Source organism: Ylistrum balloti, unplaced genomic scaffold (genome assembly GCF_031769215.1).
Source record: "Ylistrum balloti isolate Yb309-2 unplaced genomic scaffold, AGI_CSIRO_Ybal_v1 Utg370948, whole genome shotgun sequence".
NCBI lineage: Eukaryota > Metazoa > Mollusca > Bivalvia > Pectinida > Pectinidae > Ylistrum > Ylistrum balloti.
The window spans coordinates 279,256-402,471 of record NW_026782534.1 but is presented as its reverse complement, the minus strand read 5'-3'; the positions used below and the strand labels follow the sequence as shown (position 1 = coordinate 402,471).

At 34.9% G+C, this 123,216-nt stretch overlaps 7 protein-coding genes across 7 annotated transcripts; 6 read left to right on the top strand and 1 right to left on the bottom strand.

The window, feature by feature from the left end:
• Window positions 1-940: 940 nt before the first annotated feature.
• LOC132559695 (mpv17-like protein 2) lies at window positions 941-9,389 on the top strand. Its single transcript, XM_060224314.1, has 4 exons — window positions 941-1,244; window positions 1,580-1,656; window positions 3,715-3,868; window positions 9,091-9,389. Exons 1-4 carry the CDS (start codon window positions 974-976, stop codon window positions 9,105-9,107), a joined length of 519 nt encoding a protein of 172 aa, XP_060080297.1. The 5' UTR covers window positions 941-973; the 3' UTR covers window positions 9,108-9,389.
• A 6,479-nt stretch (window positions 9,390-15,868) lies between these two features.
• On the bottom strand, window positions 15,869-28,035 carry LOC132559653 (uncharacterized). Its single transcript, XM_060224269.1, has 5 exons — window positions 28,007-28,035; window positions 20,272-20,420; window positions 18,540-18,662; window positions 17,678-17,828; window positions 15,869-17,337 (listed from the first exon to the last, which is right to left on the bottom strand). Exons 1-4 carry the CDS (start codon window positions 28,029-28,031, stop codon window positions 17,697-17,699), a joined length of 429 nt encoding a protein of 142 aa, XP_060080252.1. The 5' UTR covers window positions 28,032-28,035; the 3' UTR covers window positions 15,869-17,337; window positions 17,678-17,696.
• Window positions 28,036-30,415: 2,380 nt separating this feature from the next.
• On the top strand, window positions 30,416-54,968 carry LOC132559696 (uncharacterized). Its single transcript, XM_060224315.1, has 28 exons — window positions 30,416-30,819; window positions 31,156-31,217; window positions 31,738-31,844; window positions 32,202-32,330; window positions 32,561-32,612; window positions 33,025-33,112; window positions 35,272-35,413; window positions 35,722-35,808; window positions 36,124-36,195; window positions 37,517-37,637; window positions 37,934-38,086; window positions 39,430-39,622; window positions 40,278-40,338; window positions 40,803-40,868; window positions 44,162-44,220; window positions 44,665-44,782; window positions 46,393-46,469; window positions 46,987-47,125; window positions 47,440-47,625; window positions 48,156-48,335; window positions 48,842-48,984; window positions 49,380-49,580; window positions 49,878-50,004; window positions 51,126-51,245; window positions 52,299-52,428; window positions 52,753-52,961; window positions 53,710-53,776; window positions 54,837-54,968. The coding sequence occupies exons 1-28, from the start codon at window positions 30,416-30,418 to the stop codon at window positions 54,917-54,919; spliced, it is 3,576 nt and encodes a 1,191-aa protein (XP_060080298.1). The 3' UTR covers window positions 54,920-54,968.
• Window positions 54,969-65,603: 10,635 nt separating this feature from the next.
• Window positions 65,604-73,196, top strand: LOC132559672 (NEDD4-binding protein 1-like). The gene is made up of 6 exons (XM_060224289.1): window positions 65,604-65,831; window positions 66,804-68,398; window positions 68,882-69,118; window positions 69,888-69,995; window positions 71,023-71,145; window positions 71,524-73,196. The coding sequence occupies exons 1-6, from the start codon at window positions 65,667-65,669 to the stop codon at window positions 71,975-71,977; spliced, it is 2,682 nt and encodes an 893-aa protein (XP_060080272.1). The 5' UTR covers window positions 65,604-65,666; the 3' UTR covers window positions 71,978-73,196.
• An 8,878-nt stretch (window positions 73,197-82,074) lies between these two features.
• On the top strand, window positions 82,075-92,696 carry LOC132559669 (uncharacterized). The gene is made up of 5 exons (XM_060224285.1): window positions 82,075-82,155; window positions 82,825-83,008; window positions 84,225-84,426; window positions 85,646-86,470; window positions 89,890-92,696. The coding sequence occupies exons 2-5, from the start codon at window positions 82,885-82,887 to the stop codon at window positions 92,339-92,341; spliced, it is 3,603 nt and encodes a 1,200-aa protein (XP_060080268.1). The 5' UTR covers window positions 82,075-82,155; window positions 82,825-82,884; the 3' UTR covers window positions 92,342-92,696.
• A 6,627-nt stretch (window positions 92,697-99,323) lies between these two features.
• On the top strand, window positions 99,324-105,642 carry LOC132559670 (uncharacterized). Its single transcript, XM_060224286.1, has 4 exons — window positions 99,324-99,454; window positions 101,097-101,298; window positions 101,760-102,584; window positions 102,994-105,642. The coding sequence occupies exons 1-4, from the start codon at window positions 99,331-99,333 to the stop codon at window positions 105,437-105,439; spliced, it is 3,597 nt and encodes a 1,198-aa protein (XP_060080269.1). The 5' UTR covers window positions 99,324-99,330; the 3' UTR covers window positions 105,440-105,642.
• A 3,393-nt stretch (window positions 105,643-109,035) lies between these two features.
• LOC132559680 (uncharacterized) lies at window positions 109,036-115,235 on the top strand. Its single transcript, XM_060224299.1, has 4 exons — window positions 109,036-109,159; window positions 109,727-109,928; window positions 111,254-112,078; window positions 112,745-115,235. Exons 1-4 carry the CDS (start codon window positions 109,036-109,038, stop codon window positions 115,188-115,190), a joined length of 3,597 nt encoding a protein of 1,198 aa, XP_060080282.1. The 3' UTR covers window positions 115,191-115,235.
• Window positions 115,236-123,216: the final 7,981 nt, after the last annotated feature.

The following is a 123,216-nucleotide window of genomic DNA, read 5'->3' as shown; positions in this document are numbered from 1 at the left end:
CTATTCAAACTCATTGTGTGATAGGGGAAATTTCATAATAGGAATAATTGGTCCATGTAAAAATACTGAACGTGATTTATTCTAGATTGAATAAGTATTATAATATATATCATTTTATGTTTTTTATGTTATTTTATGTAGCAAACAGGATATAGGATTATTTCTTGCGTCTACTTCAATACTTTCATTATTGTAATACTGCACTAACCCGGGCATTTTTTTTGCGGAATGAATGGTTATCATTTTTTAAGTAATTAGATTGGTGTTCCTCTTGCGTGGTAGAAAAAGATGAATTTTGGATTCAGGCATTTCATTCATGAATTTATGTTCATCTTAAATGACTCGCTTTCATTTTGAGAACAAGCTATATTTATCTTAATTTTTTTTTAAAAGGCACTGATCTAGACTTACATGGTGTTTTACCCAGATGTTTTAGTCAGTTACCTTAATATAGTACTCATAAGCATCTAAAAAGGATCTAAAAACTGTTTTTGTTTCCTATGTAATTTAGGAAACTCATCTTCAATTTTTCATGTCAGCAAATTAAGTCTCTAAAATTCTTATACTTTGTTTCTTACATCACATTAATAATGTAATGGATGGGCTTATTATATGGCATGGGCTTATTACAGGATAAAACAGAACTGGATTATGCAAATTCATGTTGATGTGGTTATTCCTGATAACGTGAAACTGAGCGACCGAGTTGAAAATGTCGTTCACGTACTTTTCTCCCCCATGAGAATTTCAAAAAGTTGGCAAGTATGCATTATGAAATGAAAATGTAAGATCTAATATATGTGTGCGCAGCATGTTATTGTCATCTTTATTAATGATTAATGACAGTTTACTTACAATAAGTGTATTATGGTTACAGGCTTAAAGTCGGGGACCTGAGAATGCCATGTACCAGTGTCTGAACAACGGCTTACAGTGAATTTTGTTTACTAGCGATCTCACAGAAACATTCAAAATGCTTATTAATGCAGTAGGGTTTTATGGCTCCCTGTGGCTAACTGCAGATTATGTAGAACAGAAATTTGTGTGTAGGAAGAAGGCATATGACCCTTACAAGGCAGCTCGTTCTGTGACTGTTGGGGCAGGAGTAGTGGCTCCTCTTGTGTATACATGGATGAAGGTTGGCGAGAGAATACTGCCAGGAAGGTCACTCCGCACGGTGGTAACCAAAGTCTGCATTGATGCATTTGTCTGTGGTCCTATAACTCTGACATCATTTTATTTATGTAAGACTTCAAGTATCTCAATAGCAGTCCTCATCATGAAAATACAACTCCCTCATTTAAGCTTTTCATGTAAGAAAACTGACTTCCTCATCAATCCAATTCATATAGTACGTATCTTTGTTCAAGTCCATAATTATGATGTGCATGCATATACACTACAGCATATGATAACACTGATTTCTTACCATGGTAATTTCTTACATGGTCATTGATTGCTGTTGGTGATGTCTTATTCAGAGTTTAAACTACATCATTTATGACCCCAGACCCTACATAATTACTTTGATGTAAAAGATATTCGGCTCTTACAGTTTCTATATTCTTGGTGTTTTCAGCATCCTCTCTGTTGGAAGGAAAGAACATGCAGGATTCTGTTGATGAATGGAAAAGAAAATTTTTGCCAACATTGAAGGTTTGTCTGTGTTACAGCATAGGTCCTACTGGTTAACAGTTTACTGGTCAGCAGAATCTATAGAAGATAATACTTCATGTTAAAAGAAGCAACTAATGTGTGAATGCCTGCAGCATGGATTTACATGTGTACCCTCTGCTATGAAAAATACTTGCAATAAACATGCTGAACTCATTGCAGCATATTGGATATGTTTTCCTATGGCTCCCAAAGCACTAAATTGATTATTTAATAAGCCCAAGGAGTCTGATCAGAGATGATGACTCAAAATAAGGGTGGGGTTATTGTTGGACAGTGAAATACTATTTCTGAACAATTTTTAACTGAAATTCTTTTTAACATGAGTGGGCTTTTATCAGGTTAAGCAGGGTAAATATGGCATGGACCTTTTTGTGCTCTTACCATAGAATTAGAGAGGATACAGCGCTGCCCATGTCCGTCCTGTCAAATCCCGTCACAATTTAATGTAATGTAGAAAATCATGAACTGATTAAATTTCAGCACATAGCGATTTCATTCTTTCATAGATTTTTGGCAAAACTGTATGCAAAGATCAAGTATGTGTATACTATAGATATCATTGTGTTTCAGGGGTCCAAGGTCAAGGCCTTGGCAGTGGTAGCATTTATGCCTTACAAACATTTTCTGGATTTCCCAATACAAAACCTAGCAATACTATAGATACATGTATATTAGTTAAGTGTTAAGTGAATCAATATCATGTAAGAAGGCATTACTCCATTCAAACAATACCATCCATTAGTCAACACTACATTCATCAGCAGTATCATGAAGATATGAAAAAATAATAACATGCTTCAACAGGATTCAGATGAAGGGGATTTCTTACAAGAGGGTATGATGGAAAAACAGTTAGTATTCAGTAAGCCTTGCTGTTGTATGTAGCAACTTGAGAATCTTGAGATGAGTTTTCCTTTCTGCATGAACACCAAATTATGGAGAATTCTATAATTTCATTAAGAACATATGGTTCATCCATGTGTCAGTTGGCATGAAACATATATATCTCAATTTTTTTTGTCACAATAGGAGTTATCATGATTGTGGAGGAGTTATATTCCTTCTCTGAATCTCGTGTACAAGAGTTAAAGGGATTTAAATCTCGCCAAAATACCACAATATTTTAAAGGCAAATAAGCAGTAGAAATCATTTCTAAAAGGAGAGAAATCCAATTTTCAGCTTTTCTGCACTTTTAAAACACTTTCATGATGAAAAAGTATCTGAATGGAGTCAGATGGTAAAGCTTAAACAGCATATTCTAAATTAAAATAAAAGAGACACTTGATCAGATATTTATCTTTTGTTGTTTTCCTTTATCTTTATCAATGATGAATCAGTAAGTTAAATCTCTAGTTACAGAAACGTGTCAGAAGTGTTTAGAAAACATGATAATTGAACAGCACCAATCATAAGATATTTGCCACCATGCTTGATTCCTTATCAGAGTTGTCCTAATGGCATGCCTAAAATTGCCTCCATTTCAAAAAAGTTCCTAATTTTGATAATCACTATCATGTTACAACCATTTATATTTTTAAAAACCAAACCCAACTGTAATAAGATTTTTTTTAGATTAACCTCCTTTCCATTACAATTTAATCCACTGCCAAAAGTCTGATAAAGTATACCAAAGTGATGCAAGGGAGATAATTGCAAACATTTTTAGGTCATCTGACCGAAGGGTCTGATGACCTATTGCGATCGCCTTTTGTCCAGTGTCGTCCGTTACCTGAAATGATCGTGACATGATCTTGACCAAAGTTTGTTAATTTCGGGTTGGTCAGAAATCCAACATGGCCGCCATCTTGAAAAAACCTTGTCGACAACTTCTTAAGTTCAAAATTTGAAATCTTGTGTTTTATGTCAGATGACCATTAAGGCCCATGGGCCTCTTGTTTATTTTTAGCTATTGGATGTATTTATTTCTTTTTCATATTTCCTTTTTATCGTTACTGATACAAAACCATTTCATATTTCTAATGTGAATATTGAAAACCTAATTGAGGAATGATATCAACATTGTTTTTGTTTTTTAGAGAGCCTGGTGTTTGTGGCCGGGTGTACAGATGGTCAACTTCATGTTTGTGCCCCCAACCAAGAGAGTTTACATGATAGGGACTGTGTCGCTGTTCTGGTCTGTGTTCCTGTGTTACATGAAGGATAATTCTGTGAAACATGGAGCAAGTACAGGTAGGTATTGAAAACAAAGGCCAGATAACCTGTACAAGTGAGTATAGAAAACAAAGGGCCAGATAACCAGTACAGATGAGTATAGAAAACAAAGGGTCAGATAACCTGTACAGGTAGGTATAGAAAACAAAGGGTCATATAACCTGTACAGATGAGTATAGAAAACAAAGGGCCAGATAACCTGTACAGGTAGGTATAGAAAACAAAGGGTCATATAACTTGTACAGATGAGTATAGAAAACAAAGGGTCATATAACTTGTACAGATGAGTATAGAAAACAAAGGGCCAGATAACCAGTACAGATGAGTATAGAAAACAAAGGGTCAGATAACCTGTACAGGTAGGTATAGAAAACAAAGGCCAGATAACCTGTACAGATGAGTATAGAAAACAAAGGGCCAGATAACCTGTACAGAGGAGTATAGAAAACAAAGGGCCAGATAACCAGTACAGATGAGTATAGAAAAACAAAGGGCCAGATAACTTGTACAGGTAGGTATAGAAAACAAAGGGCCAGATAACCTGTACAGATGAGTATAGAAAACAAAGGGCCAGATAACCTGTACAGGTAGGTATAGAAAACAAAGGGCCAGATAACCAGTACAGATGAGTATAGAAAAACAAAGGGCCAGATAACCTGTACAGATGAGTATAGAAAACAAAGGGCCAGATAACCTGTACAGATGAGTATAGAAAACAAAGGGCCAGATAACCAGTACAGATGAGTATAGAAAACAAAGGGCCAGATAACCTGTACAGGTAGGTATAGAAAACAAAGGGCCAGATAACCTGTACAGATGAGTATAGAAAACAAAGGGCCAGATAACCAGTACAGATGAGTATAGAAAACAAAGGGCCAGATAACCTGTACAGATGAGTATAGAAAACAAAGGGCCAGATAACCTGTACAGATGAGTATAGAAAACTAAGGGCCAGATAACCTGTACAGGTAGGTATAGAAAACAAAGGGCCAGATAACCTGTACAGATGAGTATAGAAAACAAAGGGCCAGATAACCTGTACAGAGGAGTATAGAAAACAAAGGGCCAGATAACCTGTACAGGTAGGTATAGAAAACAAAGGGCCAGATAACCTGTACGGATGAGTATAGAAAACAAAGGGCCAGATAACCTGTACAGATGAGTATAGAAAACTAAGGGCCAGATAACCTGTACAGGTAGGTATAGAAAACCAAGGCCAGATAACCTGTACAGGTAGGTATAGAAAACAAAGGGCCAGATAACCTGTACAGATGAGTATAGAAAACAAAGGGTCAGATAACCAGTACAGATGAGTATAGAAAACAAAGGGCCAGATAACCTGTACAGATGAGTATAGAAAACAAAGGGTCAGATAACCAGTACAGATGAGTATAGAAAACAAAGGGCCAGATAACCTGTACAGGTAGGTATAGAAAACCAAGGCCAGATAACCTGTACAGATGAGTATAGAAAACAAAGGGCCAGATAACCTGTACAGATGAGTATAGAAAACAAAGGGCCAGATAACCTGTACAGATGAGTATAGAAAACAAAGGGCCAGATAACCTGTACAGGTAGGTATAGAAAACAAAGGGCCAGATAACCTGTACAGATGAGTATAGAAAACAAAGGGTCAGATAACCTGTACAGATGAGTATAGAAAACAAAGGGCCAGATAACCTGTACAGGTAGGTATAGAAAACAAAGGGCCAGATAACCTGTACAGATGAGTATAGAAAACAAAGGGCCAGATAACCTGTACAGATGAGTATAGAAAACAAAGGGTCAGATAACCTGTACAGATGAGTATAGAAAACAAAGGGCCAGATAACCTGTACAGAGGAGTATAGAAAACAAAGGGTGAGAAAAACCTGGCCAGATACAGATGAGTATAGAAAACAAAGGGCCAGATAACCTGTACAGATGAGTATAGAAAACAAAGGGCCAGATAACCTGTACAGATGAGTATAGAAAACAAAGGGCCAGATAACCTGTACAGAGGAGTATAGAAAACAAAGGGCCAGATAACCTGTACAGAGGAGTATAGAAAACAAAGGGCCAGATAACCTGTACAGAGGAGTATAGAAAACAAAGGGCCAGATAACCTGTACAGAGGAGTATAGAAAACAAAGGGCCAGATAACCTGTACAGATGAGTATAGAAAACAAAGGGCCAGATAACCTGTACAGATGAGTATAGAACACAAAGGGCCAGATAACCTGTACAGATGAGTATAGAAAACAAAGGGCCAGATAACCTGTACAGGTAGGTATAGAAAACAAAGGGCCAGATAACCTGTACAGATGAGTATAGAAAACAAAGGGCCAGATAACCTGTACAGGTAGGTATAGAAAACAAAGGGCCAGATAACCTGTACAGATGAGTATAGAAAACAAAGGGCCAGATAACCTGTACAGGTAGGTATAGAAAACAAAGGGCCAGATAACCTGTACAGATGAGTATAGAAAACAAAGGGCCAGATAACCTGTACAGATGAGTATAGAAAACAAAGGGCCAGATAACCTGTACAGATGAGTATAGAAAACAAAGGGCCAGATAACCTGTACAGATGAGTATAGAAAACCAAGGCCAGATAACCTGTACAGATGAGTATAGAAAACAAAGGGTCAGATAACCAGTACAGATGAGTATAGAAAACAAAGGGTCAGATAACCTTTACAGATGAGTATTGTCTTCATATTAGTAGAAACTGGAATTTTTCCTAAACTTTAGTAACAGAATTACATTGTTTACAATATCTTTGTGCCCTTGGAATATTTCTATATGTTCTGGTCTCTATGGCAGGAGAATGACATGATATACAGATTCTAGCCAAACATATGTTTAATTGGTATATATTTACTTATGTAAAACTGTAAAGAAAAAGTTTGATCTACAAGATATTTATACTTACAGCATTTCTGTGAATTTTCTAATGAAGTCATAATTAATTGCCTGATCAAATATTATTTGCTTAATCTCCAAAGAAATTAATTTTGTCGAGTGACACTATTAGGATTTATCCAGATATCACTAAAACATGAATTATCTAATTTTTCCTTAACAGAGGTGCCCCAATTAAAAACTTCTGTTACACCGGTTTAACAGAGAATTATATGATTTGGACACAATTACAATAATCACAAAGTCGAATTTTAAACCAGTATTTTATCTTTCTATGTTTTCTCAAAAATTCCAAAGGAAACTGTCCCAATTCAGAATAAATCATGCTGCTACACACTGACTTCTTTACAGCTTTTAACAAAAATCCTGATGCACATGTTCTACATCAGGCCCTTTTCATGAACCTCATATTTCGCTTGCATAATAAAAAATACAACTAACATGATCATCTAATAAATGTAACATGGTTTTTATATTAAGGTTTAAACCTTGGACAGCCAGGTGTTATTGTATTTTAGTAAAATTCCTGAATATGAAAACTGATCAACACAAGAAACCATGCAACCCATGTAATACCATTTCTCGTTACTATGTGATCTTCCACCTTTATGAAAGACAAGAATTTAAATTTTATCTAGGTTTACAGTGAGATTCCATTCATTACAATAGACATCTTGATTATCAAGCAAGTCTTGAAGACCTTCCACAGATTCAGTAATAATACAAAGTCATTGGCATACAACAGTAGATATAAGCTTAATTCTTTCAAGTCGTAAGTAGATTTACATGTTTGAATAAAAAATTATTCAAAATCATAGATGAAAAGAAAAATGAATATTGGCAATAATATTTCTAAATATAAACTTTATTTATTTTACAACAATTGCGAAACAAGTTATGTCAACTTATACTAATCACTCTTGTTGGCCCGGATGTAAGTGTGCGAGGGGTCTTATTGTGGGAGGAAACCGGAGTACCCAGGGAAAACCCACGTGGTCGGGTAGGTGACCCCTTACCTTTTCACGTCGGTTCCGGGAAACGAACCCCGGTCGGCAATAATATTTCACTCTGCAAGAGGCAGACATTATCGACGAAGAAATCTGGCAACAGGTTAACATTTAATTTTACAAATGATTTTGCATGTAGTTACATAGACTCTATTAACTTCATCAAAAGCTTTGCGAAAATCGACAAAGCAGCAGTATAATCTTTTTTCATCATTCAAAGATTTAGATATTATAGAATAAAGACCAAAAAAAGCATCAACAGTACTTAGACCACGTCTAAACCCAAATTGTGCATCATATATCATATCCTATGTTTGAAACCATTTCAATCATCTGATATTCAATATCGATGTAATCTGTTTCCCTAAACAGCAAACAAAACTTATAACTCTGAAATTTGTTGAATCAGACAAATCTCCTTTTCTATGTACAGGGATAATCACAGCAATTGACCAGTCAGGAAAAAATCCAGATTCTAAAATGTTGTTGAAAGGAGTGCACAAAATAGGCAATAAAATATCTTTACCCACCAATAAACATTCACTTACAATACCATCTAGACCATGAGACTTGCCTCTTTTTAGATTCTTTATAGCATTACTTATTTCAACAACAGTAATTGGAACATCCAATTCATCATTCAACAATGGATTAGTGAAAATGAAATATCGTGGCAGATGGAACAATGTTTAAATAAATCATTAATAAATTTGCTGATGAGTAAACCTACTTTTTTAACTTTCATTTTACTTTCACATATTCACAACCAATGCAAAGGCACAAAAACTAACAATTCTTAATTAAAACATGATAAGCAAACACTGATTTCAATTTTTCTGATTCAAGATAACCTGTCATGGTCAAATTAATAGTGACCAGAAACGGGGTTCCTTATGGGGTTCAAATGGAAACTATGCACTTTGAATTTTACGGAGGTTGTTCAGAATTTGTGAGAGTAAATCGCTGTGAACTGGTTGTATTGCTGAAATTAAGTAGGCACAATAGAAAAATGATTTACAGTAAAATTATGACATTAAATTTTCAATGAAATATTCTTTCAGATCTTGTGTGGTATCTTTGACATAACTTTACATGTACCTGTATTTTAAGAGAATTTGTACAATTTTTAAATGTCAACTCACCATCTTTTCATTTGAAAACATTGATTAAGCATCTGTATATAGGACTATAGGACATCAGACTCAAATGAATGAAATAGGGCAAAGTGTTAATACCTACCGTGCATGGTGATTAACAGTAATTTTGTTAAAAAATCTAAACATCTTTAGTAGAAGGATGTAGTAATGAGGATTTTTTTTCACGTTACAGGTTTAGATGAAGACTAGAAGATGTATATGGGAGACGATGTAACTGTACCTTGGGAAAATCCAACACCGGTGATGACATCTTTGTCATATTGTAGATCTCAGTATTCTTTTATCAGTAAAGTACATGTATAATGAAACCTGTGTTCACCAACAGGGGACATAGATTATCGGTATGATATTCTGTCAAAATATCAAGGAAGTTATGTACCATCTTTACTGACATCAGTAAGGAGCATAACTTTTTGATCAGGTATAAAAGTAGTCAATTTATTCAGGATACTGTCTTTACTGACATGAGAAGGGGACATAACTCTTTAGTATGATATATCTGACCAAAGAGTTATGTTCCCTCTTGATTACAGTAAATATCCACTGTGTAAGTACATTCAGGGTAAGTCACATCAGTCTTGGGACCATATCTATTTTGGATATTGATCTTTAATGACAGGTGTCAGTATATTCAGGTTTTATGGTAAAAATGTATGTACATCATACATGCATTTTTTAAAAATTATTTATGTGTAATGAATCTGGTTAAGGTATGATAAATGATGATGCCATTGTCTATTGATTTAAATTCCTATTTCAGTTTGATTTGTAATATAATATGAAAAAATTTACAAAATTTCATAATTCAAAGATCAAATAAATGGTATTTGGTTGTATAATACAATTTGAACACTTTTTTCAACACCCATACACAGGGAAGATTTTGTCCTACATACAATTATCAGATAGTAAGTTGTAGTTTGGTACCAATGTACTCTAACTAAATGTTTAAATTGTTTTATTCTTGCTTGTCAAGCTAAACTCTATGAAATACACATGGTCTGTTATACTCAGGATTTTGCTAATTTGTATGGCCATGTTTACATCATTTTATGTAATCACTGTCTTTTTTAGGGGTTTTTATGTTATTTTTTTACAGAAAATATATTTTAAAGATATCTCATGATTATTCAATACATACATATATTACATATCAAGTAGACATATATATATGTTCAGAATTACAATTATATTTTTACCTTGTAATTCAAACTAAAAAAATAGCTCCTATTCACCTCATTGTCAGTGGTTTAGCAAATCATTTTTGCAGTGTATGCTTTTGACAGTCTGGTTAGGTTGGGTCCAGGGGCCCTGGTGGGGGTCAGGGCAGTCTGGGGACAAAGCCATAGTGAATCCATTGGGGTTATAAGTGATCAGAAATGATTTTTCATGTAGTCTGAAAACTACATCAACATACATGTATATTTTACAATAATTAAAACCTGGTGCTGTGAATCTGAAGCTGACAAAATACAGTAATTAATAACATCATACAATTTTAATACAACTTTTTTGATACAAAGTATCTTTATTATGTATCAACAGTTAAAACTAATAATTGGTTTTACGTTATACATGTGCATTTTGTTTTAGAAAAATCAGCTAATCAACATTTTCAAAGTAAAATGCAGATCCAATGGAAATAAAAGCCATAGGAGGCTTTGCCAAGTTTGACCAGAAAGTAAAAAAATGATAAGTAGGTCCGTCTTTATCCTGGTCCCAATAGAAAAATGAAAGCAGACAAGGTTTAAAATACTTGCTTGTGATACTGTGGTATTCAAAAGAATACACAACCCAGATATTTTTCATTCATGATATTTGTACTTGACTAAAATGTCCTCAAATGATGGTTAGATATTACTGCTGTTGAAATTTCAATATACAGATCTGTATAAAACCTAGTTATATTGCCAGTAGTTTTCCAACAGGCAAAATCAAAGAGAGAAAATAATTGTTGATGTAGAGAAATATTTAAGAAGATGAATTACATCTGTGGTTAAGCAAGTGAAACAAGGTGCTAGACATCCAGGTTTGACTGTAAATGTGAGGTTTTGACAGAACAGCAATTTATTTATGATGAGGTATGCACAATCAGCTAATACTTATTAGGGTGAATACTTTGAAGATATCAAAAGTTTCAAAAGTTTCATAAATGGATATTTCAAAATTAAGTTTTCAGAAAATGATATTTCAAAAATTAAGTTTTCAGAAGAGAAGTCTCCAAAGTTAAGTTTTCAGAAGAGAAGTCTCCAAAATTAAGTTTTCAGAAGAGAAGTCTCCAAAGTTAAGTTTTCAGAAGAGAAGTCTCCAAAGTTAAGTTTTCAGAAGAAATTTAAGACTGAAATTGTATGGTTTATTATTTACACCCTCGTTTATTGATATTTTATGGATATTGTTACTAGTATACTTGTTACATTTTAAACTGTTGTATTTTGATATTTTGATTGCAATGGTAAACATCAATCTATAATGTAAGTATGTGATGTGTATGATTATTACACAGACCTATTGATTATCAGAGATAATAGATATGTGTCATTATATCATGTGTATTTTTATATATTTGAATTTGTGAAGTTATTATTTTTTAAAATAAGTAATCTTAATCTTTTACAAATAAATTCTGCCTGACATTTTAAAAATCAATCAATGATATTGAAATATCAGTTTCTATTGTCTTATTTAATATCTTGTACAATAACGTTGTACCAAAAAGATTGTATGCTAACCAACTGCAAAGTTTCTCAGTTCAGCTTATTACCAATTTCTTTGAAACTTAATAGATTTTCTTGAACACCATTTTGGTTTAACAATATGGGTTAACACATTGAATGGAAAAATAATTGTGCAAGTTACAAATAAGAGATACATAAGTGACAGATTTCTTTCCAATTTTTATGTGAGATTTTCCAACACTGACATGTCACAATTCCTGTTTTTGTTTTTTCAAGCATATAATGAATATAAATATGAGATAATTAATAAGTGGATATATAACATAATACTGTGTTAAATTCAAAACATATCAGAAGTTCATGTATGTAAATGTCTTATTGAATTAGAAGAAATATCGTGCTGTAAACTTATAAATGCATCTTTATTCTCTGGAATTGGTGTGATATAAAGTCTAAGATTCATTCTCACATTATAACTGATGTTTACAACAGTTTAACGGTGAAATATTAAGTTCGATGGTGCAAGTTCATATTTATTGTGTTCTGACAAGTTTTTGTTATACCCCTGTTATGTGGGGCACTGATTTGGTTTAAATTTTACCTTACATCACATCAAGTTCTGCCATGTGCTATACCTTATCATGTTAAGGTTGTCATCGGTCAAAGGGTCAAATGTCATTCAAATTCATCCAACGGTGATGCTTACTTGCATGGAAGCACGGACATTGATATTTTTAACCTTCTATTTAGAATGCGGGGTATAATATAAGTAAAAATCTCTGTGTAAAATAACTATATTTTTGTTCATTTCAATATCAAAATAAAACTTTCTTTGTATCACAAGTGATTAGTGGGTGGTAGCTATGAGAACATGGTTTTATTACAAACATGTGATAAAGGGTTACCGGTATTAGCCCCTTTTTTTATTGTTCCTACACTACCAGCATTTATGTTCATTGGTACGGTTTTGTCTCCTGGCTGGCTGGACATTGACACTTGTGTATTCAAAGAAGATGCTTCTTTTCGCGAATGTAACATACAGGGCTGGCATATAGCATAAGAGTTGGACACGGCATATATGGTGGAAAATAAGAGCAGATGGCAGTAATCTTTTTGAACATGCAAAAATATTTCTTATTTCCCAATTTCAGCACATTTTCAGAAATATTTCATTCCTATTACATAAGAAATATTAGTACAGTGACTTTTTATCTAATCTTTTGACTTTTCACACTGGTAAGATTATGCAATACTAAAAAAACAGTGAGTTTTTAATGATCATATTTTAACTATAGATAGTTTTTATCAATGTTTTGCAATTTATATCTGTGATTTATTAGTTTAGATATAATCTTTGATAAAGATGATTTGTTGATACCGGTTTATTTCAAGTTTTTGTTCACTATTGACTGACAATGGAATTAATGTGAGTTTTACAGATGTATCACTTAGTGGTGAATTCAGGCATTGTCAACTTTACAATAATTATACTACCAACAAGTGTATAGGATTGTAATATTAAGACATAATTTGTAAATACATTTGTTATATTATTTATACTTTTCCAATCAGTGCTAAATAATTGTTAACTTTTAAAATTTTATGTGTGAATCAACTAGTTATTTCTTACTAACCATAGCTGATACAATTAGATGGAAGTGCTTTTGAGTTTATTTGTTAAGTTTATTTTTAGCATCACATACCCGTTAACAGCTTATTATTTTGAAACTGTAGACATGGACTTGTAACCTGTGCGGTTACATCATGATGATGAATCTAGTATGGTTATTTACATTTTTTACATGTTGGAACTGTGGGCTACTACACTTTGTATTTCCAGTATGAAGCATAAATAATGCAGAAATCATTATTTTTCAACCAGAAATGGATCATTTGCAAAACAAGATGAAACTTACGTTAAAAAAAAAAATCATAAAACCTTATCAAGATTATCAATAAGACATTATTTATAAATTATTAATCAGATACTGTCTTCCAACTTTCTTGTGTTTATCAGTGAATCCAGCAATATCAAGAGGACACTAATGTGTATTTTAACTAATTATCTCTTATTTCCTTCATTCTATTATTATGGTGATTTTTAGAAAGATTTAGATGTTTGCACCTGGATATCATTGTTGAAAAATGATTGGATCATCCTATTTATTAAATTATTTCAAAAATCCATGATGTATTATTATTTATTAGCTCACCTGGCCCAACGGGCCAAATGAGCTTATGCCATAGTGCGTGTCTGTCCTGTGTCCGTCCTGCGTCCGTCCTGCGTCGTCTGTCCGTCCTGCATCCGTCAACTTTCCATTTAAACAACTTCTTCTGAAATACAGAAAGGCGTAGAGTTATCATATTTGGCTGGAAGATTCCTCTGATGAAGCCCAACAAAGTTTGCAAAACGAAATGACCTGTACCCATGTTCAAGGTCACAGAGGTCAAATGTGTTAAAAAATTTAAGCTACTTCTTCCAAAATATGTGGATTATGGTTTATAATTACGTGTACCATAATTTTTCCTGTCTTTATATTCAATTGTTGCTATATATTGCTGACTGTGCAAGTCTCAAATCTGTGTTTGTAAACAATGATCTAAAGGGCAAGTAAGCTTCTGATTCTGTCCTCTGTTGTTGTCAGGCTAGGTACTGGTCTGTCTGTCCTCTGTTGTTGTCAGGCTAGGTACTGGCATCTCTATCCAGGTCTACTGTCCTTTGTTGTTGTCAGGCTAGGTACTGGTACCTCTATCCAGGCCTACAGTCCTCTGTTGTTGTCAGACTAGGTACTGGTACCTCTATCCAGGTCTACAGTCCTCTGTTGTTGTCAGGCTAGGTACTGGTACCTCTATCCAGGTCTACAGTCCTCTGTTGTTGTCAGGCTAGGTACTGGTACCTCTATCCAGGTCCACAATCCTCTGTTGTTGTCAGGCTAGGTACTGGTACATCTATCCAGGTCTACTGTCCTGTTGTTGTCAGGCTAGGTACTGGTACCTCTATCCAGGTCTACAGTCCTCTGCTGTTGTCAGGCTAGGTACTGCTACCTCTATCCAGGTCTACAGTCCTCTGTTGTTGTCAGGCTAGGTACTGGTACCTCTATCCAGGTCTACAGTCCTCTGCTGTTGTCAGGCTAGGTACTGGTACCTCTATCCAGGTCTACTGTCCTCTGTTGTTGTCAGGCTAGGTACTGGTACCTCTATCCAGGTCTACAGTCCTCTGTTGTTGTCAGGCAAGGTACTGGTACCTCTATCCAGGTCTACTGTCCTCTGTTGTTGTCAGGCCAGGTACTGGTACCTCTATCCAGGTCTACTGTCCTTTGTTGTTGTCAGGCTAGGTACTGGTACATATCCTCTGTTGTTGTCTGGCTAGGTACTTTATAACAGTATCATTGTCTGCATATGTATTGACAATTTAGGCCTATTATCATCAACTTATTGGATTTTCAGTATGTCTGTCTTGTGACCACAAAAGAAGCAAGATAAGGGATTCATCTTTGTCATTCACATCCCACATTAAAAAATTAAGTTTCTAAGGAAATGTAAGACCATCTGGGGCAAAATGCAATGAAATCAGAGATTTAGTTTTTGTCTATTTCTTTTTTATTACAAAATTTGAAATTTTGATGGATTTTGGGAACTGCCAGTTACACTCTCAAAAACAGTGATATTGATTTGAATACACTGTTTGAAATAATGCACTTCAATACATAGAACACATTATGCTGATCGAATTAATCAAGACTTACTTTTCAGAATTTTTCTATCATTAGAATTTTAGTAATTTCTGTGAAATTGTCAAGAAGATTGCAACTATCCATTTTGGATTTTGTGATTTCAATTACTTCATGTTACTTAGCATTCTGGTAAACTGGCTGAAAATTTTAAGCAGATAGGACCATTTCAAATATTGCTTAATGATTTTTCTTTAATACTAATGGTAGAATCAGTGAAATTGACTTGTAATCTCCGTTTCTCTATTGTGTCTTTCTCAATCTGTTGGCATAGTCCATAGTATATTTCATGAAACATACCGAATACTTATAAAGCATTTGATTTACTAAACTTTATGAACAAGCAAAAATACTTTTAATTTCATTTTAATAAGCACAATAATTCTGTTAAATATTATGACCTGCTGATTAATGCTAAAGATTTTATGCTAGTAAATACCCTTTAAAGTATAATTTAAGAAACTTGAGAAAAAGTATAACAGTCATCAAAGCAAGATTTTTAGCAACATATGTTCGGACAAGAATATAACACCATACACAAGACTTTCCATACAACAGTTTTATTCAAATGTGCAATGTTTTATTATCTGAGAAATAGTATTACAGCTACTTAAGAAACTTCAATGGCAAATACGCTTTGATACTTTATATTTTTTCCACATTTGTAGAAGATATTATTTCTGAATATTATTAAGACCATTAATACTTCTACAATAAATCAATAACTTTTCATGAAAAAAAACCCAGAGACATATTAGCAAATATTGTTACTATCAGCTTGATACCACAATACAGTTTTAGGTGTTTAGTTAAGAGTACCAGTGTTAATTTAGACATGGGGGAAAATACACACACAAATTGAATACATTGTACCCGTTTTTATATTTTAAATAATGCAAAATTTACTTTGGCATCAATTTGTATTGTGATCCAGAAATTATAGAGTTTTTAGACCAGTATTAATTCTCAGATTTGCATTATGAATCAGTCCAACAGAGCATATATACCTGGTAAGATCATTTCATTGGCTTGAACAAGGACAGTGTTAAACACATACAATGATCCTATAGAACTTCAGTATCATCCTTATCGTATGTATACAATATCACCAAGTGAAGCAACTACAATGAAGAATTCTTAAACAAACAACACCTGTAAGTCCCATTTTCAGTCTAGTCTTAGTTCTCTGTTTTAGTCCTTAAATTTAAGGGGGAGGGTAATTACCTAAACAACCTGCTCTCAAATACATGATGAACTTATCAAATAAAAACTTCAACCTTCATCCTTAGTTTCTTTTTCTATAATTTAAAAGAGTGCTTGAGATTAAAGTACAATGTAGTCCAGGAAAGTATTTCAGTTTTCATTCTCACTTAGTCATAATATATATATAGAAGTCATTTAAATTGTGTTCAGCTCAAGACTGTGCAAAAATCTAAGCTGGCACACAAATAAGTACATAGTACACTTGTATATCATTGCTAGTGGAATGATACCTTAAAAAGCCTGAATAACATGATTATGCAAAAAAAAAAAAAAAAAAAAGAAAAATAGATGAAATTTTCCGGTTGAATTTGCAGGATACTTCTTAATTCTTACATATGCACAGCAAACAATGAACATGTGAGTTTCCTCAGTTAATTTATGGGGGATAAAAACAGGAAGATTTGTTTGTACAAGTGATGATTCAGCCTATATAATACTATACAGGCAACACCTTCTTGTCTCTTTCAAAAACAAGACAAAACCAAAGATAATCAAGTAACATTAACATATATACATGATCAGTCAGAGATAAAAAGTCTGAGCTTTGCAAACGGATTCTTTACTCTTCTACTGGAGGCCTGATCCATGAAAACAAAAATTGTGACTATCCCAAGCATTTTTTAATGATGGGCCTCAGTTTCTTGACCCCACACTGTCCTGGCATGTTGCTGGTGGAGAACAAAATCACGTATTTCCTTTCAATTTCCAAATACTTCTAGTGGACAAACTTAGGGGCCAATGGAGTCAATACTGAAATGAAAAGCAACAACAGCATGTAAGTGTTTCATTCATATGCCTGCATCCTCAATCATATCTTCCATGAAATAAACTAGTAGCAGCCTGCTAAGACACTCTCTTATCTAATAGAATATTATGTAAAAACAAGAGGAGGGTAATTTAAAATTTTGATCTGTTCCCCCATTAGACCCCATCCTCTGTCTTCATAATAAGGATTGTACCTTCAGAATGCACAGTTTCTATGGAGCACTGGTTTTAAACCATAATATTTAATATAATATCAAGTAATTTGTAAAAAAAAAATAACAAATTGGTGTGAGTTGTCGAGGTTAGTGGAAACCACAGTACTTACCGATCTAATCAAAGGGTTTTCAATAGTAACCTTCCCGTGGCTGCTGGCATTTCCAATTTTCTTTTACTTTCATTTGATTCCTCAATGCGATCAGTATGGCTTGAATAGTGAAATAGTCTTTCCAATCTCCTAATAATTTAGATAGTTTCACCTGTGAAATAAATAGCATGTATAAATCTAACAAGAGACCACCACAGGATTTCGACACCCACCATATTATCATTTTATTGGTTCTAGATAAACTGGAATTTTTCCCACTTTTTCAGTTCTTTTCCTCTTTCTTACACTTTTGTCAGCCATTTATTTTTCCCAATCACTCCAAAAAGCAATATAATGCATAAGAAGAGACCAAGAGCAACCTATATACAAAATCAGAGAAAGACCCATCTTATTGTCTTTACAAGAATTACTACAGCAATAACAAACTTTAACTAGGGAAATCCAAGACAACCACCTGTCAGACACTTCGATGTTTTTCTTTCACTATCAATCAATAATTTGTGAATGTTCTATTGTGTACTTCTCAAAAAATATTGATAATCAAAATCCAAAATGGCTGTCTGTCACCACAAAAATAGATATTCAAACACAATAGGAAACCAAAGGTAACCTAAATATGAAATTTAAGAAATTTTCTCATGAGGTGAATATTTCTATTAGGTGCAAACTAGATAAATATTCATCCAAAAACAAGAAATATCCTTAATATACCTTAATATACACAAATAGTTATCATTTGTTTTTGTAACTGTACTCACTTGAAAATGTTAATCAAACAGGCAGCCAGTATTGCAGAAAAACTTATAACCCTTAGGAACCTTTTCAGTAACATTTCTTTTTGTACGACTTTACAAAAACTTACCGCTCCTTTCTCATCTACACAAGGTAAAGCTATTTTACTCTTAAATGTTACAGTGGGCTGATTCACAGGGTAATCTCTGTCACAATGTATGTTTACAGTGTAGATTTTAGCATCAAAGGGAGTCTGTAAAAGGAAAAATTCATAAGCTGAAGGTGGCCACAGCCTTTATTCATATACTCTCAACGATGGCATGGTACTGAGCATATCAATAACTAGATGGTAATTTCTCTTCATAAAAACCAAGTAATTTCTATATCATTAATAAAAATCTTGTTATACATATATAAGTAAAAGACCAACATGGTTTACATTAATATTGCTAGAGGATTCACATTATAATTTTGAAAACATATCAAAATGGATCTGCAGTTTTCCTTTATTGATTATGACAACAAGAACATGTACCTACATGTATATTATAAAACATTACTTATCATCTATATTACTTTTAAGATTCAAGATATATGAAACAAGAGATCTCAGAGGGATCTTGGCACCCACCATTTGAGGATCTGTTTTCAGTTCTTGAAGACTTGTTTATTTTTTTTTGTTTGTTACAGGTGTTGTAAATGTTCATGAACTGGTCTTCATTGAATGTACTCAATGATGGCACAAGATATTTTTATCAAGCACCTATTAGCAAATATCATTTGAAAAAGATCCCAAAGCATTATTAGATAGCAGTCAGTTACAGGTGAATAATGGACAATATGCTTGTGCTGTATTACTGTCGACATCCAAGATGGCTGCCTGTGGGCCACCTTGATTTCAAATCAGTCCAAAAAAGGTACAATGCACAACTAGGGACCAAGGGAAACCAATATCTATGAAATATCAGAAGGATCCATCCAGTACTTCCTCAGATATAGCAGTAACAAGATTTTACTCTCAAAATCCAAGATGGCTGCCTGTCAGCCATCTTGATTTCGGATCAGTCCAAAAAAGTATGATGCACAACTTGGAACCAAAGAGAACCTGCATATGAAATTTGAGAAAGATCTATCCAGTACTTTCCAAGAAATAGCAGTAACAAACTTTTACTTCCAAAATCCAAGATGGCTGCCTTTCGGCCATCTTGAATTCGGATCAGTCCAAAAAAGGTACAATGCACAACTAGGGACAAAGGGGAAACTGCATATGAAATTTGAGAAAGATCCATCCAGTAATTTTCCAGAATTAGCGGTAACAAGAATTGTTTACGGACGGACAGACGGACCATGGACGGCAGGGCGATTTGAATACCCCACCATCTGATGATGGTGGGCTAGTAAAATGTGACAAATGTGTGATATACAGAGGATCTTACATGGGCTTGCATTTATATCAGATTTGTGAAACAAGTATTTCATTTTTTTTTATTCTACTGAGCATCTGGCAGGATGAAATGAAAAAATTGTGATGACTTTCATAAATCTCCTTTGAAATGGAAAAATGTAAAATTCTGTTTATCACATAATTTAAGATACATGCACATTTTTCAAACATTTGTGAAAACAGCATTTAATTAGACCGATGCTTGAACTTGGCAATAGTCTCTGTCTTCATTTCTTCACTATGTATTTAAGTGAGTAGCCTGGGTAAAGCAATTTAGTGAAAGTAAATATATAGTAGAAAAAAATGGTTGGGCTCTACCAGGTCTTATTACAATTGTAGTGAAATTGTACTTAATGGTTGTTAGCAGGATTGTGATTTGTTGAAATGTGTACATGTGTAGTGATATGCTGATAGTTACATTAGTTGGTCCTATGATGGTACAGGTCCAGCTCGATAGTGTATAATCAGAGTCATCTTCAAGTCCCCATGATACTGTTCCATCACCACTTCCTTTTTCGCCACGTTCCAACTCATTTAGAAGTCGAAAGTTTCTTGGAACAACAACACCTAAAATTTAATTAGATTACAATGATTTAGTTTCTTTAAAGATAGCTCTTTTTCAGTCAGCTTAAGAGCCATTTTAACTTCATTTTAAGTATTAAGTTATACCAAAGTCTTATCACCTCTGATTTTACAGCACAAGTATCATTTTCAGACTCTATCAGTGATCACCACTTACCAGTATCTGTAACTATAAAAAGCAATTTTTCAGAATTTTATTATCAAATCCGTTCAGCAACAAACCATAAACCACTGATATATATATATTGCTACCAAAATTATTTCACAGTTTTGTGATAAGTGATGACTTTAAGACATATGGTGTTAAATATCCACCCTCTGGGCTTACAGGGTTAGTACAGCACACATTGAACATTTAGCCAAGTTTTCATCCACTTGGACTCTAAATCCCAAGTAAACAACATATGGTCAGATAATGGTTACCTATAGTAATTTTCACTTCACCCTACAGAGATCACCATTTTAAAAATTAAAGCCAGCAGAGAAAAAATCTCCAATATTCGATAAGCTAAAGTGTATGTTGCAGTTCATCAACCAGGTTTTGTATGGATCCATATAGAAGGATTCAGAGCTCTCCCAGCAGATGAATGAAGTATACAACAATTTGAAACATAGCATCAAAAGTTCATCCTCTTCCTTTCTGGTTCATTTTGAAAACTGTTCCAAGATCCAAGAAAAGTGAAGTCAAATAATTACTTTATTAAAAGTACCATTTTTGCTGACACATTTCTCTGTATCCACTGTGTCACTGATCAAACAGTAAACAATCATAACAGCTGCATAATCTGTTTTAATTGTTCACAATGTATTGATTCTACAGATATGATCCAATCACTGTGCATACCTTTTGGTATCCACTAAATAGTATTTTTTTGCACTCACTTAGTAATTAAGATCATCAATGGAAAGGCCACTTATGGAGTAAAGTATATTTTTGGGGAATTCAGCCATATCATGAAATATTATGAAACTGGTAATGGGCCAGTATTCTGCCCCATGGAGTCCCCTGAAAAAGCCCGGTAAAGAACACCCTAGATCTACCTAAATAGACTATAACGTAAGCTCCATTCCTGGTATCTTACTTATATAAGATATAATCACTCTACATTAGAGACTGCTTCCTGTAATCCTTTACTAATCAAAGTACTGAAAGTACTGGTATGCTAAGACCATTAAAACAATAAATTCTTTGTTATTAGCTTGCTATATACTGAAAAAAACTATATGCAAGCAGTACATCATTGCAGCCCATAAAAAATGACCAGCAGGTATCAGAAATAACAAGCATAGTAGTATTACTTATGTAATAAATGTCCCAAGTAGGCTCCAAGATGATAGGGAAGTTGTCCATTTCTTTGGATACATTGTAGGGAATGTTGATCTTGGACACCATATTATCACTTTAAAGACTGCGTATCTTATTGGTTTAAGATCATTAGCTAGACCATCATGCAAATAACATGCTACGTACAAATATTGGGCAGCTTCATTTTCCAGATTGTTTGTAAATGACTGCATGAGAGTGCCAATTTTATAAAACAAACATGATTTGTCACCATAACTTAAAATAGAAGATGCCTATTCTTCTGGAACACTTGGTCTTATTCTCCTTGTACTTTTTCAGGGAATCTTCAAGTAGATATTGTCTTTCTTTCAATTTCACACTTGTTTTGCTGGTTCTACAATTCTGTTGACATGTTTATATATTCTTTGTTCTCTAAAACTTGTCGCAAGATATTTTATTCCTCTTGTATTATCATTTTTTAACATCCTTACAGTGACCATGAACCTTGAAATTTGCAAGATGTGAATATCTTTTAGGTTGTGAAATTTGAAAGAAGAATGAGGGTAATGCAAAGGAAAACACACCCATGCAACTATCCGTTTTTTGACTGTGACCTTGATCTTGGACATCTGACCCTGAATTTCTTAAGAAACCGAATTCTCATAAGGGATACATGTTCCAAATTTGATTAAGGTATACTAACTGTTTTAGTCTCAATGCGTTTACAAGGTAATCATATTGTACTTATGCAAGTACTGTGACCTCTACATTCAATCCTCAAAATCATTACTATATCCTCTCCACATTGCCCAGGGATAACTGAAACTGTAATCCAAATGATAACTAATACCCCCAACACCCACAGCCTTAGTTATCTCCCCATGGTGACCTTTTGCACAGAAACATCCTCTGAAACACAGCGGCATGTGCACATATTCCCCGACATTCCTGCGAATTTTTGTTGAAATTGGTCCACAGGTTTGGAAGTTGACCAACATGCAAAACCTGTCTATATTGACCAGTTGCCATGGCAATCAATATTTCGAGAGAAAATGGTGCATGCACATCTACACATTGTCCCGAATATTACTGTAAAGTTTCATTTGAGTTGTCCAGACAAGATGTGTCTACAGACAGACGAACAGATGGATGGACGGATAGACAACCTGATTCCAGTTTACCCACCTTTTGGTGGTATAAGAATGCACAAGAGTGCTTACAAATTCCATGTGGACAGACATCATTGAAAAATAATAATGATAATAAAAACATGATAAAGATGCTTATATCTTGTTTTATTCAGTTTTTAGATACAGTATTCTTTCCATGCTTTGATCAGCAATGTAATCTTGTCATGTCAATATCCTAGTACAAGATTGCGTACACAAAATTGTTGTAGGTGGGCTTTTAAGATGAATAAAAAAAAATACATGCCTAAGTTTAAATGAAGGTTTTAAACAGAAGTCGTAATATGTTCAGTATACAGTGATTTTTCTAGACAATTGTAAACTATAAACTTGGTATACAGCGATCTTTTCTACACATTTGTAAACAACAAACTCAGTATGCGGTGATCTTTTCTACAAAAAGTTTTTTTTATATATATTGTATACACTAAACTCAGAAAAAAAATAAATAAGTAAACCTTTCTATGTACACTACAAACTCAGTATACAGTGATCCTTTCTACACAAACTTAGTATAACTAGTGAATCTTTCTACTCAAGTAAATTGAAGATTGTATACAAATTTACTACAAATGCAATATACAAAGATCTTTTCCACATTTTTTAAGTTTCTGCGATTTGTTGATTCTTCTTTTGTGATGGTAAATATATTGCCGCCTTTAGAGAGTACTGTGACCTTAAAAGGCAACATGGTTGTTAGCATCTCCTCAAGTGAATAATCATCTTCAACATCTAATTGGAGGCCGGAAAGAAGGACGTTTTTCTCCACCATAAGGTCCTCAAATCCATTGTTGGTCATAATAGCCAATTCCAAGTTAGAAGAATCAATAGAGATACCTTCTACCATTCCAGATTTCATTTCTTCAGGGACATCCACCTGCTGAAAGAGAGTAAGGGAAATAAATAACTATATTTCATTATTGCTATGATTATGTGCAAGAAATATACACTTCTGTATAAGCTTATAGTCTTGAACTTCCCAATAGGAGTCTATATTAAATATACTGTAATTACTTATTTTGACATTCAGGACTGTCAAATTATTAAGCGATGGACAGCTAGCAAAATAATAATATCTCGACCATGGTCATACAGAGATTGTGTAATTTAATTAATTACATTGGACCGTCATGTAATGGTAATCTAATTATTTTGAAAATACCTGTAATGGAAATGCCATTTTCATAACATAATTTAAATTTATTTAATTACATCATCATGTAATTGCACCCATGCCCATTACAAACATTAGCTGTCCTAACTGATCCTAAAATTAACTTTGGCTACTTCTATCACAAAATTAACTTTGGCTATGTCTATTACAAATGCCACATTTAGCTACAGTAGAGGTATTTCAAAAATGTATGTCATTGTAGCTGAAAGGACATAATTAATGGTTACTTAACCAGAACTACAGTTCTGAACAAACCACTACAAAGCCTGGTTAACTGTACTAAGAAAATGTCCTCTCAATTAATCAATTTCATTGATTATTGACATCTTATTGTTGTACTCACTTGAGTTTCTTAAAGTTTCCATTTGACTTTTAATAAGGCCCAAAGTGATAATACTGCAATATCTTAATTAGCTCTCGAGGGGTATTGGTTTGACTATTTATCCCATTTCATTCCATTCACCATGGAAGCAAAACTCTAAAACGCTAAAAAACAGTCGACAATTAATGACAAATATTGAGTCAAGGGCTGTGTAAAATAGATGAATCAAAAGTGTTGAACTGAAAGTGGATGCAGTTGACATAATACTGAAATGAAATGAACAAATACAGTACATATATTAAAAGTTCAGGCATAATAAGAATTGTACCAATTTCACTTTACACATTCACACTGGGACCTTACACTTTACACATTCACACTGGGATCTAACACTTTGCTAGGTTTATCCTAATCTTTATTAAAACACCTTCCGGGATTCAGATGTTAACTGACATCTTCATTATTCCCAATCTTTATATTGCAATCGTTCACATGCATCACTCTTCAACAGAATCAATGAGACATCATGTCAGAAAGACAAAAACTAAATTTAAGCTAAAACTATATATATTAACTTCACATGTAAACCTTACAATTGGCATACCTGTAGAGTTCCCGTACGATTTCATACCCTGGCCTTGGGGTACTTATAAATTATCTCCGATTAAAAATTTGAAAGAGCTAGATCTACAATAGCACGGACAGTGACCGATATTTTAAAGTAAAATCGATATATTACACAGATAGATTCCTAGATCTATTCACGGTAGCGTAAGTAGTACAGTACAATATTACGGATAAGTTTTTTTCTGCTTAATTTCCGATATGTTGGGCCACTGACAGAAGTGACTGCAATGAGACCATTATGAAACGATCATTCAAAAATAAATCCATTTCAAAATACTGAAATACTTTACGGAAGCAACAAAAATGTGCTAGATGCTTACATAACATTTTTCAAATGCATACTGCTTCAAAGCCAAAGGAAAAGTCTTGAAACTATTTTGAAAAAAAGTGCCATGGCAGCAGTGCCCAGCTTGCGCGTCGAGCCTAAATTCAATACATGCGATGGCTCATTTCAAATGAATTGTTGCAAAAATGCAATTGCTAGTTCAGTATAAGTATTGACATTAAATTCAGCTTATATATATATATATATATATATAGTGATACTTACCTACATAAGTTACCCGCCATCTTCTTTCAGCCGCCGTCTTCTTTCCGGGGCAGCACCGGGCACCCCGCCTGTTTCCGTCAAAATTTTATGCTACTCTAAATCATTCTTATTTTAGTTTCATTCTTATTTTCAACTACATATTTCAGTATTTTCAAAAGTTTTCAACAGTATTAAACGGGATGAAAATTTTCGAAAAAGAAAAAAAAAGAAAGATATGACACCCACAATGCATCGCGCGGAAAAGAAAGTTCAGCCGCCATATTGGCATCGCCTCGCGAAATTTACCACCATAAAACGTGAGTCTTTGTCATTGTATTTACAAATTTCGATGTCTGATTATCATTAATACACAACACAGAACGTTTTCTTGATGTACAAGTAATGAAGAAAATGTCGATAAGGTTGTTTCATTTAATGACTAGGATCAGCAACTTGTAGGGGCGATAATCCAATGATTACGGTAATGTCCGGCAGATGGAGTAGGAGTAAACTTTCGATTTATGAACCAATGAAAACGAAGTACTGATACTCAGGGCCAGGGGCGACAGCAACATGCTGAAGAGCATTGAAAATGCTCTTAGCATAAAAAGTGAAACTTATTTTTCTTTCCATCAAAAGGTATACATTGCAAACCAATTTTACAAATGATTAATAAAATAAGATCTACCTTACTATATTTACTATATGTAAATAACTGAAAAATCTCCTTATATTAAATGATACCTTTTTCAAAGAAAGCACACATAAGCATGAGTGAACTGCACATTTTTTACTTTTTGGTTTTAGGTTATCTCCCATTAACAATCAGTTAGGGACATTTTACAGTAGGGTCTTCTTATTGTAGATGGTGAATTCCTTATTACTGATGATTATCACAAGTGAGGCCTGATAGCTCAGGTACAGCATCAGCCTTTATTGCAACCTTAGAGAAGATCTGACTCAAAGTTGTGTGGTTTGATTCCTATCTAGATTGATTTTCTCAAAAAGTTACGACTGCTCGATCTAGTGTCCTCATTGTATCCTGAGACAAGGTACTCCAAACCTTGCAATTGCTCTGGATAGGGTCAAGTATCTTGCCTTAGCTGTATGTAACACTGATCACTTTCTTGGTTCTTTGTGTTTAGAAATATAACCTCACTTTGCAAAAACTAGTAATACTGCTCTGTGCTATGAAAACACTATAACAAAGACCAGAATTGATTGGAATATTAAAGACACAGGGATTTTGTCTAACATTTACATTGACAATTTCCCATTAATGTGATCTAGTGCCAGACTATCTGCTGACTGCTACCTCTACTGGATCATCAAGATAGATGGGAATATACAAGCATCCTGCAACAGAACCAGCTGGACTGCCACAAAGGCCAGGAAAGAGACTGGCTGATGACTTTTTATCTAAACTAATATGCAGTTAATTGTATTATGAACAATCACACTAAGGGTACTGAGATATCAAGTAATACCTCTCATCACACAAATCAAATATCAACCAGGCCTGTTATAAGATGTTGGTGAAGTCAACCAATGGGATCATTCTAACAAATTCATAAACTCCATTAAGAAAGTTCAGAAGAGGGTGGCATGGTTCATATTGAGGGATTATGGTCAAACCAACAAACACCACCACAATACATAGTCCTATATATCCTCAACTACTTGAATCTTGAAAGCCTCAAAGATCAACCTATTAAAGTCTGAGCTACTATGATGGAGCAGATTATCAATAATCTGACTGGCATCTTGTCATCACTTCTAAACCAGACAGGATCTGCAACCTAAGGGCATGGTTTTCAGTTTCTCCAACTGTACCATGTGAAGAGTTTCTTCCCAGCCAATATCATTTGAAACTCCTTACCAAAAGCATTCACCAGTGAAAGCTCTACCTATCCTGAATTTCTGAGGTAGCTGTTTTTCCTTTCTTAAATTGGATTCTCCTTTATACTGTTCATCCGTGCATGATCATTTCCTTAAACAAGCGGCAAGTAATACAAATACAAGCTTACAGTACACAACAGGCTCAAAATAGTATTCGCTATCCCAATATTTGACTTATATATACTGTGCTGTATACACTTAGTATTACGTTTCTATATCACTAGTTTATACGTTCACCACTTTTAATTGGTCATGTTATGGACATGCCTGCATCATAATCCCAGTATCATATGACCTGGTCACTAATTAATCGATCAATCAACAAACTTCTAACAAATTAATATTCATGCATTGCAATGTCTCTATGACGTGAGGTTGTCATGAGGAAGTGATGGCAGTAAAAAGATGATTTTTTAATACCTAAATGGGGGTGAAATATGCTTAAATAGGAAAAATCGTTTCCATCACCACAAAAATATTTGAATTACACTGATTACGTGTGAAACGACTCGGTAATGAATCCATAAATGCCTATGTTATAACAGTACCTTGTGATGCTCCTTTATTCGCCATTTTATATACGCCAATCTAATGGAGAACCGGAAACGGATTCCGGATTCTACAACCCACCTACTCTCGTGCTATGCGTATTGTGCGTTGCAACTTCATTTTAAAAACCAAATTAGGTTTCGATATAATTTATTTTTCATTATCAGTATTGCTATCTGGTTCAAAACTCATGTCATATTCTAAAATCAACACGCTGTCATTATTTTAACAATGAAACATTTTTCATATTTATTCTCGCGTATTTTATGAATGGGAGTGGTATTATATTCATGGAATACAACTTACATATATATGGCACGGGTTAACAATTCTTAGCAATTGATGTCAGCGTTTAAGACTTAAGTATCATGATGCGATCTTCAACACATGGAACGTAAAACCATGTAGATCTAACAGCAACAGAATGTACCTAGAATTGTTAACCAGATGGTCAAATATGATACGGTCAAGGCGGACGTTAACATTTTCCAGCGTGTACTAGGTTCATGTAAAAAGTACCGAATAAATGAATGATTAAATAAAATGTGTATATTTTACATATTTATCATCGAATGTACTAATAGTATCAGTCCAGACTATGTAAAAAATGAATAAACAAATAAATCTGTCCAAATTATGAAAAAGTCCCTTTCAACCTACCATCATTGAATACAGGGAACAATCATGCTTGTTTAACGTTATGTCAGGAATAAATCCCTCGTGGTGGGCTTATTCAGGACAGGAAGATGTAACTTTTATGTCACAAAAATGTGCGTATACCATAATAAATGTAGTGTTATTTAAAAGCCTATGATATGGACCTTGAGGTTCTTAATTTATTGTTTCATGAAATACTTCAGACACAACATGCACAGTACAGTAATCGTATTAACAAGGTCTCTGGAGTATTTTTTCAAATATTTTATTTAAAGAATTGCTGAGCAATCCATCAGAGTCATCGAAGAAAAAAAAATCTATGTATTTCGTTCTTGGATCCGACCCCTGACTCGATGGATATATAATATATCCGGAAAGGAACCGCTTTTATATTTACACTACCTTCATTTTCGTAATTATTATAAACTTGGGTAATAAAGATAAACTTATGATTTTTAAAAACCATTAATGTTTAGCACACGTTTACTTACCAAAAACTATCAACAATCCATAATTTGTACCAAAATATTTTTAATCCGATTATTGTCTACCGGAAGTGGCGTAATGGTAAACAAATATGGCCGACCAAACATTCTTTCTTGCCGGAGACCCGTCTGCTGTCGAATAAATTGTTCTGGAGTAGATCAGAAACGCATATATATAATGACTGAGGTAATTCTGTTCCAAGATTAAATTTGATAAGATTCGTTTTAGTTTAGAACTTGAAATTCTTACGATAAACCAGAAAGCGTGCAGTGCAGATGAGATGACACAACACAACAGTGACACAGGTCATATTTGAACTGTTAAATGATCACATTGACTCTGCTGACACAACTTTATCCATGGATGTAACTGTCACAGATTATCTCTTTCCCTTCAAAACCTGTTTTGTCAAACACCTCCCCCTCCATAATTCTCTGATTACTGACCATCTCTTTTGCCTGTATATGTTGTCTTTGACATTTGTTTAACAAAAAATAATCCGAAGAAAATATATATTAAAAAAATGATTAAATCCGCCACTGTCTAAGAGTGAGTGCAATGTGACCAACAATATGAGATGCAAATTAAGAAGTGAACTGTTTTGAGATCCTTGATAGGGATCCAGTCTGATGTCAATGAGGCCATGGATAATTTTGTAGAACATCAATTGCTGGATTCCAGATGGATCCTCCTGCTGAGTTTCTGAAGCATCCTTGTGACATGACTATACTGTGATTACTATTATAATCACAGACATACTGGCTGCCTTTCGTTAAATCTTTTTCAGGTTATGAGTGTTATAATTGGTTTGTGGGTTGCATATAACAGATCTACATCCAGGTCCTACTGCAAATTTTATGAGTCTGCAATAGTGTAGATTGTTCTATACTGTAACAGAATTAAATTGCAAGAAGACAGTTCTTTGATATATACAAGGAGGGGTCCAAGCATTGTCTCATGAGGAACTTCTGATAATACTTGAATGTTTTGTGTGCACCCTGCTATATTTGAGATTTATTTCAGCATCGAAATGCCTTGCTGTTGTATTTATAGTGAATTTTAAAGACAAATATTGCTCCATACATAAACATCTCAATGTGTTACGTTTCCTGTCATTACTTTGTTATATAAATCAAGTATCATAAGTACTATGGCGAGGCCAATATACTTCAATGTTTTCTACATATATTTGTTATTTTTTGAATTGTTAACATTAATTTGTCTTGTTAAACTATATTGGTTATTTCTATTTTAGAGCACCTGTCATGGCAGCAAATACCTTGGAGCAGATTAATGCTCTGTTGATCACAACTTCAGCTAAAGGAGAGTTGGAGCTATTGCAAAAGGTTCATTCCAACTTACAGCCTTTGTCATTGAAACATTCCTCTCCAATACAAATTCCTAGAGATGATCTAATTGAGGAGGAGGTCATACTCCCCGTCAATGGTCGCTGTCAGAATTTTACAGATCCCTTGGAATTCTGTGGTACACAAGAAGCACTCAATAAATTTACATGTTATGTCTTTGATCGTCGGTTTGGTTGGTCTGAGGCCAATAGTGATGGTGGGGGACGAGTCAGACGGATGTCCTGTACAGGAACTGTGTTAGCCTCCAGTGATGGTCATCACAAGGCAATCATCATTGATCTATTGGATGTATTTCTAAAATGGTATGTGAGAACTCTGAATTAGTTAACACAGATATGTCTTGACATATTATTTTATCCAGTTTGTAACATTTTGTTTTTCAAATATGTCAATACAATATATATGTTGGTACCATGTTAATACAGTAGTATCTTATTGGGGGTTCTGTTGTGGAGATAGGTGCTACATGCATGTTGCTGATTAAAGGAAAGTGTGTTTTAACTTTTAAATGATTTCTCAATCAAAATATTGATACAATACACACCTTTAAATAAATTTGCATTTTGATAGTTCAACAAGATATATATATATAAACCTAGGTATATTATGCTTAACTGAAGAGATGACTGTTTTGTTAGGTATGCTCAGCAGGACCTGTACAGTTCCCTTACTGAGGCCTACAAGTACACACTAAAACAGGGTATGTTTGTCAAAATACACACTGATAGTCTGAAACAGGGTAGGTATGTCAAAATACACACAGACGTATATATGGTGTGTTAACAAACTATCAGTTTCAAAGTTCACATAACCTGAAGACCACTTAACTAGTAAAAGGATTTGTTGTTTTTCTTGTCTTTTTTTTTTCAAACTTTTTTTCAAAGTTTGATTCTCTTGTACTATACATGTATTTAGGTGTAACTTGTTTATTCGCATATAAGAACAAATGACTTGATTGGCTAATTCTTTCCTGATCTCATCTGTGACAGGTACTTTTCTCTTATCTACCTCAAGTTTGATGTTCAGATAAATTTGCTAATATTAAAGAAGTTCCTGTCTATATAAGTTACATGAAACCAAACAATGTTTTGTTCTATCTAAGATATGTCAGCTCAGAGAAAACAGCAGTATTTACTTTACATATTATATATATATATATATATATTCAAAAGATCTTAAGTAACTTCTAGCAGGGATTATTACTGTTTTTTTTATTCCAGTTGCAAACATGCCAGTAGTGCGAAACCGAACAGTTGTCCATATAATGGAGTGGTTGAAGGAGAACAGACACAGTCTTGCTGACTGTCAGTATGCCAGCAGTACATTGGTAAGTGTGTACTCCATATCATACTTATCATGCCAGAAAGTTTTTTATTAATCTGTTAACAAGTTTTGGTAAATATTTGGTATATTTATTTTAATAACAAAACCCATTGTGACATATTGAAAAACATTTACAGTGTGTATAATGTCACAATGTCATAATATAACTGAACAAAATGCAAATGTACTATTAAATCATTCTTCATTTTCTCTTTTGAAATCTTAATGTTCTCAAACTGAGACTTAAAATTTGGGAAAACCCAAAGTATTGCTGGCTTATGATTCACATGATTGAAGTTGACATAAATTGTATTATATTGGTTTGATGATGTGTGAAATAATTTATCAGTTTTTGTTGCAGGACCTGATTAAATCAGCTCTAACTGATGTCTGGTCTGCAATAAGAAATGCATGTGCTAAACAGTTTGTACACATAGTTGGATATTTCAGACTGACAGAACAGGAGCTTCTTTTCAACAGCTTAGTGCAGGTCTGTTTATAATCTTGTTTATTGTTAATTTTTATGATTCCTTTTACAATCATTTGAGATAAATTGAATGGGAAGACAATCGTGTTACTGCCAGTACTTTGAATTTGTTTTTTCAACTTAAATTTATTAAAAGATCTGTGCTCAGTAGCTTAATATGTATGTAATATGTATTGAATGAATGTCAGCTTAATATTTCAATCTAATAATTTGTATGTTTACATCAATTTCAGATTTGCAAGTGCGATAAAAGTTTATGGCAAGCTAAAGAGGGCGCTATTATGGGTATTGTTTACATTTGTTTTAGTTTTATTGCTAATCAAACACTTACTAAAAAAAGAACATTGTTTTTCTAGTAAATTGTCAAGTCTTGAATATGAAACATTTTAATTATTTGAACCTACTGCTGTTATCAGTATGTTGAGTCCTATATTGGTGTATTTGTATTTTACTGTGAATTTCTTTGTTCTGTATACTCCTCACAACTATTGTCATATCACATTTTTATTTCAAAGCATCAGATAATATCAATCTAAAACATTCAAAGGATTAAATTGTACATTGATGAGTCTCAATACTGTCCATACTGCTGAATGACATACATATATATATAGTAAATATAGTTAATAGATTTATATAAGTGTAAGCTGTGTTAATAAACATACAACATTTAATTGAGAATTACATTTCCTTGCAGGCATCAATTCTATGATTCTGCAGTGCCAGAATAGTTCAAGTTCTCAGTCACACACTCCTCAGTTTTTTCTGGAGGCAGACTCTCAGGTAAACAAACTGTTATTGTTACATTGAATTGAATGGTTTAAGGAGAAAAGAGGGAATCTTGCGCAAACATGTACTGTAACATGTATATCTGATCAATAAAGTAATAATGACTGAAAGGACATGTTAATTGTCAAATTTTCAATGCAATCTGCACTTTTATCAAGACACAAATATTACGTATATTATATAAAAGTATTTATGATAAAAATCAGTTAAATGCACAAAAAAGTTTTAAAATGATATTTTGAATATGGTCGAACAGGCCCCAGATTCTTCCACTCGCCTACAAGAAACTCACCCCAGAAAACTAGATTTTCTACTTCTGGACTATATAAATATAATATATATTCATAATTCCACTTGTGATATATTTATGTATGATTATCAGAGAGAGGTAATGCATTATTTGGGATCCTGAGAGAGTAAATCAGTTATTTTTGGATCCTGAAAGAGGTAATTAGTTATTTATAGATCCTGAAAGAGTTAAGCAGTTATTTAGAGATCCTGAGAGAGTTAATCAGTTATTTAGGGATCCTGAGAGAGTTAATTAGTTATTTAGGGATCCTGAGAGAGTTGATCAGTAATTTATGGATCCTGAGAGGGGTTATTAGTTATTTATGGATCCTGAGAGAGTTAATCAGTTATTTGTGATCCTGAGAGAGTTAGTAAGTTATTTAGGGATCCTGAGAGAGTTGACCAGTAATTTATGGATCCTGAGAGAGGTTATTAGTTATTTATGGATCCTGAGAGAGTTAATTAGTTATTTGTGATCCTGAGAGAGTTAGGAAGTTATTTAGGGATCCTGAGAGAGTTAAATAGTTATTTGTGATCCTGAGAGAGGTTATTAGTTATTTATGGATCCTGAGAGAGTTAATCAGTTATTTGTGATCCTGAGAGAGTTAATAAGTTATTTGTGATCCTGAGAGAGGTTATTAGTTATTTATGGATCCTGAGAGAGTTAATCAGTTATTTGTGATCCTGAGAGAGTTAATAAGTTATTTAGGGATCCTGAGAGAGTTGACCAGTTATTTATGGATCCTGAGAGGGGTTATTAGTTATTTATGGATCCTGAGAGAGTTAATCAGTTATTTGTGATCCTGAGAGAGTTAGTAAGTTATTTAGGGATCCTGAGAGAGTTGACCAGTAATTTATGGATCCTGAGAGAGGTTATTAGTTATTTATGGATCCTGAGAGAGTTAATTAGTTATTTGTGATCCTGAGAGAGTTAGGAAGTTATTTAGGGATCCTGAGAGAGTTAATTAGTTATTTGTGATCCTGAGAGAGGTTATTAGTTATTTATGGATCCTGAGTGAGTTAATCAGTTATTTAGGGATCCTGAGAGAGTTAATCAGTTATTTAGGGATCCTGAGAGAGTTAATCAGTTATCTGTGATCCTGAGAGAGGTTATTAGTTATTTATGGATCCTGAGAGAGTTAATCAGTTATTTAGGGATCCTGAGAGAGTTAATCAGATATTTAGAGATCCTGAGAGAGTTAATCAGTTATTTGGGATCCTGAGAGAGGTCATTACTTATTTATGGATTCTGAGTGAGTTAATCAGTTATTTAGGGATCCTGAGAGAGTTAATCAGTTATTTAGGGATCCTGAGAGAGTTAATCAGTTATTTGGGTTCCTGAGAGAGTTAATCAGCTATTTATAGTTCCTGAATGATTTAATCAGTTAATTAGGGATCCTGAGAGAGGTAATCAGTTATTTGAGATCCTGAGAGAGTTAATCAGTTATTTAGGGATCCTGAGAGAGTTAATCAGTTATTTGAGATCCTGAGAGAGTTAATTAGTTATTTATGGGTCCTGAGAGAGGTAATCAGTTATTTAGGGATCCTGAGTTAGTTAATCAGTAATTTTGGGATCCTTATTGTTTTAATCAATTATTTAGGGATTCTTGGATAGGTAATCGGTAATTTAGGGATCCTGAGTGAGTTAATCAGTTGTTCAGCTGTAAAATTTCTGATACTTAAACAAACTGTCCAGAATAAGGTTATTAGAGGGCTCACTGGACAAGGTGTTTAGAATTTTAATTTCTGGTAAAATATGGTATATAAAGCAGTCAGGATAAAACCTCAAGTAATGTAAAAATCTCATAAAGTACTCTTTAACCAGTAAGAAGTTTTGCTGATCGTCTGTGTTTTTTTTTTGTCCTTCGTGTGAACAGAAATCAGTTCCGGATTTTGTGTCAAATCAGATACATACAGTGGTGTTTAGCTTACTGTCCAACCCCCAACTGACCATCAGGGAGAATGCTGCTAAAGCTCTGTCAGCATTTATATCCTCTTCTGATGGCAAGGTAATGTACAACTTAATGTAAAATTCATTATCTCTGCAAATAGTTTTCTATTAATTAATCTGGGTTTAGATTCTAAAGAATAAAACAAGATCTGATTTATGAGTTTGAATTTGAATAATATGACAAGTTTTATTTCCTTAATTCTGTTTATTAATTATCTGGTTGTATTTTTCATCTGTATTTTTTCATCGTTTCACTTTTTTGAGGTGTTGTGTTACATGTTAGTGTGTCAGTTTTTATCTTTTTGGTAATTTGAAGTATGATTCATTACATAGATACCATCTCTAACATTGTATTGTTTTTAACAGGAAGCACTGTCAACATTAGAAAAAGTTATTTCTGTTCTTTGGAGTGAAATCAACATGAGACAAGTAGATAAAAACTATGGAAATGTGGTAAGAATGTTTGGATTTTTTTGTTTTTTTTTTTTAAATAACATGTGTTCCATACCTCAAGGATTTTGAAATATCATCTCTGCATATCTGTTTATCAGGGATTTTTGAAAAATATTATCTCTGTGCATCTGTTCATAAAGGATTTTATTTTGAATTATTATCTCTGTGTATCTGTTTATCAGGGATTTTGAAATATCATCTAACTGTTAATCAGGGATTTTCTCTGGAAATGTTATTGATATGTATTTCTTTAGTACTACCAATAATTTCTTAATCAGTTTGATGATGTTTATCGATAATGATAAAATTTTTCAGCAATTACCGGTGAAATTTCTTGATGCCTATGCAGCTGAAGGGATTTTAGATGTCTGTCTATTCCTTGTAAAGGTATTTCTATTGTTAAGTGAAAATATCAGATTTACATTGTGAGACACCAGGTAAGACTACATAAACAATAAACGACTATGTATATATCACCAGATCTGTTGACATTGATCCACAATCACAAAAATTACAAAAAAAAAAAAAAAAATCAGATTAGCTTTGTTGATCCAGTTTATCAAACATTGTTAACATTACCAGATTAGCTATGTTGATCCAGTTTATCAAACATTGTTAACATTACCAGATTAGCTATGTTGATCCAGTTTATCAAACATTGTTAACATTACCAGATTAGCTTTGTTGATCCAGTTTATCAAACATTGTTAACATTACCAGATTAGCTATGTTGATCCAGTTTATCAAACATTGTTAACATTACCAGATTAGCTATGTTGATCCAGTTTATCAAACATTGTTAACATTACCAGATTAGCTATGTTGATCCAGTTTATCAAACATTGTTAACATTACCAGATTAGCTATGTTGATCCAGTTTATCAAACATTGTTAACATTACCAGATTAGCTATGTTGATCCAGTTTATCAAACATTGTAGACAATACCAGATTAGCTATGTTGATCCAGTTTATCAAACATTGTTAACATTACCAGATTAGCTATGTTGATCCAGTTTATCAAACATTGTTAACATTACCAGATTAGCTATGTTGATCCAGTTTATCAAACATTGTAGACAATACCAGATTAGTTATGTTGATCCAGTTTATCAAACATTGTTAACATTACCAGATTAGCTATGTTGATCCAGTTTATCAAACATTGTTAACATTACCAGATTAGCTATGTTGATCCAGTTTATCAAACATTGTATACATTACCAGATTAGTTATGTTGATCCAGTTTATCAAACATTGTAAACAATACCAGATTAGTTATGTTGATCCAGTTTATCAAACATTGTTAACATTACCAGATTAGCTATGTTGATCCAGTTTATCAAACATTGTAGACAATACCAGATTAGTTATGTTGATCCAGTTTATCAAACATTGTTAACATTACCAGATTAGCTATGTTGATCCAGTTTATCAAACATTGTAGACAATACCAGATTAGTTATGTTGATCCAGTTTATCAAACATTGTAGACAATACCAGATTAGTTATGTTGATCCAGTTTATCAAACATTGTTAACATTACCAGATTAGCTATGTTGATCCAGTTTATCAAACATTGTATACATTACCAGATTAGCTATGTTGATCCAGTTTATCAAACATTGTAAACAATACCAGATTAGTTATGTTGATCCAGTTTATCGTACATTGTATATCAATCAATTTTTTGTGTTTTTTTTTGTTAGGTGCTGCCTCTTCAGCGTCTCCTTCCACGCTGTCCACAGTACCTGTCTACATTTCTCCTCTACTTGTCACATCCAGCATCCACAGTGCGACAGGCTGCCAGTAACATATTTAAATATCTAGGTGAGATTTCAGACAGCTGAAGTTCTTTGTTTATAGTGAGACTGACTTTAAATTGTTAATTGATACTGAGCTATGATAAGTCATTATGGAGACCAGAAAAAGTTTCAGATAAACTTCAATGGTTAAACTATTTCTTGAAGTAATAAATTTTCAACACTCCTGTATGGTGTTAAGTGAGGTAGCCACCAGCTATTAAAATAAGATCCCGTCTCAAAATAACTTTGTCTTTTATTGGGGCATTAAACCCAACATAGAAACCAGTCAATGCCTGTCTAACAACAGTATTTGTATTTTAGTTGCCAAAAGTAGTCACAGTGCAGTGCTTGTGAAACTTGTGCTACAAGCTCTAACAGAAGGTTGGGAACCTAATCTTGATGCTCTCAGTAGAGAAGAAAAAAGTGGAGATGCCTCAAGTCACAGTACCCGGCCTTCAGTGTCAGATGCCACAGGTAAATTGCTTCTCATTACTTTCCAGAAATATACAGCCATTGAAACCAACCCTCGGTTTAAAGGCCATAGATACTATATTTGTTAATTATAAGCTTCACCTTTTATCCTTGTGAGTCGAGCATGCACGTTGTATACCAATGCAGCTTACGTGGACAAAAAAAATTGTCAGGATGAAAAGAACCACAGGATGCGTACCAGTACACCAGTACGAGACGGTACCAAGTTTTTCAAAGAATACCTGCCTTTCACGTATTTGTAGCAGAAAGAGATCGTCTTGAACAGTCATTTTCAATCATACACAGGATGATTTGAAAATTGAAATAAAAACAACATTCTCTTGGATTTAGTTAATCATACCTTTTGATATGAATCACAATAATATCTTCTGGACTTTCGCGGTTACTTTAAAGACATAGGGGAAGTTTCCAATAGCCTTTTGCATCTGGAATCAATAGGTCATCATGTTATAGGGCAAATTTTAGAATAAAGGATTATCTGTGTGAAATTAATTTGCAAACTTCATTAAATTTTTCACTGACCTTGATATGTAGCCCTCCATTGCCTGTTATGTCAACAAACTAATGGTTACCACTGCATAGGTACTGCCTTCTCTCATTTATTACTAGTATTCCAATTGTCAACAAAAGTGGTCACCATATCGTAAGAAAGGGGGTGGCTTATACCCAGAAAATACACTAAGTTATCTCTGTTACATCAAATTTCATTTCACAAATAAACAGCCACTGTAACCAGTCCTAAGTCTCATCAACTACAGGAGATATTTTTTTTCTGTATAAAAAAATCCCATTTTCATACACTCAACTGTAATAAGCATTTCTTTATAAAGAATGTAGTAAACATCAAACCTCTTTAAACTGGTTAGTTATCTCCCCTGTTAGGACATAAGGCCCAATGCCTGCCAAAGACATGGAGACCATGGTTATCTCCCTTGAGGTGATATGAGACAGAACCAGAGTTCTATAGGCAATGGTTATCTCTCCTGTTTTGACAAATTAAACTAGAATAAAGACCTTTAACATACATTGCCTAACCCTTAAACCACATGTTAGCACTCCTGTTAGTAAAGCAGTTATAGAGATTTTGGAGCCACTTTTCCTTTTTTCAGTTACTGACTTGCATCTTGTAATTAGTGACCCTTATGTGTATTAAGTCACTCTGACAGACTATCCTCTCAGTAGGCCACTGTTTAGTTATCTCCCCTCAGTAGGAAGAGCAAGTCAAGTTAGCTAGATCTTTATTAGTGGTAGATAAATTTCGTGCAATACTGCATTTATCCTTTTTACCTGTTACTGATAATTCTTACCATTTGTATTTTCCACAGAAGGTAGTATTCTTGAGACATGGGAAAGCAGGGAAGGAAGACTGTTTGCCTATGAGCTGATAATGAAGTTCTTGATCAAGAACCACTGGCTTTACACCTTTGGTCCTGCAGGATCTGGTGCAGGAATGGATTGGAGGGACAGATCTGGGAGCATGGAGACAGACAGAGAAATACTCACTGGTTTTGAACAAGGGTAAGTGCAGTGTATTATCATTTAAGTAAATGAAATATCACTCAAACTGTATTTTGATATAAATTTGTATATCATTATATTACAATCTGTGTTACCACTTGACCTTGTAATCACTTATGATATCATGTGTTTTTACCTGCTCTCTGCTATAAATGTCTCTATTTCGACTTTGATAATCTTCAAAAAAACATAGATGGCAAAAAATGTACATGAATGTTCTGCAAAAAATATACAAGACTCAATGTTTGAATGTTCACTTGTACCATAAATATTGCCTGATTTCCAGATCAGTGTGATATGTTTACGGTCTGGCTTAATAAGTGTATCCCAACAGGCACGAAGTTCTGTCCAATTTAGAGGCCATTATATATACAGCTCTAAATTATCTTAGAATATGATAGGTATGATGGGTCTCATTCACTTTTTGGTTTACTTTGTACTGTTGATTTATGTATACAATGGGAGTAATGATCAAATTGTAGAGTTATTTGGTACTGTGTTTTGTCCCTGGTGTTTCCTCAGTACTGTTGAATTATTTATAAACTAAGACTAATGATAACATTGTGGGGTTATTTTGTGCTGTGTTTTGTCTCATGTTTACTTAGTACTGTTGATAAACAGAAAGATAATATTTCTTCACTAAATGTTGTTCCAGACAAGAACGACAAAAAGGTAATGCAAATGGCAGCGACCTCCTTCAACATGGAGATATGCAGGTAAATTTTACTTTTGTTCGGGGTTTTATTTTCAGTTGTAGAATAGTTGTGTGGTTGGGGTTTTCCTACCAGTAATACGTTATTGTTTTGCCTTCTTAGTAGAATTAGTTGCTAGGTTTTGATATAATTTGTTGTCTATAAGATTTTATATCTTTGGTTAAATATAGGTCAGACATAGTCATAAAAGTGATTATGCACTGACAGCAATTATGGTAACATCGCTAAAGCTAAAGCCTGCTTAAACATGTTTTGTTTAAACTTTAGGATTTGTGTACAGTGATAATTCCTATCATTTTATTTCCTGTTTGTGATGTTATGATGTTGTTATTGAGAAAGACACAGAAATGAGAATGTTTTATTATTCTGGTTGACTATTTATCTCTGAGAAACATCATATTTTGTCATATTTCTCCAAGTTAAGATTAATTTTTGATGATATGGTACATTTTGTGTTATAGTTTGAGACGTTAACAACCCCAGTGGAACCAGTGGACGATCTGCATACCTCCGAGTCAGAAATGTCCTTCGCAGTAAGTACAGTCATATATCGCTTTCCTTTTATTTTGCTTTAGGTATTAACACTTTTGAAATTTCTTGCAGCTATATTTACATATTATCAAAAGCTAGCATTTTAAAATTGCACTCTGTAACACCTGTTATGTAGGAGAGACTATTATATGTATATAAATATTTATCATAATAAATGTTAAACTCACATAAATAACGGATGTATTAATGAAACAAATTGGATATTTCACAGGGAAGCAATATACTAGTAAATGTATTAATCTGTTTAAGTTTATACAATCACCAAAGATGATGTTCCTCTATGATGATGTGACATTACTATATGACTCTATGTTTATGTAAAAACCTATATATATTGAATCACATCTGGTCTTACACTGCAATCACTTGTCCAGCTCATTTTAACTGCAATACTTTATATTATGATTAGGAGCTGATATTTCCCTGAGAACTTTTGTCCTTGTACATAGTGTATCATCTTCAGACATGTAGGCAATGCTGTTATTTTCAGAATCATTTTGGTTTTATGATGCATTATCATTTTTCTAGGACTAGAGATTTGTACTGTGTACATTGTAGCTTGGTGTGTCGGTGTAGGCTAACATTGTACCTGTATATCATTTATAGCGAATCAGGAGAAAGTACTGGAGAAAGGTAGAATAGAGACTGCTTTTACCCTAGTTACTATGGAGATGTGTTAGCTTAGTTTTCATCTTAGCTTGTTTAGGTACCACCTTAGCTTGCTTAGTTGACATCTTTGAGTGTATAGTTACCATCTAAGCTTGTTAAGTTTCCACCAGAGCTTGCTTAGTTACCACCCTAGCCTGTAATTTTGTCTTACTCCAACTTTCACAGTAATGATGTGGAAGATAAGCAGTGTTTGTTGTACAATTCAATATTACACAAGTGTCATTATGTGCTGTGAAAGAAATACATAAAACCATAATATCACAATGATATGCTGACATGGATATGAATAACTAGCTTTATGGGTCAATGATGACATCTCTTGCCCAATGACACTTGTGTAGTGGCTGATAGCTGCTGATCATTGCTAGAATTTTCGAGATTACTCTACTGTAATTGATTTCAACATGGATTTCACTGTATAATTGATAGCACAATGAAGCTAAATTGAAGTTGTACCACAAACACAGCTTTCCTGTTAGCTGCTTGTCAAGTTTTATAGAAACTTCAGTATGTCAGAAATTTCTTTAGGTTTCACTGTTGCATGGATTTTTAGGTCACCAAAGTCTCATGGTGACCTATTGCAATTGTCATTTGTATGGTGTCATGTGTTGTGTGTCAGTAAACAGTCAACATTTTCGACAACTTCTCAAATACCCTTGATCCAATTTCAAGGAAAAACTGCAGAAACCTCCCCTGGCCAAGATGAAGCAAAATAGTGAATTACGGATATACGGTCCCCACTGTCCAGGGGCCTGAGAGGCGGGATAAAATGCAGTCATGTTGACTCAAATTTCAAAAAAAAATTTCTCAATATCCAGGTATGGGAGAATCAAATGATTTTCATGGACGGAAGAGTCTTCAGGTGCTATGACAAAATTGTGAATTTCATGACTTCATGATTTCCCACTTGGAAGGGATGAAGTTTACTATAGTTTAGATAGGAAAATTGCATTTTTTTAGGATAACATTGATTTTTCCCTTTGGAGATAACTCAGTAAGAATTATTAGTATAGGGTGACAGTTTTGGTGACCCCAAAGGGCTGGAAACATATCACTTAATTCTTGCGGTCATCAATGTATTTTTTGTGACACTGAAACTACTTACCCTATAACCTTTATATTTCAATATTGCTTACTAACAGGGCCACTAGTTCACTATTGCAATATTATCAATATGGGGTAAAGCACGATTGTGAAAGTCAAACTAATGTGGTATTCTTCTGCGACACTATTGGGGACTTAATTCTACTGTTCAGATGTGTATGTATAAAGTTATCTTGTAAATGCATATATGCATGAGAAATCATGTAAATTCTAAACCCACTGGAATTAGATGAATTTGATTTACTAATGTAGAACAATTAAAGGAGACATGCTTCCCAAAATGATCAGCCTCACATGAACTTAAAATTACATTATGCTTTAACTCCGTATAATTTATCGCTTTGTCGTCTACAAAATGAGGTATTGGTGGTCGAATGGTTAAGGTGTCTGACTGTCTTTATCACTAGCCCTCCTAGCATTATAATATCCCACAAAAATAAGATGTTATGAGAAAGACTTAATTCAGTTAAATGGTAAGGTGTTACCCAGGAAAGATTTTACCCTGGAAATGATGTCTTTAGTTTAAAACAAGAAAGTACACATGAGCATGTCATGTTATAAATGGCATTGATGGTATTACTAGAAATATGATTATCAATTTGTTGCTATGATAGTATATGACAGCTTCTGTTATAACATATGATTGTGAGAGAGTGTCTTTCTTTGTAGTGAAGATACATGAACTAAACAGTACAGTAATAATACATATTCAGATACAGGTCTAATTTGTAATCAGTTTGAATAAAAAGTAAAATAAACCTGACATCCATTGGATACATTCTCTGTTAAATTAACATGATCTTTTTAGGTCATTTCTGATGAAATGTTTTAATTATACTGGTGAATACTTGGGTAATCAACTTTGCATATTTAGATATTAACTTTAGAACTACTAAACCAGATGCTGCAAAGTGCCATTCTCGGTAAATTTAAGTACATTGTATTAGGATGAAACTTTCTTTCTAAGGATGGATTCAGTTGTATTTGCAACCATGGCTGAGTGGATCACCATTCAGCACTAGACGTGAACTGGCACATCCTCCACTCACTACAGCAGCATGTGTTTTACCACTTACTATAGTGTTGGTGATAGAAAATCCCTCTTGTTTGTGTTGGGCTTGCAAAGGATGCTGTAAAACATTCATTCTACTTTTCAGTATCCTGGATATATTTGTTTAAAAGTTGCAAGCCTTTCCATAATTTTCATAAGCTTGTCACTTCTAAACACAATTTTTCAAAGTTTCATTACCTGAAAATCAAATCCCTGTGCATCATAGTCATCCCAAGACTAAATTATATCAAAATCTGCTGATCTGAATTCGAATAAATTCTATCAAAATCTTCCGATCTGAATTCAAGTTATACATAATTGTTCACGTTGTAACAAAAAGGAGTGAAACAAAAACTAGTCACTTGATGGTTAGAATGATGAAGATTTGATGTATATTTCTATGTGTTAGTAATGTGTAATGGATCTCACTGATAAGATATGTCTTTGTAGGTTCGCTTCTTCACACAAGACATGTCAGGTGACCATAATGAAGCAAAACCCAATGACAGGTGAGGAGATTTCTAACAATATCATAGTTCATTGTCATCTGGTCAAAGTGGCTTATCTACAACAATGAAGGAAGTTAAGGGAGGGTAATATATAGGAATCTTACTTGGATTTCTACTGCCACAATTACACACATATATATACATATTTTATAAGTATGGTCTATGTACACTAATGCATTGTGATGCAGCAGTAATTCCTTTTTATCATTGATGTTGTAAAGAAGATGTATGATCGGTCTCTTGTCTAGACATTTACATTAATATCAGTGCCACCTTTCTCTGGCTTAATTATACCAAATTTATAATATACAGGTAATTTGGTGTGTAGAATAATCATAATAACTGGAAATATAATTGTGATACTCACTGGTAATTAGTATTGTAGTAATACTTTGGTATACTAGTATTTGATTTTATAATATTGAAGTTTGACTTGTTTTAAAGGATAACAGGAGCAGTAAATGGTTCCTGTCCATCACATAAGATCAAGGACACAAGTCCAAGTCAGCTGGACAATACATACTCCATACTGATGCAAGTCAAGTTCCTTGAGGCAGTCAAAGTAAGTGCACTCTGTACCAAGTAGGCTTTAAACAGTAAGTTCACTCAGTACCAAGTAGGTCTTCAACAGTAAGTTCACTCTGTACCAAGTAGGCCTCAACCAGTAAGTGCACTCTGTACCAATTAGGCCTTAACCAGTAAGTTAACTCTGTAACAAGTAAGCCTTAAACAGTTAGTTCACTCTGTACCAATAAGGCCTTAAACAGTTAGTTCACTCTGTACCAAGTAGGCTTTAAACGGTTAGTTCACTCAGTACCAAGTAGGCCTTAAACAATAAGTTCATTCTGTACCAAGTAGGCCTCAAACAGTAGGTGCACTCTGTACCAAGTAGGCCTCAACCAGTAAGTTCACTCAGTAACAAGTAGGCCTTAACAGTTAGATCACGCTGTACCATATAGGCCTTAACCAGTAAGATCACTCTGTACCAAGTAGGCCTTAACCAGTTAGTTCACTCAGTACCAGGTAGGCCTTAACCAGTAAGATCACTCAGTACCAGGTAGGCCTTAACCAGTAAGATCACTCTGTACCAAGTAGGCCTTAACAGTAAGATCACGCTGTACCATATAGGCCTTAACCAGTTAGTTCACTCAGTACCAAGTAGACCTTAACCAGTTAGTTCACTCAGTACCAAGTAGGCCTTAACAGTAAGATCACGCTGTACCATATAGGCCTTAACCAGTTAGTTCACTCAGTACCAAGTAGACCTTAACCAGTTAGTTCACTCAGTACCATATAGGCCTTAACCAGTAAGATCACTCTGTACCATATAGGCCTTAACCAGTAAGTTCACTCTGTACCAAGTAGGCCTTAACCAGTAAGATCACGCTGTACCAGATAGGCCTTTAACAGTTAGTTCACTCTGTACCAAGTAGGCCTTAACCAGTAAGTTCACTCTGTACCAAGTAGGCCTTAACCAGTAAGTTCACTCTGTATCAAGTAGGCCTTAACCAGTAAGATCACGCTGTACCAAATAGGCCTTTAACGGTTAGTTCACTCAGTACCAAGTAGGCCATAGGAAAATTTGATTCTTAATTTTGTGTAGAAACAAGAAATATTATCAATGTATTCATGCAACCTATTATTGTAACCAAACATGATTATATTCTGCTGATTAGATTTTTTTAACACATAAGATTTTGTGAACAAAAATCTAACTCTCATCTGCTGTACTGTCTCTACAGTCAGACTCTCACCTAGTGACACGTCATGTCACACAACCAAAAAATAAAACTGTCAGATTCTCACCAAATGACTTCCCTGTCACCCTATAAAAAGCAGATAGTCTGTCACTTATTGGCACTGTCCTGTCACACAATAAAATACAGACAGTCTGACTCTCGCCTAGACACGCTGTCATGCCATACAGCAAAATATAGACCATTGAACTCTTATCTAGTGTCCTGTCCTGTCACTCGATAAAAAACTTTGAAAGTCTTTTGACAACACAGTTGCAACCCTAGAGATTCTTAGCTCTGTTCCGTGAAGTGTCAAAATTTTATCTGTAGAAATAACGCCACCACATTTACTTAAGTTAGTTTCTATTGTAAAAGTACATGTTATAACTTAGTTTGAAATTTAGAAAATGATGATAAAAGTTTCATGTTATTACAGGATACAGGTAAAAATCACATCCCTGCAAGTCACCAGCTTCAGACACTAGAGCGACTGTTCCACCAAAAGGATGAGAGGTCAGTTTTCCTTTGGCAGGTCTTTACATTTCTTTATATGGAACATAGTCAAAATTATTACTGTGAATTCAGATGGTATTTTTATAGTCAAAATTATCACCATGGATTCAGATGATATTTTCATTCCCATTGAAGTGAGATAGGCATAGTGAAGCATAGTGCAGTAACAAAAAAACCCCACAAAAATTCAGATCAAAATGTTTTACACAGCATGTAAACTGTGTAGATTATTGGGTTTGTTTAGATCAGGATACCGTAGTCCTGGAGTTAAGTTCTCCCTGGACCTATAATCCTGCCTTTGTCATTTATTGGCATCTTTCTGTATGTCCTTTTCACATTTCTTTACATCAATTAACTTAAGTGCAAAAGTTTCATGTCATGCTTAAAAAAAACAAAACTTCTAAAAGCTGGGACTGCATTATCTATTGTATACAGTATTCATTATTGTCTTTGAAAGTTGAAATATTTTTTCCTATGATGAGATACTCTTATGCATGTTATGATATGCATGTGATAGTGTTGAGCGACAGATGGTGGAAAGTTGGCTACAGGCACAGGAAGTGTCTAATCTAAGATCCAGTCTCGTCCGTGTCCTTCATCAAACTCTTGAATGTTTATCGGACTCACGTTGGGAACTCGGACGCATGGCACAACAAGTAAGTAATAGATTACAAACATAAAAATTCTTGGACCTGTTGTACCTGTTTTATCTTTTAAAATATCATTTACTCCTTGGTTCTAATCTTCACTACCAGAATGAGTTGACTAGGTTGGATGTTATAATAATATGTTCGTTTTAGGAATTTCATGTAATCCTTGTTTCTTATGAGTAGCTGTTGAAGTATGGTTTCAAAAGGTGTCAGCCCAACTCGCTATAACTGGTATTCATCAGAAGAGGATTTTGTAAATAGTGCAGAGCTTTTTAAGTTGCTGTGATTATATTGATGTCATATTGACCTCTTTGTTGAAGGTGTTGCCCTGTTTAGCAGAGGTCATTCGATGGTTTGACATGAGTATTTTAGAGGACTTGTGGAAAACACACCTACCACAGAATACCAGTCTGTTTACCTATGCTGCAGCATTGCTTCTCAAGGAGTCTGTTATACACTGTGTTAGACTGGAGCCTCTACTTCACAAGCCACCAGGGTCATGGCAGGTCAGTAAGGGTCAAAAGGTTGCCCCAGTATTGCAAGGTTTAAAGGTCATGGTAGGTCACTAAGGGTCAAAATGTTATGATTGTACTGAAATGATTGAAGGTGTCAAGGTCATGGTGATCAGTAAGGGTCAATAGGTTATAAATATTTAATGCACTTGTAGCCGAGTATGATAATGAAAATAGCACTCTGTTCTGGGTTTGATTAATTAAGACTTACAATTAACAATAACTTGACATGAACATACAATAGTGTGGGACAAAAAAAAGTGACATTTACAAATGTAGACATTACAAAATATAAAATTATGTTTGAAATATCTTACCAGGGATGATGAATCAACTGCTCACAGATATGTAGATGATGATAATTACTGAATCTGATGTCATGCCCAGAATGATAGTGGGGAAGGATTGTGCAGGGTATGGATAGGTGTTTAGTATGTGCACACATTCTTACTCACTCAACCTACCAGTATCTCTTATGCAGACTTGTTTGTCACACTGCTGTATCCTTTACACTTCCCCTTCAGGACCATGATGTCTGTAAGAAGATAATCTCAAATATTGTAAAAAGTCTGACCACTCAGCTGCACAGTTGTCTCCCTTGTCTGGACAATATCGTACAACGACCAGTATTTGACCGCCTGTCTGTGATAGCAGCCAGCACGATTATTACAGTGCACAACCACTTCTCTATACAGGATGACCAGGTACACTAGAATGTCTGATTTAAATTTAATTGTTTATTACAAAGATCAGATACAGCTTGGATAATATTGATCCTTTTGATGTACCATATTTTCTGGCCTATAAGCCGCATTTTTTCACTCTGAGTTGGATGTGCGGCTTATATGCCAGCACATCTTATATGTGGACGAAACCAATGAAATTGGTAGAATTGGGAAAAAATGTAGTACAAGTACAAGACATCATAAACTGGTTTTTTTATGAGTTCCATGTGTTTGTGACTGAAACAAATCACATAGAACGTTCTCATGGATTTAATTAATCATTCTTGTTGATATGAAACAGTAATAGATTCTTGACTTACATGGTTTCTTCACAACAGTATATGCAAGAAAGTGTAGTGGATGTTTCCAGTAGACTAATTGTTCAAGTTAGGAACTGGAACGTTTTACCCTGTGCTTCATACATGTTAACACAGACATTGTTTTGTCATTTACATTTAAAGTACAAATTATGGATAATTTTTCAGAGAGTGAAACAGACTGCCACAGTGCTATCTTTCTGGAAACTCCTGTTCTGTTTTACTCACCCAAACTTGCGAATCTCCAAAGATTTAATACATGGCAACACTGATATTAAGCTTTTCTCATCACCATTTGAGGGCTATTTGAGGTAAGCTACTGTAAATTGTGCTACTGATTGTATTAAAGCTTTTCACGTCAGTTAGAGGGCTATCTGAGGTAAGATGCTTTGAAATGTAATGCTGTTGTATGAAAGCTCCTCTCATCATAAGAGTTGTGTTGGGTAATGTTCATGTACAATACTGTAATTTACCTGAATCCTTATTTTAGCTGTTTGGCAAAAATGAAATGTTTTTAATTAATGATAGCTATAGTAACAGTGTTGAATATTTGTACAGAGGAATTGTATCAATTTAGACATTATAAAGTAGACTGAGGTTAATTGGGGACGATGTGATATAACATGATTCTCAGCATTAACAGAGAGAAGTTTTACAATCTTATAGAAAAGTTTATATGACAAAGGAATGTTTGCATTTATTGCAGTTGTTGCTTGGTCAGACCTGACAATAAACTACAATGTGCCAAACAAGTGGAGAAACTATTCATCACGGAGATCCATCACACCTGTAGACATTTCCTACAAAACCTGCCAGTAGAAAGTTCCTCCCTCCTACTTCCTATGGTGGCTCACTACACTGGTATATTTGTGGAGGACTCGCATATCTGTAAAGCATTAACAGAATGGTAGGTTGGTGTATGGTCAGTAATTTAGCCAAATCAAGGTCTGTTGTGTGGATAAGAATGGGATGGGTTTGAGTTACCAGTCGTTACCTGTGTTATTAGGGTTGGAATGAGGAGTAAACTTTGTTTGGAATGAAGTTTTTAGGAGTAACAAATTGTTTTTTTACATAGGTCTGAAATTCTTGTGAAGAGAAAGAAATGACAGACCCTCAATTTCAGTAGAATGATATAATTTGATAAGGTTAAAATGGTATGTTTTAGTAAATAAAGTACATGTATGATTATTGTTTTTGGTTTCAGTCTCAGTGTGGTTGGTGCCAAGGTAGTGGAGTTAACCATGAGAATGGAAGACAATGAACAAAGACAAAGCTGTCTCAAATGTGTTAATTTGTCCTTAAAAGAGCTGTCAGCAATTGTAACAATGAAGGTATGCAATTTATCTAACTGATCAGCTATTGTAACAATGAAGGTATGCAATTTATCTAACTGATCAGCTATTGTAACAATGAAGGTGGGCAATTTATCTAACTGATCAGCTATTGTAACAATGAAGGTGGGCAATTTATCTAACTGATCAGCTATTGTAACAATGAAGGTGGGCAATTTATCTAACTGATCAGCTATTGTAACAATGAAGGTGGGCAATTTATCTAACTGATCAGCTATTGTAACAATGAAGGTGGGCAATTTATCTAACTGATCAGCTATTGTAACAATGAAGGTGGGCAATTTATCTAACTGATCAGCTATTGTAACAATGAAAGTGGGCAATTTATCTAACTGATCAGCTATATTAACAATGAAGGTGGGCAATTTATCTAACTGATCAGCTATTGTAACAATGAAGGTATGCAATTTATCTAACTGATCAGCTATATTAACAATGAAGGTGGGCAATTTATCTAACTGATCAGCTATTGTAACAATGAAGGTGGGCAATTTATCTAACTGATCAGCTATTGTAACAATGAAGGTTGGCAATTTATCTGATTGATCAGCTATTGTAACAATGAAGGTGGGCAATTTATCTAACTGATCAGCTATTGTAACAATGAAGGTGGGCAATTTATCTAACTGATCAGCTATTGTAACAATGAAGGTAGGTAATTTGTCTGACTGGTCAGCTATTGTAACAATGAAGGTAGGTAATTTGTTTGACTGGTCAGCTATTGTAACAATGAAGGTAGGTAATTTATCTAACTGATCAGCTATTGTAACAGTGAAGGTGGGCAATTTATCTAACTGATCAGCTATTGTAACAATGAAGGTGGGCAATTTATCTAACTGATCAGCTATTGTAACAATGAAGGTGGGCAATTTATCTAACTGATTACCTATTGTAACAATGAAGGTGGGCAATTTATCAGATTGGTCAGCTATTGTAACAATGAAGGTGGGCAATTTATCCGACTCTTCAGCAACTTGTCTGGCTGGTCAGCTGTCATATTAATGAAGCTCTGCTATTTATCTGACTGGTCAAATAACAGTCAATAATGCTTTTTCATATCTATTTCAATATCTATTAACATCTAAGCATGATTGTTGCAGAGTTCAGAGGTACACTTGGTACAGAAAGTGTTGAATATCTACATTACGTTGTGTCAGGCCCTAAACCCAGTCAAGCATCTACATCTTATCCTGATGGCTATCTGTTCCAGGGTTAACAAGGTGAGTTGCAGTCTTACTATGTGTTCTGATTTGAATCAGTTATATCAGGAGGATATATTTAATTTCTATGCAATTAATATGTTTATAGAGATGTTGTACTCTTTAAAATCTTGTGTTTTATTGTAATTCTATGGAAAGAAGTCAAGTTGATAAATGAATGTGGATTACTTATGTATATATAAACATCAATGTTTCAGCATTTCAAAGTAGAACTTATCAAATTCTTACTCTAAATCTGGTTAATCAATTGGAATTACATTCTAAAACAAAATTAGTCCAAATAATCTATTATGACTATCAATATAAAGGTTTATTTGTACAACCACGCCTCCCTTATTGAATAATTCTGTAAGGCTGTCAGTATTAAGATTTATCATGTACAACAATGCCTCCCTTGTTAAACCTTTCTGTATGGGTCTCAGTATTAAGGTTTATCTGTACAACCATGCCTCCCTTGTTAAACCCTTCTGTCTGTCAACTTTCAGGTTTGATTGTATAACCAAGCCTCCCTTGTTAAACCTTTCTGTATGGCTGTCAGTATTAAGATTTATCATGTACAACCATGCCTCCCTTGTTAAACCTCTCTGTCTGTCAATGTTCAGGTTTAACTGTACAACCACACCTCCCTTGTTAAACCTCTCTGTCTGTCAATGTTCAGGTTTAACTGTACAACCACACCTTCCTTGTTAAACCTCTCTGTCAATGTTCAGGTTTAAGTGTACAACCATGCCTCCATTGTTAAACCTCTCTGTATGGGTCTCAGTATTAAGGTTTATGTGTACAACCACACCTCCCTTGTTAAACCTCTCTGTCTGTCAATGTTCAGGTTTAACTGTACAACCACACCTTCCTTGTTAAACCTCTCTGTCTGTCAATGTTCAGGTTTAACTGTACAACCATGCCTCCCTTGTTAAACCTTTCTGTATGGCTGTCAGTGTTACAGTTTATCTATAAACCACGCTTCCCTTGTTAAACCATTTTGTTTGGCTGTCAATGTTCAGGTTTATCTGTACAATTATGCTTCCCATGTTAAAATGTGACTGTGTTTTCTAGGATATCTACTTCAGTGCTGAACACTCACCTCGTCCTGGGGATGACCTTTCCTTATTATCTAACAACATTCCATTGTCCAGCAGTCCCGACACAGCCCAACATTGGGACCAAGAGTATGTGGTCATCACTGGTCAGTACTTCTCCTTCTACCACTATCACAGTTTTTATAGAAGTTAATCTTAATTTTTTTTTCATTATGAAAGGACTGATCATAATTATATTATTGATTGAATTTCACACATAAATTACAAATCAGTTTTATGTAATTCAGATAAATATACATCACTATTGTGTAGTTCTTATGACTACATGTGGTCAAAATAACAATAAATAACCATTTTAATCTACACTAATGCACTGTTCCTGTTTTGTCTTCTGTAAATGTTTCATATTTAGACCATGGAGTTGTTTGCTTATTTTATACCCAACTGTTTGCCATTTTGAATCTACACAGGAAGTCCTGGAGTGTTTCCGGAGTGCTTGACTCTGGACCTTAGCAACAACAGTGGTAGCCTTCCATCTGGTCGCCTCAGTTCATTAAGTCAGTATAGTGATAAAGGACGAGCACGCTCCCCCACACAAAGTTTGGAAAATGATGATGGGGAGCATGGTCAGGAGGGCAATGATTCTGACTGGGATAGCTGGGATGAGGAGGAAAATGAGGTAAGTACGGAGAATGAAAACAGGAGGGTACAGATACTGACTGGGATAGCTGGGACAAGGAGGAAGACAAGATGAGTTTCAGGAGCAGATACAGAAGGAATCTATTTCTGACTGGAATATCTAGTACGAGGTGGAAAATGAATCAAGTTTACATATAAAACCCTGCTACTGAGTGTTGGGTAGAGTCAAAGTTAGATGAAACAACACTCCACACTATTGATATGTTTAGCTACACATTGACATCTATGTGAATGTGATAGTATTCTTTGTATTATTACAATACAAACAATAAATTTAGAGCTATTCAATTACAACATCTCCATGACTTTTGTTTAGGGGTACAAGGAATTTAATTGGTTATTAGCTTAAAAGTGAATGGCAAGGAAGTAAACCATAGATTTATTGTTATTGTCACTCAAAAATAAAAGTCTGTTCTGTGTCTGTTACATATTTATGTCTTAAATGTTCCCTGTTATAGGACAGGTTAAATAGTTGTTGACTGTTACACAACAGGTTAACTGGTGGTTTACTGTTACACAACAGGTTAACTGGTTGTTTACTGTTACACAACAGGTTAACTGGTGGTTTACTGTTACAGAACAGGTTAACTGGTGGTTTACTGCTACAGAACAGGTTAACTGGTTGTTTACTGTTACACAACAGGTTAACTGGTGGTTTACTGTTACAGAACAGGTTAACTGGTTGTTTACTGCTACACAACAATTTAACTTATGATTTATCTTTACAGGGATCTGAAGCACTGAAGGAAGCATTCTTGGAGTTCCTCATAAAGCTCCGAAAAATTTGTAATTCAGGTGAGCTAGTTTAACTTTCAGATTACTAACGATGATCATATACACACAAAATATTTTCCCTATCTACAAACTGACAGAAAGAATAAAAGTCACTTTTAATATAACTTACTAATTATTTGGTCAATCTTTAATCATTACCATATAAGACTTATGTGCTATCTGTTTCACAAACCAGACAATATGCCATTTCTTCTGGCTGTGTTTTATCTTGATAGATACTGCAAAGGCAATATATTGTATATCTGGCTATAGACCATCCAGATGAAAACAACCACAGCAGCTTCCATGTCTGAGTTATTTAATTTATTACACTCAACTGTAATGAATAGAAAAACTCAAACTTAGAAGCTGTTGTGGTTCCTTTCCCCTGGATTGATCGCTACAACACAGCCACCTTGCATTCCTTTGGGTATCCATAAGTAAAACCAAGGAATTGGCTCCATCCCTGATACCCTTCTGGCTAAAAATGATACATTGTTTATATGGCTGTGATAGATTAGATTCTGTCCAGACATTAAATCATACATCTAGCGGTATTGTGTCTGATAGATCTTATTGAGACATTATATTGTATATCTGGCCATGTTGTGTCACTTACATTCTGTATAGACAATATATGGTATATCTGACTGTGTTGTGTCTGACCGATGCTGTATAGACAATATATATCGTATATTCTGTATAGAAAATACATCTTATATTTGGCGGTGTTGTGTCTGATGGATTATGATGTATAGACAATATATTGTATATTCTGTATAGAAAATTCATTGTATATCTGGCTGTGTTGTGATTCTGTATACATGGAGTTATTAAGTGGTTTTGTTTTGAGTAAAAATTACATTTTATGTTAAGCATTCACTATTGCTTGTGTTTAATATTTTTCAATACTGTTATTACAGTCTGGGTTATCAAGTTGATATTGCAAGTTTTCAGAAATACAGGTTAGACCCTAGCTGGTTGACCAACTGGCTACATTGATTGTAGACAGTGCAAAATATTCTGTAATCATTAATTATGTATCATATTAACAGTCTTCATATTTTTTTCTCTTTCAAAGGGTCAACAGATATTTTCACCACAGAGCTTAATAAGTTGGAGTATCGCGAGAAAACACTGATCCTGGACATCATGGAGGGATGACAGGAGTCACAAATATGTATACATTATCCGTCCAAAGATTCACTTTTGTCTTACTGGGTCAAAAATAGCAATTCAGTTGTATGACTTTTTATTTCACCAGTTTTTTCTATCATTTTACTGACATGTGCTTTTGTTTTGCACATTATTACAGATTTTGATTTGAGTATTGTCTTGATGAATTCTCAGGTCTGCTGTACCAGCTACATTCCTGCGTTATTATCAGTTGATGTAAAATTTACAACATTGTTGATGCTGTAGGTGTCTTCTAGTCCTCATTTCCTTTATACCTGTTTGTATGATCACAAACTTTGTATTAAATACTCTTTTGTGTCAGCGATATATATTTTTATATAATTGTTTTGTATAATTGACACCAGTCATGTTCTGTAACACACTGTCATAACATTAGTCTACAACTACTTTTAACATGTCTTCTTAAGCAAAGGTCCATTGATATTTTGTCAACCTTCATTCACTTCTACTTCTCAAAACATTTTGTTAAATTTCTTGTAAACTGCCAGGCAGGAATCTATGGCTCTTGTACAATTTGACAATCTAGTACTATTGATTACCTGTAGTATTAGCAAATGACATCAGAAATATGAGTGAAATCTTAGTTGTCCTCCACTCACATCAGACATGCATGTCGCTGACATTTTAGTTGTCCTCTAATTACATCAGACATGTGGCTGATATCCAGGTTGTCCTCTGGTGACATCTGACTGTAGCTGACATTTCAGCTGTCCTCAAGTGACATCAGATATCTGACTGACATCTTAGTTGTCCTCAAGTGACATCAGACATGTGGCTGACATCTAGGTTGTCCTCTAGTTACACTAGACATGTGACTGACATCTAAGTTGTCCTCTAGTTACACTAGACATGTGACTGACATCTAGGTTGTCCTCTAGTTACACTAGACGTGACTGACATCTAGGTTGTCCTCTAGTTACACTAGACATGTGACTGACATCTAGGTTGTCCTATTGTGACATCTGACTGTAGCTGACATCTTAGTTGTCCTCAAGTGAAATTAGACATGTGGCTGACATCTAGGTTGTCCTCTGGTGACATCTGACTGTAGCTGACATCTTAGTTGTCCTCAAGTGACATCAGACATGTGGCTGACATCTAGGTTGTCCTCTAGTGACATCTGACTGTAGCTGACATCTTAGTTGTCCTCAAGTGACATCAGATATGTGGCTGACATCTAGGTTGTCCTCTAGTGACATCTGACTGTAGCTGACATCTTAGTTGTCCTCAAGTGACATCAGATATCTGACTGACATCTTAGTTGTCCTCAAGTGACATCAGACATGTGGCTGACATATAGGTTGTCCTCTGGTGACATCTGACTGTAGCTGACATCTAAGTTGTCCTCTAGTTACACTAGACATGTGACTGACATCTAGGTTGTCCTCTAGTTACACTAGACATGTGACTGACATCTAGGTTGTCTGCTAGTTACACTAGACATATGACTGACATCTAGGTTGTCCTCTAGTGATATCTGACTGTAGCTGACATCTTAGTTGTCCTCAAGTGACATCAGACATGTGGCTGACATCTAGGATGTCCTCTGGTGACATCTGACTGTAGCTGACATCTTAGTTGTCCTCAAGTGACATCAGACATGTGGCTGACATCTAGGTTGTCCTCCGGTGACATCTGACTGTAGCTGACATCCTAATTGTCCTCAAGTGACATCAGATATGTGAATGACATCTTGGTCATCTTCTTATGACATCAAACATGTGAATGACATCTTAGTTGTCCTTCGTTGACATCAGACAATGACCGACATTTTGGCTGCCCTCTGGTAACATCAGACATGACTGATATTTTAGTTGTCTCATGACATCAGACATGACTGACATTATAGTTGTTTTGTAACATCAGACATGTGACTGACATCTAGATTGTCCTTCTGGTCACATCAGACATGACTGACATTTTAGTTGTTTTGTGACATCAGACATGTGACTGACATATTATTTTGTCCTTTTTTACGAATGTTCATATTTGAAAATGTTTATTTTATTTGTTGCCACATTTTGATGACCTGATGTTGATACACATGTATTATGCCAGTATCTTCATTTTCTAGTGTTATAACCACAGATTGTTGGTGTAGTGGTATGAACTGTTAAATATTGTTGTTCTCTAATTACTGTGAAGCCAAGCTTGTCAAGTTATTTTAAATTGTTCACTTAACTTGTCCACATAGTTCTATGAATAGTTTTATAATTTTAGTTATATCGTTTTGCTATATTAGTAGTCATTAAAAATAGCACAAATCCAGCGAGTATTTTGACGTTGAATTAAATCTCAGAAAGATGTATGCTATATATCTGTTTACATGCATGCCAGTTTGTACACTCACTCAAAATATAATCCCAATAAGCAGAAAGCAGGATATCTGCAAGATATTATTGAATGTACCGGTAATGAGATTTTTCATCGAGAAATGTTGGCATCATTGTGTAGAAAGTTTCCTTTGAAAAGTTTTAGCAGCATATTTATTGATAATTGTCAGATTAAATTACATCATTTCATATTGTATTTGCTTTTAGAGTTCCTTAGTAAATGATTTAGAAAGCAGGGATAGATTTGTAAGTTCAATTTTATTTGTTGGAAGGTGGAAGATAGAGTTAGATCTGGAGAAAGTTCTGTACAGTGTCGGTATAAAGCTGTATTTTTAGATCATGTGTAATATCATTTGATGTAGTCTGAGCTAAATAATGAAGAAAAAAAAACTGTGAAATCATCATTTCAAGAGATCTGGCAAAATGCTAATCAGGATTAGAACTGCCAAAGACATTGTTTCCCATATCAAAAGTTTGGCATTGTCATCTGTACTGTTTCAAATATCACATGTTCATTTAATGATACAGGATAATAATGCTTCACACATTTAACAGTACAGAATAATAGTTAACATTTTGACAATACATAATAATGTTTCACACATACTGTACATTGTTGATACTGACCAGTCACAGATTGCCTTCATGTAATAGACTTATCTATATTATCTAAAACTGTAGTTTAGTCTGTTTGACCATTGAGTATGTTGTGATCAATCATGGACTAATATTGAATCTCGTAGTTTTATACTCATTAGTTTTGCTTGTCGGGTTGTATTAGGACATTTAATAGTGTGAAGTTAGGATTTGGTAAGGCAGTAAAAAGATGTTTATGTACAAAACGAATTGATGAATCAGTTATTTTCACAAAATACATGTGTCTGTTCAGTATTTATCTATTATTTGTAAGGAAATACATGAACTGAAATATGAAAGTTAATTTCAATAACAACGAATTAACCTGTTCTCAGTTAAAATTATTATTTCTAATCCTTTGGTCATGGAAAGGTTTACTAATGTACACACATAGCTTTATCATGGTTGTTATCCTACCACTTAAATAGGTCTTCTGTAATACTTATAGTAGCAATATGTGTCCTAGGTTCACATAAACATTTTAAAGTTTTGTTGTATTATGAAGGATCAAACTCAATATTCTTGCGTTTGGTCACTGTAGTACACCTAGCATAGTACTGCATACTGTGTCCAAGTACAAGTGCATTGCTGTGGCATCTTTCAAAAATTGTGTTGTTATAACAAATATCTCATATTCAGTGTTAAGTAATAGTATCATTTTTTTGTGATGTTAATTATTTTTTTGAGATATACAAGTAATGTATTAAGGTATGGTATTGACTGTCCATCAATCATGAACTTTTACAATGTCTGGAGATCTCTTCTCACTCACTCCATCCGATCACTTTTTAGACATAATTACCAGGACTTGATGCTTTCCAGTATTTCAGTTAGATTTTACTGTATTTTGAAGAGTTATTGATCCCCTATTCAGTTTTCAAACAGTCTCCATCAGACTTGGTAGGTTGTAAATATGACATTGTCAGCATTTAATGTTGTCTCTTTCAGTTTATCAGGTATACAACCATGATGTAAAACGGTATAAACTTTATCAGCATTTGATTGCCTAATCTTTTTTTAATTTATTTCCCCAGGTACTTCTCTCAGTGTCTCTCTATCAAACTTGTTATATCTTGAAAACATGTAGCACTGGATTCACCCTGGCAATTTGGCTCAACTATTTTGGAAGCATTATTATCTTTCATTCTTTTAAACTTTTTGAACTTGTCTGTAAATCTTCTCATTCATTTTTCGGTCAATTAAGTTCAAACTCAGGATAATTGGTTATAATAAGTCGTGTTTTCTTGATGGCATTTTGCATTGACACTCATTTTCATATTGATATCTGTATTACGTTTCAAATTATTTTTCCTTCGCATATGTTTCCTTTGCATAGTACTGGCGTATATTGTTGCATCCCAGAATAGTCTTGTATGTTTACAAGATTGCTATTCTTTATTCTGTAAAAACATCAAACTTTCTTTCTCTGAGGCTTAGATAAGGTTTAAGGTCTTGTATTATTAGGCCACTATAGAGAATCTTACCATTTTTTCTATGGAAGTCAGCATGCCTGGCTAAAACCCACACAGTTGGTCACTGTAGCCAAGGCCTTTTAATGTTCAATCGGGAAATTGAATCCTGGCCACCTTGATTACAGAACAGTGCCTTTGTATCAACCTCCCTTACTAGCCTCTAGAAGTGATGCTTGAAACAAGTTCCCAAACACACTGGAATCCTGTACCTTTATCTACCAACTAGGTGCATTAACAAATCATGTTTGTCGAAGGTTTAACCTTTATATATGTAATATTTGAATGTCCATTTGTATGTGGGGAGGTTAGTCACTGTTAACATTAGACAGAGTTCATAGCTACTTTGCTGACAGCAATACCCAAAAGGAAGAGTTTTTTTTAAGGGGGGAGGAGGGTAGTTTTCCTTTCAAACAATGTTCTTGACGAAAGGTAACACCAAAACAGGTTTTTTTTCAATATTAAGTTCAATGAAATTTACTTTATCTGATACCTGTAATGTTGAATCTGAGTCTATAAGGTTTCTTACTTTGACTTCAGTAGACAGATGAGTGGCGACAGAATGACACGTCAGAAACATCTGATAATGAACATATAATGGTAACTGTATATTGTTGTTGTCACCCTTTGACATCTGCTTGCTTTTGTGTAAAAAGGGGAAAGCTCACTCAGCTAATGCACAGACTTAAATAAATTGAAATACTTATAAATATCAAAGTCAGGTTTTATAGAAAGTGATTTATATATTCTGTGATCAAGCAATACTACTTGTTTAACCGATGACCTGACACCTCTTTTTGATGGGCCCCGGTTTATTTCAGTACTTAAACTTTTTGTAACCTTTGTGAGTACCTCATGCCATTGTTATAGTAATTGTTATGTGTCCAAAGTCAACTTTGGATAATGTATTATCTCTTACTCTTCAAAGTCTCTCAGTCCTTGAAATAGAGTATAATTCTCTTATACACCCTAAAGAAAAAAGACTAAAGAATTATTGGAAATGAGGAAATGTCAGGACTAAAGAATTATTGGAAATGAGGAAATGTCAGGACTAAAGAATTATTGGAAATGAGGAAATGTCAGGACTGAAGAATTATTGGAAATGAGGAAATGTCAGGAAAAGAATTATTAGAAATGAGGAAATGTCAGGACTAAAGAATTATTGGAAATGAGGAAATGTCAGGAAAATGAGGAAATGTCAGGACTAAAGAATTATTGGAAATGAGGAAATGTCAGGACTGAAGAATTATTGGAAATGAGGAAATGTCAGGACTAAAGAATTATTAGAAATGAGGAAATGTCAGGACTAAAGAATTATTGGAAATGAGGAAATGTCAGGACTAAAGAATTATTGGAAATGAGGAAATGTCAGGACTGAAGAATTATTAGAAATGAGGAAATGTCAGGACTAAAGAATTATTGGAAATGAGGAAATGTCAGGACTGAAGAATTATTGGAAATGAGGAAATGTCAGGACTGAAGAATTATTGGAAATGAGGAAATGTCAGGACTAAAGAATTATGGGAAATGAGGAAATGTCAGGACTGAAGAATTATGGGAAAAGGAGAAAATGTCAGGACTAAAGAATTATGGGAAAAGGACAAAATGTCCGGACTAAAGAATTATGGGGAAAAGGGAAATACACAACTAAAGGATTATTGGAAAGGGTGAAATATCAGAACTAAAAGATCAGGAGGAGGAAAGTCTCCGATTATGAGGAAGTGGCAAGTCAGAACTAAAGGATTATAGTCAAATAAGGAATGTAACTATAAAAAAAGTATTAGGAATGAGAAATGTCAGCACTAAAGATTATGGGGAAAGAGGAATGCAAGAACTGTAGGATTATGAAGATGTGTTGTCAGAACTAATGGGTCAAGCTAGAGGGGAAATGTCAGAACCATATATGTTGAAAAGGAAAATTGTCAGGACCAAAGGAATTTGGGAAAGGGTAAGAATATGCTTATATAGCTGCATGTAATACATGGCAAAACCATGCCAATATATTCTTTAAAGTTATGAAATTGTTTTTATGCTAAGACATGTCTGAGTAGGTGTGTGAAACACCATTGATAGATGGCTCTTCTTCACTAGAATTAATCATGTTTACTGAATTAAGTTTGTGTCTGTAAACTTGTCAGCTATACCTATGTACATTCCGTCCAGAGAAAATTACAGGATTTTTGTTGATTATCTTAATTTGTTGTAAATTGTTTAACTTATTATTGATTACATTATTGTATTAAACTCAATTGCTTATAATCTATATTTATTATCAACAGCTTTGTAATTAAAATAATTAAGTTAATACTTAAATTAAACTCTGACCTTGTGTTATCTGTTTGGTCCACCATCATTCGTTGGTGGGTAATTAATTTGATATTCTTTTTTCTAGGTACTGTCCTGTCTTTAAACAATTGTTCTCAAAACTGACAAGTTGTATCTGTTAAGATTTTGTATCATACTTTACCTGATCTAATGTTCATACTTCTTACAATAAAATAACAGTAAGGCAGCCATCCTGGATTGGGACATTTAGAAGTTGTTGTAGCTATTTGCCCAAAAACTACCAGAGGGATTATTCTCAAATTCACTGAGGAAACAGTGGTTACCATAAAGAAAAGAAAAATCCAAAATTGGGAAATTGAAATTTCACACTTCTTCTATAGTTAAATGCATACCAACTCTCCTGATTCTCTCAATTTTAACTTCCCTATCATGTCTTTCCATCTTAGGGTGCCTGTATCACTCACCTAGCTTTGGCTGAAATTGCTTCATTGAAACTAAAGGGAAAATGTATTCTAAATATCCAAGTACACAACAAGCACCATATCTATTTATCAATTGGGTCCTAACCCTCTGGCCTCCAGGGGGTCAGTCAAATCATTCTTACTTCAGACCAAACAAATCATTCTTACTTCAGACCAAATTGGGATAAAATCCTGCAATTCCTACAGGAAAACAAGGATTTTAAATAACTTGCTCTATTTTCTATATTGAGGCCACATCTCTCCCATCCAGAAACCAACACCCACTGTGTATACAAAATTGATTTATCTTCATGCATGTATATTTCAGACTAAAATGAGACAGAATCCATGCATTTCCACAGAAGAATTATTTGTCTTTTAAGAATTTGCTCTATTTTTCCTAATTGCTTTCAACTTTTCCACCTCAGCTGGCATTCCTAGAGAAGTAGACTTAAAAGAATTTGCTTTATTTCACCTACTGGGTCCCACACCTATTACCCAGAGGACAAGACTGCAAATACAAAATTGATTCCACTACAGCCTAGCATTCAAATCATTCCTACAGAAAAGGGATTTCACAATAACCAAACAACATCCAAAAAATCTGTCACATCTCCAAAGCAGTCATAACCCAATGTACAATTGAAACGCATTTCCCTGAATAGGTCAAAACTATCAAAACAACATCAGAGTATGCAATCCCAGACTTCAATACACACATCCAACCTAACCAATACAAAGTCCCCACAGAAACAAAACAAAATAGCCCACAGAACAGCTGAGGAAGAGTCTCAAGTGGTTTACCAATTGTAAACCAGCTTTTGAATGTCAACCTTGGGAAAGGATCTGAAGACCCCATCAAGGATTTCAACAGATATAACATTCTATTGAATCATGAGGATGGTTCAGATATGGAGACCACACTGCCGCAACCTTGTAGTCCTGTAATCCCAAATATTGAGCGGAGCAATACTAATGCCAAATAACACAAATATTCAAATAGTTAATTAAACCAATGTAACGTTTGTGGATTCAAAGCCAATATTGAGGAATTTCAACTTTTCTATAAGTCGTTGAACCTATCAGTCTTCTGTTTGTAAGACATCATGATGAAAGATCCCACCCAGTTAAGAAATTATGATATGTACTATAACGTCCCACCAACAGCTGATCGTCCGGTTGGTGGCTCAGCAGTGCTTGTAAGGAAACCAAACCATCATATAAGCATCAAATGAGATATAACTCTGAAAGCTGTAACTTTTACACTACTTAGAACACTCAATTTGTTCGCTATACTTTCCTCCTCATGACAACAATATATACAAGGCTTTTGAGTCACCGAGGATGGCCCATTGAAGACTTTATAAATAAATACAATTTCTCTTTTTAACAATAACAGGCCTAAATGTCTTCTACTTAATTTCAAAGTCAAAATCCAAGATAGTTGTCAGCCATTTTTTCTGACCAGTCCCAGAATGACACAGGCACAACCAAGCACCAAGGGAAATCTACAAATGAAATTTAATAAAGATCGACCCAGTATTTTTTCAGAAACACAAAGTCCAAGATGACTGCCTGTCAGTCATATTGGTTTTCAGATCAGTCCCAAAATCAAACAAGCACAACTAGGGACCAAGTGGAAGCTATGTTTAAATTTGAGAGATACATTGTACAATAAAAATGTTCCTTGTCAAAATCCAATATAGCCACCTATCGTTCATTTTGTTTTTTTGGTCTACAGATCAAATTTGAGAAAGATCCATCATGTACTTTTCAAGAATAAGCAATAACAACAATTGTTTACAAACACACAGGGCATAAAAAGATTAATACATTCAAAACAGGAATGCTGTATAGCATTATTCAAGATGTGATATTTTGTTTGTATAACAGTCCTATTAAAGATATTGGCTTATCCATATTTTACGATGATTGATATAAGAACTATAATAGCTTATAATTATATATTTGAAGTGTTAAACAGGTGGTAGATATTCCAACTTTGATTCCTAGTCATCACTTTGTGGAGAGAAAAAAAAGCATTTCCACATTGTTAATTTTTGGTAACCTTTTTAGTGTTAGAATCATATATCAAATTCAATATATATATATATCCTTTGTGCTTTAGTTTCTTACCCCTAAACAACCATTTTTCACTAGCTATGCTATGTCAAATTAATTGCCACCAAACAAATACTAGAAAAAATTTTTAGAAACTGATCAGAAAAAACAAGTATTTTTACCTGAAATATCTGTGTTGATTTGTGTATCTTTTCTGATGGGTTAGATTCAGTTTTAATTTTTTTTCCTTATGTTGCCTTATGTTTTTCAAATGAATCCAACATATTTCTCGCCAAACTTCTTATTTAAAACACAAACTATTTAAATAATGTCCATTTTTCTTTGGTTGGTCTACAATTCGTTATCTAATTAAAATAAGAAATGAGTAATCATAAGTAATAATTTACACGAAGGCGTGGCCTATCATTCTTGGTAGATTTTTATTCACATGAGAGACAACAAAATATTGACATCCAAGGATGGATTGATCGGTTATTTCATCATTTGTGGTAGGATGTTTTTCACGTGAAATTTTGAATAAAGAAAAAAATAAACAAATTTGCTAATGAAATATTTACTAATATTTTCTGGTGAATAGTTTAAATCACATTTTTTTTTTCTTTCTGGATGTTCCGAAATACATAACGGTCTGGAACCGATATCCAGGCGATATATACATTTTGCTGCAATTAGTTCTAAGTAAAAACATAAATTTACCATTAATATTCACTATTTATAATTTGTGATTTTAATGGAAACTATTTTTAGCTGTGATAAGAAGTTTATCGGTTTATGTACTCCAATTATTATTGAAACTGATGCAATTCTGCGAAATGGAGTAGGTAATTTGTGTACTCTAAATATAGCCGAACCATTAGGCCGAAATGTTATTTAAAAGGCCTAAACTCACCCCACTGTATCTAGGTCGTCTGAAAACATGGAAATAGAAAGGGACATACTAAAAACAGAAAATATGATGAAATCAGAATAGAAAACATTTAATCTTCCTATTAGGGATTCTAGTTTTAAAATCCTACGATTATTTCCCCCCTACTTTGAAATTAATTAGATTTTATGAAGTACAATAATAATTTGAACGTGTTGATTCAGTCATAGTTCCGTGCTCATCGATACGCAGTCATCATAGTGTTTTTAAACAAATTGTAAAATATTGAGATACAGGCATATACTTATTTGTTCTCTAAATGAAAACATCGATTTAGGTCAGACTTGTGATTGTATGCTTGGTAATTTGTTTATTTAAGTGGTTTTATGTCAACCAGCATACGACAATTTTCGCGTGGAGAAACAGATCTTTAGTAAACGCCTGCATTTAGAAGAACAGGATATACGTCACAATTCAACCAGAAGTGAGCGAAATGTCGTGATGGACTGGAAGGGTATTCCCATTTGTGAATTTGATTGAACTATTGGCGTACTTCAAAAAATAGATAAAACGTTTTAAGCAATGGATGAATTCATTGTGGATCGAGGTCGGGTACCCCGGCTTTGCGAATTTCAGAAGAAAATAGAGAGGATGTATGAAGTGAAAATTGGATTCGAAGATGTCGCCAAAGCTAGTCAACAATGGATCATCGTTCAAGGCGAAAATATGGACAGACAGAATGCAAAGGTTATTACGTTAATGTGTGATAATTAAATGACAGTATCAGTATCTTTAACGGCAATTATAAACAACAACTGATAATTGATTATTTACTAACCGATGAACTTCATTAAGCTTCATTTACACATAAAAATCATGACTGATCGTACAAAAAATGTTCCTCTTTAAAGCATATATATACACTCGCAAATATTAGTGGGAACAAGTATGCAGGTATAATGTGTGTTATGAAACATAATCAATGACTCTTAATTTGTCAGCATTGAATTATCAAACAGTTGAATGGTGAATACATATCTGATTGATGACTGACAACGTCCACGGGTTGATATAAATGTAGTCAGAAGGTTCTGACCATCTGTCCTCGATTCTATTGTTTTGTTCCTGGTTGATAGGTAGAATTCTTCCCTATATAAAAACGCCAAACTCTAAGGACACTGGCAAGGGTCAGCATCCAGATAATGTTTCATATAATTTCAACAGTGCACTCGTTATAAATCATACATAATGTACATTAATGGAAAGAAATCAGTTTTCTTTTAACCACAAACAAGACAAAAATAATATCACAGGTACATAGTCAGAACCCATTGGACTAATTTAAATGTAGACAACAATATACACTGTGTATTGAGGGCGAGTCTAGCATACAATGAGTAAAGGGGGAAAATATGAGACAAATATTATTAGTGCTCAGTTTTAATAATGACCATCAAATGATAATATGGAAGAAAATTTTAGAGAGTGTTAGTAAAAATGAGAGACAATATAAAATAGAGAGAGTTTACAATACATGTATCGAGGTTTTACTTTTTTCATTTTTATTTCATTTTTCATTGAAGAGTATCTGTTTGTACTGGGACACACTATTACATAGTGATTTGCAATTGTCAGTTTTATTTCAGTCATATTTAATGTGACATTTTGACCAGATTTTGACTCATACCTTTGTATAACACATCATATTTTCTGTTATAGGAATACATCCTTGCTCTGTGCGATCCAAAGGAAATGCAGACTCTTACGTTTAAAAATTGCCGAGCATTATTAAGTAATGAAACAATAGAACAAATAGAGAAGCAAACCAATGCTGTGATAGTCATGGAGGGGACATCATCAGTAACCATCACCGGCACTGACCTTGGTGTGACCTTGGCCATGTCATCTTTAGAGGAATTGCTTGGACAGTATGACACAGAGATGGATGGAACTGAAGGGAAAACAAATGAAAAAGATACTACAGCTGATGATTCTGTATCACCATGGTCACTGAGACTGGACACCTCCCTACAGAGGGCATTATCTCAACAAAGTGATGGCAACAGTAGTATGACTATTGAAGACTATGATAACGCTTCAGCATCTGTTAAAAGGGTGATTTTACACTGCTTGAATGACACAGCCACTGATGATATTGACGATGTTTTATTGTTTGAAAGTAATTCTCCAAAAGATAGTTCTAAATCATTAAATCAGTTCAAACTTCCTCTTTTGATCGGGGATGAGCAGACAGACAGTGCTAATACACAACACCAAAAACAAAATATTGAAACAGATAATAATCAAATTGATGGGAGAGTTGGCAACCTCACCCAGCAATTAACCGATGCAAATATTTCACAAGCTGAAGGTAACAATGCACCAAAACCGTCAAGTGCTTTTCCAAATTCAAAGTTGTCAAAGGAACTTGAATATTTAAGAAATTTTGGTTTATCTGTTGGTTATAGTGTAAGCATTATTGAAGAAGGTTTGAAATTTGCTGATGAAAATACACAAGTTTCTGACTTCATAGAAATATTAACAAAAATTTCTGATAATAATTCAGAAGGTAATTGTAACAAAGGGAATAGGAGTCCATCTCCCGAGGTAGAAATATTGAGTTATTCTAAGAATTTTGGAAATTTTCCTCCTCCTCCACCAATACCTAGTCCAAGTAAGCTTGCTGACATGACAGGTCGACGAAGTCTGCCGCCAGAATATAAAAGTAAATTAATCAAAGATTTCTCAGAAGAGAAAAACGACTTACCTATTGAAGAACTCAAGAGACGAAATGAGGAAAGACAATCAGTACTGAAAGCATCATTTGATGATGAAAATGTTTCAAAGAAAAACCAAAATCAGCCCACACCAGGACATAGAGGAGAGAAGAATGGACATAATAATGTGATAAAACAGAAAGGTCAAGGTCGCTCTCAAAGTAAAAAGAATAAACAAAAAGCAAAGCAACCAAGTGTAGAAACACCTTCACAGTATATTGAGGTGGATGAAAAAGAAGAAGAAACTTGTGTTATGGAACCATGGCAAGATGATGTAGATGATGATTGTAGAATTGTAGATGTTTCTCGACCTAATCCTGTGCCAGTTGTGGTGCAGCCAAATAGACAGCAACAACAGAAAAATTATACCCAACAATCTTATGGGAAAGGCTTTCATCAACAGTTCAGTGCTATGTCATCACCTCAGAGGCAGCAACCAGTCACAGGATTTCAGCAGCAGCTACAGAGAGGACCAGTCGGAGGAAAGCCAGATGACCTCAGATATATTGTCATTGATGGCAGCAATGTTGCCATGACGTAAGCATTAACTTTTCAAAATTCTGCTTGAAATTTGACATTAGATCTTCAACATCCTATCATTGATGATTTAAACTGATGGAAGACATTCTTCAGATAATCTGATAATTCCGATTAAAAGATTTTGCTGGAACTGTAGAAATTATAAGTGCATGTCTCGGACTTAAAACTTCTATTATTTTTTATATGATCCTGAGCTGTTTATCTTAATGAAAATTCACTCAGTAAAATGCATTTGAGACTTTATCAAAATAGGTGCTCTTGTACAAGTTATTGGGCTTTTTTGTATCATCATAATTTGTATTTTGTTGTTATTTTTCAAATGAACAATGATTATCTCAAAATATACATATGTATTGTTTTATAGTCTATATGTTCACTGTGTTACAGGAATAATTGTTTCTGCTCACTTTGGTGTCTAAATAGGAACATATAAGACTATAGAGTCCTTACTAATTTTGTCAATTTTGAATACTTTTGCAGGCATGGTAACGGAAAAATATTTTCTTGTCGTGGAATTAAAATTTGTGTTGATCACTTCCTGAAGAGAGGACATAAACAAGTGACAGCGTTTGTTCCAGAGTGGAGGAAATACCGTCCACGCATGGAGAACCCTATCCGTGAGCAGAACCTTCTGACAGAGCTGAAGGAGGCAGGATACCTTGTCTTCACTCCATCTCGAAGGGTTAATGGCAAACTGATCAGTTCCTATGATGACAGGTAATTATACAGTGACACACAGGTAATCATAAAGTGCCACACAGGTAATCATAAAGTGTCACATAGGTAATCATAAAGTGACACACAGGTAATTATACAGTGTCACACAGGTAATCATAAAGTGTCACATAGGTAATCATAAAGTGACACACAGGTAATCATACAAAACCAGTGTCACACAGGTAATCATAAAGTGACATACAGGTAATCATACAGTGACACACAGGTAATCATGAAGTGTCACACAGGTAATCATAAAGTGTCACACAGGTAATTATACACTGTCACACAGGTAATCATAAAGTGACACACAGGTAATCATACAGTGTCAGATGTATTATATATTCAGGTCTAATATTTACCATTTCATACAGGATTAATAGTTCTTAAGTTGAGACATGTATAAATCCATTACCAAAAAAACTAAGTAGTTTCTGTGATATGTTCTGACCTTTATTGCTGGCATGTTTGAAACTTTCAAACTCACCTGGTGGGCCAAGGTGAGCTAATGTGCTTTGGTTGTCAGCAATGTCACCATATTTTATTCTTAACATTTTTAGATGATGGATTATGTATTGAAAATTGTACGCATAGAACACTTCATGATTTATTGAAAACTACTATATGTGATGATTGGATAATCATATAGTTCAGCTAGAATAATGAAGGGACTAGTGTGAATAAAATGTAGATTAATTACTTGTATCCCAAAAACATATAAAACCTGAAAGATATAACTTTGAACAGTGAATGAAATTACATGTTGTAGATTTGTGCTGGAATTAGCAGAGAGAGAGGATGGTGTGGTTGTTTCTAATGATCAGTACAGAGATCTGATGCAGGAGAAAGCAAGCTGGAGAACATTAGTAGAGGACAGGTGAGAACCAGGACATCATAATTTGGATGCGGCTGACTTTATATGATTCCTCAAGAATTATTTTCCATCTCGGGTATTACACAAGGTTTTGTGGATAGAAACCAAGCTTGTTGAATTTATTCTTTATTTGAAATAATTCAAAACAGATTAAGTTTTGGAGAGATTTCAATGTAACAATACTATTTGTTGTCCTTAACTCACTTGGACCAGAAGTCTGACTTAGTTAATGTCCATCAGCCAACCTGCAAACTCTTATATCATCTAGTGCAAAACATGGTGTTTGGGTGGGTTGTAGTGGGGGTTGGGGGTCCATGTTACAACAGCAAAGATTCTGGCCCTCCCTAGGGACAGAGGGGTAGGACCCAAACAGTGTAACTTTAAAATTCTTTTGGATATGGAGATTTCTCCCAAATTTAGTCTTGAACATCTTCCACAAGTTAAAAAAAAAATTAACATTGCCTGAACTGATCATGTGACCTCTCTGTGGACAGAAGGGGTCTGATGATTTAAACTTAAATCCCTGTCCTTTCATAGGATTAGCGATTTTTACCAAATTTTGTCATAAGTGTTAACAAATGAAGGGGACTCATTTCATATTTGTATAAATGACAGGTCTAATCCCCCTTAGACCAAAAAGGTGCCCAATAGAATTTAAATCTGAAAAAAAGAAAAACCTGTACTGCCTCGACCTAAAAGGATATTAAGATGAAATAGAGGTAAATCTTCATCTCCTTTCCCTTAGTCAAAGAGATACATTGGTGAAGAGAACTTAACGTATTAAGAAAGGTTATTATTTCCCTTGAGCCCAAAATCAGAAAACTATTTGAAATATACAAACGTATTATGAATGAGATTGTTTCGTCATGATTGACTGATGAGTTGTGAATGAGATTGTTTTGTTGTGATTGTTGAAATGTCCAGAAGAGATCTGCAGACTCTCTGTGACTTCTGGAAATGTCCAGAAGAGATCCGCAGACTCTTTTGGTCTCCTGTTGATATGCACTAACTAGTAATATTATGACTGTAGGTTGCTGATGTTCACATTTGCCGGTGACAACTTTATGATCCCAGAGGATCCTCTTGGCCAGGACGGCCCTACTCTTGGCCAGCTTTTACATAAGATACCCCCATATGCTGGAGCACACAAAAGGTGGGTGTGGCTACTTTGACCTGCAGTCATAAATCTATTCTCATACTTCAGTGATTTTTCTTAAACTTTGCCTAACATGGCATTGATTTTTTTGCTTCTAATAGTATCCAAGAATGTACAAAATATATCATCTTTATATAGAAGAACTACTAAATTAGAAATGAAATTATAGAATACTGTCCAATGAACCTGTGTCTGGTGATTTTAAAAGCCTCTGTAACATGTCACAATGTCACAAACAGGAACATTAAAAGCTCAGAACATTTGACAGATTACTAAAAGTGAGATGACACACAGGATCATATGCTGGTTGTCATTAGGTTTAAAATGATGCTTTTTAGGTAATCGGATGATTTTTTTTCCCTATTTTTCTTGTAGGCCTTTATCACCTGACAAGTCAGAGAGAGGAAACTTTCGACAACAACAAAACAATTGGACTAACATGCCCCCTTTACCCTTTTGTGTAGGTAATGCTAGATTTCCCCATCAAAATTTACAGCAAAGGGGTTTAAACCCAAATCAAGTCTATCAAAGACCTCCCTCTCAGCAGTTTCATGGGAATCCATTCCGTCAAAATCAGCCAAATGGTGGTGCAGTGTTCCAAGGGGCCCACAGGGGGCGAGGACAGCGTTACCCCCACCCCCAACCAAATAAATTCACCGCATTGTCCTCCAGGTCTGAACAGTCAACTGAAGAACTCTTTACGCAGCTCAAGTGTATTTTCTCAGAGAGTAAGCAGGAACAAAAGTTAAGAGAAGTCCTTCGGAATCATCAGGAGGAAACAGACTTAAATCGTCTCACCAACTACTGCATGAATGCAATATTTTCCTAGAGAGTGGACTGTAAATTTTTTTTTTTTTTTGTTTGGTCACATTGAAAGGATTTGGTCCTGTGACAAGCCAACACTGCAGCACAAACAGGCTCCTGCCTAATCTCTACATATGATTGTGGCTTCTCTGAATTTAAAGGATGTTTATTAAAGTATGGAAGAAAAGTCTGTGATAAAATCATAAAGTTTTGTTTCAAAATTTGTTTTTTGTACAAAATTTTATGATTGGTGAAATACAGAATGGTATAGTTGTGATGAAAGGTTTAAACTCTATATATTGGCTTATTGGCAGTAAAGTGAGGAAGCCATTGACAGAGTTTGATAAGCAGTATACATTCTGTATACAGATCTTAAGGATTTAAACACTTTCAACAATGGTGACATTGATGATAATAAATTAATCAGAAATAGACTAAGAAGGAAAAATACTATTCTAGTTATCAGGGACAAATTTGATTGATTATCAGGTCGTCTCTGAATATCATTATATGGCGTAGCTAATATCAGTTTTATATGAAAAAAATTATAGAAGAAGATATTTATATATATATGTACATGCTTTGTTTAGGAGATCTGTGAGATCTGTTATATTTTGCTGGCTGCATTACTTTGTACACATGTTAAACATTTTATTCTGATAAACAGTAAGTTGGGATATTCTGGTTTTGGGAAAATTTGAGAAGTGGAATGGTTTTATTTTTGTCTAAATGTTGCATTTTCCTCAACCTTATGCTAATTTTAGTACTCTATTTTGTCATTAGTTTACTGAATCCTTAACTCAATTATGTGCAAGTTTAATTCTGTTTGGAAGTCCTGACAAGTGTTAGGCAAAATATATATTGGTGTAAAGAGCTAATTTGACATGTGTTTAATTTCTATACTTTAAAGCCAGACACCAAATAAATAAGAAAGCAACTAGATCCAAAATATCCCAATTTTATGGTTGTTATGCATTCAGCATTCCAGAACACTTTATTCTCCAAGTGAAAATGTATATTGTCTTGTTTGAAGTAAAGTCATTAACTGGAACAGAGTTGAATTTTCTCTCTTTTTCACAATAGTATCAACACATCACTATAATTAAGTTTTCTTATGACCAGCATACTAGGTTTTTCATGTATTGATGAGAGAAGCCATACTTAGGTCAGAACTGTTGGTTAGAGAACAACAGTGACTTCAATTTCAATCTACTATTAATGTATAATCTAATTCATTTTCTCACAGTTAGCATTATAGAATTATAGAAGAACAATTGTTTTCATTTGTCAAGTTTTTGAAATCAGAGTTAATAATTCTCATATCTTTCCATGAGAGAAATACAATAAAATTTGTTTTATTTTCAACGATTGTGAAAATAGGATTAGGACTGATTAGCATCAATTGAAAAAATAATTTGCTTCGTAATTGATGAAAAGTAAATGAAATTTTAATGTTTAAAGATGGAAGGTTAAGTGATAATTCCATGCTGACCTTGGTTGAAGCATTAGGGTTCTCATTGCGGGAGGAAACTGCAATACCTTGGATAAAACCGACATGGTCGGGCATAAGACATTTTACCTTTTCACATCAGACCAAAGAATCAAATGCCAATCACCTTGGCAAAAGGCGAGATAATTAACACTGCACCGCCACCTGACCACTCATGACATGAAACATTACTTCTTAATATTCAATGTCAAAGGTCAGGTAATATTTTTCAGGCTACTGGAGACAAAGTCTGAAGTCATGTGTCCATTAACAAGTGACATTTTTAACTTCTCCTAAACCCCAGAGCCAATTTCAATGCAATTTGGCAAAAGCCTTCAGTGGCCAAAGGTGAAAAAATGTTAATTATATGGTCCTCATCCCAAGAGGCATGGTAAAAGGGGAGATATTGACTAAAAGTTCAAATGTATGCTTCTGAAGACCCAAATATCATAGAATTAAAGTTTCTTCATAATGGAAGGTATCAAAACTAAATTTCATGACCCAAATGTCTCGCATTACTCCATTGGGATGGGATAAAATTTAATTGTGCATGGTTTAAATTCAGTTGGAAGTAATGCAAACTTGGTTAGGATTATGATGACCGTTTGTAAGTCTGCACATGTTGACCCTGGGTAACCCCACAAGAGCTGATAGATGGGGCCAAAAGAGGCCAAAATGACTCAAATTTTAAAAATCTCCAGAAGTTCAAGATAGGATACTTCAAATAATATCCAAGGATGGAAGGGTCTAAAGTTGTTTACCAAAATTGTGAATTTCATTATCCCAAAGTATGGCATTTCCCTTGGATAGGGAGTTCAAACAGGAAATTTTTCAAGCTTATTACTCAAGATAAGTTATGATAATGGGATGGAAGTTTAAAGTTACCTTCATTACATGTAGCTAAAGTTATCGTAACAAAGATGCTTTCTATGGTATATGTTACAACAACAGAAATGACAGCACAGGCTTCCAGCTGGGCCAACTAGAGTTGTCAATATAAGCTGATAGCTTGTTTTGCAATTGTTGCAAAATAAATAAAGTTTATATAAATGACAGCTTTGTAGAACTCCAATGATAATTAAAGCCCCTTGTTCTTGAAGTTGGAAATGAAAACTTGAAATAATCGCACCTTATAGGCATTGTAATGAAATAATTCTTGTCGTCACAACAGTGTTTTTAAGAATTTTTCAAACTGCTACAGAAAAGGTACCACAGGTGATAAAAGTACTCTTGTTTTCCAGAATAAAATGATAGAGACCCTACCGCCAGAGCTTAAGCAACTTCTCTTGTAATGAAAACCTTTTTAGCATCCTCAATGGGCATATTTTTTTTAAACATATTTAGTACACTTGTTGCATGGTGAAAATAAGCTACCTGTTGGAAAATTGATCTTGAATTCAGTAGTAATTTATTCCTTGTCCAATCGTTTGACCAAAACCATTCACTGTCAGGAATGATCTTGAATTCAGTAGCTATTTATACCCTATTCAGTTGTTTGTATTAGGATTAGATAACACTGCTGTGCCTACAATGTTTTCCAAATTACCAGAGACATGTAAGGTTTTTTATCAAACATCTTATAATTGTCAACAATAACCTTGAGTACTGACCAAGAACGCCTATAAGGTTCCTATGGTGATGCCTGCCAATTGTAATATCTGTATACTTATGTCTCAGCTTTACTTGGAAATAAAACAACCTGCTTATACAGGTCAATGGTATTCTGAATTTCTATCAACTTGATAAACTGATTCTCTCATTCTGATCACCCAGAAGTAGAGATATCCTTGTCTACATTACTCTTGTTGTCTTCGTTTTTTGTTTAGATAAACAATGAGACTTCTAAACGTGATGACTAATCATCACAAGGAAAGGATGTTTTTCTGTACTGTAACATTTGTAAAACCATAAAATTGTATCCAGCACTATATTCATGGTTACCAAAAGTGTGATGATTTTTTGTTTTTGTTATTTTCCTTCAGAATAACTTTTTTTGTCAAAGTTTACATACACTATACTAAAGAAAATGTTGTTTGTAATCATATTGTCCAACAGGTACAGATGATGTGATACTATATTATATGTACTTGGAAATTCAAATAGCAAAAATAGTTCATATTTGGGCAGGTTTTTTTGACGACATCTGAAGGTTAATGAGGAAAATATTGTCACTTTTTAAGCACAGTTAAACATCAACCATTTTGGTATAGAAGGATGTTGTAAGCATCTGTTCATGAGACAGGCTACAAAGTACAAGCTGATGACATGTAAAATGGTGTGTAATTACTACAAAATTGTAAATCTTTGATTTTTTCTCTCAGTTTCATGTTAAGGCCTCTTTAATAAATGATGTACATTGTCTTTAATTCTTTGTGTTTTGTGAAGCATGGATAATGTTACAATAAATTCTGTTGTTAAAACTATTGCGTAAAATAGTACATAATTATATGAATCAGTATAAGTATATTCTACAACAGTTACGACTACACCCGTATAAACATTCTCCTTGACAATACCTTTTACACTACAAATTTTCTCCACATCAGTTACTTGTACAAATGTATTCTACAATAGTTACTTGTACACGTGTATAAATGTATTCTACAACAGTTACTACTACACCCGTATAAACATTCTCCTTGACAATACCTTTTACACTACAAATTTTCTCCACATCAGTTACTTGTACAAATGTATTCTACAATAGTTACTTGTACACATGTATAAATGTATTCTACAACAGTTACTACTACACCCGTATAAACATTCACCTTGACAATACCTTTTACACTACAAATTTTTTCCACATCAGTTACTTGTACAAATGTATTCTACAATAGTTACTTGTACAAATGTATAAATGTATTCTACAATAGTTACTTATACATGTGTTTAAATGTACTCCACAATACTTGAACATGTATATAAATATATTCTACAATAGTCACCTGTATATGTATTTGAATATACTCCACAATAGTGTCTTCTTTGTGTTTGTAAGGTACTAAACAGCAGCAACTTGTACACGTATATAACTGTAGTCTACAACATTTACTTTTGCATTTGTATAAATGAACTCCACAAGAGTAGTTTTTACAAATGCTGATTACATTAGTTTATTGTACACAAGATTAGTTGTTCTCTATACCTGTTGTTACTTGTACACGTATGTAAATGTACTTGTATCTTGTCAGTGTACTCCACAGTGGTTACTTCACCAACATATACACATGCATCTATGTATTTTACATCAGTAACCTGAACATCAGTACCTGTATAATGGTGATAGCTCAATTATATGAAGATCAATTTTCGTGGGATGGGGGCTAAATCCAATTCACCGTTGTTAGCTCACCTGGTCTGAAGGGCCAAGTGAGCTTATGCTGTGGTGCAGCGTCTGGTGACCAGCGTCAACTTTTTCATTCAAACAACTTCTCAATAACCAATTAAGCAGATGTTTTGATGTTTGGATGTTATGTTCCTAATATGAAGTCTGACAAAGTTTGCAAAAGAAAATGACCTTGGCATATATTCAAGGTCACAGAGGTCAGATTTGTTAAAACCTTTAAACAACTCTCTCATGAACTCATAGGCCTAGAGGCAAGATATTTGGCTGGTATGTTCCTAGGATGAAGCCCAACAAAGTTTGAAAGTTTGCGAAAGGAAATTATTTTGACTTAGAATCAAAGTCACAGGGGTCAAATTTGTTAAAACCTTTAAACAACTTCTTCTCATGAACTCATAGGCCTAGAGGCATGATATTTGGCTAGTATGTTCCTAGGATGAAGTCTGCCAAAAGAAATGAACCCGACTTATATTCAAGTTTACAGGGGTCAAATTTGTTAAAACCTTTATACAGCTTCTACTCATGAACTAAAAGGCCTAGAGGCATGATATTTGGCTGGTTTATGTATACCAGGTGAGCACTGCAGGCCTATTGTGCCTTTTGTTTTGTAACATGATGGTGCAATTTTTTTTCTTGCACAGAACCAACCATTTATGAGTTTCTGATACTTACAAGGAATGTTCAAAATTTGAATTCATCAGATTTGTCTGACCACCATCAGTGTATTCAGTGGTTTATCCATTCATTCCTTCAATGTCAGATGACTGTTAAGGGCCATGGCCCACTTGTTTCGGATTAAGTGCTATATGAGACCCTAAACGTTTGCTAAAGACATAACAACCAAATTGAATTCAACAGTCTTAGTGATACACAAATGAAATATTCAATCTATCTGTAGGTTCAGATGAAGATACACTGTTGGGGCTAGCAAACAATCTGGATTCAGGGTGAAGAAAGCTAGGAAAGTATGCATGTATATGTCGTGAGATCTGTAATCAAACTTTACCTTAATTTTATTTAGCCCTTACAATTGTATTATGATCATGGTTATATAGCCAATACAAAAATGCGGTGGTGCATTCTCTGGCATCAACTTTTTACTTGCAACAACTTTTCAATAACCAATGGATCAAATGTTTTGACATTTGGCCTAGGATGAAGCCCAACAAAGTGGTGAAAAGAAAGGACTTTGACCTATATTCAAGGTCACAAGGATCAAATTTGTTACAGCATTTAAACAGCTTCTTCTGTTGGACGAAGAAGTCTAGAGGCATAATATTTGGCTGGTATGTTCCTAGGAGGAAGTCCAAAAACGTTTGGTATGTTCCTAAGATGCAGCCCGACAAAGCTTGTGAAAAGAAATGACCTTGACTTATATTCAATGACTTCTTCTCATGAACTAAAAGACCTAGAGACATGGTATTTGGCTGGTATATATATACAAGTTGAGCCTTGCAGGCCCATTCGGCCCCTTGTTTATTAATACCACTCTACAACCTGCGTTACTCGCTTGTTTGTTAAGACTGGGCTGTAATCTGTTGTATGTCAGATAAGCCACATCGTATGACATAATTCAATCGCCTATCGCCCCATTTGAATATTTATTCAAACACACGGACGTTATTGTCTATTAACTAGATCACAAACATGTGTAGCATCATGAGTAAGATAGGGGAAATACTTGAAATATTAAAACCAAAATGATATAATTTCCATTTCATTTTTCAAAAACCGCTCTCCGGGAATACTGACTGAGAAGTTCTATGGCAAGCCGTTTTAACATTTAATCCTATTTCCTCTTAAGGGGATAGTTTTTTCACTTAAGTGAAATTCTTTTTCACTTAAGTGAAAAACAATTGCACTTAAGGGGAAATGAAACATAATGCAAATTATTAATACAACTTAAGGGGGAGAAAATCACTTAAGGGATTCTTTTTTTCACTTAAGTGAAATATATCATAATGCATAATAATGTTTATTTCCCTTAAGTTTAAAAGAATTTCACTTAAGTGAAAAAGTGATATGTGCTGACATAATGCTAAATTACATTCACTTAAGGGATATTTTTTCCACTTAAGGTAAATAAAACAGTCAGTATGCTATCCACCCCCATTTCAAAATGGGAAGAGCCACTTCCTTGTACCTCGTTTTCATACCGGAAATGAAAGCTATTTTAAATGATGGCGGGAGACATAAGCAGAGTTTTACAGCTGACAAATCAAACAAAAATACTGTAAAGAACATTAAAAACAAAATAAAATACCTAGGTAACTGTATCACATGTAATGTCATAACATGATAAATAATTGACTTTTCTATCCATTTCCCTTAAGTGAAAATAAAAATATTATGTGTTATTTCACTTAAGTGAAAATAAAAATATTATGTGTTATTTCACTTAAGTGAAAATAAAAATATTATGTGTTATTTCACTTAAGTGAAGAAGATTTTTATCTCCATTATGTGTTATTTCACTTAAGTGAAAAAGATTTTTATTTCCATTATGTGTTATTTCACTTAAGTGAAAAAGATTTTTATTTCCATTATGTGTTTCCTTAACTTATATAAAAGAAATCTATTTCCATAGTTTCTTCCCCTTACCAATCTTTTTTATTTCCACAATGTGGTTTTTCCGGTTAGTGAAAAAAACTAAATTCATACATGTTTTTCCACTAATCTGAAATTAATGTTGGTGATCATCATAGTGAAATACTTGTGCAAAATCTTGCTTTGATATCAAAATATTGAGGAATATTTGAAGGTATATCTGACTTAATATGAACAACCAATTTGTTATTAGCCAATCTCCATGAATCAACTATCAAAAGACATTGGGCAATCGAATTTATGCCATAGCTTATATAAATATTGATTAAAAACTTGCAAAACTAAATGAGTAATTTTTATCAATACATGTCAACAGGTTTTATGGTGGCCGCCATATTGTTAGTACTAACGACGCAATCGACCAGAGAAAGCGAATCTGATTGGTCAGATAGAAAATACCAAATGATTGGTTAATAAAATGGATTAGTCCAAAACTGTTGAAGAAGGTAGGTGTTCATACATCCCACTGCTTGTTTAAATTCACTTAAGTGAAAACGATTTTAACTTAAGTGAAATAATAAACCTCTTAAGACTTATAAAAATTATTTCACTTAAGTGAAATAGTTTTACACTTAAGTGAAATAAATCATAATGCGAAAAGATGTTTAATTACCTTAAGACAAAAATAATTTCACTTAAGTGAAATAAATTTATTCCACACTTCATCTTAAGAGGAAATAGGATTAAATGTTAAAACGGCTTGCCATAAAGTTCAAGATAATTTCATTTTAATGATCTCTGAAGTAAGTTTATAACAATGTTCTAATGTCTGATTGTATATCATTAGCCAGTTTTCAACTGTTTGTTTCTCCCTCAATCTGTACATTTTTGTATGTATGTGTAATCGTACTTCCCCTCTGATGTGCTTTTTGATCAAGGAAATAAAAGAACTGAAGTGAACTGTTGGCCTGACACGGGTTGTATTCAGTGGGTTTTACGTCCACTATATACGTGCAGGAATGAAATATTTCAGCCCCCTCGTCTCGCTGTCTAATTGATGCTCATAGAAATGTTACAAATAGACCATGTAATTGCATAAGTTACATCCTCTATAGGCCAAAGTACGTGATGGCCGGGATGTAACGACTTTGTACAGAGGTGTAAAGGTATTGCGAAATGCCACGTTATTCCTGTGATCATGCACGGAGAAAGCATAACAAAATGTATGTAACGTGACTGTCAAAAAAATTGGCATTAGGTTGTTGCTGTCCTCTTTGGGATACATAGTGTGTCAGACGCTACATCCATGGAGCTATTCTGGTAGTGTGGTCGTATATGTTATCAAGAGACAACAAAAATATGTTTCAAGTTGCCAGTTTTCATGAACTTTTCCAATAGTATCTAAATCATATCTTTATAAGTGATAAATAGAATCTTAAAATCGTTTCTATTTCATATTAGATCGAAACAGAGACGTCTCTGGATAGAAACTCATCACAATTTTTCATTTCAACAATCGGCTTGTTATAAGTTCTTGGACTCATGCCTAGTATTCAGCAGCTTGGAAATTCAAATTCATTCCTACACAAATAAACCCTTATTTCCCTGTTGTAAAACAGAGTGTGTACAGTAGGCCTTCTGTTGTCGTTCATTACATTTATAAGTACTCCACTCATATTACAATGCACATACACAGTAAGATATCGGAAAATCACTCCAACATAAAGTCATCGTTGGCATTTTGAACATATGATCGAGCTTATTAAAGAGTTTTTACTTTTTTTTCTGTTGGGGTTGTTCGCCTGAACTGCTAAATTATATGGATAATATATGTTATACTTACGGAATATAAAAAGGGCTCGCCACACAGTTTTTTTTATATATATGTATATATATCATTTTTGCAAGATTTTTACCTAATCATACATATTACACAAGATACAGTAATTAATATACACGCTTAGATACATCAATATATCATCATTTTATAAATTAATTATACATGCCATCATCGATTCAATATCAATCCTCATCATCATTATCAAAATTAAAATACACATACGCGCTCTTCTACACCCACTGTATACATACGTTAATCATATTTTGAATATTAATAAGCTAGGTTATTGAATATTCAAAAAATGGACTTGGCGACCATGACCTTGAGCGTCCTGGGAATTCCCCAAACGGCGCCGAGGAACCAAATTACTCTCGTGCCTCTTGACAAACACATTGCGGTGAACTTGACAGAATCTAACACTGTAAGTTTGTTGTTGAAACATAGGTACTAGCCTCGTCTGTCAATACACTTTAAGACGAGGCTGGTATTTGTGGTTTCAAACAGTTACTGTTTGGAATGTCAGAAGAATGGGGGAAAATACTAGTATATCACAAAAAGTAGGTTAGACTTGTAGGTATAATTGTTCAGATAAAATTATACATTATCAGTCTTAGTGGCCGAGTCTTGATTTCGATATAGACGTATGGGTGTGTAACGTGTTATTGCGGATGCTGGCATGATGACCTTTGACTTCTAGTAACGGAAGGTATTAGATTGTTCCATAGGAGCTATTGTTACGTGTTTGTGAACGAATGGGGTTGTTGGGGGGTTATTGGGGGTTGGGGGTTGGGAATAGACAGTTTATATTAGGTTGAGTTGTTGTAAGTACCTGATCTGTCTAATCGCTATACCTGCTTACGGTTAAGTGACCACACGTCCGTCACTCGTGTTCACCAATTGTTTACAGCTTCTTACACGAGTGGTCAGCGGTCGGGGCTGAAAGATGGAACCGTGGATACCGATATAACAGAATTATGAACGGTTTGTTTTTAACATAAGGATAGCATTTGGTCTTAATGCTGTTTCAAGATACTTATTTCTGGATTTGTTAACAGCATATACTTAGCCTTGTCAGTATTTTGTATGTTTTTACTGTACACAGCGCTTTTAACAATATAATTAGTCCTTCTGTTTGTAAACTAATAACCTCAGGATAGTTTCCTGTTCGTTGCAGCTTCGTAAAACAGGGTTTTCATTTCATTAACATTTTGATATTGTTGTGTTACAGCAGTTCAGTATTCCCTTGTTTTATGAGTACTATAGATGTACATTAACTGATCCAACGGAGATTTTAATAACTCATTCAATCTGAGCTTTCTGTAGATTGTAAGATTTAGCCATTCGAGACAGTTTTTGTGACACAGTGTTAATATTTTTATTAGTCTTCACTTGATAGGCTTGAAGAATGTAGATAGAAATACAAAAGAAACTAGAAGTATAAAAATACAGAATTATACTTCACTTTATTTTGAAAGGAATATGTTAAAAATGTGTAATTTAGATATCATGGGTTACCTCATGTTGATGAAGTTAGAGATAGGTCTCTGATGAAGGTTGTAATTATTCTGGATTCTATGTATTCTTCATGGTGAACAAAGTCAATCATTAATTTTTAATGAATGTGAATTTAATTTGTCTTGTTGTATTTAGTTTATTACAGGCTAGCAGCATCAATAATATAACAAGTTACCGCACAAGTTAACATTCACCATGGCAACTGTTAGGAAGACCTGTATAGGACTGCTTCGTCCCGGTTGTCTCAGCAGAATCTTCACTGCATCGAATGCTTCAAAGAATATATCGGCATACCACCCCAAACTGCAAACTATGCTAGGTGTGTTGGTCTGTACAGTTCTCATATAATATTTATTTGTTTACGATTTTATACCTATTATATCCAATTGTTTATAATGTTATATAAATGATATTGCTTGTGTGGTTATATAATTGATATATTTAATGGTTTATAAATATTTTATTTATTGCTTTATGCTGTTACCTATAAATGTTTGCTCCTTGAAAGATTTAAATGTCAACTTTTGACAGAAACATGAGACGACAGTCATTAGCTCATTACTTCATAGGAGATCCTATGAAATCTGATAAGGGCCAGTTTCTGAGAAGATTTAACAGAGGGGTATCTTCGAATAATATCAACCAAAATCACCTATAGAAAATATTGAATTATTTTATATTTATGAACAATGTTTTTAGGCAATCTACACTTCTGTAAGTTGAATTTGTATTATACTGAGAGAAAACTGATCTAGTATTGGGAAGAGCAGTGTCTTAATACCGTGGAATCAATCCCAGTTTTATAGCCACATAATTACTGATACATTGACAGTCTAGTACTGTTGTATTGGGATGGTGGCGGGCAAATATAGATAAATGATTATTTAACAATATAGGTGGATGATAATGAAATCGATAACTATGTGACAGTTTTCTATTAAAGAGTATTGATATTTCAAGAGTATGACAAAATATGCCAGTATTTCACTGTTTTTTTTTTTTAAATTGGAAGGCTTCTTTTTCAAATAATGCTACAAAATATAGTTCACTTCAATTATGATAACCTCTCTAACACAAAATGTTAGATGCAGTATGGTCCCTTATTCTTAAGTTGCCTGATTATCAAAATATTTTTGTCTTTTTTAAGTTTTCAGGTAGTTGTCATCACGGTTCATTACACCTACATTTTAGAAACCACAATATTCCTATTAAACATACCTGGAATATTTTGTGGCAAATTTATTTTAAATCTCATGAATATCTAAAAAAACTCATTTTAAAACTGTGTTTTATACCTCTCACTGTTAATCCAATAAATTGGAATTCTGATTCTAAATTGAAATTCTAGTAGCACTGCAAATAGGCAGACATTATGTGTTACTGGCTGATACCAAAGCCATTCATTTGGTGGGACGTATTATCATATTTATTGTAACAGAATTGTTTTTTGTAGTGTGGACAGTTGTTGTCAACATGTTGTGTGTCTCCCTACGAGCCACACTTTCCCCGTCTGTCATGCTGTGTCTATCTTACAGGCGTTCGTGGCAGTTACGCCACCTACAGCTCCGTAACAGATCATAACACCATCCTGTCAGAAGTCAGAACTATCAACAGTGTCAAACCTACCAAGTCCACTGATGCCGGGAAGAAGGCATCCCTAGTTATTTTCGACAAAGACGGCACCTTGATATGCTTCCAATCAATGTGGTCCCCTTGGGCCAGGAAAATAGCCTCTAAGTAAATACACATAGAAATGTACTAATCAACTTCAGTGTTGGCTGTTGTGTATGGATAGATACATCTAATTTTTGTTGTTTTTTCTAACTATAAGATTTATTTTTTATTCATGGTTTTTATCAGACTAGCATGTTTGATAGTGTGTAATATATTCTGTTTTCTTACTTATTTTTAAGCTCAGCAGTATATTAAGATAGACTAGCATAATGGTGTTCTTACATACAATTTATTGGGAAAAATTAAAATTTACTGTATTTATTTTCATTTTTCATTTTTCTAATTTGTTGCTTCATATAGTATTGATTGTTTTCATGCATGAATAAACATTTTGGCAAGCAAGTATTAAACTCATAAAAAGTCATAGCAATCCAACACGTATTGATGAGGAAAGAAGAATGAAAATTTAGGAGTAGGTCAAGGTGCTACTTCCTTATGTATATCCCAGAGGTCAGCGATCCACATTATGATTACCGGTTCATATTTCAGTTTCCTGTTCACAACATATACTCATTAGTGTAACACAATGTATACTCATTAGTGTAACACAACGTATACTCATTAATGTAACACAACGTATACTCATTAGTGTAACACAATGTATACTCATTAGTGTAACAATGTATACTCATTAGTGTAACAATGTATACTCATGAGTGTAACACAACATATACTCATTAGTGTAACACAACATGTACTCATTAGTGTAGCACAACATATACTAATTAGTGTAACACAATGTATACTCATTAGTGTAACACAAGGTATACTCATTAGTGTAACACAATGTATACTCATTAGTGTAACACAACGTATACTCATTAGTGTAACACAATGTATACTCATTAGTGTAACACAATGTATACTCATTTGTGTAAATTCCTGTGAATGGCGCTTTGTACTCCTTATATACATATATAGCTATATAAAGGCTTGATGCTTATGCATGTTTTATTATACAGAATAAAGTGTTCACCATGTATATTTAGAAAATACCAACCTGTATAACTATAAGCTAGAGGTATCTTGGGTAGATAATTTATCATCCATATCATGCATGTCCATAAGCTGATAATTACTTATGCCCAATCATTGGTATATCTATTTGTATAGTGTAGGTGTCTAACCATTGATGTTAAATTCTTATTTACTTACTTGATAATTGTAAATGATCCATAATTTGGATTTAAATAATTTAACTTTAAAAATTTTATTATTTCAGATTGGAAGAAGCCACCGGACTAGACATTCAGGAGAAAGTATTTGAAACAATTGGATTTTGTACCACATCTGACAGAGTAATCCCAGGTTTGCTTGCAGAAGCTACCACAGAAATGGTCCAGGATGCTATAGTGGAGCTTCTCAGTCAGGAGGGTGTGGATGAGGTCAAAGGTCGTGCCATTGTGAACAACATCTGGGAAGATGGACACGGCATTTATGAAACTAAAACTTTAGCCGACCTTAACACTTTGTTTAAGATATTAAAAAGCAATAATGTAAAGATCGCTGTTTGCACTGCTGACTGCAGGAAAGGAACTGAGAACTTTTTAGAAGATTTAGGAATCCATGGTTTAGTTGATCACATTGTGTGTGGTGATGACCCCAACAATGTCCCAAAACCTGCTGCAGATAACGCTCAAATGATCTGTGAAAAGCTTGGTGTGAACCCTGAAGATACTGTCATGGTGGGAGACACCAAAGCTGATGTGGGAATGGGAAAGGCAGCACAGCTTGGCTGGAATATAGGGGTATTAAGTGGTGTAGGTCAGACAAATGATTTGTACCCAGCGGCCAGTCATGTGATAGAAAGTGTCCAAGACTTGTTGCCCCTCATCCTACCGGAGGACCAATGGAGGGAATGCTACGCTTACTCCAACGACAAAAGAATCTTGATCGAACCATATTCCTTGGAATCTTCCAATTCTGATGAGTATGCTAGTGTTGAGAATCATGTACCGACTGTTGCCTTGATCATCTTAGATCTCCATGGTACCATCCTCTGTGCCCACAGCAAGTACAGCAAATGGACAGACCAAATCTGCTCGAGGTGTGTACCCTGTTTTCCTATTCTTTCAATACAAGGAAAGTAAATTGGTGACAATTGAAAATTTCAAAAAGTGTGAAAATTGATATCCACACATCAGGACATGAAAACAATAAGAAAGACATTGAAATTCATACATTTTATACAAGCCTGGTTTTTGCCACAGTTATAGACCTCAACTGATTCATACAATACATCTTCAGTTACTCACAAAAGTGTGTCCAGTTTTGGTCTACCTCTGATTATTACATAAAGAATGTGGGTTGATGTATACAGGATTTCTCTAATCTCATTGTATAACATAAAGAGCGTGGGATATTGTAAACAGGATTTCTCTAATCTCATTGTATAACATACAGAGTGTGGGATATTGTAAACAGGATTTCTCTAATCTCATTGTATAACATAAAGAGTGTGGGATATTGTAAACAGGATTTCTCTAATCTCATTGTATTATATAAAGAATGGGAGATATTGTAAACAGGATTTCTCTAATCTCACTGTATAACATACAGAGTGTGGGATATTGTAAACAGGATTTCTCTAATCTCATTGTATAACATACAGAGTGTGGGATAAAGGATTTCTCTAATCTCATTGTATTATATAAAGAATTTCTCTAATCTCACTGTAGAGTGTGGGATATTGTAAACAGGATTTCTCTAATCTCATTGTATAACATACAGAGTGTGGGATATTGTAAACAGGATTTCTCTAATCTCACTGTATAACATAAAGAGTGTGGGATATTGTAAACAGGATTTCTCTAATCTCATTGTATAACATAAAGAGTGTGGGATATTGTAAACAGGATTTCTCTAATCTCATTGTATAACATAAAGAGTGTGGGATATTGTAAACAGGATTTCTCTAATCTCATTGTATTATATAAAGAATGGGAGATATTGTAAACAGGATTTCTCTAATCTCATTGTATAACATAAAGAGTGTGGGATATTGTAAACAGGATTTCTCTAATCTCATTGTATTATATAAAGAATGGGAGATATTGTAAACAGGATTTCTCTAATCTCATTGTATAACATAAAGAGTGTGGGATATTGTAAACAGGATTTCTCTAATCTCACTGTATAACATACAGAGTGTGGGATATTGTAAACAGGATTTCTCTAATCTCATTGTATTATATAAAGAATGGGAGATATTGTAAACAGGATTTCTCTAATCTCATTGTATAACATAAAGAGTGTGGAGATATTGTAAACAGGATTTCTCTCTAATCTCATTGTATATATAAAGAGTGTGGGATATTGTGTATTATATAAAGAATGGGAGACAGGATTTCTCTAATCTCATTGTATAATATAAAGAATGTGGGAGATATTGTAAACAGGATTTCTCTAATCTCATTGTATTATATAAAGAATGGTAGGATATTGTGTGGGATCTTGTAAACAGGATAAACAGGATTTCTCTAATCTCAGTGTGTATATAAAGAATAAAGAATAGATATTGTGTTATATAAAGAATGGGAAAAACAGGATTTCTCTAATCTCAGTGTGTTATATATAAAGAATATAAAGAATGGAGATATTGTAAACAGGATTTCTCTAATCTCAGTGTGTTATATAAAGAATGGGAGATATTGTAAACAGGATTTCTACTCAATCTCAGTGTGTTATATAAAGAATGGGAGATATTGTAAACAGGATTTCTCTAATCTCAGTGTGTTATATAAAGAATGGGAGATATTGTAAACAGGATTTCTCTAATCTCAGTGTGTTATATGTGTTATATAAAGAATGTGTTATATAAAGAATGGGAGATATTGTAAACAGGATTTCTCTAATCTCAGTGTGTTATATAAAGAATGGGAGATATTGTAAACAGGATTTCTCTAATCTCAGTGTGTTATATAAAGAATGGGAGACATTGTAAACAGGATTTCTCTAATCTCAGTGTGTTATATAAAGAATGGGAGATATTGTAAACAGGATTTCTCTAATCTCAGTGTGTTATATAAAGAATGGGAGATATTGTAAACAGGATTTCTACAATCTCAGTGTGTTATATAAAGAATTATTTCTACAATCTCAGTGTGTTATATAAAGAATGGGAGATATTGTAAACAGGATTTCTCTAATCTCAGTGTGTTATATAAAGAATGGGAGATATTGTAAACAGGATTTCTACAATCTCAGTGTGTTATATAAAGAATGGGAGATATTGTAAACAGGATTTCTACAATCTCAGTGTGTTATATAAAGAATGGGAGATATTGTAAACAGGATTTCTCTAATCTCAGTGTGTTATATAAAGAATGGGAGATATTGTAAACAGGATTTCTCTAATCTCAGTGTGTTATATAAAGAATGGGAGATATTGTAAACAGGATTTCTCTAATCTCAGTGTGTTATATAAAGTGTTATATAAAGAATGGGAGATATTGTAAACAGGATTTCTACAATGTTATATAGTGTGTTATATAATAGAATGGGAGATATTGTAAACAGGATTTCTCTAATCTCAGTGTGTTATATAAAGAATGGGAGATATTGTAAACAGGATTTCTACAATCTCAGTGTGTTATATAAAGAATGGGAGATATTGTAAACAGGATTTCTCTAATCTCAGTGTGTTATATAAAGAATGGGAGATATTGTAAACAGGATTTCTACAATCTCAGTGTGTTATATAAAGAATGGGAGATATTGTAAACAGGATTTCTCTAATCTCAGTGTGTTATATAAAGAATGGGAGATATTGTAAACAGGATTTCTCTAATCTCAGTGTGTTATATAAAGAATGGGAGATATTGTAAACAGGATTTCTCTAATCTCAGTGTGTTATATAAAGAATGGGAGATATTGTAAACAGGATTTCTCTAATCTCAGTGTGTTATATAAAGAATGGGAGATATTGTAAACAGGATTTCTCTAATCTCAGTGTGTTATATAAAGAATGGGAGATATTGTAAACAGGATTTCTCTAATCTCAGTGTGTTATATAAAGAATGGGAGATATAAAGGATTTCTCTAATCTCAGTGTGTTATATAAAGAATGGGAGATATTGTGTGTTATATAAAGAGGATTTCTCTAATCTCAGTGTGTTATATAAAGAATGGGAGATATTGTAAACAGGATTTCTACAATCTCAGTGTGTTATATAAAGAATGGGAGATATTGTAAACAGGATTTCTCTAATCTCAGTGTGTTATATAAAGAATGGGAGATATTGTAAACAGAATTTCTCTAATCTTTGTATATTATATAAAGAGTGTGGGATCTTGTAAACAGGATTTCTCTAATCTCATTGTATAACATAAAGGGTGCAGGATATTGTAAACAGGATTTCTACAATCTCAGTGTGTTATATATAATGAATCAAAATATTTCTACAGGATTTCTCTTATCGTAATTGAGGTCAGTTAGTGCATTGATTTTCTCAATTTTTGTTACAGGTTAGAACAGGCGACTGGTCTTTGTGGTCTGCGATCAGAAATTCACCAGAGGCTTGGAATATGTGAACAAACAAGTAAAATAAAGGATGGGCTGTTGAATGAACATGGAACCACTAACATGGAGGTGAGGTCGTCACTGGTGGAGATGATCCATAAACATTTGACGTATGAGGAGTCTCTGATGGTTGTAAACAAAGTCTGGCAGGAGTGTGAATCTACGCTTCTTCAAGAACCAAAATCACTTCACAAGGACATCAAAAAATTCTTCAAAACACTAAAGAGAAAAGGAATCAAAATAGCAATATGTACTGGAGATAAGCGTGAACTTGCACTGTCAGATTTGACAAATCTGGGTGTGTTGAAATATGTTGATATGATGATCTGTGGAGATGATCCACACTCTGTCTCACGGTCTCCTGATCACAGCACACAAATCATATGTGATGAACTGAATGTAAATCCTGAGAAAACTGTAATAGTCGGCGATTCTACCAAAGATTTTTCATTTGAAAGATCAGCTAAGATACAAAAGATTGGTGTACTATCAGGTGTAGGGTCTGCAGATGACCTAAAGTGGGTCACCGACCTAGTGGTGCCTACTGTAGACCATGTGATTGATCATATCTTAGAAGACCCACCAACCACTCCTGGCAAACAAATGATACCAAATGCTCTTCCTAAACTGAGAAAGCCGGGAAGTGTCAATGTCCAATGTCGTTTGTTCAGCACAATGTCACGAGGGAGACAATCACCCTGTTCCACCAGTGCTGTACAGGTGAGGAATGCTTCCACGACATCTGGGGCTGGATCCACCTACGATTACGTCATCATTGGTGCAGGATCAGCTGGCTGTACTCTCACCAATCGATTGTCTGCAGATCCTAACAACAAGGTGTGTGTTCTGGAGGCTGGTCCAAGAGACTACACCTGGAAGATCCACATGCCTGCTGCCCTCATGTACAACCTGTGTGATGACAAGTACAACTGGTACTACCATACGGAACCAGAGCCTCACATGAACAACAGGGTCATGTACTGGCCACGAGGACGAGTCTGGGGAGGATCGTCTTCACTCAATGCCATGGTCTATATCCGTGGAAATGCTGGTGATTATGATGGATGGGAGAAGGCTGGGGCAAAGGGATGGTCATATGCAGATTGCTTACCATACTTTAAAAAATCTCAGACCCATGAACTTGGGGAGAATGACTACAGGGGAGGTGATGGTCCTCTTCATGTGTCACGAGGAAAAACCAACAACCCACTGCATCAGGCCTTTATAGAAGCAGGTCAGCAGGCTGGCTTTCTGTTTACAGACGACATGAATGGCTATCAACAGGAGGGTGTAGGTTTGATGGACATGACCATTCACAAAGGCCGGCGATGGAGTGCTGCTATGGCCTCCCTCAGGCCAGCTATGAAGCGTGACAATGTGACAGTGGAATCAAATGCCCTGTCCACGAGGATTATGTTTGAGAACAAGCGAGCCGTGGGTGTAGAGTATGAACAGAAGGGTGTAAAAAAGGTGATCAGAGCAGAGAAGGAGGTGATTTTGAGTGGAGGATCAATCAACTCTCCTCAGCTTCTCATGTTATCGGGTGTGGGTAATGCAGACGATCTGAAGGCACTGGACATTCCTGTGGTTCAACACCTTCCTGGTGTCGGAGAAAATCTCCAAGACCATCTTGAGGTGTATGTACAGGAGGCATGCAAGCTTCCAATCACTCTTTATTCTGCTCAGTGGAAATTCCCTCACAATATGATTCGGATAGGTCTACAGTGGTTTCTGACTCAGAAAGGAGATGGAGCCAGCGCACATTTGGAGAGTGGTGGGTTTGTCCATAGTGAAGAAGGTCTTGAGTACCCCGACATTCAGTTTCACTTCTTACCTTCTGTTGTGAAAGATCACGGGCGTAAAACTGGTGATGAACATGCCTACCAATTGCATACAGGACCAATGCATGCTACCAGTAAAGGTAACATCAAGCTGAAAACCAAAAATCCAAGAGACCATCCGAAGATTGTAGCCAACTATCTGTCTACAGAATATGATGTGAGGACAATGAGGGACAGTGTCAAAGTTGCCAGGAAAGTGTTTAAACAGAAAGCGTTTGATCCTTTCCGCGCTGGTCGAGAGCTGTTGCCAGGACCTGATTGTCAAACAGATGCCGAGATTGATGCCTTTAACCGTGCTTACGCAGACAGTGCCTATCATCCATCATGTACATGTAAAATGGGAGATGAGAGTGACCCGATGGCTGTGTTGGATTCTCAGACTCGTGTTTTAGGTGTAGATAATCTTCGAGTAGTTGATGCCTCTATCATGCCAAATATAGTTACTGGGAACCTGAACGGCCCGACAATAATGCTGGCTGAGAAGGCCGCTGACATTATCCTGGGAAACAAACCACTGCCTCGATCTAATGCTCCTGTATACAAGAACAAAGTATAGCAAACTAAATGATGATTCTGAAGTAGGGTTTAGTAGAATATAATTGCAACAACTTGCTATTTAAAAGCACATGTGTACAGACTACTTGTTGCTTACAAATCATTATTGTTGTTTGCTTGGAGAAACAAATACTAATGTATAAAACATAGATGTCCTTTCCTTACAATTCCAACATAGTTTATTTGTGAGCAAACATGTAATGCTAGTGAAATTTTTTTTGTTTCTTTTCATTGTTTGCTTTGATTATTAGTCATTAACTTTTTTAGAAACCTTTTTCTTTTCTGATTTGTTAAATATGTTCATTTATGAGCAGATTGTAAATCAATTTTGATTTTTTTTCTTTGCATTTTTATCTTTTTTACACATAAATTATAGTCCCAATGTAATCTATGTTTTGTTGTATGGAACTTTGATGATCTGGATTTTTGTTTTTTGGTTTTTTTTTTCATTTATTGTTTGTTTAACTTCCAATGTTTTCCACACAGTGCTACTGATTTCAATTAAACAGTAGCAGGTAAGTGGACATGTAACCACATTGTCCTTTAGTCTAAGTACAGCTTAGGTATCTGCACATCTGAAACATTGTACAGTAAACAGTAGTTCAGATCTCACTGTACCATAATGTGACTTATGTATCACTACATCAATAAGTAGGTCAGATATACCTCCATCGCAATGTACATCAATAAGTAGGTCAGATATACCTCCATCGCAAGGTACATCAATAAGTAGGTCAGATATACCTCCATCGCAATGTACATCAATAAGTAGGTCAGATATACCTCCTTGCAATGTACATCAATAAGTAGGTCAGATATACCTCCATCGCAATGTACATCAATAAGTAGGTCAGATATACCTCCATCGCAATGTACATCAATAAGTAGGTCAGATATATCTCCATCGCAATGTACATCAATAAGTAGGTCAGATATACCTCCATCGCAATGTACATCAATAAGTAGGTCAGATATACCTCCATTGCAATGTACATCAATAAGTAGGTCAGATATACCTCCTTGCATTGTACATCAATAAGTAGGTCAGATATACCTCCATCGCAATGTACATCAATAAGTAGGTCAGATATACCTCCAAAACACTGTACATCAATAAGTAGGTCAGATGTACCTCCAAAACACTGTACATCAATAAGTAGGTCAGATGTACCTCCAAAACGCTGTACATCAATAAGTAGGTCAGATGTACCTCCAAAACATTGTACATCAATAAGTAGGTCAGATATACCTCCAAAACACTGTACATCAATAGGTAGGTCAGATTTACCTTCTTAACAATGTTCATCAGTTAGTAGATCAGATGTGAATGTGATCACAAATGTGTTTTCTGTATATTAATATTGTTTGTTAATAATCACAGATAGTATATATGAGAGTACAGCATAACAGGCAATATTGTCATGTAGCAGATTTATAACTATAGTGCTTTCAAGTTTAGTGTGAAATACTCAAAGGTATAATTACAGCCAAATGATTGTTTACAGTATATACTAGTGCTTTGTATGACATTTTGTATTCAGAATAAGATGTTGTCAGCAGTACACTGTTTGTATGTACAATATTTACATGATCTCAGCTTTTGCCAGGATGTAAACTTTTTAAACAAACACATTAATAAGTAGTGTTAGGTTTTTCAATCTAAACTGATCCTATGTACCCTTCCCATCAATATAACAGAGGTATGCATTTCAGACTTGGGTTGTACAATTTTTCTTTACATTGATTTTTTCACAGTTATGTTGATATACATTGATACAGACATTGTACCTGGATAATCATGTTGTTTATGCTTTTTTCCTGAAACTCAACTATTTCAGAGTTTTTTTTCCTGTAATCTAAATAAGGAGGATTGAATTCCAGGTTTTATTAGACAATGTGATTTCTTTTTCTTATGATCTTTTTATTTTACACACTGCCTGATCTGTTGGATTTGTTTTTTCTGTCACTTATTTTTGAACAATCAATGCCATTGTAATATTGATATGAAACTCCTCATGATAAAACAATATTGGGTTGATAATTTGTCATATATTCATATAACTTCATGTTCACCTCACCATAGGTCTATAACTGATTATAGAAGACTACGCCTTATTTATAACAAAGATAAGTGTGACTAATGTTCATTTTTGACATCACTTAGCAAGATATCAAAATGTTCCAAATAAGTAACTCAGCATTGTATATTATGTGCCATGTTTGCTGTTTGTAGTTTTGTATTGTCTTTGGCATTATAATTGAACGAGTCCTTTGTCATTTTAAGATTTCTTGAGGTTAATTGTTTTATATTTCGTTGTTTTCTGTGAATACTATGCTATCAATGTTTTATTCATATATACACAATATTATGATGAAAAAATCTGTTTGTAGGTTCTAAATGATATACCAGTGAGAATTGTTGAGCAAATCAAATAAGACATAAATTCAGTAAACAGCTTATAAGTTTGTATGTAATAATAGCAGATAAAGAGGTATTGTGAATTTTTATGGGGGAATTTTGCTTGTGATATGGTTGACAAGGGGGTATTTTAAATGCCCCCAGTTAATGTATGAGGTGGTAGAAAAAGTGCATTGAAAATTGCAGCGGTAGCTATTGAAATGGTTGTTAAATCAGTACTGAGTTGTCCTAGACATCACTGTTATGAATATTGAGACGTCAGTATTGTGAGAAAACATTACTATGACAACTTCTCTCAGTCAGATGTTTGAAAACAATGGCTACAGCTGCAGATAATTGATTATCAATATCTTTATATCTATTTATGATAGAATGTGCAATCAAGATACATGTAGTATGGTATATCTATTTCCCAGACATTCCAATTGTTAAATCTACCAGGGACACTTTTTTTATACTCCTCATTATAGTATTCCAATTGAAGTTGACCGGTGATAATGTTAACATTTGTTACAGGTGACTGGGACCATGAAAACTGCTATATTAGGCGTAAGACAATCATTCCCATCATCTAAAAGTTTGTAACGATCAATAAACTATATGATTGAAATGTATTCCCTGTGAATTAGTGTTATTGTATGAATTCAGTTTGCTTATCCAGATAAAGTTTTACACTAATGTCATGGAAATGTTTGAATTCACAATCACATTTGACACTTCAGAATCATATACATACCAAGTATAAGTTACTGCTTGTAGTGACAGTCTTTGTTGTATTTATATGATACAAGGTCTTTCTGGACAACATTTCAGCAGACAGATAAGATCAGGGTCATGTAACGAGGGATTAAGGCAGTATAACAGGAGTATGAAGTATGAATTTATTATATAATGAGGATGTAAGGCTGTATAATGAAAATCCAAGGTTATATTAAGAAGGCTAAAGTATTGTAACAATAGTGTGAAGTAGTAAAACAAAAGTGAAAAGTATTATAAAGAGGACATGTTACTATAGTGTAAGGTAGTACATGTATAATGCATGCATAACGTATTATAATGTAGATGTTAGACAGCTTAACAAGAAGATGAGGTAGAAAGACAAAGATGTAAGGTAGCATAATGAGGATGTAAGGTAAAATGAAGGTGTAAGGTAGCATAATGAGGATGTAAGGTAAAACGAAAGTGTAAGGTAGTATAATGAGGATGTAAGGTAAAACGAAAGTGTAAGGTAGTATAATGAGGATGTAAGATAAAACGAAAGTGTAAGGTAGTATAATGAGAATGTAAGGTAAAATGTAGGTGTAAGGTAGTATAACGAAGGTGTAAGGTTGTATAACGAAGGCATAAGATAGTATAACGAAGACATAAGGTAGTATAACGAAGGCGTAAGATAGTATAATGAGGATGAAAGGTAGTATAACGGATACATAATGTAGTATAACGAATGTTTAAGGTAGTATAACGAACGCGTAAGGAAATATAACGAGGGTGTAAGATAGTATAATGAGGATGTAAGGTAGTATAATGAGGATGTAAGGTAGTATAACGAAGACATAAGGTAGTATAATGAGGATGTAAGATAGTATAACGAAGACATAAGGTAGTATAATGAGGATGTAAGGTAGTATAACGAAGACATAAGGTAGTATAACGAGGGTGTAAGGTAATATAACGAAGGTGTAAGGTAGTATAACGAGGGTGTAAGGTAGTATAATGAAGGTGTAAGGTTGTATAACGAATGTTTAAGACAGTATAACAAGGGTGTAAGGTAGTATAACGAGGGTGTAAGGTAGTATAACGAGGGTGTAAGGTAGTATAACGAGAGTGTAAGATAGTATAACGAGGGTGTAAGGTAGTATAACGAGGGTGTAAGATAGTATAACGAGGGTGTAAGGTAGTATAACGAGGGTGTAAGGTAGTATAACGAAGGTGTAAGGTAGTATAACGAAGGTGTAAGGTAGTATCACGAGGGTGTAAGGTAGTATAACGAGGGTGTAAGGTAGTATAACGAAGGTGTAAAGTAGTATAACGAGGGTGTAAGGTAGTATAACGAAGGTGTAAGGTAGTATAACGAGGGTGTAAGGTAGTATAACGAGGGTGTAAGGTAGTATAACGAAGGTGTAAGGTAGTATAACGAAGGTGTAAGGTAGTATAACGAAGGTGTAAGATAGTATAACGAGGGTGTAAGATAGTATAACGAGGGTGTAAGGTAGTATAACGAGAGTGTAAGATAGTATAATGAAGGTGTAAGGTAGTATAACGAGGGTGTAAGGTAGTATAACGAAGGTGTAAGGTAGTATAACGAGGGTGTAAGGTAGTATAACGAGGGTGTAAGGTAGTATAACGAAGGTGTAAGATAGTATAACGAGGGTGTAAGGTAGTATAACGAAGGTGTAAGGTAGTATAACGAAGGTGTAAGGTAGTATAACGAGGGTGTAAGGTAGTATAACGAGGGTGTAAGGTAGTATAACGAAGACATAAGGTAGTATAACGAAGGTGTAAAGTAGTATAACGAAGGTGTAAAGTAGTATAACGTATAACGAGGGTGTAAGATAGTATAACGAGGGTGTAAGGTAGTATAACGAAGACATAAGGTAGTATAACGAAGGTGTAAAGTAGTATAACGAAGGTGTAAAGTAGTATAACGAGGGTGTAAGGTAGTATAACGAGGGTGTAAGATAGTATAACGAGGGTGTAAGGTAGTATAACGAAGGTGTAAGGTAGTATAACGAAGGTGTAAGGTAGTATAACGAGGGTGTAAGGTAGTATAACGAAGGTGTAAAGTAGTATAACGAAGGTGTAAAGTAGTATAACGAAGGTGTAAAGTAGTATAACGAGGGTGTAAGGTAGTATAACGAGGGTGTAAGATAGTATAACGAGGGTGTAAGGTAGTATAACGAGGGTTTAAGGCAGTGATACGAGGGTGTTAGGTAGTATATTGCAAATAACGAGATCTAGGTTTATAACTAGTAAATGGTTGGCACATTTCTTAATTTCCTGTCTTTTCCCGACCCTTGTATGGCGTCTTCAGATAGTCCCAGAGCTATCCTTTTCAATTAAGGTCAAACCCCATTTTTATATTCTTTACGAATATTTTTTTTATTGATGACACTTTCTTAGGAATAAATACGAATACAATATATTTGAAAGCAACCATCTCCCCCAAAAGCTCAGACCTTGCACGATACAACATGATGCCCTATCTGTAGAAGGGAGATAATATTCCCATGGCCAGCTCACCTACTTAACTCGTTCCAACAAAGTAGTGTGTCAGACACAAGGTCGCCCAGCTTGGCGAATCTCGAGACGATGTCATTGTCAGTTCATTTTAGATGCAGTGAAATGTTATCTCATGTCTGTGAAATGTGTCAGTATCTGAGTAAGATATGATAAGTATATCTACGTGTATCCAGACACATAGTTTTTAGTGGGCAGGTTTCACGATTGCTTGCTTGTGTCGGAGTGAAAACAGGTATGTATCAGCTTGGAGTAACAGGTAATTAATCTGAATAAGAAAGATATAATAATCTCGTATTTGAAATGGAAATGTTATGAACATGATAAGTTATCTAATTAAAATCACGTGTGTGTTCAAATTCACGTCCTATATTTGGGAAGCATTGTTATAATGATAACAGACCTGATTATCTAGATTTACCAAGAAATAGTGTTCAAAGTTGTAAAGATATTTTTGCATACAAGTGATGTTATCAACAGGTTGAGAATCTAAGAGAATCGAACATCACTGGGTGTTAAATCATTTTTCTATGCTTTCTATTGAGAACGTTCCCGTCAATCACATTTAAATACCCCAGCACGAATGTTCGATGTCGATGGTGTTAACTTGTAAAATGTACTGATCACGTATAAAATATCACCATGTTTGTTGTATAGACCTTTGTATAAAGACTTTCTACTTGTAATAAGTCAGCCTCTGTCAAACGGATAATTAAAGTAGCAAGCATCTGTAACATGATTTCTGTTCTCAGATTTAATGATCAATTCTGTATCGGTCAATGGTAATGACCGACTCAGTATTACCTGGGTACATGAAGGTTTTTCTGTATTTTAAGATTGCTTAAATATGGCTTCTGTCATTGATTAGAATAACAGAAATTTTGCTTAAATATGGCTTCTGTCATTGATTAGAATACCAGAAATTTTATACAGAAATTAAATATTACATATGCTAATAAAGGGAGTACTGTTCACAATATAACAAAATAGACAGCAATTAGTACCATGACTTTTTTTCCAAAAATGTAAAATGCATGCAATGATTCTGTTTGAGGGATTTTGTATGGGAAAATCAAACGTCTTTTCAACTTTCCTATTAATTATACAATCATATGGGCACTTAAGAAAATATTTTTAAACCCAGGAATTGCGTCTGTTTGAAAATTGTTGATTTCGTATAAATCATGATGTAGGATATAATTGAAAAGATTCTTCTTAGCTGATGAAAACAAATTTTAAATGTATGCTTTTATCTTTAAATTCTAATAGTATTGCTTGATTACAGATAAACTATTCCATTGAAAAATAAGTTATCCCTCAAGTTAACAGTTACCATGACTACAGTTTTGAAGACCTGCATAGGGATGCTGCGTCCTGGTTGTCTTGGCAGACTCTTGACAGCATCAAATGTTACAAGGAATATGCCGGCATACCACCCCAAACTACAAACTATGTTAGGTATGTGGTGTTGAAAATATTCTTAAAACATTAATGTATACCATTTGTATAAATGGTTCAAAATGTTACCATATATTGGTATATAATTACAAAGTATTTTTGGAAGTCGACCTTCGGATACCCGAACAGTGATTTTTGAAATGACTGATAATATTAGATTACAAATAATACTATAAAATCGTTTTTATCCTTTTTTCATTGTGTGTTTTTGTCCAGTTAATTTCTCGCCCAATATTGCCTCTAATTCCTGAAGTCTCGTGGGTATATTGGATATCTGTCTATGTTCAATGTGTTATATATGTCACACTGTTCATGGTGTATCTCATATGTTTTATTCAAGCGTGTAGGCGCTTCTTAGTTGTGTAAAAGAAGAGAACAGTTAAGAATGTTTTTTTCCTTACACAGTTGGTAACCTTTGTTTATTATCATCACATTGCAATCTTTTTTATCATATAACGTTTGTAATATATATTACACTGTAACGCAAAACCACAATAGCGTAAAGCTTGAATATTATGTATACAGACAAGAAAACATTTATCACCTTCCATACTTACAAAAAAGTTCTCGACAACTCTCTCTCTCTGCTCAGGGAGATCTTTCTACATGGCTCTCTCGATCTTGATGGAAGCACAAATATATCGATTGTGGAGTCAGTATAGGGATTCGTTAACGTTATTAGGTAATTACTTTGTATCGATATCTGTCAACTATCTAGTAAGGACATGCGCAGTGTTACGAATGAATGGACAACTTATCTGCCTTTAATACATTTGAAAATAGCGTGTAGCACAACCGCCATTAAAACTAGTAGTTACATTTTCCAAAAACACACGCCTTGTTATACAGCTATCCTAGGTTACTTACATATTCAATTTTACGAGTACATCTTTTTGATTTTCTAAGGAGAGGGTTTTTATAGGTTTCGCCTGTCACTCAATTCCATTTGTATTAAGATCTTAACAAAAATCCTATTCTGAAATGAAGCTGGTAGATTTCAATGTAATTCTATCTTTAGAAACTTTTGAAGTCTTTCGATTAGGCAAAAAGTAGTTCCTTGATGGGCAGTTTGAAGAGGAAAATTTCGATCCGATTCATTACAATGAAAGGTGTCGTTAGATACAAGTTAAAACGACTGTTTCAGACAAAAAATATATCTTACAAAGAGGGGCATACTCTTCCATATGGGTCATAGTGTAACTGTCATTCACGTTAGGCCGAACGAGTCCAAGAAGGAGGAAATAGCAGTATGCTGCAGTATAAATAATAATTTGTACATACAGTGTATGTATTACTATAGTCATTTGGAAAAATGATATTCCCTTGTATGTATTTCGTACAATCCTTTACGATTAAAAACTCCGCTGATGAAATTCTTGAGGTTACATTACACCCGCCACCTTTTAGTGCATATGAATAGTGACATAAACTAGTACTAGTAGTGCTTCCCATCTGCAGTTCAACAGCTCATTTTTAAATATATTTTTTCCAACTCCTCCTCAAGATTTCCATTAGTGATGCCCCTGTTACTGATGATTCCTACAAGGACGAAACGCTTTTGTGATAAATTCATAATTTCGTGTAAACTTTTCTCTAACAATGACTTTCTTGCTATTCATGTTTTGTTTTTTAATTGTTCCAGGCGTCCGTGGCAGTTACGCCACCTACAGCTCCGTAACAGATCATAACACCATCCTGTCAGAAGTCAGAACTATCAACAGTGTCAAACCTACCAAGTCCACTGATGCCGGGAAGAAGGCATCCCTAGTTATTTTCGACAAAGACGGCACCTTGGTATGCTGTCAAACAACGTGGGTCCCATGGTCAAAGAAAATAGCCTCCAAGTAAATATTTCATTTCAAACTAAAAAGTTGTTCTTAGGATTCGGAAAAAAATTTCACAACTTTTTGAAAGCGAACACTGTATATTAATCACGTTGATGTTATTGTAGAAGGACAGAATGTTATAAAATTGTTACGTAATATGTAATGAATGCTCTTTATTGCTGACAGGTGTATAATAAATTTCTTAAATTAGTATTTGTTATTGCCTGTCCTTATAAAGCAGGGTTTCTCCTTCTCAATAAATAAACATTGATGTTCTAAGAAAGTGTCTACCGTCGATCATAAGAGTATGAGATGGGAACGGATGGCGACCTATGGCTGATTCTCAGACTCGTGTTTTAATGTTGCTTAATTGTTGATACTTTTACTTTTCTATGACAAATACCATAACAATATATAAAAATATTATTGAATGTATTATTGATAAACCAACATCTAATTTCATCGATTTATAATTTCAGGTTGGTTGAAGCGACCGGTCTTGATATTCAGGAGAAAGTGTTTAAAGCGATCGGATTCTGTAGTTCATCTGACCGAGTTGTCTCGGGCTTGTTGGCAGAGGGTACAACTAAAATGGTCCAAGATGCTGTAATTGACGTTCTCAAACAGGAGGGTGTGGATAAGGACAAATGTCACGCCATTGTACACGACGTCTGGGAGGAGGGACACGGCATTTATAAAACCAAATCTTTGGCAGATCTAAAAACATTGTTTAAAATTTTGAGAAGACACAATATTAAGATTGCTGTTTGTACGTCTGACCGTAGGAAAGGAACTGAAGAAATTCTGGAAGAATTCGGAATCCACAGTTTAATTGATCAAATCGCATGCGGTGATGACCCTGACAATGTTCCAAAACCTGCTGCTGATAATGCTGAAAGGATTTGCAAAAATCTTGGCGTGAACCCTAAAGATACTGCGATGGTGGGAGATACCCAGGCGGACGTGGGAATGGGAGAGGCAGCGCGGCTCGGCTGGAATATTGGTGTACTGAGTGGCACAGGTCAGACAAGTGATTTGTATCCAGCTGCTAGTCATGTGATCGAAAATGTTCAGGATATACTGCCTCTCATCCTACCGGAGGATCAATGGAGGGAGTGCTACGCTTACTCCAATGACAAAAGAATCTTGATCGAACCATACTCTCTGGAATCTTCAAATTCAGATGAGTATGCTAGTGTTGAAAATCATGTACCGACTGTTTCCTTGATCATCTTAGATCTCCATGGTACCATCCTCTGTGCCCACAGCAAGTACAGCGAATGGACGGACCAAATCTGCTCAAGGTCTGTATTGCATACAGTTTAAACTTTGTAATCAGAGTCATGACCCTCACTTAAAATTTACATCGAAACATTATAATACGTCAAGTCACAGAGTTCTTTGCTTGCTTTCTATATGCAAACCCTAAGCGTCCGTCGCTGACGGGACCTAGAAGGATGAAACAGCTGCAGGATTCGGTTAAATTCATTGTCAAGCTTTAATATATCTAATTCTTAAATTTTCACTTTTGTATCTTTTGTATCAGTCTTTGGACATAAAGAGATGAACAAAAAGGAATACTAACTCAACACCCTGACTTAATTCCGAGACACAAAATGTAACCTTGTCTACAAAACGCTATTACGAGCTCTAAATACAGTATGTACAGAAATACAAGACAGAAATAATTCGGGGCCTCAATTTTTGTTACAGGTTAGAACAGGCGACTGGTCTTTGTGGTCTGCGATCAGAAATTCATCAGAGGCTTGGAATATGTGAACAAACAAGTAAAATAAAGGATGGGCTGTTGAATGAACATGGAACCACTAACATGGAGGTGAGGTCATCACTAGTGGAGATGATCCATAAACACTTGACATATGAGGAGTCTTTGATGGTTGTAAACAAAGTCTGGCAGGAGTGTGAATCTACGCTTCTTCAAGAACCAAAATCACTTCACAAGGACATCAAACAATTCTTCAAAACACTAAAGAGAAACGAAATCAAAATAGCAATATGTACTGGAGATAAGCGAGAACTTGCACTGTCAGATTTGACAAATCTTGATGTGTTGAAATATGTTGATATGATGATCTGTGGAGATGATCCACACTCTGTCTCAAGGTCTCCTGATCACAGCACGCACCTCATATGTGATGAACTCAATATCAGTCCTGAGAGAACTGTCATAGTCGGTGATTCTAACAAAGATTTTTCTTTTGTTAAATCAACAAAGGTACAAAAGATCGGAGTGTTATCAGGTGTAGGGTCTGCAGATGACCTGAAGTGGGTCACCGACTTGGTGGTACCTACTCTAGATCATGTGATTGATCATATTTTAAAAGATCCACAAGCCCGTAAACAAATATCCCCAGCTGGCATTCCTTCGATCAGGAAGCCCCAAGGTATCAATGGCCAGTGTCGATTGTTCAGCACCAAGCCACGAGCGAAACAACCAACCAGTTTCACCAGTACTGTACAGGTGAGGAATGCCTCAACGGTATCTGGGGCTGGATCCACCTACGATTACGTCATCGTTGGTGCAGGATCAGCTGGCTGTACTCTCACCAATCGATTGTCTGCAGATCCTAACAACAAGGTGTGTGTTCTGGAGGCTGGTCCAAGAGACTACACCTGGAAGATCCACATGCCTGCTGCCCTCATGTACAATCTTTGTGATGACAAGTACAACTGGTACTACCATACCGAACCAGAGCCTCACATGAATAACAGGGTCATGTACTGGCCACGAGGACGAGTCTGGGGAGGATCATCTTCGCTCAATGCCATGGTCTATATCCGTGGTAATGCTGGTGATTATGATGGATGGGAGAAGGCTGGGGCAAAGGGATGGTCATATGCAGATTGCTTACCATACTTTAAAAAATCTCAGTCCCATGAACTTGGGGAGAATGACTACAGGGGAGGTGATGGTCCTCTTCATGTGTCACGAGGAAAAACCAACAACCCACTGCATCAGGCCTTTATAGAAGCAGGTCAGCAGGCTGGCTTCCCGTTTACAGACGACATGAACGGCTATCAACAGGAGGGTGTAGGTTTGATGGACATGACCATTCACAAAGGCCGGCGATGGAGTGCTGCTATGGCTTACCTCAGGCCAGCTTTAAAACGTGACAATGTGACAGTGGAATCAAATGCCCTGTCCACGAGGATTGTATTTGAGAACAAGCGAGCCGTGGGTGTAGAGTATGAACAGAAGGGTGTAAAAAAGATTATCAGAGCGGAGAAGGAGGTGATTTTGAGTGGAGGATCAATCAACTCTCCTCAGCTACTCATGCTGTCGGGTATAGGTAATGCAGACGAGCTGAAGGCACTGGACATTCCTGTAGTTCAACACCTTCCTGGTGTCGGAGAAAATCTCCAAGACCATCTTGAGGTGTATGTACAGGAGGCATGCAAGCTTCCAATCACTCTTTATTCTGCTCAGTGGAAATTCCCTCACAATATGATTCGGATAGGTCTACAGTGGTTTCTGACTCAGAAAGGAGATGGAGCCAGCGCACATTTGGAGAGTGGTGGGTTTGTCCATAGTGAAGAAAGTCAGGAATATCCCGACATTCAGTTTCACTTCTTACCTTCTGTTGTGAACGATCATGGGCGTAAAAATGGCGATGAACATGCATATCAACTGCATGTGGGATATATGCGTGCTACAAGCAGAGGGTACGTCAAGCTGAAAACCAAAAATCCAAAAGACCATCCGAAGATTGTAGCCAACTACATGTCTACAGAATATGATGTGAGAACAATGAGGGACAGCGTCAAAGCTGCAAGGAAAGTGTTTAAACAGAAAGCGTTCGATCCTTTCCGCGCTGGTCGAGAGATAATGCCTGGATCTAATTGTCAAACAGACGCTGAAATAGACGCCTTTGTTCGGGCTTTGGGAGACAGTGCCTATCATCCATCATGTACATGTAAAATGGGAGATGAGAGTGACCCGATGGCTGTGTTGGATTCTCAGACACGTGTTTTAGGTGTAGATAATCTTCGAGTAGTTGATGCCTCTATCATGCCAAATGTTATTACTGGGAACCTGAACGGCCCGACAATAATGCTGGCTGAGAAGGCCGCTGACATTATTCTGGGGAACAAACCACTGCCTCGGTCTAATGCTCCTGTGTATAAATGTAGTAAGTGAGAGAACATTTGTATCTGGTTATGCACGAAATTATTGATGGTAATATATAGTTGACAGGAAAAATGATAATGATAAAAAAGAACAAAACAAAAACAAAACATGAAGCTAATACGGGCTAACAGAGATATCCCCAGCACTCTGATTTTTATATCCAAGCGAAGTACACAATATTGGATTCAATGTGATGTGTTCTGTATCAATGTATGCACTACAAATAAACTTTGCAAAGCCTTCGATCAAGACTTTCCCTTTTTATTGAATTTACCTTTTTCGTTTAAGATTTGTTATATCAATTTTATTTTTGAAAAGATATCATTACAATCTTACCGATAATAAATATTTACATATTATGGCGCTTTAAAACATGAAATCTGCGTGTTTAATTGAATACAAATTATGCGGTTTTTTACTGCTTGTCGTAATTGAGGTGATATTTCAAGCTGTCAATAAATTGCCTTTTTCACAAAACCTTCATCAAAATCAGCCAAAAGTATTATAGTTCTGAGTGAAAATGTTTTTGTTAAATGTATCGGTAACGCTTCATTGATACAATCAGCCAAAAATATTACATTTCTGAGAGAAAATCTTTTTGTTAAATGTATCAATAATGCTTTGTGACTTCCATAGTTATGCTATTTTAAAAAAATGAGTATAATTCCGCATGTAGTTTGTGAATGATAAATAAATCACTGTTTTTCATAGTAGTTTGTGTTTAACTACCAGACAATCGCGATATTACTCTACAAATCCAGGAGCATCACATCTCCAATGAACCGTAAAAAAATAAAGAACAAATAATAAACAACTAGAATATGGATTGTCATCGATCCTGATAGTTTTTATCTTTTTTTATTTATTTATTTTTTTAAATTAGTATTCTGATAGAGGCGCAGTTAATCCGCTCTTTCGTAATCCAGATGTAATTAATAATTTGGTTTAGTAATATCCACAACATGGCGGATATTACACGTTCATAGCATATTGTTATTAATCTACGCAGCTCAATGTAATAAGGATTATTTTAAAATTTCATCAATAGTTATTAAGAATTCTTAAATGACACTACAAAAATAATTATGTTTTATTCCTGAATATTGAATGTTTCTGAGTAAATTTAACAACTAAACAATAACTCATATTGGCGTTATAATGATATAATTATAACTAACAAACCGAAAAATTGAAACTATAATCTATTTCTGTGGACATATACAGCTTGAGAAAATGAATAATAATAACAACGTTTAGGCCATAATATTACTCAAATTATTCAATAACATAAAGGCAAAAGAGATAAGAAGATAAGATATGTTTGATAAACACAATCCCGAGGGTAAGTCATTCATAAAGGCTAAGCAAACACGAGGGCTTGGTAATTTAATTGAAAGGTATCTTTGCCATAGGCATCAAATATAGTACATTCGAGTAAGAAAGCACATTAGGAATGCATGTGCTAAATAAGAAAACGTTTTCTAAAAGGAATTGAGCTACTGATTGGTAAAGAGACTTTGGGGCATACTTGACATATTTAGGAAAACGAAATGAAACTGAAACACCTATTTATGTTCGTTAAACGAAGCAGGTTGTTAGTTTTATTCAGTGTCGTAGTATTTTCCTGATTATTATTTATTCCAGTAGCTATGGCAAAAAATTACCATTACTGAAACCATTCAAGACCGCACTAAAATAAAGCTTAATAAAATAAAATTACTGGACGAAGACGTAGAAACTTTTTTTAAGTCCTTAACTCTGATGGATTTTGACAAATATCGAATTAATTCGAACATCATAACAATGTTAGTTCAAGTAGGACCGTTAAGATGACAGTTGTTTGACGGAAACAGAAAAAATATCTTTTTTGAAATTATCAAGTCCCGTAACTCTGGCAAATGTTGACGGATTGTGACAAATACGACCTCACCCGATATCACATTTTATATATATATATATAATGCCCCCCCCCCCTCCCCTCTTCCCCACCACAACCACAAATTTCCAATTCTATATGTCGGGACACAACAGTAAATGTAATTGAATAAAGATTCACAATTTGTTCATACTTACTCATGGTACGCCTATGATATTTTAATAATGGGACACATGAACACGCATTTTCAAGTTTTCTTACGAGAGGCAAGATTATTGTGAATGTAATGTAGGCTATCAATGCTGAATTTCAGTTTAATGCTAATGTGACAACAACAAGTAAGATTATACCCTAACCCCAAGAAGTTCCCTTGCTGTTCTAAGTCACTGCTTTTATACAAAAGGTCATGCTTAACGGTGTTCATAACATGTGTAGACCACGAGACAGGAAGTTATCGTAAGTAGTAATACTATCTCTAGTTTTTGACCGTGGCACGTTATGTAGATACTGGAAGCAATGAAATGTTATCTCCTGTTGTATAAGTATCGTTATCCGAGTAAAGTATGATGATATTTTATACCACTGGTTTCAGCAGGACAGTTGCACTGACTGCATGTTGGCGGAGCAGAAAAAAACACACACTATATCGCCTATATTGACAGGTAGGTTGTAGCGGGATAGCTTTCGTCTACATCATGTTATCAGTGTTAGCTAACCACAGTCACTCAGGTTTTCTTTTCCCGTAAGTAAAACATTAGTGTCAGTGTGACTTCACGTTTATTTTCCCTGCTATTTCAAATGTGTTAGAAGATGCCATTGATTACAGGAGACTGTTCTCTGTTCAAGGTAGCTTATGTCTAACACACTTAGAAATATCCTAAATCCACCTATGCCTGATATAACCTCTATTTTTTTTTATTTCTTTACTTCGTTCCGAAATACTTAAACAACACGACAACATAACCAGTTATACATCTAAGGAAATGATTGCTGTTGAAGGTTGTAGCCCAGTGGACCATGGAGGTACTCCTTATATCACATATACTACAAACAGAAATAACACACTCCACTGACATGTTCAGGTTACTATATTTACGTGTGTATCCTTGACCCAGATACAGGAATATTTACATAAAGTCATGATTGTTTTCTACCCCGACCTTTCCTACTCTTCAGTGAACAAACTTAACAAATCTAAAGTATAATGTGCAATATCAAATTTTATATACATATATCGCAGTAAGCATTTATTCATTATTAGTAGATATTAATACAAATTAAAGGAGGGCGAAGTGCACTGTGTATACAATACAATTACACTTATAGAACGAGAGTCATTTAAGTATATACATATACAATATTTTTACGAATTATCAAAAAAGCAATAGGACAGATTTAACAAATATTAAAAGTAAAAGTTGTTTCCCATAATCCGTATAAGTATACACAGCTCTCTTTAAATGATTCAAACATGCATTCTTCTATCGACTTCCACGTTGAATGGACACTTTTTAAACGTGAAAATTGTTTAACATTCTTCTTACCATCTAAATCGATAAACAATACAGAAAAATATTGATATAGGAAATCGTGAATATTTCAAGCACATAGATACGAATTCAAAATTGTAAACAGATTTGAAGAGCACCAGGTGTGAATTAATTCTATTGATTTTATTTTTATTACAGGCAAATAGAATAAAACGCTTCCGCACAAGTTAACAGTCAAAATGGCAACTGTTGGAAAGACCTGCATAGGACTGCTTCGTCCCGGTTGTCTCAGCAGAATCTTCACTGCGTCGAAAGCTTCAAAGAATATATCGGCATACCACCCCAAACTAAAGCATTTGTTAGGTGTGTAGTGCACAAAGATTTCATCCCTGCATATGTAAATCCAGGTCTTATTGTGAGGACAGGAACGTTCGTGAAACTTTTTTTCAGATATAAAACTGTTTGTAGTAATTCAAGCGTACTGCAGCTCACATATTACTAATTAAGTGCAGAAGTGAAAATAATGAAGTATTCATATACATAAGTGAAGTATGCATGTTATTCGTTTTAAGTAATTTAATTTAATTTATATTTTTTAAATGGGAAATCCAGAATCTTTGTATCACACTTCTTTGGCATAAGATATTTTCCTTGCTGTTCTCATTTGCCAAAGACGTTTCCAAATGGTACAATTATCTAACTTGTAAGGAAGGGCTGCCAATCACATTAAGAAATACGGGCATCTATTGAAGGCGTATGTCTTAATTTCTCTATTTAATATGTTGTGTCTAAGTATGTACATGTATTCCTAAGGGACGCACAATTGTTTGATCTGATAGGTTTTCTTTATCGAATCTCCCGAAGACGCATGTACTGTCTTTCCCTAGGAGCTACAATATCCATAACTGTCTTACTATGCCTTTCTTCCAGGTGTTTGTGGCAGTTACACCACCTACAGCTCGGTAACAGATCATAACACCACCCTTTCAAGAGTCAGAACTATCAACAGTGTCAAACCTACCAAGTCCACTGATGCCGGGAAGAAGGCATCCCTAGTTATTTTCGACAAAGACGGCACCCTGATATGTTGTCAGGCAATGTGGTCTCATTGGGCAAAGAAAATAGCGTCTAAGTAAGTATTCAATACTATCAAATTAAATATTTTCGGGTTTCACGTTTAATTTTGAATGAACAATGTAAATCACTTATATTTTGCGTGGGATTTATTTTCGCATGAATCCGCGTTGAGTGTCAATAGCAAATTCAAATACCTCGCTATTATTTGTATTTTGTAACTTTGGAAAGCATCTATGTTGATTCTGTAACCGATATCGGAGTCTTGAATAGTCCGTGTTTCATCATTTGCTAATCATTTGCGAAGTTGAAGTCAATTCTAAATCATGTATTCGCGAATATGTCTGACGATGCGGGATCGTTAAGAGAAGTATTCGCTGAATCTAAGTGATTTACATTAGCACTTACGATATCCACTATCATGAACATATGGATTAATTGATAAAGAGTATACATAAAATCAACAAAAATGTAGCCCTATGAAAATGACTGATTTCACAATACACACTAGAATATTACTACTGTGTTTGCTGTCATTAAGGAAGTTTTCCTTATTTTTTTTAATACCAATCAGGTATGAAAATTAAGAAAATACCGACTATATCACCTCATTGACTTTGTCTGGTAAGTTATTTAAATGTTGTCGAATTGGTGGTTTATATTGTGTTAAACATATATTGATGTTCTTATCAAGAATTGGAAATCAAGTACACTATAGATTCTTCCACATCAGTCGATTATTTCTCTCTTTTCTGAAACTGAAACCATCATGGACAGCTTTCCACGATGCTGTATGTTAAAATCAATGAATTCAAGAAATAGCTAATTCGATATTTTATGGCATGTTCCCATTATTACGATTTCCGTGAAAGAAGTTGTCAACTGAAGAACAAACACTTAACACAGCGTTTCAAAAAATACAGATTGGTGAGGTTTCCGGGGAAGTTTTACATTTTTTTGTGCGATATGAAGCTGAATGTTTTTTTATGCCTGTTGGTTCCGTTGTATACCATGTTCTCATTTGAGAACGTGACACTGCGTACTTGGATTGACAAGATTTACATGGCGGATGTCGATGAAGCAGTTGATGCTCACTCTTTCGGAACACCTGGTGCTGTTTTCCTTGTACTTTGTGTGATTTTTTTTATTCATATTTATTCTAGTTTATTTGATTTGGGTTTGATATATGATTATGTTAAAATGTTGGTATTCCTTTGCTGTTTATTATTGTTTGCTCTATTTTTGGAAGCGTGAAAGGGGTGGAGGTAAATTTTAATGAAAGTTTTTTTCTGGTAAATGGTATACTGTTTTATACGATATCATCATGGACTGTGGTATGTTTAACAAATTAAGATGATCACATCAGTAACGCTAACGTTTCAGGTTGGAAGAAAACACCGGACTAGACATTCAAGAAAAAGTGTTTAAAAAGATCGGATTTTGTAACGAATCTGACCGTGTTGTGCCAGGTCTGTTTGCGGAGGCTACTGATGAAATGGTACAAGATGCTTTAGTAGAGCTTCTCAGACAAGAAGGTCTCGATGAAAACAAAGGTCGTGACATTGTGATCAACATTTGGGAAGATGGACATGGTATTTTCCAAACTAAACCGTTAGCGGACCTGAACACCTTGTTTAAGATTTTGAAAAGAAACGGAATTAAGATCGCTATTTGTACTTCTGATCGACGGCAAGCCACTGAAGCATTGCTACATGATATAGGAATTCACAAATGGATTGATCACATCGTTTGTGGTGATGACCCAACTAATGTCCCAAAACCTGCTGCAGATAACGCTCAGCTGATCTGCGAAATGCTTGGTGTGAACCCTGAAGATACTGTCATGGTGGGAGACACCAAAGCTGATGTGGGTATGGGAAAGGCAGCACAGCTTGGCTGGAATATAGGGGTATTAAGTGGTATAGGTCAGACAAATGATTTGTACCCAGCGGCCAATCATGTTATAGAAAGTGTCCAAGACTTGTTGCCCCTCATCCTACCGGAGGACCAATGGAGGGAATGCTACGCTTACTCCAATGACAAAAGAATCTTGATCGAACCATATTCCTTGGAATCTTCCAATTCTGATGAGTATGCTAGTGTTGAAAATCATGTACCGACTGTTGCCCTGATCATCTTAGATCTCCATGGTACCATCCTCTGTGCCCACAGCAGGTTCGGCAAATGGACGGACCAAATCTGTTCAAAGTATGTATTACGATTTGATGCTTTAAATATCTTAAATATATTATCCTAACTAACACAGTAAATATATATGTTAAGACTTCTGAACGACGTGCATTAGAAATGCAATCGTCTGAAGTTGAGTGAAAATTACTGAAAATTACCTCGTTTTCTTATCATTGATTCAATCATGCAATTGATTTTTTGACGATTAGAGCCCCCAAAATTCATAATGATACAGTCTTGTTCAATTCCTGGTAATGCCCATCCTTTTTCCAAGGAAAATACAACATGTGTAAACACTGTAGAATAATAGGTAGAATTCTAGGGTAATGTTCTGAAGATCAGGGTCCAAATTTATCAGTGAAAATTTTTAGTTATTTTTGATTAATTTTAGAAAAATCACTCTTGGTTAATTCAGAACTAATTTCGTTGGCAAAGACAACTTGCTTACATAATAGGAACCTCGTCCGATTAAATAAGTTATCCGACGATTATAATTTTATTCCATATTCCATCAGTCATTCTCAAAAGTGTCCATCATTGGCCATGGCGTATGACATTGTATACATAAACATTAGTATACCTCATTTGTCTTAAGCTAAGAATGCATGATGTTGCAAACAAAATTTTTATAATCTGAATTGAGTCAAGATCAGTTGTACATTGATCCTCTCATTTACGTTACAGCTTAGAACAAGCGACTGGTCTTTGTGATCTGAGATCAGAAATTTACCAGAGGCTAGGCATATGCGAACAGACAGGTAAAGTAAAGAACGGGCTGTTGAATGAACATGGAACCGCTAACTTGGAGGTGAGGTCGTCACTAGTGGAGATGATCCATAAACACTTGACATATGAGGAGTCTCTGATGGTTGTGAACAAAGTCTGGCAGGAGTGTGAATGTATACTTCGAGAAGAACCACAATCTCTTCTCAGGGATATAAAAAAATTCTTCAAAACACTAAAGAGAAAAGAAATCAAAATAGCAATATGTACTGGAGATAAACGAGAGCTTGCTCTGTCAGATTTGACACATCTAGGTGTTTTGAAGTATGTTGATATGATGATCTGTGGAGATGATCCGCACTTTTTCGCACGATCTCTTGATCACAGCACACAAATCATATGTGACGAACTCAATGTCAGCCCTGAGAAAACTGTCTTAGTTGGTGATTCTTTCAAAGATTTTGCATTTGGAAGATCAACGAGGGTGCAAAAGATTGGTGTGTTATCAGGTGTAGGGTCTGCAGATGACCTGCAGTGGGTCACCGACCTAGTTGTACCTACTGCAGACCATGTGATTGATCATATCATGGATGACTCATCGACCAGTCCCAATAAACGGAAGATACATCTAAATGTGGCTCCTCTGACGAGGAAGGTCGACCTCCAGAGTCGATATTTCAGCACCACGCCACGAAGGAGACAATCGTCCAGTTGCATTAATGGTATACAGGTGAGGAATGTATCCACGATATCTAGAGCTGGATCCACCTACGACTACGTCATCGTTGGTGCAGGATCAGCTGGCTGCACTCTCACCAATCGACTGTCTGTTGATCCAAACAACAAAGTGTGTGTTCTGGAGGCTGGTCCAAGAGACTACACCTGGAAAATACACATGCCTGCTGCCCTCATGTACAACCTGTATGATAACAAGTACAACTGGTTCTACCATACCGAACCAGAGCCTAACATGAACAACAGGGTCATGTACTGGCCACGAGGACGAGTCTGGGGAGGATCGTCTTCACTCAATGCCATGGTATACGTCCGTGGCAATGCTGGTGATTATGATGGATGGGAGAAGGCTGGGGCAAAGGGATGGTCATATGCTGACTGTTTACCATACTTTAAAAAATCTCAGACCCATGAACTTGGGGAGAATGACTACAGGGGAGGTGATGGTCCTCTTCACGTATCACGAGGAAAGTCCAACAACCCACTGCATCAGGCTTTTATAGAAGCAGGTCAGCAGGCCGGCTTCCCGTTTACAGAAGACATGAACGGCTATCAGCAGGAGGGCGTAGGGCCGATGGACATGACCATTCACAAAGGCCGGCGATGGAGTGCTGCTATGGCTTACCTCAGGCCAGCTTTAAAACGTGACAATGTGACAGTGGAATCAAATGCCTTGTCCACGAGGATTGTATTTGAGAACAAGCGAGCCGTGGGTGTAGAGTATGAACAGAAGGGAGTAAAAAAGGTTATCAGAGCAGAGAAGGAGGTGATTTTGAGTGGAGGATCAATCAACTCTCCTCAGCTTCTCATGTTATCGGGTGTAGGTAATGCAGACGAGCTGAAGTCGCTGGACATTCCTGTAGTTCAACACCTTCCTGGTGTTGGAGAAAACCTCCAGGACCATCTTGATGTATGTGTACAGGAGGCATGCAAGCTTCCCATCACTCTTTATTCTGCTCAGTGGAAATTCCCTCACAATATGATTCGCATTGGGCTTCAGTGGTTCCTTACACAGACAGGTGATGGAGCGACGACTCACTTCGAAAGTGGCGGGTTTGTTCCAAGTGAAGAAGGCTTAGAATATCCTGACATTCAGTTCCATTTCGTACCAGCTGTTACAAACGATCATGGGCGTAATACTGGTAATGAACATGCCTATCAACTCCACGCGGGACCTATGCGCGCCACCAGTAGAGGCTATGTCAAGCTGAAAACCAGAAATCCAAAAGACCATCCAAAGATTGTAGCCAACTACCTGTCTACAGAATATGATTTGAGGACAATGAGGGACAGCGTTAAAGCTGCAAGGAAAGTGTTTAAACAGAAAGCGTTCGATCCTTTCCGTGCTGGTCGAGAGATAAAGCCTGGACCTAATTGTCAATCAGACGCTGAAATAGATGCTTTCAACCGTGCTAATGGAGACACCGACTACCATCCATCATGTACATGTAAAATGGGAGATGAGAGTGACCCGATGGCTGTGTTGGATTCTCAGACTCGTGTTTTAGGTGTAGATAATCTTCGAGTAGTTGATGCCTCTATCATGCCAAATATTATTACTGGAAACCTGAACGGCCCGACAATAATGCTGGCTGAAAAGGCGGCTGACATTATCCTGGGGAACAAACCACTGTCTTGGTCTAATGCTCCTGTATACAAGAACAAAGTATAGCAAATTAAATAATGATTCTCAAATAGGGTTTGGTAGAATATTATTCTATTTTAAAAGCACTACTTGTATAGACTACTTGTTGCTTACAAATCGTTATTGTTGTTTGCTTGAAGAAATAAATGCTAATGTATAAAATATAGATGTCCTTTCCTTTCAGCTCCAACATAGCTTATTGGCAGCAGCATGTAATGATAGCTGAGAAGGCCGCTGACATTATCCTGGGGAACAAACCACTGCCCCGATCTAATGCTCCTGTGTATAGGTGTAGTTAGTGAAAAGATATTTATATCTCAGTGATATTCGTACATGGTTCAGGAAAATGATCAACAACAAAATAGCATGTTGTCGAAAGGATATACATCCACTCCCGAGTTGTCAAGTGGGAATTGTGACACTTCAGCCTCGGCCAATGGCTACCAAAATCTAATCAGAGGCATAATTTGATGCTGTGAGAAGGCAAATTACATCTGAAGAAGGGTTCATGAATATCCTGAATATAAGCTGGTTTTTTTTAGTTTTTAGTAGTGGATCCTTGATCCCTCAATCTCGACTGGTTGTGATCATTATCTAATCAGATAAAGACATTTTTGTGTCAGCAAGCTTACTGCTTAAACATAAGGTATGAAACACTGAGGAGACGAAACTTAGTGAAGTTATTGGTTTTAATTTACACTGACTGCAACAAAGATCTTTCTGCAACTGAAATGATCTTATTCTGTACTGTTCTGGGATAACAATGGCATTTTGATGTACTTCATGTTTTGTGCATTTTTTTTTTTCTACATTTCAGTCTGTGTTCTAAAAACTTCTTTATCGCAACGGTAAGCAGGCTATCTGTAATCATTATCTTATCGTGGAGTTTGCCTGATACGCAAGAAAATTTTTATGTTTTACATTTATTTTATCTGCTTGTAGTCGATTTTGGGCTTAAATTGTGAATTTACTCATCTTTCTATAGTCTCTTGTTTTTGTAAGTTAAATATATTTGAATCAATGTGTTGTGTTCTGTATCAATGTTTACTTCAAATCGTATTTTCTGTCAGTAATGTAGATAAACATGGCAAAGCCATCGACCAAGGTTTCTTTTAATGGCTGATATCTATCTTTTTTTTTACTTCAATATTAAATCATTATTTCATTATTTCAATTTATTTATGATATACTCAGATCAGTTGTTGTTTAGTCGTTATATAAGTATATAATTATGTTGTCTTTCTTTGTTTACTGTTTCTCATATGTGGATCATGTTATATTAACTCTAAATATATTGCTTTTTGATTCATTGATACAATTAGTCCAAAGTATTTCTCGGAGAAAATCCTTTTGTTAAATTCACCAGTGACGCTTTGTTACTGCAATAGTTATGATATTCTAAAAACAAGAGAACTGTTTTCATAATACGATGAATAATAACTAACAATCGCAAACTAATAATCAAACACACTGCTGGAAAATCTTCTTTTGAATCAATTAATGTAGTTTTTGAATGAAGAATAAATCACTATTTAATCTTTGTAGTTTGGGTTAAGTTAGCTGACAATTGAGAAATCACTCTACACATCCAGAGGCATCATCTGACAACGAGAAATCACTCTACTTATCCAAGAGCATTGTATCTCCAATGAATTGTTTTAGTTATCTGACAATCGAGATATCATCTTATTGCTCCAGAAGCGTCGTATTTCCAACGAATCATACTATGAGATATATGGAACGAATATTCTGCAACCAGATAGATAAATGAGATTACTTTAAAAGTAAAACCTGTGATTGATTTTGGACACATTTTTGTTTTTGTGTTCTTATAGAGGTGCAATTCATTCGTACTCAAGAGATAACCAACAATTTTATTAGGTAAGATCCACAACATTATGTCGTTTATCAACGTCCAAACTATATTGCTAGTAAATCAAACTCTGTAAAAGCTAAATGTAATCGGCATCATTTCAAGATTTCATCGTATTTCATCAATACGGAATCAGAATATTTCGACGACACTACTAAAACTAAACTTTTCTTATTTCTAAGAAACCCAAAAAATTAATGTTTAATGAGCAAAGTAAACAACCGGACAAAGAGTCATATTGCCGTTAAAATTCAAAATCATGAGTCACCTCTAAACCTTTAAAGGTTGATAATTTCAATGGACTTGATATGTTTATTTATAAGGTAAAGTTGCTCAATCATTAATGAACCATGTTGCTGATAGATATTTGTTGCGTCAACAGAATAATTGTTTTCAAAGACAAACAAAATCTATGAAAAACTGAAAAATTTAAACGACAAATAGAGAAAATTATAATCCGTTTCATAATTTCAGAGAAAACAATATGCCTTGTTTGCAACAAAATTATGAAACACTGATGTCTTCATTGTGCAATAATTAAGACCAATGCTAATGTTTTTCAAATTTAGGTCAAAGTCATATGGTAAAATATTTTACCAGAAAGGTCTTGTTACATGAAACAAACATGCCAAATATGAAAGCAACACCTCTTATGATGTAATAGTTGTGACCAATGTTAAAAATTTTGAAAAAAAATTAGTCACGGTCAAGGTCACATGGTCAAAAATGTTCATGCCACCTTTCGATCTTTCGATCCGGGGGCATAAAAAAAGCTTGAAACAGAGAAAATTTAGTTATTTAGAATATCATTTGCACTGTTTGTTTAATCTTTAAGATAGTTAACTACTGAATCAAAGTATTCAACAATATTATAATCAAAAGACAAAACCCGACGGATCTGGACAAACGTGGGGAATTGAGAGATATAATACAGCACTCATCCCTAATTATCAAACTGTTTGGGGTGCATGGTAACAGGTCGTCAGAAGACAAAGGAAGATGTCCCTTTCATGTTTACCCATGGAAAGTAAAATCATGGAGAAGGCAAAAATTTGTTTTTGTTTAATGACTTGTCAATGCAGCAAAGTTGAATTTCAATTAATGTGAATTATAATAGGAATACAAACTCATATTACAACAATTACGACAACAAATTCCTCTTGCCTGCTCTTCACTCCATGGATTTCACATTATTAATGCTGCTCATTTATATATATAGGTCACGTGACAGAAAATTATCATTAGTGGTCCCTATTCTTCCCGTGAAATGTTCACCGAATGCAGGCTGGAGAAGACGGTAAAGTACGCCTGTATCAGATTATTGACAGGTCGGCTGTAATTCGATAGAGTCTGCATCACGATATTAGCAAGTTATTTTCCACGCATACCTTCCCCATGTCGATAAGTGATGGCTTGTGGAATCAGAAGGATTACATGAATGAGATCACAAAGACTTTGTGTTCAGGGTGTACAATATCTATCTGTAAATGTAATTAAAACATATATATCAGTATGTATCCCTAAGAGAAACACTATTTGTTTTATCTTTACCGAGGTGTCTTCCGAAGAAGCAAGTACTGTCTGTGTCAATCTGTGTTTAAGTATGTTCACCTCTTCCTGCGAGCATCACTTTTCCTGTCTGTCATGCTGAGTCCATCTTACATGTGTTCGTGGCAGGTATGCCACCTACAGCTCCGTAACAGATCACAACACCGCCCTGTCATAAGTCAGAACTATTAACATTGTCAAACCTACCAAGGCCATTAATGCTGGGAAGAAGTCATCCCTACTTATTTTCGACAAAGACGGCACATTGATATGCCTCCAATCAATGTGATCCCCTTGTGCAAGGAAATAAGCGTCTCAGCAAGTATTCAATATTGTAAAAAATATTCTCCTGGCGCTCAGATATCGTGGTTTAATAATGAAAATTCTATTTCGATGAGGTTTGTTTTTGGATGAGTACTACGATATCCACTTTCACGAACATGTCAATTTGTGGATAAAACATTTTCATTAAATTAACGAAAATATAGCCTAATGAAGTGAACGATGTCACAATAAACACATTAGAATACTACACAAGTGCAGTTCAATGATGGACAAGTGTGTTTGATGTCAATAAACAAGTTTATTTCTTATTCTTATATATATCAATCGGATATGGAAATAAAGAAAATACCGACTATATTACCTTCTTGACGTGTGGTCCGCTGAATTGCTGTCGAATTGGATATATATAGTGTATAATGGAAATTATTATTCTTATCTTGTCCGTCTCTTTGAGAATATCCTTTTAGTTAAATTAGCATTTATCGTGTACATGATTCTGTGATCAACAACTATACAATTATCAAAGAGACACGTGAGTTCTTTTGGTCATAATTAATCAAGTATTAGCAAAAAATAAGAAAACTATGAAATTTCATGAATTGGAAAAGATGCCATTTATCAGTTTTTACTCAAAATGTTATACATCAGTGATCAACTTCTAGTTGTGTACTTTTGAAAAAATGATTGATAGTTCGGCTTCCCTTTCTTAAGCATTGTTCATATAAATACATTGTATGAACGTTTTTGTAAGATTGTACAAAACACACAAAAGCTATTAGCATCTTTAAATACAAATTTATGCTGACAATGGATATGTAATAATTCAGTTTTTTTCGCCACCGAATCAAACTTTTTCTCCCAGTATAAAATTCACTTTAAAATACATGAGTATGCACTTTTCATCTTAACTGGCCTTCCTCTTATTTTTCGCTCTACTTGTGGAAACACGAAGGGGATGAAAGTAAACTTTGACGAATTTTTTCCCTGCACACGGTAGATAAGATTTGTTTTAGATTTTTTGAGAATCGTGAACTAAAGGTTGCAATGGTCATCTTTGATATCCATGCTGCCATTTCCTGTGCCAGCACCAAGTTCGGGAGATAGATGGACCAAATATCCTCAATTTATTATCATTATCGAATACTTTCAAACTTGTAACACACGAAAACATGTTTTCTTAAGAGGACACTTTCAGAAGAGACTTCGATTAATTCTGATAATTTGTTTCGTTTATTCGTGATTGATAGAATGATGTTCAATAGAAATGACAACAAAGAAAATCTTGATTAAACGTAAATGTGAATGAATACACCTCATTTTCTTGTCGATGATCCAAGCATATGAGTAGATTTTGGTCAATGAGACGGTTCAAACTTCCTAATGACACACACACCATAAATCATTTGAGGATTAGTATTTGCGCTTATTCCATAAATCTTACCATACCACAGTGTATATATAAACAATGGCATTCCTCATTTCCCTTATATTAACTTTTATTGGTCTTATTTTTTCCTAAAGGCTAGAACGCGGAACTTGGCGTAGTGATATAGGATAAGAAATTCAAGAGAGATAGGAAATTTGCGAACAAAGATGTAAAGTAAAGAATGAGCTGTTGAATGAATATTGAACCACCCACTTGGAGGTGAGGTCGTCACTAATGGAAAGGACCACAAACACTTGACCTATGAGGAGTTCATGATAAATGTGCACAGAGGGTGGCAGGAGTGTAAATCTACACTTCTAAAAGAACCAAAATAACTTTTCAGGGATGTCAAAAAAGTTTTAAAACACTAAATAAGGAATCAGATCAGCAATGTGTGGTGGTGATAAACGGGAGCTTTCACTTTCAGATTTGCCAGACAAATGTGGGTGTGTTGAAGTATGTTGACTTAATAATATGTGGAGACATTCTGCACTAAGTAACACTGTTCCCCGACCACAGCATACGTCCCATATGTGATGAACTCAATGTTTGCCTTGAGAAAACTCTCAGAGATTATTCCTTTGGAAAATCAACGAAGTTGCAAAGGATCTGGGTGCTATCCGGTGTATGTGACCTGAAGTGGCTCACCGACCTAGTTGTACATACTGCAGTTATTGATCATATCACTGACATCAAATAGCAAACCCGATAACCCGATAAACGAAAGCTACTTCTTGACGACACTCCTCTGATGAGGCAGATCGGAAGAGTCAATCTCCAGTGTCGATTTTTCAGCTGCACGTCACGAATGAGACAACAATCCAGTTACACAAATGGTATACAGGTAATGCCTCCAAGATATCTAAAACTAAACCCGCCTATGACTACATAATCGTCTGTGCAGGCTCGGCTGGCTGTACTCTCACCAATCGACTGTCTGCTGATCCTAACAACAATGTGTTCTGGAGGCTGGCCAAAGAGACTTCATCTGGAAGATCCACATGTCTGCTGCCCTCACGTACAACCTGTGTGATGACAAGCACAACTGGTTCTACCATACCGAACCCAGAGCCTCACATGAACAACAATGAGTCATGGTATACATCCGTGGCAATGGTGGGGACTACGATGGATGGGAGAAGGCTTGGGCAAAGGGATGGTCATATGATGTTTACCATATTAAAAAAAACTCAGACCCATGAACAAAGGGAGACAATGGTCCTCTTCACGTATCAAGAGGAAAGTCCAACAACCCACTCACATATATGAATAAGATGTGAGGACAATGAGGGATTGCGTCAAAGCTGCCAGGAAAGTGTTTAAACAGAAAGCGTTCGATCCTTTCCCTGCTGGTCGAGAGATATTGCCTTGACCTGACAGTCAAACAGACGCCGAATTAGATGTCTTCAACCGTGCTAATGGAGACACCAATTACCATCCACTATGTACATGTAAATTGGGAGATGAGAGTGACCCGATGGCTGTGTTGGATTCTCAGACTCGTGTTTTAGGTGTAGATAATCTTCGAGTAGTTGATGCCTCTATCATCCTAAATATTACTACTGGGAACCTGAACGGCCCGACAATATTGCTGACTGAAAAGGCCGCTGACATTATTCTGGGAAACAAACCACTGCCTCTGTCTGATGCTCCCGTATATAAGAACAATGTTTAGCATGTTGTTATTTTAAAATAAATGATTTGTAGGCTAAATGTACAATCTCAAGCAACTTTGCAATAGTCGAAGTTATTTCAAATAATAGGAAATAAAGCTACGTCAAATATTACTAGTTTCTCTCGGTTATCACAAACTATCTAGCAAGTTTTTCGTCTATTAATGTGATATGAAATTCTACGGGTTTTACATTTATATTTTACAGATCGTTCCCAGTATTCTTTCGTTCTATCGAAATAGTTTTTTCATTGCGTACGGAATTTACCTAGTCAATCTAAATTACGTTAGTCTATTTTGGGGAAGAGGCAAGAGTGGTTCAGGATTTACCCAATCAGTCTAAGTAAGGGAAGAGGTGAAGGTGGGTCAGTATTTACCCCGTCAGACCATGTTGGAGTATGGGTGAGAGTGGTTCAAGATTTCCCTGTTAGTTCATGTTTGTACAGGTGTGAAGGTGGATAAGAATTTACCCTGGCAGTTTAAATTGAGTTCCATTGTTCCCTGACACAATGAAAAAACATCATACGTAAATTTGTTTGAAGGCAGGCTGCTCACTAATCATATCATTTGATCGAATGATGAGTCTTAACAATAACAATTTCTGTTCAAATTCAAAGCAAATGTTTAGATACCCTTATAAGACTTTTAAGTTTATGAAAGAGTACCCAAAACGCATTGTTTTATATTTCTACATTTTATTTACAGTCATCTGTTTTCATACAGGTCTAAAACCTATATGCATGTATAATACAATACATACTCATTATTTACACAATGATGTTTATACAACGTGAGTAATAGGATTAGAGAACGCAGATTTTCAGAAATATATATACATGTACATTCACCAAGGAAAGTATTGCACATAATTTCACAAGTATAAATTACACAACAGAATATAATATTTAAATTTTTATTATTTTATACTTTCAACTTGACAATTAAAAAATTCCCCTTTGTTGATGAAATCTTAATCAAACCGTTTTTATTCTTACATACACAATTACAAGTATTATTTACCATTATTGTTCCTACCTGCCCCTACGCCCTCCTGCCGTAGGAACTCCAGACAATAGTTACTAATCTTGAACTTGAAAGACCGAATGTTCACCAATTGTATGTGAAACTAAAATATCTATCATTGTACTAAAAGTTTCATGGGATCAAGCTTTAATCAAAAATGCAACACAGCTGTACCAGATATTAAACAACATGCAGCAAAAGTGTAATAAAAAATCTATTGATATTT

Coding starts and splice junctions, on each gene's coding strand:
- LOC132559695 (XM_060224314.1), top strand. CDS start 974: ATGCTTATTAATGCAGTAGGGTTTTATGGCTCCCTGTGGCTAACTGCA. Junction 1,245..1,579: donor TCTGACATCATTTTATTTAT/GTAAGACTTCAA, acceptor TGGTGTTTTCAG/CATCCTCTCTGTTGGAAGGA. Junction 1,657..3,714: donor AATTTTTGCCAACATTGAAG/GTTTGTCTGTGT, acceptor TTTGTTTTTTAG/AGAGCCTGGTGTTTGTGGCC.
- LOC132559653 (XM_060224269.1), bottom strand. CDS start 28,031: ATGGCGAATAAAGGAGCATCACAAG. Junction 18,663..20,271: donor CCATCATAGGACCAACTAAT/GTAACTATCAGC, acceptor TTCCTTTTACAG/ACTCCCTTTGATGCTAAAAT. Junction 17,829..18,539: donor GTGTAGATGAGAAAGGAGCG/GTAAGTTTTTGT, acceptor TTTATTTCACAG/GTGAAACTATCTAAATTATT.
- LOC132559696 (XM_060224315.1), top strand. CDS start 30,416: ATGGCAGCAAATACCTTGGAGCAGATTAATGCTCTGTTGATCACAACT. Junction 33,113..35,271: donor CTGGAGGCAGACTCTCAGGT/AAACAAACTGTT, acceptor TTTTTGTCCTTC/GTGTGAACAGAAATCAGTTC. Junction 47,626..48,155: donor AGCCACCAGGGTCATGGCAG/GTCAGTAAGGGT, acceptor CTTCCCCTTCAG/GACCATGATGTCTGTAAGAA.
- LOC132559672 (XM_060224289.1), top strand. CDS start 65,667: ATGGATGAATTCATTGTGGATCGAGGTCGGGTACCCCGGCTTTGCGAA. Junction 69,119..69,887: donor ATCAGTTCCTATGATGACAG/GTAATTATACAG, acceptor TACATGTTGTAG/ATTTGTGCTGGAATTAGCAG. Junction 69,996..71,022: donor AGAACATTAGTAGAGGACAG/GTGAGAACCAGG, acceptor TTATGACTGTAG/GTTGCTGATGTTCACATTTG.
- LOC132559669 (XM_060224285.1), top strand. CDS start 82,885: ATGGCAACTGTTAGGAAGACCTGTATAGGACTGCTTCGTCCCGGTTGT. Junction 84,427..85,645: donor GCCAGGAAAATAGCCTCTAA/GTAAATACACAT, acceptor TTATTATTTCAG/ATTGGAAGAAGCCACCGGAC. Junction 86,471..89,889: donor ACAGACCAAATCTGCTCGAG/GTGTGTACCCTG, acceptor TTTTTGTTACAG/GTTAGAACAGGCGACTGGTC.
- LOC132559670 (XM_060224286.1), top strand. CDS start 99,331: ATGACTACAGTTTTGAAGACCTGCATAGGGATGCTGCGTCCTGGTTGT. Junction 101,299..101,759: donor TCAAAGAAAATAGCCTCCAA/GTAAATATTTCA, acceptor TTATAATTTCAG/GTTGGTTGAAGCGACCGGTC. Junction 102,585..102,993: donor ACGGACCAAATCTGCTCAAG/GTCTGTATTGCA, acceptor TTTTTGTTACAG/GTTAGAACAGGCGACTGGTC.
- LOC132559680 (XM_060224299.1), top strand. CDS start 109,036: ATGGCAACTGTTGGAAAGACCTGCATAGGACTGCTTCGTCCCGGTTGT. Junction 109,929..111,253: donor GCAAAGAAAATAGCGTCTAA/GTAAGTATTCAA, acceptor CTAACGTTTCAG/GTTGGAAGAAAACACCGGAC. Junction 112,079..112,744: donor ACGGACCAAATCTGTTCAAA/GTATGTATTACG, acceptor TTTACGTTACAG/CTTAGAACAAGCGACTGGTC.